Here is a 144179-nt window from a genome sequence, read left to right as displayed (position 1 = left end):
GTGGGAAATTCAAATGCGTGGAAAGCTACATTTAAATTTCCCCTAAGAATTACAAGCATTAGCAAAAATTCCAAAGTTCGAAGGACTTACAAGTAAATTATGAGTCTGGGCAGTGTGGAGAAAATATAAATTATTTATTGGCCTTTACTATTTATCAACTCCTTGAAGTTTTCTTTTTCATTTACGTGCTCTTTTCTTTTCCTCTATAGCAATTCTTCATTCTAATGTAATCTGCGTCACAGCATGAGGCTGTTCTCCCTCCCAGGCTGAATTCAAAGACCTTCTGGTAGACTTTCCCTTACGTGGTGCCCTTTTATCCTGGGGGACCATCTGCTTCCTCCCCTCAGGAAGATATTCATGCAGCAGGTGGCTAACAAAGTGCCCTCGCAAATTTTCATAATTAATAACCAATATGTTTCAAACACTAAGCTTCCTTCAGTGTACATTATGTATGCTGTAGTTAAATGAAATAATCTTGAAAAGGTTAGTTATAAAAGTTGGTGTTGCTAAAACAGCTTGACCAGAAAAATCCAAGTGACATAATTACGCTGATACAACAAAGTCTGCAGGATCAGTGCCGGGGCATTTAATTTTGCATGGGACACGTGGGTACAAGTGGCACTGTGGACACATCTTTTGCATAAGGTGTTCGATCTTGATATTTAATCAAAAGAAAATTTGATGCATTCTTCTGATGTCCTGCCCCAGAAACCTTCCCTGCTCGCTATCATTCTTCTGGACATCAGTATGCCTCATCTCACTCAACGCCTTGGCCTGCGGTACTATCCTGGTTTACGAATGAATCAAGTAAGTGAGAACCCTGGCCATTGGGAATCCCTGACCCCAATGGTATTGAGCCTTGTACTGGCTGGATGTAGATTCAGCCCCTTACAAGGTATATCAGAAACCCCCAGAAATGGTAAAGTCCCAGCACAACCAGGTACCTGCCATTAAACATATAGCTTAACTAGTTAAAACTAATTAATATAACTATAAATAATCATTGAATAAAGACTTTAACTAATTAAAATGATAAAATAAGGCTAAACTAAGATATGGCAGAGCAGGTTGTGTGCCTGGACTGCAGTATGTGGAAGTTTGTGGATAGCGAGACTGTCCCTGGAAAACATGTCTGCAGTAGTTGTCACTATCTCGAATCTCTCCATTGAGCTGGAGTGCGAATTGGAGACACTCCGACACATAGGGAAGGAGGAGGAATTCCTGGACAGTTTTATCCAAAATACAGTCACACCGCAGAGGAAAGCACAGGTTCAGGAAAGGGCGTGAGTGACGTTAGGGAGCTAGGTAGCGGGGATTTAGGGGAGGTTGGTCCTGTCCAACAGGTAGGATGTACTTGCTACCTGTGAGGACAAGGAGAAAGACTGCAGCGAGGACAGCCATAATGCAGCCAAGGCACCGAGGCTCAGAAGGCTGTCCAAGAGAGTGGGAAGCGCAGAATAGAAATGTGGTAGTAATAGGGGACTCTATAATTAGGGGGGAAGATAGCATCCTCTGCAGCCAAGAACGTGAATCCTGAAGTATGTGTTGCCTACCTGGTGCTAGGGATATCTCACAGCGGCTGGAGAGGAACTTGGAAAGGGAGGGGGTAAATCCAGTTGTTGTGGTCTATGTTGGAACAAACATAGGTAGGAACAAGGAGGAGGTCCTGTTGAAAGATTATCAGGAGTTAGGCTCTAAATTAAAAAGCAGAACCTTGAGGGTAATAATCTTTGGATTATTGCCCGAGCCATGTGCAAATTGGCAGAAAGGTTAACACATCAGGAGAATTAACAAGTGGCTAAAGGGCTGGCATGGGAAAGAGGGATTCAATTTCATGGGACACTGAGCACCATCTGAACCGGGATGGAATCCGTGTCCTAGCGGAAAGGGTAAATAGGGAGGTGGCAAAGGCTTTAAACTAGTAAGATGGGGGGATAGTTCTACAAGAAACGTAACCAGCCTAAATATCAAGAAAACAGGAAAAGAGAGCAAAAGAAAGATTAAAGTAAGGGAGGACATTGATGGCAAGGGAATAAATAGTTATAGAATAGGGGGTGGAAATTCGGACCAGCCCATTTTGAGGCGTTAATCCAAGTGGAGCGGAGCGCCTTGAAAAAGTTTACGCCTCCCACCGAAAAATTTATTTGAATCGGACCGAGAGCTGAAGGGGGCAGTAAGTCAGTCGTTACACATCTGACTGGGGAGTGGGGGGGGGTGGGGGGCACTAACGAAAATGCTGGCACAAAATTTTGCTGAACCAATGCGCATGCTCCCAACTCCGATTCAGATCCCGGGAAAAGCCAAGTTTTAAAGGCACGGCACATTAAGTATGCGCTGCACAGCTCTACCTGAGAGCAGGAAAATGGGGGAGCAGGGAGGAAGGCAGGGAGCACACCGCTTTCGGCCACGGCCCTTGAGGCCTTGCTGGAGGCTGTTGAGAGGTGCAACAATGCGCTACAGCCTGGAGGGGAACGAAGGCCATCGCCAAGGGTGTGGAGGGAGGTGGCCCAGCAATTCCCTGCCTGCCAGGACAGCGACTCAATGTCACAAAATATTCAACGACCTCACGAGGATCGTCAGGTTGCATACCCGTTACATTAACTTTCAATGCGTTCAAAAATGATAACGAGAGCTTATGAGAGTAAACTAACAATTAATATAAAAACTTCTACAGATTTATAAAAAGGAAGCAAGTAGCTAAAGTAAACTTTGGTCCCTTAGACAATGAGACTGGGGAATTAATCATAGGAAACGGAGAAATGACGGAGGCTCTGAACAAATATTTTGTATCAGTCTTAACTGTAGAAGATACTAAAAGCATCCCAATAATTGATAATCAAGGGACTATTGGGGTAGGGGAAATTAAAATAATCATTATCATTAGAGAAAAAGTACTAGGCCAACGAATGGGACTAAAGGTAGACAAGTCCCCTGGACCTGATGGCCTGCATCCTAGGGTCTTAAAAAAAGTGGCTACAGAGATAGTGGATGCATAGGTTGTAATCTACCAAAATTACTTGGATTCTGGAGAGGTCCCAGTGGATTGAAAAACCGCAAATGTAATGCCCCTATTTAAGAAATGAGGGAGACAGAAAGCTGGAAACTGGAATCATTGGGAAAATGCTGGAGTCCATCATTAAGGATGTAGTAGCAGGACATTTAGAACATCATAATGCAGTCAAGCAGAGTCAGCATGGTTTTATGAAAGTGAAATCATGTTTGACAAATTTGCTGGAGTTATTTGAAGATGTAATGAGCAGGGTGGATAAAGGGAACTGGTGGATTTCCAGAAGGTATTCAATAAGGTGCCATATAAAAGGTTACTGCACAAGATAAATGCTCACGGGGTTGGGGATAATATATTAACATGGATAGATGATTGGCTAACTACAGATTGCAGTGTGTCGGGACACTTGGGTCATTTTCAGCTTGGCAAACTGTAACTAGAGGATGCCACAGGGATCGGTGCTAGGGCCTCAACTATTTACAATTTATATTAATGTCTTGGATGAAGGGACCAAGTGTATTATAGTCAAATTTTCTGATGATACAAAGATAGGTGAGAAAGCAAGTTGTGAGGAGGATGCAAGGAATATACAAAGGGATATAGACAGGCTAAGTGAATGGGCAAAAATTTGGCAGATGGAGTATAATGTGGGAAAATGTGATGGTATTCACTTTTGTAGGAAAAATAAAAAAGCAAATTAATATTTAAATGGGGAGAGATTACAAAATGCGGAGGTACAGAGGGATCTGGGGGTCCTTGCACGTAAAACACAAAATGTTAGCATGCAGGTACAGCAAGTAATTAGGAAGGCAAATGGAATGTTGGCCTTTATTGCAAGGATGATGGAGTATAAAAGTAGGGAAGTCCTGCTACAACTGTACAGGGCGTTGCTAAGACCACATCTGGAGTACTATGTACAGTTTTGGTCTCTTTATTTAAGGAAGAATATGCTTGCACTGGAGGCAGTTCAGAGAAGGTTCACGAGGTTGATTCCTGAAATAGAGGGGGTGTCATATGAAGAAAGGTTGAGCAGGTTTGGCCTGCACTCATTGGAGTTTAGAAGAGTTAGTGATGACCTTATTGAAATGTATAGATTCTGACGGGGCTTGACAGGGTAGATGCAGGGAGGATGTTTCCCCTCGTGGGGAATCTAGAACTAGGGGGCATAGTTTCAGAATAAGGAGTCGCCCATTTAAAACAGAAATGAGGAGGAATTTCTTCTCTCAGAGGGTTGTGAACCTTTGGAATTCTCTACCTCAGAGAGCTGTGGAGGCTGGGCCATTGAATGTATTTAAGGTGGAGATAGACAGATTTTTTAAAGTTAAAGGAGTCAAGGGTTATGGGAGAAGACGGAACAGTGGAGTTGAGGCCAGGATCAGTTCAACCATGATCTTATTTAATGGCGGAGCAGGCTCGAAGGGCCAAATGGCCTACTCTTGCTCCTATTTCCTCTGTTATTATGTGAGCCTCACTGTCTTACACAATGTAAAGGCTTTGCACTGCCCACTCCTTCTCTATGTGTACCAGGCCATGGTCCACATTGCTGGAGACATCATAAAAGCTCTCGATCAACTCACCAGACATGCCCTGCCCATCCAAGCATCTCCCACCTTCTAGCTCCTGACTCAGCCTGAAGACACCCCCAAAACCTTTTAACTCTCCATATGCGGTCACAGGCTTTCAGCTTCATACTTACTCGTAGCTCTTTCTCCACAAATCTCAGCTTTGACACACCCACTGTGCGCTGCCTCGCAGACTTAGATGCAGAGATTCACACCTCGCGAAATTAGTACTGAGTCACTTATTGCAGACATATGTGGCATATGAGTAGCTACAGAGCCAGTGACAACTTCTTGTTTTGGTCACTGTAGGCCAAACTCGCCCAGAGCAGACAAGAGCAGGAGCGGACAGGAGGTGGGGAGCCTGACCTCCAAGACCTTATTGCCATCAAGGAGCGAGTGTCCGCGTTTCTAAATGAGATGTCCGTTTTCTGTGAGAGCCCTGACCTTTGACCTCACATGTCTTACAACATGTAGCTCCAAAATAACGATGCCCACTCCTTCTTGCCTTTTTGCACCCACCCCGCAAACCCCGCAACTGCTACCCACATTTGTGTTGCTTTATGCTTACAGATGATGAGCCAGATAAGCTGCAGTGTACCTGTCAGCTGCTGTCATCACATGAGGGGGAAGATGAGGAGGACGTGGAGACATGTGTGGCCACAGAGCACGACCTGTTCTCAGTGCCAGTGAGTGGGAAGACCAGCTCGGTGGAGGAGACCATGTTCCTCGGGTTTGTTGATCCTGACGCTCCTGGCCCCAGTGGCCTGCAGCAATGCGCAGTGCGAGGGAAAGCTTGGGGGCCAGCTCTCCGGAGGGTAATTTGGCCCAGGAGTCCTGCTCAGAGTCGGGTAGATGAGGATCTGGATTGGGAGACTATGTCCAGGGAGTCCATGCAGATGGACCGTGAGATTATGGGTGCATTGGGGATGGTGCCGCAGAGCGTGGATGCACTTGCTGTGAGTGTGGCGGAGGCCGCCTCCAGCATTGCCCATGCCTCTCAGCAGTCCACTGAGCCCATCCTTGCTCGTCTAAACCGGGTAGCAGCCTCAACGAGCAACAGTGGGGTCACAGAGGTGATAGCTCATGCCTTGGTTGACGTGGCAGCAGCCGTGACGTGACAGGACAGAACCACGCAAGATCTTCATGATGTCATGCAGACACTGGTTGTTGGCATGCACTTTCAGACATCAGCGTTTCAAGCGCAGGCTGCACTTATGCAGTCTCAGAGTGATGCCATGCAAGAAGTGTCTGCTGCCATCCTCTCTGTCATCCCCACAGTCCGATGGGGAATATAGAAATAGAGAAACATAGAAAATAGGTGCAGGAGTAGGCCATTCGGCCCGTCGAGCCTGCACCAACATTCAATAAGATCATGGCTGATCATTCACCTCAGTACTCCTTTCCTGCTTTCTCTCCATACCCCTTGATTCCTTTAGCCATAAGGATCATATCTAACTCTCTCTTGAATATATCCAATGAACTGCCATCAACAACTTTCTGCGGGAGGGAATTCCACAGGTTAACAACTCTCTAAGTGAAGACATTTCTCCTCATCTCAGTCCTAAATGGCTTACCCGTTATGCTTAGACTATGTCCCCTGTTCTGGGCTTCCCCAACATCGGAAACATTTTTCCCGCATCTAACCTGTCCAGTCCCGTCAGAATTTTATATGTTTCTATGAGATCCCCTCTCATCCTTCTAAACTCCAGTGAATAAAGGCCCAGTCAATCCAGTCTCTCCTCATATGTCAGTCCTGCCATCCCGGAAATCAATCTGGTGAAACTTTGCTGCACTCCCTCAATAGCAAGAATGTCCTTCCTCAGATTAGGAGACCAAAGCTGAACACAATATTCCAGGTGAGGCCTCACCAAGGCCCTGTACAACTGCAGTAAGACCTCCCTGCTCCTATAATCAAATCCCCTAGCTATGAAGGCCAACATACCATTTGCCTTCTTCACCGCCTGCTGTATCTGCATGCCAACTTTAAATGACTGATGTACCATGTCACACAAGTCTCGTTGCACCTCCCCTTTTTCTAATCTGCCGCCATTCAGATAATATTCTGCCTTTGTGTTTTTGCCACCAACGTGGATAACCTCACATTTATTCACATTATACTGTATCTGCCATTCATTTGCCCAATCACCTAACCTGTCCAAGTCACCCTGCAGCCTCTTAACGTCCTCCTCACAGCTCACACCGCCACCCAGCTTAGTGTCATCTGCAAACTTGGAGATATTACACTTAATTCCTTCATCTAAATCATTAATGTATATTGTAAATAGTTGGGGTCCCAGCACTGAGCCCTGTGACATCCCACTAGTCACTCCCTGCCATTCTGAAAAGGACCCATTTATCCTGACTCTCTGCTTCCTATCTGCCAACCAGTTCACTATCCACGTCAGTATATTACCCCCAATACCATGTGCTTTAATTTTGCCCACCAATCTCTTGTGTGGGACCTTATCAAAAGCCTTTTGAAAGTCCAAATACACCACTTACACTGGTTCTCCCTTGTCCACTCTACTAGTTACATCCTCAAAAAAGTCCAGAAGATTTGTCAAGCATGATTTCCCTTTCATAAATCCATGCTGACTTGGACCGATCCTGTCACTGCTTTCCAAATGCCCTGCTATTTCATCTTTAATAATTGATTCCAACATTTTCCCCACTACTGATGTCAGGCTAACCGGTCTATAATTACCTGTTTTCTCTCTCCCTCCTTTTTTAAAAAGTGGTGTTACATTAGCTACCCTCCAGTCTGTTGTGTATCTGTAAAGCATGCACTCCCATGTTCCGCCACCAGGGAGCGCATCTTCTGAAGTCCCAAGGGATCCCAGCATCCTTTGGGAGCACTGTATATAAGCTGGTACCTAAGGCCTGGAGTGTCTTAATGAAGACTGAGGTAACTGTTACATTAACCTCCCTGTGTGCTGTCTCATCTGTGTTCGGAACACAATAACTGGCGACGAGTGTACGGAACCAACACAAAGATGCAGCAAACTGTGGGCATCCTGGAGAAGTTCTCAGAGGGTGAGGACTGGGAAGCCTATGTCGAACGGCTAGACCAGTACTTTGTAGCCAACGAGCTGGACGGAGAAGGAAACGCTGCAGAGAGACAGACTATTATCTGAATGATGACAGATTAGGAAAAGGGGAGGTGCAACGAGACCTGGGTGTCATGGTACATCAGTCATTGAAGGTTGGCATGCAGGTACAGCAGGCAGTTAAGAAAGCAAATGGCATGTTGGCCTTCATAGCGAGGGGATTTGAGTACAGGGGCAGGGAGGTGTTACTACAGTTGTACGGGGCCTTGGTGAGGCCACACCTGGAGCATTGTGTACAGTTTTGATCTCCTAACTTGAGGAAGGACATTCTTGCTATTGAGGGAGTGCAGCGAAGGTTCACCAGACTGATTCCTAGGATGCCGGGACTGACATATCAAGAAAGACTGGATCAACTGGGCTTGTATTCACTGGAGTTCAGAAGAATGAAAGGGGATCTCATCGAAACATTTAAAATTCTGACGGGTTTAGACAGGTTAGATGCAGGAAGAATGTTCCCAATGTTGGGGAAGTCCAGAACCAGGGGTCACAGTCTAAGGATAAGGGGTAAGCCATTTAGGACCGAGATGAGGAGAAACTTCTTCACCCAGAGAGTGGTGAAACTGGAATTCTCTACCACAGAAAGTTGTTGAGGCCAATTCACTAAATATATTCAAAAAGGAGTTAGATGTAGTCCTTACTACTAGGGGGATCAAGGGGTATGGCGAAAAAGCAGGAATGGGGTACTTAAGTTGCATGTTCAGCCATGAACTCATTGAATGGCGGTACAGGCTCGATGGGCTGAATGGCCTACTCCTGCAACTATTTTCTATGTTTCTATGTTTCTAAAAAGGAGAGCGGTCCTCCTCACGGTCTGCGGGGCACTGACCTACAGCCTCATGAAGAATCTTCTGGCTCCAGTGAAACCTATAGATAAGTCGTATGAGGAGCTGTGTACACTGGTTCGGGAGCATCTTAACCCGAGGGAGAGCGTGCTGATGGCGAGGTAGCGATTCTACACGTGCCAGCGATCTGAAGGTCAGGAAGTGGCGAGCTACTTCGCCGAGCTAAAGCAACTAGCAGCACAATGTGAGTTTGATGGCTACCTGGAGCAGATGCTCAGAGACTTTTTTGTACTGGTCATTGGCCACGAGACCATCTTACGAAAACTTTTGAGTGTAGAGACACTGACCCTCAGTCAGGCCATTGCGATAGTACAGGTGTTTATATCCACCAGTGGTAACACCAAACAAATCTCTCAGCACACAAGTGCTAACAATGTTCATAAATTAACTGGAACTGTGTTTTCCAGCAGAAATGTACACGGCAGAACCCATGAGTCTGCAACTGCCAGCAGGCCTCAGGTGACCCAGGTAACTCAGAGTCCGCAACAAAGGATGAATGCAAGGCAATTCACACCTTGTTGGCATTGTGGAGGCTTCCATTCAGCCTATTCATGCCACTTCAAAGAGTATGTTTGCAAGAACTGTGGAACAATGGTGCACATCCAATGAGCTTGCAAATGAGCTGCAAGCTCAGCAAAACCTGTTAACCACCAATATGGCAGAGGAAGATCGGTCCATGGTGGATCAAAGCAATTTCGAGCCTCAGAGAGAGGAGGCAGATGCTGAAGTACACGGGATGCACACATTTTCGACGAAATGTCCACCTATAATGCTGAATGTAAAACTGAATGGCTTACCCGTAGCCATGGAACTGGACACTGGCGCTAGCCAATCCATCATGAGTATAAAGATGTTTGCGAGACTGTGGTGCAACAAGGCACTCAGACCAGCCCTGAGCCCCATCCACATGAAACTGAGAATGTACACCAAAGAGCTTATCACTGTCTTGGGCAGCGCCATGGTCAAGGTCACCTACGAGGGCACGGTGAATGAACTGCCACTCTGAATTGTCACGGGCGATGGCCCCACACTTCTTGGAAGGAACTGGCTGGGCAAAATCCGCTGGAACTGGAATGACATCCGAGCGCTATCACATGTCGATGAGGCCTCATATACCCAGGTTCTGAACAAATTTCCTTCCCTTTTTGAGCCAGGCATTGGAAACTTTTTCAGGGCGAAGGTGCGGATCCACTTGGTCCCAGAGGCACGACCCATTCACCACAAGACGCGAGCGGCACCTCATATGATGAGGGAGAGAGTGGAAATCGAGCTGGACAGGCTGCAACGCGAGGGCATCATCTCCCCAGTGGAATTCAGCGAGTGGGCCAGCCCGATTGTTCCAGTACTCAAATGAGATGGCACGGTCAGGATTTGCGGCGATTATAAAGTAACTATTAATCGTTTCTTGCTGCAAGACCAATATCCGCTACCTAAGGCAGACGACCTATTTGCGAAGGTTGGCAGGAGGCAAGACATTCACCAAGCTTGACCTGACTACGGCCTACATGACGCAGGAGCTGGAAGAGTCTTCGAAGCATCTCACCTGCATCAACACGCACAAGGGACTGTTCATCTGCAACAGATGCCTGTTTGGAATTAGGCCGGCTGCAGCGATCTTCCAGAGAAACATGGAGAGCCTACTCAAGTTGGTACCACACACGGTGGTTTTTCAGGACGATACATTGGTCACGGGTTGGGACACCGTCGAGCACCTGCAAAACCTGGAGGAGGTCCTCCAGTGACTGGATCGCGTAGGGCTGCGGCTGAAGAGATCGAAATGCGTCTTCATGGCAACAGAAGTGGAATTTTTGGGGAGAAAGATCGCGGCGGACAGCATTCGGCCCACAGACGCCAAGACAGAGGCTATCAGGAACGTGTCCAAGCCACAGAATGTCATGGAGCTGCAGTCGTTCCTGGGACTCCTCAACTATTTTGCTAACTTCCTACCGGGGTTAAGCACCCTCTTAGAGCCCCTACATGTGTTATTGCGTAAAGGTGAGAACTGGGTATGGGGAAAAAAACAAGTAATTTCTTTTGAGAAAGCCAGAAACATTTTATGCTCCAACAAGCTGCTTGCATTGTATAACCTGTGTAAAGGACTTGTGCTATATTGTGATGCATCGTCGTACGGTGCCAGGTGTGTATTACCACAAGCTAACGTTGCGGGGAAGTTGCAACCTGTCGCCTATGCCTCCAGGAGCTTGTCGAAGGCCGAGAAGGCTGACAGCATGATTGAGAAAGAGGCATTAGCGTGTGTGTTAGGGGTAAGGAAAATGCATCAGTACCTGTTTGGCCTCAAATTTGAGCTGGAAACCGATCACAAGCCCCTCACATCCCTGTTCGCTGAAAACAAGGGGATAAATACTAATGCCTCAGCCTGCACACAAAGGTGGGCACTCGCGGTATTGGCATATAACTATAGCATCGGCCACAGGCCAGGCACCGAGAACTGTGCGGATACTCTCAGTCGGCTACCATTGCCCACGACGGGGGTGGAAATGGCGCAGCCTGCAAACATGTTGATGTGGCGCAGCCCGCAGACTTGTTGATGGTCACGGAAGCGTTTGAAAATGATAAATCACCTGTCACGACCTGCCAGATTAGGACTTGGACCAGCCAAGATCCTCTGCTATCCCTAGTAAAAAACTGTGTACTGCATGGGAGCTGGGCCAGCATCCCCGTTGAAATGCAAGAGCTAATCAAGCCGTTCCAGCGGCAAAAGGACGAGCTGTCCATTCAGGCAGACTGCCTGTTGTGGGGTAACCGCCTTGTGCTACCCAAAAAGGGCAGGGAGATGTTCATCTCGGATCTCCACAGCACATACCCAGGTATAGTAATGATGAAAGCAATAGCCAGATCCCACGTGTGGTGGCCCGGTATCGACTCTGACTTAGAGTCCTGTGTACGGCAATGCAGCGTGTGTGCTCAGTTGAGCAACGCGCCCAGAGAGGCACCACTAAGTTTGTGATCCTGGCCCTCCAGACCATGGTCGAGGATCCATGTCGACTATGTGGGCCCGTTTCTCGGTAAAATGTTCCTGGTGGTGGTGGATGCTTTTTCAAAATGGATTGAATGTGAAATAATGTCGGGAAGTACCTCTACCGCCACCATTGAAAGCCTGAGGGCCATGTTTGCCACCCACGGCCTGCCTGACATACTGGTCAGTGACAACGGGCCATATTTCACCAGTGCCAAATTTAAAGAATTCATGACCCGCAATGGGATCAAACATGTCACCTCGGCCCCGTTTAAACCAGCCTCCAATGAGCAGGCAGAGCGGGCAGTACAAACCATCAAACAGAGCCTTAAACGAGTCACAGAAGGCTCACTCCAAACCCGCCTGTCCCGAGTACTGCTCAGCGACCACACGAGATCCCACTTGCTCAATAGGGCGCCTCCGGCTGAGCTACTCATGAAAAGGACATTTAAAACCAGACTCTCACTGGTTCACCCCAACCTGCATGATCAGGTAGAGAGCAGGCGGCAGAAACAAAATGTAAATGATGCTCGCGCCACTGTGTCACGGGAAATTGATCTGAATGACCCTGTGTATGTGCTAAACTATGGACATGGTCCCAAGTGAATTGCGGGCACAGTGATAGCTAAAGAAGCGAGTAGGGTGTTTGTAGTCAAACTAGACAATGGACAAATTTGCAGAAAGCACCTGGACCAAACAAGGCTGCGGTTCACAGACAGCCCTGAACAACCCACAGCAGACATCACCTTTTTTGAGCCCACAACACACACCCAAAGGATCAACGACACCACCCCGGACCAGGAAATTGAACCCATCACGCCCAACAGCCCAGCAAGGCCAGGCTCACCTAGCAGCCCTACAGGGCCAACAACACGCCAGCCCAGCGAGGGCACAGGCAACACACCAGAACAGACATTTGTACCAAGGCAGTCCACCAGGGAAAGAAAGGCTCCCGACCGCCTCACCTTGTAAATAGTTTTCACTTTGACTTTGGAGGGGCAGTGATGCTGTGCATCTGTGAAGCATGCACTCCCATGTTCCGCCACCAGGGAGCGCATCCCCTGAAGTCCCAAGGGATCCCAGCATCCTTGAGATCACTGCATATAAGCTGGCCACTAAGGCCTGTTCCTCACTCTGGAGTGTCTTAATAAAGACTGAGGTCACTATTACTTTAACCTCCCTGTGTGCAGTCTCATCTGTGTTAGGAGCACAATACAGTCCATTGGACCTAATCCAGAGTCGATAGACTTGTTGGAAAATGATCACCAATGCATCTACTATTTCTTGGGCCACTTCCTTAAGTACTCTAGGATGCAGACTATCAGGCCCCGGGGATTTATCGGCCTTCAATCCCATCAATTTCCCTAACACAGTTTCCTGCCTAATAAGGATTTCCTTCAGTTCCTCCTTCTCACTAGACTCTCAATCCCCTAGTATTTCTGGAAGGTTATTTGTGTCTTCCTTCGTGAAGACAGAAACAAAGTATTTGTTCAACTGGTCTGCCATTTCTTTGTTCTCCATTATAAATTCACCTGAAACTGACTGCAAGGGACCTACGTTTGTCTTCACTAATCTTTTTCTCTTCACATATCTATAGAAGCTTTCTATCTATAGGAACAGACAGTACTGCAGCAGGTCAGCGATCTATGGTAGCACAGATTGCTCCTGATGCTCTGGCATGGCCCCGGAGGAGTGGTAGTGTGCCGCTGGAAATGGAAGGTGCTGTCATTTCTCACGAAGACAATATTCCAGCTCCCGTCACTGCCAGTCTACCTCTGCACCCACCACGGTCTGCACTGCAGCGATCCCACACTGCTGCCACCCATCCTGAGGCGGTGCAGTCAGCATCCATGCCCACAGCTGGTCCAGGGCATCATCGTAGGCTGTCTGTCCTGACTGCATCACACACACAGCAGCCCTCAAGCGGCCTTGTTGCAGGCACTTAGGCCACATTCAGGAGGAGCCGTAGGCTTGGGAGAGGGGTGAGGCAGAGGAGTGGGAAATGCCAGCGCAAGACGCACTGAGGAAATATGTTCCCAAGGGACCTTTATGCATATGCTATGCAGTAAAATTATATTTTGTCTTCTTTGAAAGGGTGAGTGCTCTATTTTATTTTTTTTGAGGGTCTGGCACCTCTGTACATATGTTATGCAGTATCATCTTGTTCTTTGAAGGGGCTGGTGCTCCATTTTGTTTTATTTGCAGATATTTGGGGTTGTTTGAGGGACGTTTGAAAAATAAAATGTTAATTTGACCGTCTCCTTCAGCCTCTGGTGTATGACGGTGGACTTGTGATGGAGGTGTGGCACACTGCGTGGTCATTATGAGCTGCACCCCTCAGCTCCATTCATTTAAGCAAAATGATGCCTTGTGAGCTGCTGCAGAATAGCCCTGCCAACATTGGCACGCTGCCTCCTCCGTGGCTGCTGCTGGTCCTCGTCATCTTACTGTACATTCGGGGCACCACCAGGTTCCTCTTCCTCTTCCTCCCTCTCCTCCTCGTCCTCCTAAGGTGGACTTGCGATCCCCACTGGCAAAGTCTGGGCCCTCATGATGGCAAGTTGTGCAGCATGCAGCACATTATAATGAATAGTGAGACCTGTTGAGGGGAGTATTGAAGGCTGCCTCCAGAGCGGTCCAGGCATCAGAATTGCTGTTTCAGCAGCCCTATTGTTTGCTCTATGATGCTGCGGGTGGCAGTATGGCTCTCATTATAGCGTTCCTCTGGCTCTGTGGTGGGGTTGCAGAGGGGGTCATTAGCGAGGTGTCCAGGCCGTATCCCTTGTCCCCAAGCAGCCAGCCTCAGCCTTCCCATGGTGACTGAAACAGTTGAGATACAGTGCTCTCCCGGAGGATATACACATCATGTGCACTTCCAGGATAGCGAGCATTGACTGCGAGAATGCGCTGCATGTGGTCGCACACCAGCCGCACATTTAGGTGGCGGTATCCCTTTCTGTTTCTGAAAACCTCTGCATTCTGGAATGGTGCTCGCAAGACCATGTGCGCGTAGTCAATTGCTCCTTGCACCCTCAGGAAGCCCGCGACCTGCGAACCGATATGTGTGATCATGCTGTTTCTCCCTGCTCATCGGGAAGGTAATGAAGTCCATTCTGCATGTGTAGAGAGCCTGTGTGACGTGACAGATGCAGCGATGTGCTGTGAATTGTGAGATGCTGCATATGTCCCCTGAGCCGGAGGCATGGAAGGTGATCTCACCACAACCTTCAGTGCAACGGGCAACGCAATCCTGGTGCCAATGTGATGCTGCAGGTCTGCCTGCAGGAGATGGTATATTTCTGTAACTACTGCCTTTTGGAAGCGCAGCTTTCAGACACACTGCTCCTTGGACAGGTCCAGGTATGAGCGTTGCTGCTGGTAAAGCCATGGGGGTTAAGGCCTCCTGCCCCGACATCTAGGGGCTCTCCTCCTTCGGTAGCCAACATGGCTATCAGCCCTTCTCTCTTGACGCCGCCTTGTTAGAGCATGTAGAATGCGATGCTGGTGGCATAGTAATGTCCCCATTAAAATTCTCAAACTGATTTTTTCTCAAGCTGAAATATTATGTCCATCTGCCGCTGCTAACTCAGAGGCTCACGCACTTTGTTCTGTGTAAACTGTGACCTCCAAGGGAAGCGCTTCCTCATCCTTTTAAGTAGCCGCCAGTTAATGACTCTGGAAGGTTGCACCGACTGTTTTTTCAGATGTGATTAGTGGTAGTTGCTAAATGAGGTGGCTGCCTCCAAGCTATTTCCTGGACTTTGAAGTTTTTTTAGCATTGGACCAGAAGTCAGTCATAATGGGGGCGAAAGTGCGGCGGTAAGCCCTGCTGATGGGGCAGAAGTTGGGGCGGAATCAAGTCTCTGTCACTGTCATTCAGCGGCAGAGCGGTGGTGACATCACTGCGCGTGTGCATCACCACGTCTCTCCCCTCCATTAAAGGGGAGAGAATCGGAGATTTTTTTAGCTTTGGCCACTGGGCCACCAGGGAGGGTTTTGCCCGGGCCAGCAGCCTGGCACCCAAGGGGGGCTGCCAGGCTGCCTGTTGGCGGCCCAGCGGAACCTGGGGAAATAATAGGCTGGACGATTGGGAAGTCAGCCGGCAAAACTAAAAACATGACAGCCGTGGCAGTGCATCCTCCCCTTGAAGGGCCGCCACACTGCCGTGCCGCACACACACAGAATAAGATGCACCGACAGAAAAAGCACAGCAGAGCTACGATTTCTTGAGGTAAATTTGGGGCAGAGTGTGCTGGAGGTGTGGGAGATCGGCGGTGTGCGCTTCGATGACACGGGGCGGAAGTGGGGACAGGTCAAAAAACCTCCGAGCTGAATTTGGGTCGGGGCGGCCAATCGGCTGCAAAGTGACAGTCACTCAATTCCTCTGCATGGCCGCCGTAAAGTGACGATAACGGATCTTATTTAGACCCTGAATTTCGGTCCTGTAGTCTATAGACCACCTGATGGTGAAAAGGAGATGGAGGAAGAAATATGCAGACAAATTAGGGAAATGAGTAAAACCATAGAATAATAATCATGGGGGATTTCAATTACCTTGATATTAATTGGACAGAAGTGGTAGGTAAAGAGGATAAGGGAATGTGCACAGGACTCCTTTCTAAACCGAGATGTAAACATAGAAAATATAGAAACATAGAAAATAGGTGCAGGAGTAGGCCATTCGGCCCTTCTAGCCTGCACCACCATTCAATGAGTTCATGGCTGAACATTCAACTTCAGTACCCCATTCCTGCTTTCTCGCCATACCCCTTGATCCCCCTAGTAGTAAGGACCTCATCTAACTCCTTTTTGAATATATTTAGTGAATTGGCCTCAACAACTTTCTGTGGTAGAGAATTCCACAGGTTCACCACTCTCTGGGTGAAGAAGTTTCTCCGCATCTCGGTCCTAAATGGCTTACCCCTTATCCTTAGACTGTGACCTCTGGTTCTGGACTTCCCCAACATTGGGAACATTCTTCCTGCATCTAACCTGTCTAACCCCGTCAGAATTTTAAATGTTTCTATGAGGTCCCCTCTCATTCTTCTGAACTCCAGTGAATACAAGCCCAGTTGATCCAGAATTTCTTGATAGGTCAGTCCCGCCATCCCGGGAATCAGTCTGGTGAACCTTCGCTGCACTCCCTCAATAGCAAGAATGTCCTTCCTCAGGTTAGGAGACCAAAACTGTACACAATACTCCAGGTGTGGCCTCACCAATGCCCTGTACAACTGTAGCAACACCTCCCTGCCCCTGTACTCAAATCCCCTTGCTATGAAGGCCAACAAGCCCAACAAGGGAGGATTCGCTATCGGATTTAGTAACGGGGAATGAACCAGAGCAGGTAAGAGAAGTAAAAGTAGGGGAACATCTTGGCAATAGCGACCAAAATATAATATGATTTATGTTGCTAATTGAGAAGGACATAAGTATGACAAAACCAGGGCAATAGATTAGAGAAAAGCTGATTTTGAGCGGTTGATAATAGAACTTGGGAAAATAAAACGGGCAACAATATTGGCAAAAAACGATGTAGAACAGCAATGGGAAACATTTAAAACGGTGTTCAACAGAATGCAAGAACAATATATTCTGCTAAAAGGAAATAACAAACTAAACACTAATGAGACTCCATGGATGAATAAAGCCATAAAAGGACAATTGATGGTAAGGAAAGAGGCATACATTAAGTCCAGGGACAGCAGGGGAGTGCATGATAAGGGAAAATATGAAAAGATTAGGAGAAAAGTAAAATAAATTATAAGGAAGGCAAAGTGAAAGTATGAAATTAAATTATCAATGAACATAAAACAAAACAGTAAAATATTTTCACAGGCACATCAATAAAAAATAAAAGTTGCCATGCGAGTAGAGCCATTGTGGGATAGACAGGATAATACGATAGGTAACGATAGAGAGATGGCAGAAATATTAAATCATTATTTTGCTTCAGTATTTACCAGGGAGATAGAACAGGTGACATGACATTGGATGGTGAAATTAGTAATGAGATAAGCACATTTCAAATATAAAGAGGGCATATATTAAATAAACTAATCAAACTAAAAGAGGATAACCCTGGTCCAGATGTACTGCAATCACATATTTTAAAAGAATCTCGGGAAGAGATAGCAGAGGCATTACTACATATATTTAATAATTTGTTAAAAAAGGTGTAGTGCCAGAGGATGGCGGATAGCTAACGTAATACATATATTTAAGAAGGGGGATAGAACATGTCCAGGGAATTATAGACCAGTCAACTTAACATCGGTGGTAGGAAAAATAATGGAATCCCTACTAAAGGCGAGAAGAACATCTCGAAACCGAAAACATAATGGCCCTGAAATTCCGGTTGGCGGCTTCTTTTGGATGAACGCCTCTGACCAGAGAATTTTTACAAATTTACCTGGTGGTCCCAGAGGAGCGGGGATTCCATTGGGGAGGCCTTCTCTTCCCACGCTGCACAGCGTGCTCCCGCACTCCAGGTTCCCACGCAGAAGGTGCAGTCATGTGTGAGTGCGCAGCCAAACAGGTACAGTATTCCACAGCTTTCTCATTAATAGCAATAACTCCATATCTATGTTCTCATTGCTATTAATGAGAAAAAAAACAAGCACACTAAGCACCATAATAAAAAATAAAAAACACACCTCACATAATTAAACAATAACATTTTAACAATAAAATGTGTTTTTTAAATTTAATTTTATTACGTTTTTGTATGTTTTAAAACTCTTACACCTGTAAAAGTAGGCTTTGCATCTGCTTTTATCAAGCGCAAGAGTTTTCAGGGCATTTTCTGGACAAGATATCGGTGAATAACACAATCATGCCCTTGCAAATGTCCTCGCTCCCAAGATACGTGTGATCTGTAAGCTCCAGCTTGACAGATCGGAAAAGCCGCTTTTCAGCATATGTGCACTGTATGCTAAAAACCAGCTTTTGCAATGCTTTCCCGGGTCCGTACACACTACGCACAGACCCAGGGAGGCCGGGATTTCCAGGCCAATAATGAATAGTCAGCATGGATTTCAAAAGAAAAAATCTTGCTTGACCAACCTCATTGAATTTTTTGAAGTGTAGGAGTTCCAAGTAGAGCGCTTGCTTTGGGAGTCTTGTATCGGGCATGCAGAAAATGTGGCCCGCACAACGGAGCTGGTCGAGTGTGATCAGTGCTTCGATGTTGGGGATGTTGGCCTGATCGAGAACACCGAAGTTGGTGTGTCTATCCTCCCAGAATACCCAGTCTCTGACCTGCTATTGTGGCTGGTCCAATTAAGTTTCTGGTTAATCGTGACCTCCAGGCTGTTGATGGTGGTGATTCAGTGATGGTAAAACTGTTGAATGTCAAGGGGAGGTCATTAGACTCTCACAGGTTAGCGATGGTCATTGCCTGGCATTTGTGTGACGTGAATGTTACTTGCCACTTATCAGCCCAATCTGAATGTCGTCCAGGTCTTGCTGCATGTGGGAATGGACTTCTTCATTTTCTGAGGCGTTGCGAATGGAACGGAACACTGTGCAATCATCAGTGAACATCCCCACTTATGATGGAGTGAAGCAGCTGAAGATGGTTGGGCCAAGGACACTGGCCTGAAGAGCTCCTGCAATGATGTCCTGGGGCTGAGATTATCGACTTCCAACAACCACAACCATGTTCCTTTGTGCTAGGTATGACTCCAACCAGAGGAGAGCTTTCCACCTCTGTCGATTTTCAAAGTCCTTTGTAGGCAGAGGTGTGCCTGAAGTGACATTTGCACCCATCTGCCTATGGAAATTCTGAAGACTTCAGCTCTGGAAGGCTCTGTCAGGTGTGATCCCAGAATTGCATCCCACAGATTTCAGGGTACTTCTGTTGTTTGTTCATACTCCTTCATGAATCTATAAAGTATATCATGCGTTAGCATTTTTTTTTTACAAAATCAACCTTTTATGAATTCAACTCATTCCTGTAGCATTATTAAAATGTAATCCAAGCTGAATTTCCTTTTTGCAAAGATATTGATAGGCCTTTGTAAAAATTAAAATATTTCAGTTGATTGCATCCACCACTAAAAACTGGCATGACTAATATTTTTATTGTTGAAAAATAGTTATACCCATATTAGGACATGCATTTATACCAAGTCCATTGCTTTTTAGTGTAAGAATTACAGCCAGTACAAAAATCCCAACATCTGTTCTATCATGCACGATCTTTGAAATTGAATTTCTGTTCATTTCTGAGACTGAACATAACACAGGCCAGAATCAGGGGAATATTCAAAAGCAGAGATTGTTTTCGCATTGAAAAACACTCACTTAGAAAATACAGCGCACGCATACAAAATACATACATGCATAATAACAGATCACCTGATGTGTTGGTCACAGTGAGGCAGAAAATTGGCCGTTCTATAATAATAGAGTTGTATATGTCATATATGCGATAACATCAAGACCACTGATTTATGGCAACTTTGAATGAGACAAATTTCATTTCATTATACCAGTTTCTGGTATATTATTGATATTTGGGGATCAAATTTCATGACCCTTTCCATTATTTCGTGAAAATCGTGAATGAGTGTTTTTGTTTCATATATTTATGATATTTCATTTTACCAGCCATTTAATTTTTACTATTAATGGCTTTAAAGCACAGATTACATTTAGAACATTATAATGCAGTCAAACAGAGTCAGCATGGTTTTATGAAAGTGAAATCATGTTTGACAAATTTGCTGGAGTTATTTGAAGATGTAATGAGCAGGGTGGATAAAGGGGAACTGATGGATTTCCAGAAGGTATTCAATAAGTTGCCATATAAAAGGTTACTGCACAAGATAAATGCTCACGGGGTTGGGGATAATATATTCACATGGATAGATGATTGGCTAACTACAGATTGCAGTGTGTCGGGACACTTGGGTCATTTTCAGCTTGGCAAACTGTAACTAGAGGATGCCACAGGGATCGGTGCTAGGGCCTCAACTATTTACAATTTATATTAATGTCTTGGATGAAGGGACCAAGTGTATTATAGTCAAATTTTCTGATGATACAAAGATAGGTGAGAAAGCAAGTTGTGAGGAGGACGCAAAGAATATACAAAGGGATATAGACAGGCTAAGTGAATGGGCAAAAATTTGGCAGATGGAGTATAATGTGGGAAAATGTGGTGGTATTCACTTTTGTAGGAAAAATAAAAAAGCAAATTAATATATAAATGGGGAGAGATTACAAAATGCGGTGGTACAGAGGGATCTGGGGGTCTTTGTACGTAAAATACAAAAAGTTAGTATGCAGGTACAGCAAGTAATTAGGAAGGCAAATGGAATGTTGGCCTTTATTGCAAGGGTGATGGATTATAAAAGTAGGGAAGTCCTGCTACAACTGTACAGGGCGTTGCTAAGACCACATCTGGAGTACTACATACAGTTTTGGTCTCTTTATTTAAGGAAGAATATACTTGCACTAGAGGCAGTTCAGAGAAGGTTCACGAGGTTAATTCTTGAAATAGAGGGGATGTCATATGAAGAAAGGTTGAGCAGGTTTGACTGACATTCATTGGAGTTTAGAAGATTTAGAGATGACCTTATTGAAATGTATAGATTCTGACGGGGCTTGACGCAATGCAGGGAGGATGTTTCCCCTCGTGGGGCATCGAGAACTAGGGGGCATAGTTTCAGAATAAGAGATCGTTCATTTAAAACAGAAATGAGGAGGAATTTCTTCTCTCAGAGGGTTGTAAATCTTTGGAATTCTCTACCTCAGAGAGCTGTGGAGGCTGGGCCATTGAATGTATTTAAGGTGGAGATAGACAGATTTTTGAAAGTTAAAGGAGTCAAGGGTTATGGGAGAAGACGGAACAGTGGAGTTGAGGCCAGGATCAGTTCAACCATGATCTTATTTAATGGCGGAGCAGGCTCGAGGGGCCAAATGGCATACTCCTGCTCCTATTTCCTCTGTTTTTATGTGAGCCTCACTGTCTTACACAATGTAAAGGCTTCGCATTGCCCACCCCTTCTCTATGTGAACCAGGCCATGGTCCACATTGCTGGAGACATCATAAAAGCTCTCTATCACCTCACCAGACATGCCCTGCCCATCCAAGCATCTCCCACCTTCTAGCTCCTGACTCAGCCTGAAGACAACCCCAAAACCTTTTAACTCTCCATATGTGGTCACAGGCTTTGAGCTTCATACTTACTCGTAGCTCTTTCTCCCCAAATCCCAGCTTTGACACACCCACTGTGCGCTGCCTCGCAGACTGAGATGCAGAGATTCACACCTCGCGATATTAGTACCGAGTCACTTACTGCAGACATATGTGGCACATGAGTAGCTACACAGCCAGTGACAACTTCTTGTTTTGGTCATTGTAGGCCAAACTCGCCCAGAACAGACAAGAGCAGGAGCAGACAGGAGGTGGGGAGCCTGACCTCCAGGACCTTATTGCCATCAAGGAGCGAGTGTCCGCGTTTGTGAATGAGATGTCCGTTTTCTGTGAGAGCTCTGACCTTTGACACCACAAGCTTTACAACATGTAGTTCCAAAATAACAATGCCCACTCCTTCTTGCCTTTCTGCACCCCCACTCCATCCCCCACTACATGAGTTAGCTGACATGGCTAACAGCCCTTCTCTCTTGACGCCGCCTTGTTAGAGCATGTAGAATGCGATGCTGGTGGCATAGTAATGTCCCCATTAAAATTCTCAAACTGATTTTTTCTCAAGCTGAAATATTATGTCCATCTGCCGCTGCTAACTCAGAGGCTCACGCACTTTGTTCTGTGTAAACTGTGACCTCCAAGGGAAGCGCTTCCTCATCCTTTTAAGTAGCCGCCAGTTAATGACTCTGGAAGGTTGTACCGACTGTTTTTTCAGATGTGATTAGTGGTAGTTGCTAAATGAGGTGGCTGCCTCCAAGCTATTTTCTGGATTTTGAAGTTTTTTTAGCGTTGGACCAGAAGTCAGTCATAATGGGGGCAAAAGTGCGGCGGTAAGCCCTGCTGAGGGGCAGAAGTTGGGGCGGAATCAAGTCTCTGTCACTGTCATTCAGCGGCAGAGCGGTGGTGACATCACTGCGCGTGTGCATCACCACGTCTCTCCCCTCCATTAAAGGGGAGAGAATCGGAGATTTTTTTAGCTTCGGCCACTGGGCCACCAGGGAGGGTTTTGGCCGGGCCAGCAGCCTGGCACCCAAGGGGGGCTGCCAGGCTGCCTGTTGGCGGCCCAGCGGAACCTGGGGAAATAATAGGCTGGACGATTGGGAAGTCAGCCGGCAAAACTAAAAACATGACAGCCGTGGCAGTGCATCCTCCCCTTGAAGGGCCGCCACACTGCCGTGCCGCACACACACAGAATAAGATGTACCGACAGAAAAAGCACAGCAGAGCTACGATTTCTTGAGGTAAATTTGGGGCAGAGTGTGCTGGAGGTGTGGGAGATCGGCGGTGTGCGCTTCGATGACACGGGGCGGAAGTGGGGACAGGTCAAAAAACCTCCGAGCTGAATTTGGGTCGGGGCGGCCAATCGGCTGCAAAGTGACAGTCACTCGATTCCTCTGCATGGCCGCCGTAAAGCGACGGTAACGGATGTTATTCGGACCCTGAATTTCGGTCCCGTAGTCTATAGACCACCTGATGGTGAAAAGGAGGTGGAGGAAGAAATATGCAGACAAATTAGGGAAAGGAGTAAAACCATAGAATAATAATCATGGGGGATTTCAATTACCCTGATATTAATTGGACAGAAGAGGTAAGTAAAGGGGATAAGGGAATGTGTACAGGACTCCCTTCTAAACCAAGATGTAAAAAGCCCAACAAGGGAGGATTCGCTATCAGATTTAGTAACGGGGAATGAACCAGAGCAGGTAAGAGAAGTAAAAGTAGGGGAACATCTTGGCATTAGTGACCGGAATATGATCGGCTTTAAGATGATAATTGAGAAGGACAAAAGTATGACAAAACCAGGGCAATAGATTAGAGAAAAGCTGATTTTGAGCTGTTGATAATAGAACTTGGGAAAATAAAACGGGCAGCAATATTGGCAAAAAACGATGTAGAACAGCAATGGGAAACATTTAAAACGGTGTTCAACAGAATGCAAGAACAATATATTCTGCTAAAAGGAAATAACAAACTAAACACTAATGAGACTCCATGGATGAATAAAGGAAGAAAAGGACAATTGATGATAAGGAAAGAGGCATACATTAAGTCCATAGACAGCAGGGGAGTGCATGATAAGGGAGAATATGGAAAGATTAGGAGAGAAGTTAAATAAATTATAAGGAAGGCAAAGAGAAAGTATGAAGTTTTATTGTCAATGAACATAAAATAAAACAGTAAAACATTTTACAGGCACATCATTCAAAAAGAAAAGTTGGGATGGGAATGGGGCCATTATGGGATAGACAGGATAATACTATAGGTAACGATAGAGAGATGGCAGAAATTTTAAATCATTATTTTGCTTCAGTATTTACCAGGGAGATAGAACAGGTGACATGACATTGGATGGTGAAATTAGTAATGAGATAAGTACATTAAAAATAAAAAGAGGGCATATATTAAAGAAACTAATCAAACTAAAAGAGGATAAAACCCTTGGTCCAGATGTATTGCAATCACGTATTTTAAAAGAATCTAGGGAAGAGATAGCAGAGGCATTACCACACATATTTAATAATTTGTTAAAAAAATGTGTCGTGCCAGAGGATTGGCATATAGCTAACGTAAAACATATATTTAAGAAGGGGGATAGAACATGTCCAGGGAATTATAGACCAGTCAACTTAACATCGGTGGTAGGAAAAATAATGGAATCCCTATTAAAGGCGAGAAGAACATCTCGAAACCGAAAACATAATGGCCCTGAAATTCCGGTCGGCGTCATCTTTCGCCTCCGACCAGAGAATTTTTACAAGTTTACCTGGTGGTCCCGGAGGAGCGGGAATTCCATTGGGGCGGCCTTCTCTGCCTACGCTGCACAGCGCACTCACGTCCTCCATGTTCCCACGCAAACCGTGCAGTCATGTGTGAGTGCGCAGCCAATCAGGTACAGTATTCCACAGCTTTCTCATTAATAGCAATAACTCCATATCTATGTTCTCATTGCTATTAATGAGAACAAAAACACACACTAAACACTGTAATAAAAAATAAAAAACACACCTCACATAATTAAAATTAATTGAAAATAAAATGCCTTAGAAACATAGAAACATAGAAACATAGAAAATAGGTGCAGGAGTAGGCCATTCGGCCCTTCTAGCCTGCACCGCCATTCAATGAGTTCATGGCTGAACATGCAACTTCAGTACCCCATTCCTGCTTTTTCGCCATACCCCTTGATCACCCTAGTAGTAAGGACTACATCAAACTCCTTTTTGAATATATTTAGTGAATTGGCCTCAACAACTTTCTGTGGTAGAGAATTCCACAGGTTCACCACTCTCTGGGTGAAGAAGTTTCTCCTCATCTCGGTCCTAAATGGCTTACCCCTGATCCTTAGACTGTGACCCCTGGTTCTGGACTTCCCCAACATTGGGAATATTCTTCCTGCATCTAACCTGTTTAAACCCATCAGAATTTTAAACGTTTCTATGAGGTCCCCTCTTATTCTTCTGAACTCCAGTGAATACAAGCCCAGTTGATCCAGTCTTTCTTGATAGGTCAGTCCCGCCATCCCGGGAATCAGTCTGGTGAACCTTCGCTGCACTCCCTTAATAGCAAGAATGTCCTTCCTCAAGTTAGGAGACCAAAACTGTACACAATACTCCAGGTGTGGCCTCACCAAGGCCCTGCACAATTGTAGTAACACCTCCCTGCCCCATGTACTCAAATCCCCTCGCTATGAAGGCCAACATGCCATTTGCTTTCTTAACCGCCTGCTGTACCTGCATACCAACCTTCAATGACTGATGTACCATGACACCCAGGTCTCGTTGCACCTCCCCTTTTCCTAATCTGTCACCATTCAGATAATAGTCTGTCTCTCTGTTTTTACCACCAAAGTGAATAACCTCACATTTATCCACATTATACTTCATCTGCCATGCATTTGCCCACTCACCTAACCTATCCAAGTCACTCTGCAGCCTCATAGAATCCTCCTCACAGCTCACACTGCCACCCAACTTAGTGTCATCCGCAAATTTGGAGATACTACATTTAATCCCCTCGTCCAAATCATTAATGTACAATGTAAACAGCTGGGGCCCCAGCACAGAACCTTGCGGTACCCCACTAGTCACCGCCTGCCATTCTGAAAAGTACCCATTTACTCCTACTCTTTGCTTCCTGTCTGACAACCAGTTCTCAATCCATGTCAGCACACTACCCCCAATCCCATGTGCTTTAACTTTGCAGTCTAAGGATAAGGGGTAAGCCATTTAGGACCGAGATGAGGAGAAACTTCTTCACCCAGAGAGTGGTGAACTTGTGGAATTCTCTACCACAGAAAGTAGTTGAGGCCAATTCACTAAATATATTCAAAAGGGAGTTAGATGAAGTCCTTACTACTCGGGGGATCAAGGGGTATGGCGAGAAAGCAGGAAGGGGGTACTAAAGTTGCATGTTCAGCCATGAACTCATTGAATGGCAGTGCAGGCTAGAAGGGCTGAATGGCCTACTCCTGCACCTATTTTCTATGTTTCTATGTTTCTATTAATCTCTTGTGTGGGACCTTGTCGAAAGCCTTCTGAAAGTCCAAATATACCACATCAACTGGTTCTCCCTTGTCCACTCTACTGGAAACATCCTCAAAAAATTCCAGAAGATTTGTCAAGCATGATTTCCCTTTCACAAATCCATGCTGACTTGGACCTATCATGTCACCTCTTTCCAAATGCGCTGCTATGACATCCTTAATAATTGATTCCATCATTTTACCCACTACCGAGGTCAGGCTGACCGGTCTATAATTCCCTGTTTTCTCTCTCCCTCCTTTTTTAAAAAGTGGGGTTACATTGGCTACCCTCCATTCGATAGGAACTGATCCAGAGTCAATGGAATGTTGAAAAATGATTGTCAATGCATCCGCTATTTCCAAGGCCACCTCCTTAAGTACTCTGGGATGCAGTCCATCAAGCCCTGGGGATTTATCGGCCTTCAATCCCATCAATTTCCCCAACACAATTTCCCGACTAATAAGGATTTCCCTCAGTTCCTCCTCCTTACTAGACCCTCTGACCCCTTTTATATCCAGAAGGTTGTTAGTGTCCTCCTTAGTGAATACCGAACCAAAGTACTTGTTCAATTGGTCCGCCATTTCTTTGTTCCCCGTTATGACTTCCCCTGATTCTGACTGCAGTGGACCTACGTTTGTCTTTACTAACCTTTTTCTCTTTACATAGCTATAGAAACTTTTGCAATCCGTCTTAATGTTCCCTGCAAGCTTCTTCTCGTACTCCATTTTCCCTACCCTTATCAAACCCTTTGACCTCCTCTGCTGAGTTCTAAATTTCTCCCAGTCTCCAGGTTCGCTGCTATTTCTGGCCAATTTGTATGCCACTTCCTTGGCTTTAATACTATCCCTGATTTCCCTTGATAGCCACGGTTGAGCCACCTTCCCTTTTTTATTTTTACACCAGACAGGAATGTACAATTGTTGTAGTTCATCCATGCGGTCTCTAAATGTCTGCCATTGCCCATCCACAGTCAACCCACTAAGTATCATTCGCCAATCTACCCTAGCCAATTCATGCCTCATACCTTCAAAGTTACCCTTCTTTAAGTTCTGGACCATGGTCTCTGAATTAACTGTTTCATTCTCCATCCTAATGCAGAATTCCACCATATTATGGTCATTCTTCCCCAAGGGGCCTCGCACAACGAGATTGCTAATTAATCCTCTCTCATTACACAACACCCAGTCTAAGATGGCCTCCCCCCTAGTTGGTTCCTTGACATATTGGTCGAGAACACCATCCCTTATGCACTCCAGGAAATCCTCCTCCACCATATTGCTTCCAGTTTGGTTAGCCCAATCTATGTGCATATTAAAGTCACCCATTATAACTGCTGCACCCTTATTGCATGCACCCCTAATTTCCTGTTTGATGCCCTCCCCAACATCACTACTACTGTTTGGACGTCTGTGCACAACTCCCACTAACGTTTTTTGCCCTTTGGTGTTCTGCAGCTCTACCCATATAGATTCCACATCATCCAAGCTAATGTCCTTCCTAACTACTGCATTAATCTCCTCCTTAACCAGCAATGCTACCCCACCTCCTTTTCCTTTTGTTTTATCCTTCCTGAATGTTGAATACCCCTGGATGTTGAGTTCCCAGCCCTGATCATCCTGGAGCCACGTCTCTGTAATCCCAATCACATCATATTTGTTAACATCTATTTGCACAGTTAATTCATCCACCTTATTACGGATACTCCTTGCATTAAGACACAAAGCCTTCAGGCTTGTTTTTTTCACACCCTTTGTCCTTTTAGAATTTTGCTGTACAGTGGCCCTTTTTGTTCTTTGCCTTGGGTTTCTCTGCCCTCCACTTTTCCTCATCTCCTTTCTGTCTTTTGCTTTTGTCTCCTTTTTGTTTTCCTCTGTCTCCCTGCATTGGTTTCCATCCCCCTGCCATATTAGTTTAACTCCTCCCCAACAGCACTAGCAAACACTCCCCCTAGGACATTGGTTCTGGTCCTGCCCAGGTGCAGACCGTCCGTTTTGTACTGGTCCCACCTCCCCCAAAACCAGTTCCAATGTCCCAGGAATTTGAATCCCTCCCTGCTGCACCACTGTTCATCTGCGCTATCCTGCGATTCTTACTCTGACTAGCACGTGGCACTGGTAGCAATCCCGAGATTACTACTTTTGAGGTCCTACTTGTTAATTTAGCTCCTAGCTCCTTAAATTCGTTTCGCAGGACCTCATCTCTTTTTTTACCTATGTCGTTGGTACCAATGTGCACCACGACAACTGGCTGTTCTCCCTCCCTTTTTAGAATGTCCTGCACCCACTCCAAGACATCCTTGACCCTTGCACCAGGGAGGCAACATACCATCCTGGAGTCTCAGTTGCGGCCGCAGAAACGCCTATCTATTCCCCTAACAATTGAATCCCCTATCACTATCGCTCTCCCACTCTTTTTCCTGCCCTCCTGTGCAACAGAGCCAGCCATGGTGCCATGAAATTGGCTGCTGCTGCCCTCCCCTGATGAGTCATCCCCCTCAACAGTACTCAAAGCAGTGTATCTGTTTTGCAGGGGGATGACCACAGGGGACCCCTGCACTACCTTCCTTGCACTGCTCTTCCTGCTGGTCTTCCTTTCCCTATCTGGCTGTGGACCATTCACCTGCGATAAGACCAACTCGCTACATGTGCTACTCACGTCATTCTCAGCATCGTGGATGCTGCAGAGTGAATCCACCCTCAGCTCCAACTCCGCAACGCGGTCCGTCAGGAGCTGGAGGCGGATACACTTCCCGCACACGTAGTCGTCAGGGACACTGGAGTCATCCCTGAGTTCCCACATGGTACAGGAGGAGCATAACACGTGACCGAGCTGTCCTGCCATGACTTAACCCTTAGATAGGCAACAACAATGCTAATGTTTACTCACTGTTATAGAAGAGAAAAAAGAAAAGCTACTCACCAATCACCAGCCAATCACTTATCCACTTGGCTGTGACTTCACCTTTCTGTTTCTTTCTACTTCTTTTTTGCCTTCTCCCTGTAGCTGCACAAGTACACCTCACCAACAAACTCCCGACGCCTCTCCACGCACCTCTCGCCAACTCTGGGCCCCGGACTCCCTGCTGTGCCTTTTATAGGCCTCACCAACGGACTCCCGACGCCTCTCCACGCACCTCTCACCGACTCTGGGCCCCGGACTCCCTGCTGTGCCTTTTATAGGCCTCACCAACGAACTCCCGACGCCTCTCCACGCACCTCTCGCCAACTCTATATATTTTTCTGATTTTTTTTAACGTTTTGTAATTAGGGTTTAAAATAAACACCTTAGTGGGCAGGGTTTTTAACAATAAAATGTGTTTTTTAAATTTAATTTTATTGTATTTTTGTATGTTTTAAAACTCTTACACCTGTAAGAGTAGGCTATGCATCTGCTTTTATCAGGCACAAGAGTTTTCAGGACATTTGCTGGACATGATATCGCAATCTTGCCCTTGCAAACGTCCTTGCTCCCGAGATACGTGTGATCTGTAAGCTCCAGCTTGACAGATCGGAAAAGCCGGTTTTCAGTGCATGTGCACTGTACGCTGAAAACCGGCTTTTGCAATGCCTTCCCGGGTCCGTACACACTCCGCACGGACCCAGGGAGGCCGGGATTTCCAGGCCAATTATGAATAGTCAGCATAGATTTCAAAAGAAAAACTCTTGCTTGACCAACTTCATTGAATATTTTGAAGTGTTGGAGTTCTGAGTCGAGCACTTGCTTTGGGAGTCTTGTGTCTGGCATGCGGAATATGTGACCCGCCCCAAGGAGCTGGTCGAGTGTGATCAGTGCTTCGATGCTGGGGATGTTGGCCTGATCGAGAACACCGACGTTGGTGTGTCTCTCTTCCCAGAATACCCAGCCTCTGACCTGCTGTTGTGGCTGGTCCAGTTAAGTTTCTGGTCAATCGTGACCCCCAGGATGTTGATGGTAGCCGATTCAGTGATGGTAAAACTGTTGAATGTCAAGGGGAGGTCATTAGACTCTCACAAGTTCGAGATGGTCATTGCCTGGCATTTGTGTGACGTGAATGTTACTTGCCACTTATCAGCCCAATCTGAATGTCGTCCAGGTCTTGCTGCATGTGGGAATGGAGTTCTTCATTTTCTGAGGCGTTGCGAATGGAACGGAACACTGTGCAATCATCAGTGAACATCCCCACTTCTGATCTTATGATGGAGGGAAGGTCTTTGATGAAGCAGCTGAAGATGGTTGGGCCTAGGACACTGCCCTGAGGAGCTCCTGCAACGATGTCCTGGGGATGAGATGATTGACTTCCAACAACCACAACCATCTCCTTTTGTGCTTGGTATGACTCCAACCAGAGGAGAGCTTTCCACCTCTGTGGATTTTCAAAGTCCTTTGTAGCCATAGGGGTGCCTGAAGTGGCATTTGCACCCATCTGCCAATGGAAATTCTGAAGACGTTAGCTCTGGAAGGCTCTGTCAGGCATGATCCCAGAATTGCATCCCACAGATTTCAGAGTCCTTTTATTGTTTGTTCATACTCCTTAATGAATCTATAAAGTACATCATGTGTTGGCATTTTTTTTTCACAAAATCAACCTTTTATGAATTCAACTCATTCCTGTAGCATTATTAAAATGTAATCCAAGCTGAATTTCCTTTTTGCAAATATATTGTTAGGCATTTTTAACAAATGAAAATATTTCAGTTGATTGCATCCATCACTAAAAACTGGCATAACTAATATTTTTATTGTTGAAAAATAGTTATACCCATATTGGGACATGCATTTATACCAAGTTCATTGCTTTTTAGTAAGAATTACAGCCAGTACAAAAAATCCCAACATCTGTTCTATCATGCACAATCTTTAAAATTGAATTTCTGTTCGTTTCTGAGACTGAACGTAACACAGGCCAGAATCAGGGGAATATTCAAAAGCAGAGATTGTTTTTGCATTGAAAAACACTCACTTAGAAAATACAGCGCACACATACAAAATACATACATGCATAATAACAGATCATCTGATGTGTTGGTCACAGTGAGGCAGAAAATTGGCCGTTCTATAATAATAGAGTTGTATATGTCATATATGCGATAACATCAGGACCACTGATTTATGGCAACTTTGAATTAGATAAATTTCATTTTATTATTCCAGTTTCTGGTATATTATTGATATTTTGGGGATCAAATTTCATGACCCTTTCCATTATTTTGTGAAAATCGTGAATGAGTGTTTTTTGTTTTATATTTATGATATTTCATTTTACCTGTTATTTAATTTTTACTTTCACTGGCTTTAAAGCACAGAATACATCTGCAGGTGCTATGCAAATTGTCCCAGTTGGAGTTAACTATCTGAGGCACGAAACTGTGATTGAACTGCTGCACCAGCGGAGATGGGGCAGAGCAGACTCTACATACACCACAATCAGGACACTGAGACCTCACAATGCGGTGAAGGGTCACTCACCTGATCAGGTTGGGCAGCCTGTGTCTATAATTGGTACCTACCCTGATGAACAGTAACAACGTTGGAGCAGAATCTTGCTACTTCAAGGGTAGAAAGGAGGCCCAGGAAGGGCCCAACAAAGAGGTTGTTTTTTATCCTTTATTCCTAATGGAGGTATCGGGGCCTTTGGTCGACATAATGGCCCACATTTTCTTGCAACGGGCAGAAATGCAGCTTCTTGGGTCGCTGGCCTGTACGGAAACGACAGCAGGGAGGCTCGGTCGATTTCCGTAGGCAAGCCTCCTTACCATGCCATTTACTGGCTTCCCAACCAAAAGATGGCTGGAAGTGCCTGCCCAGCTGTTAAAATTGCACGGTTTTCTTTTTAACTTGTGCCAGGGCCCCATGGCAACAATCCGCGGCTCAAGGTATGTGTTTGCAAGGACTCAAGAAGAAGAACGATGGTTGGGGGAGGAGGTGAGGGAAGTCCGGGACAGACCAGGCCCTAGGTTTCTTGGTGTAGACCAAAGGAGCACTCCTGCTCCTCCTGGCTATCAATAAACCTTACAAGAATTAAGAAAACTTATCACCTGAGTATCCTCTGCACCTGGGTCCCAGCAAGTTTTGCCCAGCAAGGAAGTCACCACAACTCCCCACACTCGGGCCTAAGGTAGAAATAGCATTTGAGCCCATTAAATGTCATTGGGGGTCGGAGATGGGGTGGGAGGCGGGGGGGGGGGGGGGGGGGTGCGGTGGCGGGGGGAGCGGAGATGGGCAGCAGCCTTCATGGTTAGAATATGGTGCCAGGAAAAGCACTAATACTCCTGCAGACTCCAGATACAAGTAAGTATATTTTAAACATTTACTTTGTTGGTTGCGTGCCTGCAGAAATCCCTTTAAGGATCACCTGTTGGGCAGCATGTAGACCTGGTTTTTCTGAACACACCCGGCCCGATGCCAGCTGCATTCAGTACAACCCAATATTGCAGAACACAAGTGTTGGGCCCCTTATTTGAATATGCAAAAGGGTTAATGCCTGTTTCAGGCATGGGCCCTGGATGTCCATGTTTCTGCCTGTGGGCAGCACGCTTCTGGCTTGTAATGAGCGTATGCTTCCTGCCCTCCACATTGGAGGCTTAGAAGGACACTTAACATACAATAAATGAACATTATATGGGCGACTTCCAGGGCACTTTCTCCTTTGTGACCTAAGTTTTACACGAACGTTGAACATTGCTGCCAGCTATCATGGCAGGTATCGCAGGTAGATGTTGGCACTTTTTAAATAGGTTTTGTTGCAACCAGGGCCTGATATAGAAACATAGAAACATAGAAAATAGGTGCAGGAGTAGGCCATTCGGCCCTTCTAGCCTGCACCACCATTCAATGAGTTCATGGCTGAACATTCAACTTCAGTACCCCATTCCTGCTTTCTCGCCATACCCCTTGATCCCCCTAGTAGTAAGGACCTCATCTAACTCCTTTTTGAATATATTTAGTGAATTGGCCTCAACAACTTTCTGTGGTAGAGAATTCCACAGGTTCACCACTCTCTGGGTGAAGAAGTTCCTCCGCATCTCGGTCCTAAATGGCTTACCCCTTATCCTTAGACTGTGACCTCTGGTTCTGGACTTCCCCAACATTGGGAACATTCTTCCTGCATCTAACCTGTCTAACCCCGTCAGAATTTTATATGTTTCTATGAGGTCCCCTCTCATTCTTCTGAACTCCAGTGAATACAAGCCCAGTTGATCCAGTCTTTCTTGATAGGTCAGTCCTGCCATCCCGGGAATCAGTCTGGTGAACCTTCGCTGCACTCCCTCAATAGCAAGAATGTCCTTCCTCAGGTTAGGAGACCAAAACTGTACACAATACTCCAGGAGTTTTCAATACATTTTGATCTGGAAAATTGTACCAGCACTTACGGGGAGTACTAGTCAGGAAGTTACAGGCCCACAGTGCCTGATTTCCTGTCCATTCATTTAAATGGATGAAAGATCTGGCACTACAGATCCATAATTTCCCAGTCAGCTCTCCCTGAGAATACTGTTCTGTACCAGGAATGTCCAATGACATAATCAGCACTGTTGTGTTTTAATTCTCACCTTTCTCCTAAGTTAATAAAAAAACAGCTTCATTGTTTAATTTTAGAGTAGACTGATCATTTTGATGTGAAATGTACTCATGTCGTCTGATAGTGAGATTGTGACTGTCAAAGGTAGTTTAGTTCTATCACAATGACCCTGTCAAACTGCCCAAGAGACCAGAGTCATTGTATAAAATATGTACCTTGCCTTTCCATTTTCAATTGCAGAGTTACTTCGTCCAAATGAGCGAGGGATCAAAAATAAGTATAGCGAAGGGGAATAGCTGTCTAAAATCGTGGGCCCAGTGGTGGAGGGGTAGATTTGTCAGAAAGGAAAGAAGCTAAGAAGGGGATAATAAAGGAAAAGAAGAAGATAAAATAGAATGGAAAAGTGTACTGAAGAGTGTAAAGGAGTTAGGGTTACAATATTTATATGTGAATGCGCAAAGCATTCGAGGCACAATTTAGAATATGAATGGAGGAATAACAAAGCTGTAATGTATTTTCTTTGTGGATTCTTTGTTTAAGAATTCATAGCAACACATTGCTATTAAGAACTAGTTGGTTTGTTAGCAAAGGTTTAACAATTACACAACACATTTCCAGTTCATCCACCAGGCTCACAACCACCTGCCTCATCGTGGATCCCCTGAACCCAACTGGCTGGGGTTTTATTGAGTCTTGTGAACATCACGTGACTGGCTAAACCACTCACAACTCAACAGTTCTACAAACGGCATACATTACAAAAGCCTTCACGGAAACTTTGAGAGTGAATTTTCTCAGAACTGCTGCAACTTCGGTGGAAGTTCCGAAACAAGTTTTGGCAGCAGAGCAGGAGAAGGCCCGAGGAAATTCATTGAAATCTCCCCGAAACTCTTTGGTAGTTAAATTCCACACCTCCCCCCCGCCCGTCCACTTCCCCGCCCGCTCCCCATAACCTCTTATCCCTTATTAGTTAAGAAACTGTCGATTTCTGTCTTAAATTTATTCAATGTCCCAGCTTCCACAGCTCTCTGAGGCAGCGAATTCCACAGATTTACAACCCTCTGAGCAAAGAAATTCCTCCTCATCTTTGTTTTAAATGGGCGGCCCCTTATTCTAAGATCATGCTCTCTAGTTCTAGTCTCCCCCATCAGTGGAAACATTCTCTCTGCCTCCATCTTGTCAAGCCTCCTCATAATCTTATATGTTTCGATAATATCGTCTCTCATTCTTCTGAATTCCAATGAATAGAGGCCCAACCTATTCAACCTTTCCTCATAAGTCAACCGCCCCCATCCCCGGAATCAACCGAGTGAACCTTCTCTGAACTGCCTCCAAAGCAAGTATATCCTTTCATAAATATGGAAACCAAAACTGCATGCAGTATTCCAGGTGTGGCCTCACCAATACCTTATATAGCTGTAGCAAGACTTTCCTGCTTTTATACGCCATTCCCTTTGCAATAAAGGCCAAGATACCATTGCTGTACCTGCATACTATCCTTTTGTGTTTCATGCACAAATACCCCCAGGTCCCCCTGGACTGCGGCACTTTGCAATCTTTCTCCATTTAAATAATAATTTGCTCTTTTACTTTTTTCTGCCAAAGTGCATGATGTCACACTTTACAACATTATAATCCATCTGCCAAATTTTTGTCCACTCACTTAGCTTGTCTATGTCCTTTTGCAGATTTTTTGTGTCCTCCTCACTCATTGCTTTTCCTTCCATCTTTATATCATCAGCAAACTAGGCCACGTTACACTCAGTCCCTCCTTCCAAGTCATTAATATAGATTGTAAATAATTGGGGTCCCAGCCACTGATCTCTGCGGCACCCCACTAGTTACTGGTTGCCAACCAGAGAATGAGCCATTTATCCCGACTCTCTGTTCTCTGTTAGTTAGCCAATCCTCTATCTATGCTAATATATTACCCCCAACCCCGTGAACTTTTATCTTGTGCAGTAACCTTTTATGTGGCACCTTGTCAAATGCTTTCTGGAAGTCCAAATACACCACATCCACTGGTTCCCCTTTATCCACCCTGTTTGTTACATCCTCAAAGAACTCCAGCAAATTTGTCAAACATGACTTCCCCTTCATAAATCCATGCTGACTCTGCCTGACCAAATTTTGCTTTTCCAAATGTCCTGCTACTGCTTCTTTAATAATTTTTCTGTAAAAATGTAAGTCATGTATTAATTTAGCATCTATTTGGTTAAGAAACTGTAACCCATGTTTATAAGTTTTTTAATGAAAATATTAACACAGCTTCAATTATTCCAATGAGTTTGAAATACATTTCCCTTTTTTTCTCATAGGATTCGCTTTCTTGGCAATAATCTAACCCTGGCAAGAGTGGCCTAAAAAAAATGTAAGGGTGTTGCCCAATTTTATTTTTTTATTCTAAGAGAAAAGCAGCATAATAGTTCATATTAAGTTGTGAGGAGGACACAAAGAATCTAAAAAGGGATATCGATAGGCTAAGTGAGTGGGCAAACATTTGGCAGATGGAGCAAAATATGGGAAAATATCAGGTTATTCACTTTGGTAGGAAGAATAGAAAAGCAAATTATTATTTAAATGGGGAGAGAATACAAAATGCTGTGGTACAGAGGGATCTGGGGGTCCTTGTACATGAAACACAAAAAGTTAGCATGCAGGTACAGCAAGTAATTAGGAAGGCAAATGGAATATTGGCCTTTATTGCAAGAAGGATGGAGTATAAAAGTAGGGATGTCCTGATACAACTGTACAGGGTATTGATGAGATCACACCTGGAGTACTGCATACAGTTTTGGTCCCCTTATTTAAGGAAGGATATACTTGCATTGGAGGCAGCGCAGAGAAGGTTCACTCGGTTGATTCCTGAGATGAAAGGGTTGTCTTATGAAGAAAGGTTGAGCAGGTTGGGCCTATACTCATTGGAGTTCAGAAAAATGAGAGGTGATCTTATTGAAACGTATAAGATTCTGAGGGGGCTCGACAAGGTGGATGCAGAGAGGATGTTCCCCCTTGTGGGGGGATCTAGAACTAGCAGCATAGTTTCAGAATAATGGGTCGCCCATTTAAAACGGAGATGAGGAGGAATTTCTTCTCTCAGAGGGTCGTGAATCTTTGTCATTCTTTACTCCAGAGAGCTGTAGAGGCTGGGTCATTGAATATATTTAAGGTGGAGATAGTCAGATGTTTGAATGATAAGGGAGTCAAGGGTTATAGGGAGTGGACAGGGAAATGGAGTTGAGTCCATGATCAGATCAGCCATGCTCTTACTGAATGGAGGAACAGAATGGGGGCCAGATGGCCTACTCCTGCTCCTATTTCTTATGTTCTTATGTAAGTTCAAAACTGTGCAAAATAGTAACTAAAAATTCTCTTGACTAGCAAATTCAGAAGATGCTGTGCAAAATTCTCTAGAGAAGCATCTCCACACCACCAATTACTTTTGATGCAACTAAGAAGAAGAGCCTATTTAAAATCCTGGAGCAGTACCTGTGTTTTAGCAATTATGTATGGATCCAGGCAATCATACATTTGTAATTATTCACTTCACGCTTGACAAAATGATTCCTGTCCTGTGTTTGATGAATATTTATAAGCGAATGTTAAGCAGTGTACTTTCTCCCTTCAGGCAAGACCATTTGGAGTTCATCAATATGTATTACCAAGGACTTATGTAAAAGGGACATCAAAGGAAAGTCACCAGGTATTCTTTCAACTGTGCTCTGTGAGCCTGATACTTGCCTTTTTTGTGACAAGTCCCAATCAATTATGCGCTGATGACTGAAAAATTGCAGTCTTATTTCGAACATGTTTTACCTCTTGTATGCCACATCTGTGCCTTAGATTAGTCACAGATGTGTGTGTCTAAGTGATGGTTAAAAGTAGATAACCGAATGCAATATGAGAAGGTTAATATTTGTTTTTGTTTACCATACTAAATTTATGGATGACAACGCAAAAGAATAAATATCTCTTCCTGTTAACATTTATATTCTTATATTTGTTTTACTGCATTTTCTATTCCTATCACTACCCATCACAATGGTATGCTCAAAAATAGACTGTGAATACAATCCTTAGTCAATGTTACCCTGTCATCACATTGTTGCATGGCCCTATTAGCTTATTCCGGCATCTCTGCCCTCCCACTCACCCCTGAGTTAAGAGTATTTTGTAGCTGCACAATACTCTGCCTCATTTCCAGTCCAAAACTTAGCCAAACTTACCTATGGAGTGGAATCAAGTGGGAAAGACAGTCAAGAGTTGGTTTGAACTCTACCCTGGTGAATAAAAATGGGAATCCAGCATTCCACTGCTAACCCTCTCGGCTGGCCCAGAGAACATAGCAGAAGCTTTGTCTTATTTATGTACAGCAGCAGCACAAAGTAATCTCTTCTGGGGTCAGGAATGGTGAGTCGCAATGCTGTGAGACCTGTCAAATCTCACTGATTTGAAGTGACACTCACAATTTATTTTTTAATGTTCAGCATCTCACTGTCCAAAATATATGGTACTCAATATGTTTTAATGAGATTCCAATCTGTTCCACTCATTTCCTTATTAAATCTCATTCCTGTTATGAGTATGCCCTTGCAATCTTGGTGTTGGGTCCACTACTCAATGATCTCCATGAAAGGCAGCTTCAGTGTTGTGACATTTTCATTTTCTTCGCACGCTTGTCTGAGGTGCATTACAATGAAACTGCCAAACTATTGACAATCCATTCATGCCAAATTTAAGGCATATTGGTGTTATATTCTTTACCTACTGGGAACTGGGTAATTGTGGCCTTAAGCCATTTAATTTGGGAAATTGCTACACCCTCTGTCTGAGCTGAATCTAGACTTTAGTCCCAGAGATATCTGAACATGGCGTTCAAACAATGTAATGTTCCAATTGGTTTCAGCACAAGGTTCTTCAATTTTAAAAGTACATATATATAATTTCCTGTTTAAAGTTCAATATCAAGGGGATATTCAGTGCAATATAGATTAGTATAATTGAATTAATTTTTGCAAATAAACTGATACTGAGGCAACTTCAAAATTTCACACAAAGGGTCAATACTATGTATGATTGATAGGCAGGTTTAACGACTATCCCAGATGACTAAATTATACTTTGAAGAGGTTGTGTTTACGTACTTTTTGTCTTCCCTTCCCTCTGCACAGGTTTCTCAATCGCACACTGCTCCACACATCACACAGCACAGTATTCAAATCAAACTTCAAACATCAGGAAGAAATAATAACTGGGCTCTCTTTGTGATCTTGTCAACTTATCTCGCATCATACAAACACTTTCTCTGAAGTTTCAGATCTGCACAATATCAACTTTATCAAACACATACAATCAATTCTGTGGAAATAGACTACAGTGAGAAGCTGAGGCATACAGATAAGAAGGCTCTAGTTTCAATTCCCTGACTCTGCTCAGCTCATTTCAGGCAGGACAATAGTAACAATGCTAAACTTACTGCTTGTAAGCTCCACCTCTTCTGAACTCCTGAACACCAATGGAAAATTAATGAGGAGCAAGGAAAATAATCTCCATTTAAACCATTTTCCTAGCATTAAAAGTCACCAGAATTTGTTGATTTTATGTAAAACATTCAACCAAAATGAAGCATGAATTCCACAACATTTCCTGAGGCACTATTTCTGAAAAAAACAATGTACGTTATTCTGTTCAGAGTTGTTGATTTAATCAAGACAGCATGTTACAAGTGTGACAAGTTAAATTCGGGCACTCATTCCTCACGATTTGCCATCCAATTTGAATTTGCCATAAGAACATAAGAATTAGGAGCAGGGATAGGCCAAATAGCCAATCAATCCTGCTCCGCCATTTAATAAGATCATGGCTGATCTTCGACCTCAACTCTACTTTCCTGTCTGATCCCCATATCCCTTGATTCCCCAAGAGTCCAAAAATCTTTCTATTTCAGCCTTGAGTACACTCAATGACTCAGCAACCACAAACTTTTGGGGAGAGAATTCCAAAGATTCACAACCCTCTGAGTGAAGAAATTCCTCCTCATCTCAGTCTTAAGTGGCCAACCCCTTATCCTGAGACTATACCCCCTAGTTCTAGATGCTATAGCCAGGGGAAACAACCTCTCAGCATCCACCCTGTCAATCACGCTCAGAATCTTATATGTTTCAATGAGATCATTTCTCATTCTTATAAACGTAAGAGGGTATAAGCCCAATCTACTCAATTACTCCTCATAGGACAACTCTCTCATCCCAAGGAATTATAAGAATATAAGAAATAGGAACAGGAGTAGGCCATATGGCCCCTCGAGCCTGCTCCGCTATTCAATAAGATCATGGCTGATCTGATCTTGGCCTCAACTCCACTTTCCTGCCTGTTCCCCATCACCCTTGACTCCCCTATAATTCAAGAATCTGTCTATCTCAGCCTTGAATATATTTAATGACTCAGCTTCCACAGCTCTCTGGGGTAGAGAATTCCAAAGATTCATGACCCTCGGAGAGAAGAATTCCCTCCTCATCTCTGTCTTAAATGGGCGACCCTTTATTCTGAAGCTCTGCCCCCTAATTCTAGATTCCCCCATAAGGGGAAACATATTCTCAACATTTACCACGCCAAGCCCCCTCAGAATCTTACATGTTTCAATAAGATCAACTCTCATTCTTCTAAACTCCAATGAATATCGGCCTAACCTGCTCAACCTTTCCTCAAAAGACAACCTCTTCATCCCAGGAATCAACTGAGTGAACCTTCTCTGAACTTCATCCAATGCAAGTATATCCCTCCTTAAATAAGGAGACCAAAACTGTGCACAGTCATCATCATAGGCAGTCCCTCGAAATCGAGGAAGACTTGCTTCTACTCTAAAAGTGAGTTCTCAGGTGACTGTACAGTCCAATAAAGCTTGTTTGCCGTGCAAGAGTTCCGAGTAGAGCGCTTGCTTTGGGATTCTCGTGTCGGGCATGCGGATGACGTGCCGCGCCCTACGGAGCTGGTCGATTGTGGTCAGTGCTTCGATGCTGGAGCTGTATCCGCTGCCTCCGCAAGATCCTGCAAATCCCCTGGAAGGACAGACGCACCAACGTCAATGTTCTCGATCAGGCCAACATCCCTAGTATCGAAGCACTGTGCACAGTACTCTAAGGGCTAGAACCTCCACTTTTGTGCTTATCGCCCAAAAATGGGAGTTATTTCCGGCGTAGGCATTAAAAAAGGGTTTTCCGATCGTTGGCTTCTCGCTCATTCTCAAAACACCTACTTTCCATTTTTGGAAATTAGCGTTACCGCGAGTGATACCAAATGGGCAGCAGCGTTAAATTTTTTTCACCTTCTGCTGTAAAGTGTGGCCGTCCTTAGCAATGGCATGGCAACACTCGATTCCCACTATTCAGGAGTTCAAGGGTCATCATGACATGCGCAGAAGAGGAGATAGAGAGGGAGGGAGCTCAGAGCCACTGAACGCGTGTGTGGCTGTGGTGTGTGCTTGTCTGGTTTTTGTGGGAGGCACGAGGGAGATTCACCAGTAGCAAAAAGTCTACTAAGCACTAAGAACATAGTTGGCACCGAGTTTTTGTCCAACAAATAATATATAACACGGAAGGGATGGAGGAGGCCCTGGAGCTGGTAGCCAGGAACACTAGTGGCAGAGGGCTCCCAGTGGTCCCAGAGCGCCGCACTGTACCCCAAGGTGCTGCACCCCCATTGCCAAACACACATAAGAGCCAGCAGCAACATCTTTCTTCTGGTTTGGAGCACATTCCCACCTTGGGACCGTCTTCTCCCATATCAGTCCAAGCAGCACTTTGGCCAACAACCCCCATCCCCCCTTCACCTCCCCCACCCCAATGAAGCATCACCTGAGGACCTCCTCGGCCAGGCGGCTTGGAGTCAGGAGGGGAAGGGTAGAGGTGGGGAGGAGAAGCGGGGGGTAGCGGGGGGGGGGGGGGAGCGGGAGGGTTGGTTTGTACAGAAAAACTGATAATTTCAGACTAATGTTCGGTTTAAATGTTTTTTATTTAACAAAACCTCGTAGCACATTGGCTCAGTTGGCTGCACCATTTCACGCTGGTGATTCCTTAACTTCAAAGGGTATAATGACACTTAACTTCAATCAACTTAAACTTTAACTGTCACCAAGGAGATGCCCACCATTGATGTACGACCTGCACACCCAGCAGTGTGTGAGCCTTGTAAATAACACCAACGTTCTTTCAGGCAAAATGATCATTGATGAGCTCCTGACATAAGGCACTTGCAGCTATCATGCCACCATGGGCCCTTTCATGCGGTCTACAGGGTGGTGGGGGCATGGCTTCAGTGGCAGCCTGATTGTCTGGGCCGATGTCAGCATCCACCTCCTCATCCTCCTCTTCCTCTCTCTGGTGAGGTGGACTGTCAGACTCATCAGGCAATTCTAATCCCCTCCTGATAGCCAAGTTGTGTAGCATGGAGCACACCACCACGAATTGAGCTACCTGCTCAGGGTGGTATTGCATCCAGCATTGACCTAGTGGCTCATTGTTAAACAAGTCAGATACAGTGCTCTCACACAGGATGTGAGAATCATGGATGCTGCCTGGAAATTGAGCATTCACTGCCAGTATAATTTGCTGCTGGTCGACAACCAGTTGGACATTCAGGGAGTGGAATCCCTTGCAGTTTCTGAAAACCTCAGCATCCTTAAAAGGTGCCCGCATCGTGATGTGCGTACAGTCTATTGCTCCCTGCACCTTGGGAAAGTTTGCAATTCTGGCGAATCCTAGAGCCCTCTCACTTTGTGTCTCCCTGATCATAGGGAAGCTGATCAAGTCCCTCCTGCATGCGTACAGAGCTTCAGTGACCTGTCTAAAGCAGCAATGTGTGGCATGCTGAGAAAGTCCGCAAATGTCGCCAGCTGTGGCCTGAAAAGAACCCGAGGCATAGAACGACAGTGCCGCGGTGACTTTGACCTCGACAGACAGTGCAGTGCTGATGGTGCTGGCAGGTTGCAGATCTCCCCTTATCAGCTGGCATACCTCAGTGATAACCTCTTTGTGGAAGCGCAGTCTCACATAAGTCGAGGTAAGAATACTTCTTTTGTACTTGTGGGGTGTGTAACATCTGGCCCTCCTCATCTGTCCATCACTTCTTACATTGGCACATAATGCAGTGGAGCATTCCTTGGGCAATGTCGAGTCTGCTGCATGTATTTGGTCACCAAGAGAGGGTGGGAAAGGACAGGCCCCATTATAGTAGCCCTCTATTTTCCACCGATTGCTCACAAACAAGGAATGTCCTGAAGAAGACACCTCTTCAATTCCAATTGGGCAATAGTCTGGTCAAGATGTTTTTACAGATGTTAACATCAACTCGAACGACCTGCAGAGTACATCCAAACGCAGCCGAGGTTGAAGCACAGCAGCCTTTTAAAGGACACGACATGTGATCTGGAACATGGCGTCCATAACGCTGTGATTCGTTCTGGTTAGTTCCACTTTTTGTGGGCGGTTTTTGGGCGAGCAAAATTGAGGGCGATATGTGTGCGAGGTGGTGAAATTGACGATGGCCGCTAGTTTGGGTAAATATGCGCTTTATGACAAAAAACAGTGGGCAGGCGTTAATATTGAATCTCGGCGTTAATTCCGTGTGGAAAGTAACGCTGGGCAATATTATGGGCGTTGAATTCGCCCATACTGCTGATTCCGCCCTAAAAAAGTGGGCGGGCGCTAATATTTTTTCTCGCCGTTAAGCACATGGGGAAAGTAACGCTCGGCAATAAGTTTCTGAAAAATGCCTGCCAGTTTCCATTTTGTGCCAAAATGGGCGATATATGGGCGTTATATGTAATTTCAGTGGTAAAATGGGCATTAAGTGGGCATTAAGCATGCAAAAAAAGTGGAGGTTCTAGCCCTAGGTGTGGTATCACCAAAGCTCTGTACAATTGTAGCAAGACTTCCTTACTCTTGTACTCCAGCCCCCTTGCAATATAGGCCAACATGCCATTTGCCTTCTTAATTGCTTGCTGCGCCTGCATGCTAACTTTCTATGTTTCCTGTATGAGCACGAGAGGTGGGCACCGGAGGGACTGGAGTGCATCATCACGCCCGGCAACCAAATTTTAATTTGATTTTACGTTTTAAAGTTTAATTTGTTTTAATTGCCGGTGCTTTTAGTGTCCCCCTCCCCTTTTATAGGGGGCACTGGAAAAAATTTGATTTTAGCGCCCCAAAAAAAAACCAAAAAAAAAAGGAAAAAAAAAGGGGCCTTGAAAATGTCTGCTGTGTCACCCAGGCGGGTGGCACGGTTTAATGTTTATGGTTATTTTCAGGTAAACTCAAAAGAGTTTCCTGTATGAGCACGAGAGGTGGGCACCGGAGGGACTGGAGTGCATCATCACGCCCGGCAACCAAATTTTAATTTGATTTTACGTTTTAAAGTTTAATTTGTTTTAATTGCCGGTGCTTTTAGTGTCCCCCTCCCCTTTTATAGGGGGCACTGGAAAAAAAGTTGATTTTAGCGCCCCAAAAAAAACAAAAAAAAAGGAAAAAAAAAAGGGGCCTTGAAAATGTCTGCTGTGTCACCCAGGCAGGTGGCACGGTTTAATGTTTATGTTTATTTTCAGGTAAACTCAAAAGAGTTTCCTGTATGAGCACACCTAAATCTCTCTGTACACCAATATTTAATAGTTTCTCACCATTTAATAAGTATTCCGTTTTTCTATTCTTCCTACCAAATTGAATAACCTCACATTTCCCCACATTATACATTGACCAAATTATCACAAATAATTGCACACTTGCTAAATTTTTCAACAATTATGCCCATTGAGTCTCTTGTTTACTACTAGAGAATCGTTAAAATGTCATTATTACAGTTATATTGTGATTGGTTGTTACCTTTTCATTCCATCCAAACTATGCAATTCCATTAGCAGGTCATAAATTTAGATGAAAATCAGCTATTTCACCCACTTTTCTTAAACAGAGTGAAATAGGGTACTTTATGTGAACGTTTATATGTGAAATATATTTCTTTGTGGTCTCGAATCTACCAAAAGCGTGACCTTTAATAAGAGAAGTGCTAATTGTAGCTGCTCTCTGGTACCCTGGGTTAACAGTTTTAACTTCCCAACCATATGGTATTGACTTTGAGTCCCAGGGCTGCACAACACTCACACTAATCTGTTGTGGTTGTGATGAAGTTCAGCAGCTATCAGCCAAGCAAAGCGTAAAACATCTCACAGGAACAGAGCAAATACTAAAATGCCATCTCACCTGGCAAAAAATGCAGAAAAATTTCAATCAGGCCTAGTTTTACTTTGAAAGGACATCATTTAAAGGCTTATCTTTCAATCCGAAAATGACGGACCTGGTTAAAAAAGAATCTGCGGTAAATTTTTGCCTTTAGCACGTCCATCAGAGAGCTTTGTGTGCCAGGAATTCAAGAGCATGCTTCATTCCAAAAGATGTTGGCCTAGAATTTCCCTGAAATGAGTTACACCACTTTAAAAAATATACATCTTGCAGCAGGAATTACACACGGAGTTGTTGGGGCCGCCCACTTGCATTCCAACTCGCCCAGGCATTGATATAAAAATGGATGTGAGCAGCTGAACTTCCTGGATACTTCTGTGCAGCCTTCAAAAAAATCTACTGGGGGGACAAATAGGTAAGAGTACAATGCTTGGCTCTTAGAACATAAGAACATAAGAAATAGGAGCAGGAGCAGGAGGAAACAGACCGCTCGAATCTGCTCCGCCATTCAATAAGATCATGGCTGATCAGATCATGAACTCAGCTCCACCTCCCTGCCCGCTCCCCATAACCCTTTATTCCCTTATTGCTCAACAATCTGTCTATCTCCGCCTTAAATATATTCAATGATCCAGCCTTCGCAGCTCTCTACCCTCTCACAGCTCTTTACCCTCTAATAACTTCACTGCACATTTTAGTGATATTTTTATTACACTCGTGTAGAATGATAACTTCGCAGATATCATCTGGGCCCAGGGTCAGCAAGACACGGCACCAAGCCAGAGACGAAGCACAGCTCCGCTCATTCAGATCTCCAAACCCTACTCAAGGAGATTGGAGGCAGGAGGCACCAAGCCAATCAGAAATGTAACACGAGCTGCATGGAAGGAAATGGCATTGACACTGAATGCCAGCTTCCTCAGCCCCCAAGGAACGCTCCCTCCTTTTCTTCATTTCCCACCCTGGGCCCAGCACACTCATCAGCCTCTTAAAACAAGAACTAACCCTTCATAATGCACCCCAGTTAAGTGAAGCTCTGAATCTGTATCCTGCACTATGAATACACAGCTCCACAATGCCAATAATAGCAAGCACAACCTGAAAACACCTTTTTCCACAGCAAGAGCTTCATACCCCCACAAACTTAACTTCACCTCTGAGCTTGCTGATTGCCAAATTTAATAAAAATATAGGCATGTGTGAAGAGTGGTGGAATTTTAGAAGAAGGTGCCAACGGATTATTTGGTCTTGTTTAGTGTTGGTCTCAGCATTGTTACTTGGACCGCACGTTCCGCCTAGCCATTGGAAGCCGGCTTGAACGGTGCCGTCCAGACATGTTTGATGCCATTACCCGACATAAACTCCTGGAATTCATGGCTGGTGAAACACGGGCCATTGTCGCTAACCAGAATGTCCGGTAAGCTGTGGGTCGCGAAAACCGTGCGCAGGCTCGCCACGGTGATGGATGTTGTGCACGAGTTTAATATGATGCACTCGATCCATTTCGAGAATGCATCGACAATTATCAAGAACATTTTTCCCATGAACGGGCCCGCATAGTCCACGTGAATGCGTGACCAAGGCTTGGTGGGCCAGGGCCACAGGCTGAGTGGGGCCTCTCTGGGGGCGTTGCCTAGCTGGGCACACGTCGTGCACCTGCGAACCCAGTGTTCTAGGTCTAAGTCAATCCCCGGCCACCATCCATGTGACCGGGCAATGGCCTTCATTAACACGATGCCAGGGTGCTCGCTTTGGAGTTCCCTGATGAATGCTTCCCTCCCCTTCTGGGGCATGACCACTCGGCTGCCCCATAGCAGGCAGTCGGCTTGGATGGAGAGCTCATCCATCCATCTCTGAAACGGTCTGACCTCCTCGGGGCACGCCCCGTGCGTGGGCGTCCAATCCCCCGTCAGGACACATTTCTTTATCATGGATAGGAGGGGGTCCCTGTTGGTCCAGAGTTTGATCTGGCGGGCTGTGATGGGGGTGCCTGCGGTGCCAAAAGCCTCAACGGCCATCACCATCTCAGCGCTTTGCTCCGCCGCCCCCTCGGTGGTGGCCAGTGGAAGCCTGCTGAGCATGTCAGCGCAGTTTTCGGTGCCTGGCCGGTGCCGTATGGTGTAGTCATACGCAGCCAGCGTGAGAGCCCATCGCTGTATGCGAGCTGACGCATTTGCATTGACCGCCTTGCTGTTGGACAACAGAGAAGTTAACGGCTTGTGGTCCGTTTCTAACTCGAACGGTCTGTCGAAAAGGTATTGGTGCATTTTTTTCACACCATAAACGCAAGCAAGTGCTTCCTTTTCGACCATACGTACCCCCGCTCTGCCTGGGAGAGCGACCTGGAGGCATAAGCCACCGGTTGGAGTTGTCTGTCTCCATTACCCTGCTGCAACACACACCCAACCCGTATGATGATGCATCGCATGTTAAAACTAGTTTTTTACAGGAGTCGTACAATGCTAACAGTTTGTTGGAACAAAGCAGGTTCCGCGTTCTGTTGAAGGCCCGTTCTTGACAGTTCCCCCAAAACCATTCGCAACCCTTACGCAGGAGCACGTGTAACGGCTCCAACAATGTGCTTAAGTTCAGCAGGAAGTTCCCGAAATAGTTCAAAAGTCCCAGGAACGATCGCAACTCCGACGTGTTGCCAGGCCAGGACGCACAACGGATTGCCTCCGTTTTGGATTCGGTAGGCCGGATCCCGTCTGCGGCAACCCTCCTGCCCAAAAACTCGACCTCTGGGGCCAAAAACACACACTTGGCCTTCTTCAGCAGCAGGCCAACCTGGTCCAGTCAGCGTTGCACCTCCTCCAGGTTGTGGAGGTGTTCCTCGGTGCCTCAACCCATTATTAGGGTGTCATCCTGGAATACGATTGTGCCGGGAATGGATTTCAGCAAGCTTTCCATGTTTCTCTGAAAGATGGCGGCTGCCGAACGGATGCCAAAAGGACACCTGTTGTAGATGAATAGTCCCTTGTGCGTCGTGATGGTGGTCAGAAGCTTGGATTCTTCAGCCAGTTCCTGAGTCATGTAGGCCGAAGTGAGGTCCAACTTGGTGAACAGCTTGCCACCTGCCAACGTGGCAAAAAGGTCCTCCGCCCTCGGAAGTGGGTATTGGTCCTGCAGAGACACTCGGTTGATGGTGGCTTTGTAGTCACCGCAGATCCTAACCGAGCCGTCCGCTTTAAGGACAGGAACAATGGGACTTGCCCAGTCACTGAATTCAACGGGCGAAATTATGCCTCTTTGAGCAGCCTGTCCAATTCACTTTCAATTTTCTCACGCATCACATACGTCATCGCTCTGGCTTTGTGGTGCACTGATCTGGCGTCCGGAGTGATGCGTATCACTACTTTAGTGCCCTTGAATGTTTCGACACCGGTTGAAACAGTGACCCGAATTTTTGTAGTACCTGTGAGCATAAGCTTCACTCCACAAATGAAATGGCGTGCACATCCCCCCATTTCCAGTTCATCTCAGCTAGTCAGCTCCTTCCCAAAAGTGCGGGGTCATTTCCCGGAACAATCCAGAGTGGCAGCCGGTTCTGTGACCCATTGTGTGTTACCACCACGTTTGCACTGCCTAGCACTGGGTGTACGTCTGTAGCTGCGTATTAATTCATTCCAGTTTGGGCCTGCTAGCTCTGTGTGACCATAGTTTCTCAAATTATTGTGCACTCATGAGGGACTGGGTGAAGTGGTCATGTCAGTTATATTGTGGTGGAGGAGGAGGGGATTCAGAAATGTAGCTGGTATCTGTTGTGTCCTTAACTCTTAAACATAATCACACGAGGCACGTACTGCAGACACAGTCACTCTGTGACATTCACCTTTATTACCTGGACCAAGGAGTGCTGGCCCTGCAAGGGACCTCTCCTTATATACCTGAATCTTCAGGTAAGGAGTGTCTCCCACAAGTACACCCCCTGTGGTCAAGATGTGCATTTCTAGTAAGTATGTACAGTATATAGTGGTTATATGAGGGTTACAAATGTATAAGGGTTACAGTAATATGCTGGTTACATACATGACAGTATCAGAAGCTCAGGTACCGCTCTTGGCAGTGCAGATCTGTGTGTTAGACTCCTTGGGGCTGAAATTGTCCCTATCCTTAAGGCCGGTTACCACTGAAAACCGCCGGCCACGCTGCGGAGTGGAGTGGTCGCCGACTTTTCGTGGAATGACCGCTGATTGCCCAATTGCCTTCCTGAGGTAGCCCGGTGGTGCCACAATTCCCCCCCCGCACCGCTCCGCTGCTGCCGATCTGTCTTAAGTGCGTCATCACCATGTGCAATGCTAACCTAAACCCCCCCACCCCATGGCGACATTCCCCTCTGAAAATCTTCAACCTGCCCGGTGGTGCCAAAACCTGTTTTTTCCCAGTAGTCCAGTGAGGCTGTGACCGCTGGAGTGGAACTAAACTACAGAACCAGTGGGAACCTGTTCAACATTCATCGTCTCCACGCCAGGTCCAAGACCACCCCAACCTCTGTCATCGAGCTACAGTACGCGAACGATGCCTGCGTCTGCGCACATACAGAGGCTGCAATCCAAGTCATAGTCAACATATTTACTGAGGCGTATGAAAACATGGGCCTTACGCTAAACATCCATAAGACAAAGGTCCTCCACCAGCCTGTCCTCGCTGCACAGCAGTGCCCCCCCCCCCCGTGTCATCAAGATCCACGATGTGGCCCTGAACAACGTGGACCATTTCCCATGCCTCGGGAGCCTCTTATCAACAAGAGCAGACATTGACGACAAGATTCAACACTGCCTCCAGTGTGCCCGCAGCCTTTGACCGGCTGAGGAAAAAAGTGTTTGAAGACCAGGCCGTCAAATCCACCACCAAGCTCATGGTCTACAGGTACCTGTAATAATACCCGCCCTCCTGTATGGCTCAGAGACATGGACCATGTACAGTACACACCTCAAGTCACTGGAGAAATACCTCCAACGATGTCTCCGCAAGATCCTACAAATCCCCTGGGAGGACAGATAGAAACATAGAAACATAGAAAATAGGTGCAGGAGCAGGCCATTCAGCCCTTCTAGCCTGCACCGCCATTCAATGAGTTCATGGCTGAACATGAAACTTCAGTACCCCCTTCCTGCTTTCTCGCCATAACCCTTGATCCCCCGAGTAGTAAGGACTTCATCTAACTCCCTTTTGAATATATTTAGTGAATTGGCCTCAACTACTTTCTGTGGTAGAGAATTCCACAGGTTCACCACTCTCTGGGTGAAGAAGTTTCTCCTCATCTCGGTCCTAAATGGCTTACCCCTTATCCTCAGACTGTGACCCCTGGTTCTGGACTTCCCCAACATTGGGAACATTCTTTCTGCATCTAACCTGTCTAAACCCGTCAGAATTTTAAACGTTTCTATGAGGTCCCCTCTCATTCTTCTGAACTCCAGTGAATACAATCCCAATTGATCCAATCTTTCTTGATAGGTCAGTCCCGCCATCCCGGGAATCAGTCTGGTGAACCTTCGCTGCACTCCCTCAATAGCAAGAATGTCCTTCCTCAAGTTAGGAGACCAAAACTGTACACAATACTCCAGGTGTGGCCTCACCAAGGCCCTGTACAACTGTAGCAACACCTCCCTGCCCCTGTATTCAAATCCCCTCGCTATGAAGGCCAACATGCCATTTGCTTTCTTAACCGCCTGCTGTACCTGCATGCCAACCTTCAATGACTGATGTACCATGACACCCAGGTCTCGTTGCACCTTCCCTTTTCCTAATCTGTCACCATTCAGATAATAGTCTGTCTCTCTGTTTTTACCACCAAAGTGGATAACCTCACATTTATCCACATTATATTTCATCTGCCATGCATTTGCCCACTCACCTAACCTATCCAAGTCACTCTGCAGCCTAATAGCATCCTCCTCGCAGCTCACACTGCCACCCAACTTAGTATCATCCGCAAATTTGGAGATACTGCATTTAATCCCCTCGTCTAAATCATTAATGTACAATGTAAACAGCTGGGGCCCCAGCACAGAACCTTGCGGCACTCCACTAGTCACTTCCTGCCATTCTGAAAAGTACCCGTTTACTCCTACTCTTTGCTTCCTGTCTGACAACCAGTTCTCAATCCACGTCAGCACACTACCCCCAATCCCATGTGCTTTAACTTTGCACATTAATCTCTTGTGTGGGACCTTGTCGAAAGCCTTCTGAAAGTCCAAATATACCACATCAACTGGTTCTCCCTTGTCCACTTTACTGGAAACATCCTCAAAAAATTCCAGAAGATTTGTCAAGCATGATTTCCCTTTCACAAATCCATGCTGACTTGGACCTATCATGTCACCATTTTCCAGATGCACTGCTATGACATCCTTAATAATTGATTCCATCACTTGATGCACCAACATTAGCATCCTCAACCAGGCTAACATCCCCAGCATTGAAGCACTGACCACACTTGATCAGCTCCGCTGGGCAGGCCATATTGTTCGCATGACAGACACGAGATTCCCAAAGCAAGCGCTCTACTCAGAACTCCTTCATGACAAACGAGCCAAAGGTGGGCAGAGGAAATGTTACAAGACACACTGAAAGCCTCCCTGATGAAGTGCAACATCCCCACTGACACCTGGAAGTCCCTGGCCTAAGACCGCCCTAAGTGGAGAAAGTGCATCTGGGAGGGCACTGAGCACCTCGAGTCTCATCGCCGAGAGCATGCAGAAATCAAGTGCAGGCAGCGGAAAGAGCGTGCGGCAAACCTGTCCCACCCTCCCTTACCCTCAACGACTACCTGTCCCACCTGTGACAGGGACTGTGGCTCTCATATTGGACTGAGCCAGCTAAAGACTTATTTTTTAGAGTGGAACCAAGTCTTCCTGTCTGCCATGTCAGCCCAACAATTATGCTCCCTCGTTCGGCCGGGCCGCCAACAGGCAGCCTGGCCCCCCTCTTGGCCAAGACCCTCTCTGATGGTCCAGTGGGCCGAAGTTTTGAAATTGCGAAGGCTCTCCCTGTCATGTATTCAACTATCATTGTAACCCATGTATAAGCTGACCTAAGTTGTACACCTTGAGAACATTGACCACAAGGGGATGAACTAGTGGGAGACACTCCTAACCTGGACTTCCAGGTATAAAAGGGGATGCTCTACCCACCTTCATTACTTGAGGTCTTGGTAATAAAGGTAACTGGTCACAGAGTGACCTTCTCTCAAGCATGGGCCTTGTGTGCATTTATACTGTATAGTAAGGACATATCGTTGGCGACGAGAAACTGGGATTTAAACCACGCCAGCATGGCCACTAGCAGCACAGAAGAGAGATACTGTGTTGGTGATGATTGGGACGACTTTATTGAGAGACTACAGCAAAGTTTTGTCACTAAGGAATGGTTGGAACAGGATTCGGCCGACAAACGCAGGGCTTACCTCCTGACAGTTTGTGGATCCAGAATGTACTCCCTGATGAAGAACTTTCTAATGCCAGAGAAGTCGGCGGACAAGACGTTCGAAGAGCTCAGTAAGTTAATCGGGGAGCACCTTAAACTGGCGAGCAGCATGCACATGGCGAGACACCGGTTTTACACGCACCGGCGGCGAGAAGGGCAAAGCGTACCAGATTTTATGGCAGACCTCCGGCGACTGGCGAGCCTATGTAAGTTCCCAGATGCATGCAGAGCAGAGATGCTGCGAGACTTTTTTTATTGAGGGCATCGGGCACGCTGGGGTTTTCAGGAAACTGATTGAGACCAAAGGCTTGACCTTGGAAGCGGCGGCTCTGATAGCCCAGACATTTATCTCAGGGAAGGAAGAGACCAAAATGATGTATGACAAAAATCTTGGCTCAAATGCGGCAAACAACCAGAGAGTCAACATTGTTAACACGACACACAGTTCTCTCTGCAGACAAGAGCAATCGGACATGCCCCAACATGTAGTCGAACCCAAAAGGGGAATTCAACAGAGACAATGGTTAGCTGAACGGTGATTCATGTCATCGCAATGGACAATGCGGCCAGTAGTGGGGCTATCAACACCTATTCATGGTGCGCTTAAGGACAGTTAAAGAGACAGTCAGGACGATCGACTGGTAATGGACCTTTTGTTTCCAACAACGGGGCCTCCAGCTCATGCTGGAGGTGTAGAGGCAAACACCCAGCCAGAGCTTGCAGGTATCAGCAATATACCTGCAGAAACTGCAACGTCAGCAGTCACTTGGCACGTATGTGCAGGAAGCCTGCAGCTAGGATGATGTACGAGGAGGACGGGCCCGATGTAAACCCTACGAGGACAAATGAATACTGGGGGAAATCATTGGAAGCTGAAGTTCAGTGAGTTCATGTGAAGCACATATACAGTTCATATACCAGGATGCCACCGATATTGATGAAAGTGCTCCTCAATGGCATCCCAGTATTAATGGAGCTAGACACGGGGGCCAGCCAGTCCCTGATGAGCATCAAACAGTTCGAAAGGTTATGGGTGTCCAAGGCCAGGAGGCCAGAATTATTGCCGATTGACGCACAGCTACGGACATATACAAAGGAGATCATTCCGGTGCTAGGCACCACCACGGTAGTCGTGACCCACAAAGATTCGGAGAACAGGTTGCCACTCTGGATTGTCCCGGGGGACAGTCCCGCACTACTGGGGAGGAGTTGGCTTGCTGTCATGAACTGGAAATGGGGCGATGTCAATGCAATTTCTTCTGCGGAGCAAGTATCATGCTCACAGGTCCTGGACAAATTTGACTCATTACTTCAACCCTGCATCGGCACTTTCATGGGGGCCAAGGTAGTGATTCACATAAACCGGGACGCCAGGCCAGTACACCACAAGGCCAGAGCGGTGCCGTACGTGATGCGGGAAAAGATAGAATGCGAATTGGACCACCTGCTGAGGGAAGGCATCACCTCGCCAGTAAAATTCAGTAACTGGGTGAGCCCAATCATGCCGGTGCTCAAGGCGGATGGGCCGATCAGGATATATGGTGATTACAAGGCCACCATCAATTGGATGTCACTCCAAGACCAATACCCGCTACCGAGAGCGGAGGACCTCTTTGCGACGCTATCCGGTGGCAAACTTTTTTCAAAATTGGACCTGACCTCAGCTTACATGACCCAGGAGCTGGCGAGTGAGTCAAAGAAGCTGACCACCATCACGACACACAAGGGGTTGTTTGAGTATAACAGATGTCCGTTCGGGATTCGTTCGGTCGCCGCGATCTTTCAGCGAAATATGGAAAGCCTCCTCAAGTCGATTCCAAGGATGATGGTTTTTCAAGACGACATCCTCATCACGGGTTACGATATTGAAGAACACCTCCACAACCTGGAGGAGGTGCTACGCAGACTGGACCGGGTAGGGCTGCGACTGAAAAAGGCGAAGTGCATCTTCTTAGCTCCAGAGGTAGAATTCCTGGGGAGGAGGGTAGCAGCAGACGGGATCAGACCTACTGCGTCCAAAACGGAAGCGATCCAGAGAGCACCCAGATCCCATAACACAACGGGGCTGCGTTCGTTACTGGGGCTCCTGAACTATTTTGGTAACTTTCTTCCCAAATTGAGCACACTGCTAGAGCCGCTACACGTGCTCCTACGCAAAGGTCGCGATTGGGTCTGGGAGGACAGCCAGGAAATGGGCTTTTGATAGAGCACGCAATTTGTTATTCTCCAACAAACTGTTAACGTTATATGACCCGTGTAAGAAACTTGTTTTAACGTGCGATGCATCGTTCTATGGGGTCAGGTGTGTGTTGCAGCATGTGAATGCCAATGGTCAGTTACAGACGGTAGCTTATGTCTCCAGAAGTCTGTCCCAGGCAGAAAAATGCTACGGGATGGTAGAAAAGAAAGAGCTAGCATGTGTATATGCAGTAAAAAAAATGCACCAGTACCTGTTTGGCAGGAAATTTGAGCTGGAGACAGATCACAAACCCCTAACGTCCCTTTTGGCCAACAACAAGGCCATAAATGCAAATGCATCGGTCCACATACAGAGGTGGGCACTCACATTAGCCGCCTATGACTACACAATTGGGCACAGACCGGGCACTGAAAATTGCGCCGATGCAGTCAGCAGGCTCCCACTAGCCAGCACTGAGGGTGCAACTGAGCATGATGCTGAGATGGTCATGGCTGTTGAAGCTTTCGAAAGCGAAGGCTCACCTGTGACAGCCCATCAGATTAAAGTCTGGACAAATAGAGACCCGCTATTGTCTCTAGTCAAGAAATGTGTCTTGAATGGGAACTGGGCAGCCAAGTACGGGGCATGCCCTGAGGAATTTAAACCATTTCATAGGCGTAAGGATGAACTCTCGATTCAGGCCGATTGCCTACTGTGGGAAATCGAGTAGTCATGCCCCAGATGGGCAGAGAGGTGTTTATCAGAGAACTTCACAATGAGCACCCGAGCATTGTCATGATGAAAGCAATTGCCAGGTCACACGTTTGGTGGCCAGGGATAGATGCAGACCTGGAACTTTGTGTTCGCAGGTGCAACACGTGTGCTCAGCTGGGTAACGCACCCAGGGAAGCCCCCCTTAGCCCCTGGTCCTGGCCCGCCAAGCCATGGTCACGCATCCATGTGGACTACGCATGTCCTTTCATGGGAAAAATGTTTTTGGTTGTAGTAGATGCCTACTCCAAATGGATTGAGTGTGCCATTTAAAATTCAAGCACATCCTCTGCCACGGTAGAAAGTCTACTGGCAATGTTCGCCGCCCATGGTCTACCGAATGTCTTGGTCAGCGACAATGGCCCATGATTCACAAGCACTGAATTCCAGGACTTCATGGCAGGCAATGGAATCAACCATGTCAGAACGGCACCGTTCAAGCCAGCCTCAAACGGCCAGGCGGAACGTGCAGTGCAGATAATCAAACAGGGGATGCTCAGAATCCAAGGGGGTTCCCTACAAAGCCGCTTATCACGCCTCCTGTTGGCCAATAGATCCCGACCACACTCGCTCACAGTGGTTCCATCCGCAGAGCTACTAATGAAAAGGATGCTCAAAACCAGGTTATCCCTTCTACACCCTACTATGAAAGAAATTGTTGAGAGCAGGCATCAGTCACAATGTGACTACCATGACAGGAATGCGAGGGCGCGATGTATTGATGTCAATGACACTGTTTGTGTCCTTAATTACGCTGCAGGGCCCAAATGGCTTGCAGGCACTGTGATTGCCAAAGAGGGGAATAGGGTTTTGGTAGTTAAACTTGCCAATGGACAAATCTGCCGCAAACACGTGGATCAAACTAAAAGGAGGTTCAGCAACCCCATAGAAGAAGCAGAGGAAGAACACAACGTAGAGTTTACTCCACCACAGGTGACCGAACACCGGAACCAAGTGGAGGAGAGCCCAGTCACTGTGGGCAGTCCGGACAGGCCTGAGGCACCGCAAACAGCAGACACTCAGGCCAGCGCCCAACACCGGAGCCCCAACTCAGGCGCTCTACAAGGGAACATAAACCACCAGAGAGACTTAACCTGTGATCCCAATACAACTTTGGGGGGGAGGTGATGTCATGTATTCAACTATCATTGTAACCCATTTATAAGCTGACCTAAATTGTACACTGGAGAACATTGACCACAAGGGGGTGAACTTGTGGGAGACACTCCTAACCTGGACTTTCAGGTATAAAAGGGGAAGCTCCACCAACCTTTATCACTTGAGGTCTTGGTAATAAAGGTAACTGGTCACAGAGTGACCTTCTCTCATGTATGGGCCTCGTGTGTATTTATACTGGTATAGTAAGGACATATCACTCCCCTTTAAGTGAAGGGGACAGCCGTCGTGACGAGGCGCCGTGATCACTCCACACCACCCCCAACTTCCACCCCTCAGATGTTGTCACTGCCACGTATCCACCCCTCGAGTGTAATCACCACCCCTATTAAGAGCGACTTCTGGATCCGAATAAAAAAGAAACAACAAAGAGCGGAATTTCACTAAAGAGGCGACCTCAAACACAGCTGCGGTAAACGGAGTGAGTGCACCCCATTTCAGGCGAGGGCAATTTTGGCCCTCTTCATTCTACCCAAACCATCTTCCTTTATTATGTTTAGAGTGGCAAGGAATCTCTCCAAACAGTTAATACTCACGCATACCCTACTGCAGACACATGTGGCACACTAGCACCACATCATCATCATAGGCAGTCCCTCGGAATCGAAGAAGACTTGCTTCCACTCTTAACATGAGATCTTGGGTGGCTGTACAGTCTAATACGAGAACCACAGTCTCTGTCACAGGTGGAACAAATAGTCGTTGAGGGAAGGAGTGGGTGGGACTGGTTTGCCGCATGCTCTTTCCGCCGCCTGCGCTTGATTTCTGCATGCTCTCTGCGATGAGACTCGAGGTGCTCAGCACCCTCCCGGATGTGCTTCCTCCACTTAGGGCAGTCTTTGGCCAGGGTCTCCCAGGTGTCAGTAGGGCTGTTGCATTTTATCAGGATGAGATCCAACGCAGCCTCAAGTGCGCCAATGCAGCCTTCGACCGCCTGAGGAAAAGAGTGTTTGAAGACCAGGCCCTCAAAACTGCCACCAAGCTTATGGTCTACAGGGCTGTCATAATACCCGCCCTCCAGTATGGCTCAGAAACATGGACCATGTACAGTAGACACCTCAAGTCGCTGGAGAAATACCACCAACGATGTCTCCACAAGACCAGCACCTACTCAGCCACTAACAACTTTTTGCTTTTGTCATTGCAGGTTCAACTTGTGCACAATCTGCACGAGCTGCATCATCAGGGAGAAGGCCAACCCAACCCCCAGGATTGGACTGATGTGGAGGAGTGAGTGTCCGCCCTCATGGGTGCTGCAGTCGTGGTGGTGGAGGGCAGGGAGGCAGAGTCCCCGCTCGACAGTGACGGTATGCGAATGAGATGGTCGGTTTGTATGAGTCCCTTTAGCCTTGAGGCTACATTTCTTGCAAGATGTTGCAACCAAAATAACAATGCCCCCCTACTTCTTGCCTTCCTGCCTCCTCCCCAGCTGATAACCGCACTTCTGTTGCTTTATTCTTATAGATGATGAGCCAAAAGACCGGCAGACTGCCTGTCAGCCGATGTCTTCAGATGACGGGGAAGTTGAGGAAGAGGAGGTGGAGAGCAGTGTGCCGGGACCGGGCGAGACATCCACATTTGCACTAAGTGAGGAGAGCACCTTGGTGGAAGAGGCCATCTTCCTGGGGCTGGCTGAACCTGAGGCTCCTGACACCAGTGACCTGCAGCAATGCCCAGCATGAGGGGAAGCTCAGGGGCCAGCTCTCCGGATGGTAAGTTGGCCCAGAGTCTTGCTCACAGTCAGGCAGATGAGCACTTGGACTTGGAGGCTATGTCCAGGGAGTCACTGCAGATGCACCATAAACACATTGGGTGCATTGGCAAGGATCCCGCCGAGCGTGGATGTATTTGCGTTGAATGTGGCAGAGGCCGCCTCAATCTTGGCATTTGCATTTTGGGGGCCCATCGAGCTCATCCTTGGTCGACTACAACGGATGATGGAGGCCTCGAGTGAACATGGGGTCCCAGACATGATGGCGCAGGCCATGGCTGCCGTGGCGATAGCCATTGAGCGGCAGGCCGAGACCACGCAACACCTGCATTTTACCATGTAGTCAGTGTGTGCTGGCATCAATGCACTGTCTTGTTTAATGCAGGGTCACATTGATGCTACACAAGCACTGACTGCTGCTATCGTGTCTGGGGTCCCATCAGTCCAACGGGGAGCTAACGTTGCCAATTTAGATCAGCAATCTGCGTTCCACCTGATTGCTCCGGATGCCGAGGCTCTGCCCCGGGTGAGTGGCAGCATGTCGATCAATATGGAATGTGCTGTCCTCTCTCAGGAGGACATCATTCCGGCTCCCAGCACTGCCATTCCACCTTTGCACCTGACGTGGTCTACACCCCAGCCACCCGACACTCCTATGCTCACTCTCAGGAGGGGCTGTCAGCAGCCGGGCCTTCCATGCTCAGAGCTGGTCCAGAGTGTCGTGCTAGGCCTTCTGTGCTATCTTCCTCAGACACACAGCAGCCCTCAAGTGGCCTTTCAGCAGGCACTGAGGACCCAATGATGAGCAGTGGTAGGCGAGGGAGGGGGGTGATGCAGAGGGGTGGGAAATGCTTATGTAAGAGCCTCTGATGAAAGCTGTGCCCATGGGTCCTATGTAGAAAAGGTGTCAATGTTATTCAACTGTGGTATTACTTGAAGGGGCAGGTGCTCCATTTTGTATTATTTGAAAGGGTGAGTGTCCCATTGTGTTTTCTTTGAGGGAGTGAGGTTTTTGGGGTTGTTTGAGGCATGTGTTTCCAATAAAATGTAACATTGAATGTTTCCTTGAGCCTCTGGTGTGTGACTGTTGACTTGTAATGGAGATGTGGCATTATCGTATCACAGTATGCGCTCATTATTAGCTGCATCCCTCAGCTCCCTGCACTTAAGCAAACCGTTCTAGTACGAGCCATCGCCGAATAGTCCTGCCGCCACCAACATTGGCACCTCCTCCATGGATGCTGCTGATCCTCGGCGTGTTGCTGTTTATTCGGGGTGTCGGCAGGCTTCAGGTCCGTTTCCTCCTCCTCCCCCTCCTCCTCATTCTCCTGAAATGGTCCTGTGATCACCACTGGCATGGCCTGAGCCCTCATGATGGCCAAGTTGTGCAGCATCCAGCACACCACAATGAATAGTGAGACCTGTTGAGGGGAGTGTTGAAGGCTCCGCAAGATCCTGCAAATCCATTGGGAGGACAGGCACCCCAACATCTGTGCTCTCGATCAGGCCAGCATTCCCAGCATCGAAGCACTGACCAAACTCGACCAGCTTCGTTGGGTGGGCCACATCGTCCACATGCCCTACTCGAGGCTCCCTAAGCAAGCGTTCTACTCGGAATTCCTACACGGCAAGCGAGCCCCAGCTGAGCAGAGGAAACGTTTCAAGGACACCCAGAAAGCCTCTTTGATAAAGTGCAACATCTCCACCGGCACCTGGGAATTCCTGGCACAAGACGATCCAAAAATGGAGGAAGAGCATCCGGGAGGGTGTTGAGCAACTCGAGTCTCATCGCCGAGAGTATGCAGAAACCAAGCACAGACAACGGAAGGAGTATGCGGCAAACTAGGCTCGCCGCCCACCCTTTCCAACAACCACTGTCTGCCCCACGTGTGGCAGAGACTGTAATTCCTGCATTGGACTGTACAGTCACCTGAGAACTCACTTTTAGAATTAAAGCAAGTCTTCCTTGATTCTGAGGGACTGCCTATGATGATGATGATGAAGGCTGCCTCCAGAGCAATCCAGGCATCAGAAACGTTGTTTCAGCAGCCCTATTGTCTGCCCTATGATGCTGCAGGTGGCGGTATGGCTGTCATTGTAGCGTTCCTCTGGCTCTGTGGTGGGGTTGCAGTGGGGGGTCATTAGCTAGATGTTCAGGCCGTATCCCTTGTCCCCAAGCAGCCAGCCTCAGCCTTCCCATGGTGACTGAAACAGTCGTGGCACAGTGCTCTCCCGAAGGATATACACATCATGTGTGCTTCCAGGATAGCGAGCATTGACTGCGAGGATGTGCTGCGTGTGGTCGCACACCAGCGGCACATTTAGGGAGTGGTATCCCTTTCGGTTTCTGAAGACCTCTGCATTCTGGAATGATGCTCGCAAGGCTGTGTGCGTGTAGTCAATTGCTTCTTGCACCCTCGAGAAGCCCGCTACCCTGCAAACCCACATGCGCGCTCATGCTGTTTCTCCCTGCTCATCGGGAAGGTAATGAAGTCCATTCTGTATGTGCAGAGAGCCTGTGTGACATGACAGATGCAACGATGTGCTGTGAATTGTGAGACGCTGCATATGTCCCCTGTTGCAGCCTAGAAGGAACCGGTGGCATAGAAGTTTAGTGCCGCCGTGAACTTCACTGCGACGAGCAGCGCAGTCCTGGTGCCGATGTAAGGCTGCAGGTCTGCCTGCAGGACATGGCATATCTTTGTAATGACCCCCTTTGGAAGTGCAGCCTTCTGACACACTGCACGTTGGACAGGTCCAGGTATGAGCGTTGCCGGCAGTAAAATCATGGGGGGTAAGGCCTCCAGCCCTGACGTCTAGCGGCTGGTCACCTTCAGCCGCCGACATGGCCAACGGCCCTTCTCTCTTCACGACACCTTGTTAGAGCACGTAGAATGTGGCACTGGTGAACTAGTAATGCCCCCATCAAAGTTGTATAAATTACTTTCTCTCAATCTCAACTGCCATGTATTTCTGCAGTGGTAAACTCAGAGGCTTACGCACCATGCTCTGTGTAAATGTTGCACTGACTATGAGCTCCGAGGGAAGCACTTCCTCATCCCTTTAAGTAGCCACCAGTTAATAACTCTGCAAGCCTGAACCGTTTGTTTTTCCAGACATTGATCTTGGTGGTCACTAAATGAGGCGGATACAGCTAATTTACCGACTGATGCGCAAGCGTGGGCATTGCACCAGGACTGACGTCAGGATCGCACTGATCGTCAGCAGCCAACCGCTAATGGTTTGCGCCCCTGGTGAGCCTCTAAAGAATTTCCCGTCTGGGTGCTAAAAGCTGAGCTCCCGGTCGATAACCTCTTATGCTCCCATTAACGCCACTTCTGGCCGCTAACGGAGGCATTCGATAACCGAAAATCCAGCCCAGAAAGTTAACATACAGGGACAGCAAGCAATTAGGAAGGCAAATGGTATGTTGGCCTTTATTGCAAGGAGGGTTGGAGTATAAGTGTAAGGAAGTCTTGCTGCAAGTGTACAAGGCTTTGGTGCGGCCACACCTGCAGAACTGTGTGCAGTTTTGGTCTTCGTACCTAAGGAAGGAAAGACTTGCCTTAGATTGATTCCTGGGATGAGAGGGTTGTCCTATAAGGAGAAATGGAGTAGATTGGATCTATACTCTCTGGAGTTTAGAAGAATGAGAGATGATATTCTTAGTGTTACAAATAGTGGTAGAAAATGTTTTTTTTCCCAATCAGAGAAATGTCAAGCCCAATATTTTCTTGTTTATGTTATATGTAAAATAACTTAAAAACATAGAAATTCTGTAGCATCAAAAGTGTGAACTTAACTCTCTGAGTGGGGATGTTGTATGGAAAGTGGGCAATGAAGTCACATGAATGCTATTCCCAAAAGCAGTTGGAAACTTTGTGTACATTAAACAACTAACAGTATAGCGTGTCATGTATTATATACTGTAAAGTTCTCTGAAACCTTTTCCTTGGAGATACAGTAATGAGGGCATTTCAATGACATATGCAGCAGTTTATTCTCCCCTGTTGTTTATATTGTCTCTTTCAAAGTGCATTCTCTGCCAGTACAGTTTATCAGTGATTTCCATTCAACTCTTACTGGAATTTTTAATGTTACAATTGTTCAAAGTATTATATGGTTCATAGGAAATACATTACATTGCTTTTGTCGATTTTCCAAGTCTTTTGACCAAATGGATCATGAAGAAGCTGGATGTTATTGGAGTAAGTGACCAATTATTGGACTTGATATGGGATGTGCACTTCAGATCTGTGTAAGGCTCTGGACCCACTTTTTACAATAGAGGAATGAAGCAATATTATCTCGGGAGAAGGCCAGCATCGCGAGAGCGGAGCGGGCGCTGGACTACAAAGGGCGGTAGCAGCTTTGAACAGTGGAAGTTGGGAGAAGGTCAGCATCGCGATTGCGGCCGCAGAAACGCCTATCTATTCTCCTTACAATAGAATCCCCTACCACTAGAGCTCTCCCACTCTTTTTCTTGCCCTCCTGTGCAGCAGAGCCACCCATGGTGCCATGAACTTGGCAGCTGCTGCCTCCCCCTGATGAGCCATCTCCCCCATCAGTTGCCAAAGTGGTATATCTGTTTTGCAGGGAGATGATTGCAGGGGTCCCCTGCACTACCTTCCTACTCCTGCTCTGCCTGCTGGTCATCCATTCCCTATCTGCCTTTGTAACCTTTAACTGCAGTGTTACCAACTCACTAAACGTGCTATTCACGACATCCTCAGCATCGCGGATGCTCCAGAGTGAGTCCATGCGCAGCTCCAGTGCCGCAATGCAGTCTGACAGGAGCTGCAGCTGGACACACTTCCTGCACATGTAGTCGTCAGGGACACTGGAAGTGTCCCTGATTTCCCACATAGCACAGGAGGAGCATGACATGGGTCTGGGCTCTCCTGCCATGACTTAACCCTTAAATTAACTTAATTAGGCAACAATGCCAAAGGTTACCTACTGATAAGAAAAAAAGTAAAAGATAAAATACTCACCAATCCACCAGCCAATCACTTCCCCGCTTGGCTGTGATGTCACATTTCGATTTCTTTTTACTTCTTTCTTTACTTTCTGCCCCTGCTGTAGCTGCCCTCCCAAACTGCCACTGCTCGAAGCTGCTGCCGCCCTTTGTAGTCCCGGACCCACTCCGCTCTCGCGATGCTGGCCTTCTCCCAACTTCCACTGCTCCAAGCTGTCACCGCTCTTTGTAGTCCAGCGCCCGCTCCGCTCTCGCGATGCTGGCCTTCTCCCAACTTCCACTGCTCCAAGCTGTCACCGCTCTTTGTAGTCCCGGACCCACTCCGCTCTCGCGATGCTGGCCTTCTCCCAACTTCCACTGCTCCAAGCTGTCACTGCCCTTTGTAGTCCCGGACCCACTCCGCTCTCGCGATGCTGGCCTTCTCCCAACTTCCACTGCTCCAAGCTGTCACCGCTTTTTGTAGTCCAGCGCCTGCTCCGCTCTCGCGATGCTGGCCTCCTCCCGAGATAATATTGCCTCATTCCTCTATTGTAAAAAGTGGGTCCAGGGCCTTACACAGATCTGAAGTGCACATCCCATATCAAGTCCAATAATTGGTCACTTACTCCAATAACATCCAGCTTCTTCATGATCCATTTGGTCAAAAGACTTGGAAAATCGACAAAAGCAATGTAATGTATTTCCTATGAACCATATAATACTTTGAACAATTGTAACATTAAAAATTCCAGTAAGAGTTGAATGGAAATCACTGATAAACTGTACTGGCAGAGAATGCACTTTGAAAGAGACAATATAAACAACAGGGGAGAATAAACTGCTGCATATGTCATTGAAATGCCCTCATTACTGTATCTCCAAGGAAAAGGTTTCAGAGAACTTTACAGTATATAATACATGACACGCTGTACTGGTAGTTGTTTAATGTACACAAAGTTTCCAACTGCTTTTGGGAATAGCATTCATGCGACTTCATTGCCCACTTTCCATACAACATCCCCACTCAGAGAGTTAAGTTCACACTTTTGATGCTACAGAATTTCTACGTTTTTAAGTTATTTTACATATAACATAAACAAGAAAATATTGGGCTTGACATTTCTCTGATTGGGAAAAAAAACATTTTCTACCACTATTTGTAACACTAAGAATATCATAGGGATATGCAACATTTCGTAGTGCCAACTGTGAGAACTGTGATTTCATTAGGGGCAATAAAAGAATTGTAGTCAATCATGAGGCATCTGCAACAATGATCCTTTTATGCTTCTGAAGCAGCTAATGAGCCACTTGACTCACATAAATTGGAAAACGTCAGAGATTCCAGCTCTGGGATGTACAATTGCAGTCATAAATGGCTAAACAACAGCATCATAATGCCGTCTCATGGAGCAGGCTCCATGGGGTTCTAGTAAAGAGCATCACAGCAAAATATGAGCATATTTTTGGTGGGAAAGGTCGCTCCCATATATGTGAAGACTCAATATAGTGTCAATATGAGTAAGCACTGTCTCAGTGACTTAGAGCTGGCAGGATGTTCGGAAGATGAAACACTTTTAAAAAGGCACAAAGGTAATATGTTACTATAGAGCACAACACAGATATGCACAAGAGGGAAAGTTGTAAAGGTAAAATATATATGTAAAAAAATGATGTACTACACAGAGAAATAAGATAAGAAATAGGAGCAGCATTAGGCCATACGGCCCTTCGAGACTGTTCCACCATGCAATAACATCGTGGCTGATCTTTGACCTCAACTCCACTTTCCTGCCTGATCCCCATATCCTTTGATTCCCTTAGAGTCCAAAATCTATTGCTCTCAGTCTTGAATATACTCAATGACTGAGCATCCACAGCCTTCTGGGGTAGAGAATTCCAAAGATTCATAACCCTCTGAGTGAAGACAATTCTCCCCATCTCAGTCCTAAATGGCAAACTCCATTATCCTGAGACTATAGTTCTACACTCTCCAGCCAGGGGAAACATTCTCTCAGCTTCTACCCTGTCAAGCCCGCTCAGAATCTTATATGTTTCAATGAGATCATCTCTCATTCTTCTAAACTCCAGAGAGTATAGACCCAATCTACTCCATTTCTCCTCATAGGACAACCCTCTCATCCCAGGAATCAATCTAGTAAACCTTTGTTGCATCCCTCTAAGGCAAGTCTATCCTTCCTTAGGTACGGAGACCAAAACTGCACACAGTTCTGCAGGTGTGGCCGCACCAAAGCCTTGTACACTTGCAGCAAGACTTCCTTACACTTATACTCCAACCCTCCTTGCAATAAAGGCCAACATACCATTTGCCTTCCTAATTGCTTGCTGTCCCTGTATGTTAACTTTCTGGGCTGGATTTTCGGTTATCGAATGCCTCCGTTAGCGGCCAGAAGTGGCGTTAATGGGAGCATAAGAGGTTATCGACCGGGAGCTCAGCTTTTAGCACCCAGACGGGAAATTCATTAGAGGCTCACCAGGGGCGCAAACCATTAGCGGTTGGCTGCTGACGATCAGTGCGATCCTGACGTCAGTCCTGGTGCAATGCCCACGCTTGCGCATCAGTCGGTAAATTAGCTGTATCCGCCTCATTTAGTGACCGCCAAGATCAATGTCTGGAAAAACAAACGGTACAGGCTTGCAGAGTTATTAATTGGTGGCTACTTAAAGGGATGAGGAAGTGCTTCCATCGGCGCTCATAGTCAGTGCAACATTTACACAGAGCATGGTGCATAAGCCTCTGAGTTTACCACTGCAGAAATACATGGCAGTTGAGATTGAGAGAAAGTAATTTGTACAACTTTGATGGCGGTATTACTAGTTCACCAGTGCCACATTCTACGTGCTCTAACAAGTTGTCATGAAGAGAGAAGGGCCGTTGGCCATGTCGGCGGCTGAAGGTGACCAGCCCCTAGACGTCAGGGCTGGAGGCCTTATCCCCCATGACATTACTGCCGGCAACGCTCATACCTGGACCTGTCCAAGGTGCAGTGTGTCAGAAGGCTGCGCTTCCAAAAAGAGGTCATTACAGAGATATGCCATGTCCTGCAGGCAGACCTGCAGCCTTACATCGGCACCAGGACTGCGCTGCTCATCGCAGTGAAGTTCACGGTGGCACTAAACTTCTATGCCACCGGTTCCTTCCAGGCTGCATCAGGGGACATATGCAGCGTCTCACAATTCACAGCACATCGTTGCATCCGTCATGTTACACAGGCTCTCCACACATACAGAATGGACTTCATTACCTTCCCGATGAGCAGGGAGAAACAGCATGAGCTCGCATGTGGGTTTGCAGGGTAGCGGGCTTCTCGAGGGTGCAAGAAGCAATTAACTACACGCACACAGCCTTGCGAGCACCATTCCAGAACGCAGAGGTCTTCAGAAATAGAACGGGATACCACTCCTTAAATTTGCCGCTGGTGTGCGACCACACGCAGTGCATCTTCGCAGTCAATGCTCACTATCCTGGAAGCACACATGATGTGTATATCCTTCGGGAGAGCACTGTGCCACGACTGTTTCAGTCACAAAGGGAAGGCTGAGGCTGGCTGCTTGGGGACAAGGGATACGGCCTGAAAATCTTGCTAATGACCCCCCCTCTGCAACCTCACCACAGAGCCAGAGGAACGCTACAATGACAGCCATACCGCCGCCTGCAGCATCATAGGGCAGACAATAGAGCTGCTGAAACAGCGTTTCCGATGCTTGGACTGCTCTGGAGGCAGCCTTCATCATCATCATCATAGGCAGTCCCTCAGAATCAAGGAAGACTTGCTTTAACTCTAAAAGTGAGTTCTCAGGTGACTGTACAGTCCAATGCGGGAATTACAGTCTCTGCCACACGTGGGGCAGACAGTGGTTGTTGGAAAGGGTGGGCGGCAAGCCTAGTTTGCCGCATACCCCTTCCGCTGTCTGTGCTTGGTTTCTGCATACTCTCGGCAACGAGACTCAAGGTGCTCAGCACCCTCCCGGATGCTCTTCTTCCATTTTTGGATCGTCTTGTGCCAGGAATTCCCAGGTGCCGGTGGAGATGTTGCACTTTATCAAAGAGGCTTTCTGGGTGTCCTTGAAATGTTTCCTTTGCTCAGCTGGGGCTCGCTTGCCATGTAGGAGTTCCGAGTAAAGCGTATGCTTAGGGAACCTCGAGTAGGGCATGTGGACGATGTGGCCCACCCAATGGAGCCAGTCGAGTTTGGTCAGTGCTTCGATGCTGGGAATGCTGGCCTGATCGAGAGCACAGATGTTGGGGTGCCTGTCCTCCCAATGGATTTGCAGGATCTTGCGGAGCCTTCAACACTCCCCTCAACAGGTCTCACTATTCATTGTGGTGTGCTGGATGCTGCACAACTTGGCCATCATGAGGGCTCAGGCCATGCCAGTGGTGATCACAGGACCACTTCAGGAGAATGAGGAGGAGGGGGAGGAGGAGGAAATGGACCTGAAGCCTGCTGACACCCCGAATAAACAGCAACACGCCGAGGATCAGCAGCATCCATGGAGGAGGTGCCAATGTTGGTGGCGGCAGGACTATTCGGCGATGGCTCGTACTAGAACGGTTTGCTTAAGTGCAGGGAGCTGAGTGATGCAGCTAATAATGCGCGCATACTGTGATACGATAATGCCACATCTCCGTTACAAGTCAACAGTCATACACCAGTGGCTCAAGGAAACGTTCAATGTTACATTTTATTGGAAACACATGCATCAAACAACCCCAAAAACCTCACCCCCCCCCAAAGAAAACACAATGGGACACTCGCCCTTTCAAATAATACAACAGATGATTAACATTTACAACATATAGACACAGACCCCACCCCCTCAAAGAAAACAAAATGGAGCACCTGTGTTAGATCTCTTAATTTTCAACGAGATGCGAAATCCGGTTGTAGGTTTAAAGTAACTTTATTCCACCAGCCGCAACAAGCTTCTGGCTTTATGCCAGGTCTTTGTCCTTCTGAAATACATGGCAAAAAATGACTGTACTTATACCTGGATCAATTAACAATTGTGAGCTCGCCCCTTTTGACCTTATTGGCTCAACCGATTCAACAGTATGTGTTGTTAACCCATAATTGGCTCTCAGCCTAAAGTCCTGAAATGTCAAGTGTAAGTTATGGCTTAATGCATTATGCCACTTCACACGTAGGCACTCTGACTGGGTTCTGTGTTTTCTCACAGACCCTTGCCGCCTGCTTGAATTCTCTATCAATCCCCCCTTTGATTCGTTCACAAACTGAATCATAAAACATCAAGTATCACTGGTTAAACATTCTAGAAAATAATTTCCTACATGTTAATAGAGTTTCCTTCTAAAATTTGTTGATGTGTTTTGCCACATGTCCGGACTAGTAGCTTCCACACAAATTTACACCAACCCGAATTCCATCGTGGCCACAATGGAAGTCTGGTTTTAGTAGGTTAATTAACCTCATTTTAATTTAATCCAAATCAATATCTTAATTCAACCAGTAAACAACCTTCCCTTATACAAAACATACCCCTGTGCCACATACAGATGGTCTGCTGGGACCTGCAAGGCATCTCACCGGCGGGACAGCAGTTACAGTCGCCTGCTTGCAACAAAATTTAATCAACATAAACAAACAATATAAAAGTAAAATAATTACAACAAATAGAATTAAACCTTCCACTAATGAAATTCCTATTGAACCTAGCCATCCAGTGGCCCTGCTCCACAAAGTGAATGATGGGGATTGCTTAAGTTTTTCTACCTCCTTTTCTACCTCCGCTAAGTGGGTAATTTCTTCGGAGCTATCTGGGATAATTGTGCAACACTTAGTTCCGAGTAGGATGCAAGTACCTCCCTTTTCAGCCAGAATGCAATCAAGGGCCAGTCTATTCTGTAGGGCTACTGTGCGGATTGCTACCATTTCTGCATCGATTTTAACTAGGGCCTCTGAGGTATCATTGGCTACCCGTTCCACAACAGATGCCATGTTAATGGATTCCCTTGCCAGTTTGGTGGTCCCATATCCGGGGATCAGAATGGCAAAGAACCTCTCTGTTTCTGTGATAGCTCTCTTAGGATGGTGTAGATTTTCTGACAGGGACTTTATATGATACATATATGGCACAATATAGGCTAGGTAGCAGGATCCCTTTCAATTCTGGGGCAGCCAAGGGTAGACCTTGTGGCCACACACCCAATAGGTGCCATTATAGGCAATGAATGTTAGCTGTTTCTTTGTCAGCAACACTCCGGGGCCTGTCCAGGCTTTTCCATCTGTTTTATTCAGAATTCCCGTTACGTTAAGAACTCCCACATCAGCCCAGTTTGGACGGTTTCATGGCTTGATTACATTATAATTCTGGGAGCAGTTACTATACCCCATATTTTGGCCTCCCTTCATGTTTCTAATCAGACAGACCGATTCCCCCGGTCTTCCCACCCCCGTTGTATTAGTGATAACATAAAATGGGTGCCGTTTGGAATTATTGTCACGGTCATAGGTAGTCAGATTGTAACCAGCTGACTTCCATTTAGGTGCCCAGTCTTCCGTATCCTGAAAGGCATTGCCTGTTTTGTTTTGATTAATTATCCACTCAGCCATTTCCAAGATATTCAAGGGAATTGGCTTCAAGGGAATCCCTTCCTTTGAGTGAATAGGAATATGCGCACACACCCAACAACTGGAAGTGTTACCTTGTTTGGCATAAACGTATGACGTATGTAAAAAAAGTATTTACATGTAATTCCCTGGGTACTCTACTATTTCCCTTTGGTGTAGAGGGTCGGCTAGTAAGAAGTAGGCAAATGCCTAGAATACCTGCAGTCAGTAGTACAGTAAATTTATACATTTTGGCAAGAAGTAATTGTCCTTATCAGATTTCAGCTTCAGTTACGGGTGCTCGTTTAATGTGTGAGGTGTAGATCCAGGCTTTCTTTCCTTGAACTTTAACAGCTGCCTGCGTGGTGAATAACACTTGGTAAGGTCCCTCCCTCTTGGCACCCAAAGGTTCTTTATGCAACTTTTTCACATAAACCCAAACTCCCGGGATGATGTCGTGTCCTCCTTCAGGTGGATTACCCCAAGCTGCCGATACCTGTCGGGAAACAGAACTAATAGCATTGGTTAGGTTCTGACAGTATAACAGAGTGTCACTCATTAAGTGAACATCAGCTTTCCGTAAATCAATGGTTCCTGGCAGCGACATGGGTCTTCCTGTTATAATTTCAAACGGGCTTAGACCTGTAGTTCTGTTTGGGGTTGCCCTAATGCTACATAGCACTATTGGTAGTGCCTGGGGCCATGGTGTTCCTTTTGGTGATATTTGGTAAGCCGTTGTTTCCGAGTTCGATTCATTCGTTCTACTTGTCCTGATGATTCTGGGTGATAAGGACAGTGTAAATCCTACGTAATGTTCATTAACCTACAGACTTCTTGGCAGACAGCACCTGTGAAGTGGGTTCCCTGATCTGAGTCAATGCTTCTCGGGACTCCCCATCAGGGAATGTAATCCTTAAGCAAGACCTTTGCAGTATGATTGGCTGTGGCTCTTTTAGTTGGGACAGCTTCTACCCATCTAGAGAATCTGTCGACCATGACAAGAATGTTAGAATATCCTTGGCATGGAGGGAGAGATATATAATTGACCGACAGATGCTGGAATGGTCCGACAGGGGCAGGGAGCCTCAGTTGGGGCATTACCATGATGGGTCCAGAATTATTTTTCTGGCAGACCACACAACGGTCTGCTACCAGCTGGGCGTGTTTTTTAAATCCCCCACCCCACCAGCTTTTCTGGAACTGTGCCATCATCTGTTGTGAGGCCAAGTGTCCCCACGAGTGGATCTGTTGGGCTAAAAAAGACATAAGTGCTTGTGGCACGACTGGCTTGTCGGTAACTCTTTGTCTCCAGACACCATCTTCGCATAGCTTAATTCCTGCCTCAATCCATGTCCATTTTTCCTTTCGGGAGCTCTCGCCTTGCATTGTTTGAAGGTCTCGTATCAGAGTCCTGAGTGCTTTCAATCTTCACATCTGTGTTGGTTCTTCTGGGGGAGCGCCCTGTGAGGCGGCATCTTTAGCTGCCTGGTCGGCTAGGGCATTTCCCTGTGCTTCCGTGTATTTTCCTTGGTATGGGCCTTACACTTCAGGATGGACACTTCCTGAGGTAATTGTATGGCCTCTAGTAAGTCTGGGACTTCTTTTCCATTTCGGATAGGTGTACCAGCAACAAAGAGGAATCCTCTTTTCCGCCATAACAGACCAAAGTCGTGAGCGACTCCAAAAGCATAACGCGAATCTGTGTAGACATTAGCTGTCTGTCCTTCTGCTATTCGACATACTTCTGACAGGGCCTGTAACTCGGCCTGTTGTGCTGACGTTCCTGAGGGTAAACATCCTTTTGCCACTACCTCATATAAGGTTGTAACTGCCCATCCTGCTTTTCTGGTACCATTGTCAACAAAGGAGCAACCATCTGTAAACAGGATGAGGTCTGGGTTGTGCAGAGGCTCCTCTGCTGCTAAGGCTGCTTCTTCTTCTTTTAAAATCTCCAGCAGTCATGCTCTTCACATTCTCTCCCCTCTTGCTCCCTCGATTCTGACATCGGGAGCATAGTTGCAGGATTAACCGGGCTGGTCCGGACGATATGGAGATTAGGAGCTTCCAAAACTGCTGTCCAGCGGGTCCATCTAGCTGCCGTCACCTGAGACATTCTATTCATTGACAGGAAAGCGTGTACGGTGTGGGGACACTTGACAATCAGCTTTTGGTCGAGGACGAGACCCGCAGTGATCACTACCGCTCAACATGTAGCTTCCATGGCCCTTAGGCAACTTCCCCATCCGAGGGCTACCGCATCCAGTTTTGCCAAATAATAGCCAATAGGTCTTTGCCGATCCCCATGTTCTTGTGTCAGTACAGCTGTCATGTATCCTTCCTTCTCATGGACAAACAGGGTAAATGGCTTACCACTGTCGGGGATTCCCAGAGCCGGTGCTGAACAAACTCAACTTTTTCAAACTCAGGAAGGCCTCTTGCTGTTCTGCCGGTCCTCATACTCATCATCTATAAGAATAAAGCAACAGAAGTGCGGTTATCAGCTGGGGAGGGGTCAGGAAGGCAAGAGGTAGGGGGGGCATTGTTATTTTGGTTGCAACATCTTGCAAGAAATGTAGCCTCAAGGCTAAAGGGACTCATACAAACCGACCATCTCATTCGCATACCGTCACTGTCGAGCGGGGACTCTGCCTCCCTGCCCTCCACCACCACGACTGCAGCACCCATGAGGGCGGACACTCACTCCTCCACATCAGTTCAATCCTGGGGGTTGGGTTGGCCTTCTCCCTGATGATGCAGCTCGTGCATATTGTGCACAAGTTTGACCTGCAATGACAAAAGCAAAAAGTTGTTAGTGGCTGAGTAGGTGCTGGTCTTGTGGAGACATCGTTGGTGGTATTTCTCCAGCGACTTGAGGTGTCTACTGTACATGGTCCATGTTTCTGAGCCATACTGGAGGGCGGGTATTATGACAGCCCTGTAGACCATGAGCTTAGTGGCAGTTTTGAGGGCCTGGTCTTCAAACATTTTTTCCTCAGGCGGTCGAAGGCTGCATTGGCGCAATTGAGGCTGCGTTGGATCTCATCCTGATAAAATGCAACAGCCCCACTGACACCTGGGGGGCCCTGGCCAAAGACTGCTCTAAGTGGAGGAAGCACATCCGGGAGGGCGCTGAGCACCTCGAGTCTCATCGCAGAGAGCATGCAGAAATCAAGCGCAGGCGGCGGAAAGAGCATGCGGCAAACCAGTCCCACCCACTCCTTCCCTCAACGACTATTTGTCCCACCTGTGACAAAGACTGTGGTTCTCGTATTAGACTGTACAACCACCTAAGAACTCATGTTAAAAGTGGAAGCAAGTCTTCTTCGATTCCGAGGGATTGCCTATGATGATGATGATGATGTGGTGCTAGTGTGCCACATGTGTCTGCAGTAGGGTACGCGTGATTATTAACTGTTTGGAGAGATTCCTTGCCACCCTAAACATAACAAAGGAAGATGGTTTGGGTCGAATGAAGAGGGCCAAAATTGCCCCCACCTGAAACGGGGTGCACTCATTCCGTTTCAATGGTGTTTACCGCAGCTGTGTTTCAGGTCGCCTCTTGAGCGAAATTCCGCTCTTTGTTGTTTCTTTTTTATTCGGATCCAGAAGTCGCTCTTAATGGGGGCGGTGATTACACTCGAGGGGTGGATACGTGGCAGTGGCAACATCTGAGGGGCGGAGGTAGGGGGTGGTGCAGAGTGATCACGGCGCCTCGTCACGACAGCTCTCCCCTTCACTTAAAGGGGAAAGCCTTCGCAATTTCAAAACTTCGGCCCACTGGGCTACCAGAGAGGGTTTTGGCCGGGCCAGTAGCCTGGCACCCAAGAGGGGGGCCAGGCTGCCTGTTGGCGGCCCGGCCGAACGAGGGAGCATAATTGTTGGGCCAACATGGCAAACAGGAAGACTTGCTTCCACTCTAAAAAATGAGTCTTCAGGTGGCTGAACAGTCCAATACGAGAGCCACAGTCCCTGTCACAGGTGGGACAGATAGTCATTGAGGGTAAGGGAAGGTGGGATAGGTTTGCCGCACACTCTTTCCGCTACCTACTCTTGATTTCTGCATGCTCTCGGCGATGAGACTCGAGGTGCTCAGTGCCCTCCCGGATGCACTTTCTCCACTTAGGGTGGTCTTAGGCCAGGGACTTCCAGGTGTCAGTGGGGATGTTGCACTTCATGAGGGAGGCTTTCAGGGTGTCCTTGTAACGTTTTCTCTGCCCACCATTGGCTCATTTGCCATGAAGGAGTTCTGAGTAGAGCGCATGCTTTGGGAGTCTCGTGTCTGGCATGCAAACAATATGGCCTGCCCAACGGAACTGATCAAGTATGGTCAGTGCTTCAATGCTGGGGATGTTAGCCTGGTCGAGGATGCTAATGTTGGTGCGTCTGTCCCCCGAGGGGATTTGTAGGCTCTTGCGGAGACATCGTTGGTGGTATTTCTCCAGTGACTTGAGGTGTCTACTGTACATGGTCCATGTCTCTGAGCCATACAGGAGGGCGGGTATTACTACAGCCCTGCAGACCATGAGCTTGGTGGTGGATTTGAGGGCCTGGTCTTCAAACACTCTTTTCCTCAGCCGGCCGAAGGCTGCGGGCACACTGGAGGTGGTGTTGAATCTTGTCGTCAATGTCTGCTTTTGTTGATAAGAGGCTCCCGAGGCATGGGAAATGGTCCACGTTGTTCAGGGCCACATCGTGGATCTTGATGACTGGGGGGGCAGTGCTGCGCGGCAAGGACAGGCTGGTGGAGGACCTTTCTCTTACGGAGGTTTAGCGTAACGCCTCAGTAAATACATTGACTATGACTTGGATTGCAGCCTCTGTATGTGCGCAGATGCAGGCATCGTCCGCATACTGTAGCTTGACGACAGAGGTTGGGGTGGTCTTGGACCTGGCATGGAGATGACGAATGTTGAACAGGTTCCCACTGGTTCTGTAGTTTAGTTCCACTCCAGCGGTCACAGCCTCACTGGACTACCGGGAAAAAACAGGTTTTGGCACCACTGGGCAGGTTGAAGATTTTCAGAGGGGAATGTCGCCATTGGGGGGGGGGGGGGTTTAGATCAGCGTTGCACACGGTGATGACACACTTGAGACAGATCGGCAGCAGCGGAGCGGTGCGGGGGTGATCGGGGCACCACCGGGAAACCTCGGGAGGGCAATTGGGCAATCAGCGGTCATTCATAAGAACATAAGAACATAAGAATTAGGAACAGGAGTAGGCCATCTAGCCCCTCGAGCCTGCTCCGCCATTCAACAAGATCATGGCTAATCTGGCCCTGGACTCAGCTCCACTTACCCGCCCGCTCCCCGTAACCCTTAATTCCCTTATTGGTTAAAAATCTATCTACCTGTGATTTGAATACATTCAATGAGCTAGCCTCAACTGCTTCCTTGGGCAGAGAATTCCACAGATTCACAACCCTCTGGGAGAAGAAATTCCTTCTCAACTCGGTTTTAAATTGGTTTCCCCGTATTTTGAGGCTGTGCCCCCCAGTTCTAGTCTCCCCAACCAGTGGAAACAACCTCTCTGCCTCTATCGTGTCTATCCCTTTCATTATTTTAAATGTTTCTATTAAGATCACCCCTCATCCTTCTGAACTCCAACGAGTAAAGACCCAGTCTGCTCAATCTATCATCATAAGGTAACCCCCTCATCTCCGTAATCAGCCTAGTGAATCATCTCTGATCCCCCTCCAAAGCTAGTATATCCTTCCTTAAGTAAGGTGACCAAAACTGCATGCAGTACTCCAGGTGCGGCCTCACTAATACCCTATACAGTTGCAGCAGGACCTCCCTGCTTTTGTACTCCATCCCTTTCGCAATCAAGGCCAACATTTCATTCGCCTTCCTGATTACCTGCTGCACCTGCAAACTAACTTTTTGGGATTCATGCACAAGGACCCCCAGGTCCCTCTGCACCACAGCATGTTGTAATTCCTCCCCATTCAAATAATATTCCCTTTTACTGTTTTTTTTTCCAAGGTGGATGACCTCACATTTTCCGACATTGTATTCCATCTGCCAAACCTTAGCCCATTCGCTTAACCTATCCAAATTTCTTTGCAGCCTCTCTGTGTCCTCTACACAACCCGCTTTCCCACTAATCTTTGTGTCATCTGCAAACTTTGTTGCACTACACTCTGTCCCCTCTTCCAGGTCATCTATGTATATTGTAAACAATTGTGGTCCCAGCACTGATCCCTGTGGCACACCAATAACCACCGATTTCCAACCCGAAAAGGACCCATTTATCCCGACTCTCTACTTTCTGTTAGCCAGCCAATTTTCGATCCATGCTAATACATTTCCTCTGACTCCGCATACCTTTATCTTCTGCAGTAATCTTTTGTGTGGCACCTTCTCGAATGCCTTTTGGAAATCTAAATACACCACATCCATCGGTACATCTCTATCCACCATGCTCGTTATATCCTCAAAGAATTCCAGTAAATTAGTTAAACATGGTTTCCCCTTCATGAATCCATGCTGCGTCTGCTTGATTGCATTATTCCTATCTAGATGTCCCGCTATTTCTTCCTTAATGATAGTTTCAAGCATTTTCCCCACTACAGATGGTAAACTAACCGGCCTATAGTTACCTGCCTTTTGTCTGCCCCCTTTTTTAAACAGAGGCTTTACATTAGCTGCTTTCCAATCCGCTGGTACCTCCCCAGAGTCCAGAGAATTTTGGTAGATTATAACGAATGCATCTGCTATAACTTCCGCCATCTCTTTTAATACCCTGGGATGCATTTCATCCGGACCAGGAGACTTGTCTACCTTGAGTCCCATTAGCCTATCCAGCACTACCCCCCTAGTGATAGTGATTGTCTCAAGGTCCTCCCTTCCCACATTCCCGTGACCAGCAATTTTTGGCATAGTTTTTGAGTCTTCCACTGTGAAGACCGAAGCAAAATAATTGTTTAAGGTCTCAGCCATTTCCACATTTCCCATTATTAAATTCCCCTTCTCATCTTCTAAGGGACCAACATTTACTTCAGTCACTCTTTTCCATTTTATATATCGGTAAAAGCTTTTACTATCTGTTTTTATGTTTTGCGCAAGTTTACTTTCGTAATCTATTTTTCCTTTCTTTATTGCTTTCTTAGTCATTCTTTGCTGTCATTTAAAATTTTCCCAATCTTCTAGTTTCCCACTAACCTTGGCCACCTTATACACATTGGTCGGCGGCCACTCCACTCCGCAGCGTGGCCGCCGGTTTTCAGTGGTAACAGGCCTTATGGATAGGGGCAATTTCAGCCCCAAGGAGTCTAGCACACAGATCTGCACTGCCAAGAGCGGTACCTGAGCTTCTGATACCAGCTACATTTCAGAATCCCCTCCTCCTCCACCACAATATAAATGACATGACCACTTCACCCATGCTCTTGGGTCAGATAACTCCAAAAGCATTCACTACTCTTCTGCTGCTCAGAGCTTTTCATGTTCATTAAGCTCATTAATGCTAGGTCTGAACTGGAGTTAAAGATTTATTGCTCCCCTTCAGCTATGGAATGCTGCATGAGTTCCTGACGAATGATTTTAAAGAAGGTCTTAAAAGTTTATTTCAACTGTTTGTTGATTTTTTTTTAATACCTTTTTTGAAGAGTAACAATACTGAGACCAACACTAAACATGACCAAATAATCCGTTGGCACTTTCTTCTAAAATTCCACCACTCTTCACACATGCCTATATATTTATTAAATTTGGCAATCAGCAAGCTCAGAGGTGAAGTCAAGTTTGTGGGGGTATGAAGCTCTTGCTGTGGAGAAAGGTGTTTTCAGGTTGTGCTTGCTATTATTGACGTTGTGGAGCTGTGTATTCATAGTGCAGGATACAGATTCAGAGCCTCACTTAACTGGGGTGCATTATGAAGGGTTAGTTCTTGTTTTAAGAGGCTGATGAGTGTGCTGGGCCAAGGGTGGGCAACGAAGAAAAGGAGGGAGCGTTCCTTGGGGGCTGAGGAAGCTGGCATTCAGTGTCAATGCCATCTCCTTCCATGCAGCTCGTGTTACATTTCTGAGTGGCTTGGTGCCTCCTGCCTCCAATCTCCTTGAGTAGGGTTTGGAGATCTGAATGAGCGGAGCTGTGCTTCGTCTCTGGCTTGGTGCTTGTGATACATTCACAGAGCACAAGCAAACACAGTTTCCTACATGGCAGGCAGCTCTCTCGGAAGCCTCCGGAAATCTGCCTGGTTCTGTTTAATAATTAACTCTGCAATTGCAGTACACAATATGTCCACATCCACAGTGTGGAGCTACAACATTACAAGCTTACAGACATTACACTTCTCCCTCCTTAATGAATAAGTTATTATAACAAACATCATAAATCACTTTCATGTTTATACATAACACAGGATATAAACTTACTTTTTTCCATAATTACAAATTTAACTTCACCAATTGTTTTCTGTTTCGAAGAGGATACCTTCGCTCTCAAACAGAAACTTCCAAACATGGTGTCGAATCTAAACTAATTCGAGGCTCATCCTGAGGAACGTTTTCCTCCATGGAATTTTCTTGATTTTCATTTGAACTCACTCTAACTTCAGGCTCTTTGTTTTCCTGACTCAGACTCAGACTTTCATTCTGATTCTCTCCTGGATTTGTTTCCAGTACATTGGATTTAGGATTTGCTACTGGTGTATCAAAACTCTCTGATGAGTCAGAAATAATTGAATCATTCCCACCTTCAACCCCTTCCATGTCTAGGTAAAATATGATCAATATGAACAAACCTAACCTGTCAATTATCAAACATCTTTACCAAATATGTGCGAGGACCACATATCTTCACCACTCTTCCTGGTAACCACGTTAACCATTTATAGTGATGGTTCTTCACTCTCACCTTCTGGTTTAATTTCACACTTCTCTCTTTTACTCTACCTCTATCATGATTCTCTTTCTGTCTTAATTGTATCTCTTCTACAGACTGTGCCAAATTTGGTTTTAACAACAAGAATCTGGTTCGAGGCTGTCGTTTGAGAAACAACTCTGCTGGTGTTCTTCCAGTAGTTGTATGAGGAGTATTTCGAAATGTAATCAAAAAATTAGCCAATTTGTGATCCAATGACAACTGTCGTTTTCTTGAATTTGGATCTAACATTTGTTTTATGAGGGCACGTTTTACAATTTGTACAATGCGCTCTGCTGCACCATTTGAAGCAGGATGGTATGGTGGAACCTTGGTATGTTTCACACCATTTTTGCTCATGAATTGTGAAAATTCTTCTGAATGAAATTATGGTCCATTATCTGAAACAATCTCTTCAGGAAGGCCAAATGAAGAAAATAATTTTTACTTGTTATTATTTTCCAAATTGGAAACACCTCAACCCACTTCAAATGGCCATCAATCACAATGAACAATTGTTGTCCTTCTAACTCAGCAAAATCAATATGTAGTCTTTGCCATACCCTGGAAGGCCATTTCCATGGCTGTAATGGTACTGGTGGTGGTTGCTTGCTTACCGATTGACATGTCGTACACTGACTCACGATGTACTCTATATCTTTATTCAGATCTGGCCACTATAAATAAATGCGTGCAAAACTCTTGGTCAAGCAAATTCCCAGGTGCTGGTCATGGAGGTCTCCTAATAATTTGGACCTGAATTTATTTGGTACAACCACTCTTGCACCCCACATGATACAATCTTTATCGACTGATAATTCATTCCTACGGGTGAAGAATGGATGTGTATCTTTGTCTGTTACCTGGTTTGGCCATCCATTTGCATTATAATCATACACTTTTGACATCACTGGGTCACTTTTGGTTGCTCTACCAACCTCTTCAGCTGTGACTGGCAGTTCATCAATAAAAAATAAAACACTTCTTCCCTATCGGGTGTAACTTGTAATAGGGAAGGCAATCTAGACATTGCATCAGCATTACTATGATCAGCTGATCGTCTGTATTCAATATCACATGTATATGCTGACAAAATCAAAGCCCATCTCTGCATTCGGGCTGCAGCTAATGTTGGAACTGGGGACTTTGGATGGAGGATTGCTGTTAGGGGCTTATGGTCCGTAACGATGGTAAACTTACGACCATACAAGTATTTGTGAAACTTCTTGACCCCAAAAATTAATGCCAAAGCTTCCCTTTCAATTTGCGCATAATTACTCTCACTGGCACTGAGAGTTCGTGAAGCAAAAGCAATTGGTCTCTCCTCCCCACTACTTAATACATGAGAGATTACTGCCCCAACTCCATACGGTGAGGCATCACATACGAGCTTAATCTCCTTAGATATGTCATAGTGTACTAACATGGTGCTCTCTACCAATTTGCTTTTACACTCTTTGAATGCTGTATCGCATTCTTTTGACCACTTCCAATGGACCTGTTTTTTCAAAAGTTCATTCAGTGGATGTAATACTGTAGTTAATTTTGATAGGAACTTCCCATAATAGTTCAAAAGACCCAAGAATGAACAAAGTTCAGTGACATTCCTGGGAGTGGGTGCATTTCTAATTGCATCCAATTTTTCCATGGTTGGATGTAAACCATCTTTGTCCACTCTGTACCCTAAGTACTCCACTGAGTTTTTAAATAACTCACACTTACGAGCAGACACTCGTACTCTGTGCTTCTCTAGCCGTTTGAGGACTTCATTCAATATGTTATTATGAATTTGCCTATTTGGTGCTGAAAATAGTATGTCATCCAAATAGCACACTACAATACCTTGCAAAATCTGGTTCATCACCACTTGGAACAGGGCAGGGGCAGAAGACACTCCAAATGGTAGCCTATTAAACTGATATAGACCTAGATGAATATTTATAGTCAAACATGACTTGGACTCCTCATCTAGTTCAAAGCTGTAAGTAGGCATTCGTAAGATCCAGTTTTGAGAAGATCTGACCACCTGTCAGTGTTGTGAACAAATCTTCTATATTCGGCAATGTATTGGGGACATTACCCTCTAGAACCTGGTTTACGGTTACTTTATAATCACCACACAATCTTACCTTATCATTGGACTTAGGTACAACAACAATGGGTGTAGCCCAATTATATCGATCTATCTTACAAATAATGTTCTCAGTCTCTAGTCTTTTGAGTTCTTGCTCAACTTTCTCCTTGGGTGCATATAGTATGGAACGTGGCTTGTAGTAAACCGATCTAGTGTCCATCTGTACCCTGACACTCGCCTTGAAGCCTTGGATCGGACTGCCCGTTTCGCAGAACACCTTCGGATACTTATTGATAACCTCATCCGTTGATGAAAATCTCGCTTCCACACAGAAAATCTTACTCCAATCCAGCTTCAGTGAGCTCAACCAATTTCTTCCTAGTACGGCAGGTTTGTCTCCTTTCACTACTATTAGAGGCAAGTTCTGAAATTGATCTTTATATTTCACCAGTATGGTGATACGACCTACCACAGGAATTTTCTCTCCCGAGTAGCCTCACAGTTCTATCTTGGATTTCTCCAGTTGAAAATCACACAATTTGTCGCAATATAGTGACTCCGGTACTGCACTCACGGATGCACCCATGTCAATTTCCATTGGTATCTTGAATCCCGCAACATCTATGTGGATTTTGATGCTTTCCGAATCGCTGTCTGTTAACCTCGTGCTCCTGATGACGTGTAACTCTAACATCACCTCGTCCTGTGGTTGTTCTTCCATGCTATGTAGTCTCTTGAGATTTCTACTCATAGCTTTGAACGCTGGACTTATAGCTTTAAAAACTGGTTTACCCTTCAGTCAGCATGCCTTCGCAAGATGCGCAGTCTTTCTGCAGAAGAAACACTCTGCCTTCACGTATGGACAACTTTGAACAATGTGTTGTCCCAGGCACCTATAGCATGACTTTGACGCTCTGTTAGAATTTCCAGTTTCTGAGACTTTGGGCCCCCAGCATCTTTTACTTTGAACCTGCAGGTGATTTACCTCGGTTGACTGACGACCGTAATTTTTATTTAATTCTCGGGAATATTGTTCGGCTATGCCCATCGACCTCGCTGTCGGACAAGCAATCTAAAAAGTCAAGTCATCCGTCGTCAATAACTTCTCCTGATCGCATCATTTTTCACCCCACAAACAAAATGATCCCGTAATGCTCAGTTTTGAAAGTTCTAAAATTACAGTGCATTGATAGTTTTTTTAATGCTATGATGTAATCACTGATACATTAATCAGTCTTTTGATTCTGAATCCCAAAACGATAGCTTTCAGCAATTTGTAACGGTTTGGGGTTATAGTGCTGCTCCAGCTTCATTAAAATCTCTTTAAGCGTTGTGTCCTTTGGCTCGTCAGGCACAAGCAGATTTACAAGGGTTTCATACAATGTTGGACCTGCCTCTGATAAGAAGATCGCTTTCTTATGTTCCAACACAGCCTGGTTCTGGACTGCATTGTCTGGAACTTCGATTATGTTATTTGCAGTGAAATACATTTCTAGCCGATCCACATACGCATTAAAATGTTCCCAGTCATGTCTATATTCCCCCAAATGTCCGATTACATCTGCCATTTTAATCTCTAGCTGTTCACACCGTGTGCTGTATTTTACCTCGGATTTTTTAGCTTTTCCAAAGACAGAAACTTCCAAAGTCTCTCTGTCGGCTGGCTGAACCCTTCACCAACAAAATTTAAGCTTTAAATCATCTGAAAAATCCCATCTCGCTGCCAAATGTGATATATTCACAGAGCACAAGCACACACAGCTTCCTACATGGCAGGCAGCTCTCTCTCGGAAGCCTCCAGAAATCTGCCTAGTTCTGGTTAATGATTAACTCTGCAATTGCAGTACACAATACGTCCACATCCACAGTGTGAGCTACAAACATTACAAGCTTACAGACATTACAGTGCCGTGTCTTGCTGACCCTGGGCCCAGATGATATCTGCGAAGTTATCATTCTGCACGAGTGTAATAAAAATATCACTAAAATGTGCAGTGAAGTTATTAGAGGGTAAAGAGCTGTGAGAGGGTAGAGAGCTATGAAGGCTGGGTCATTGAATATATTTAAGGCGGGGATAGACAGATTGTTGAGCAATAAGGGAATTAAGGGTTATGGGGAGTGGGCAGAGAAGTGGAGCTGAGTCCATGATCAGATCAGCGATGATCTTATTGAATGGCGGAGCAGGCTCGAGTGGTCTGTTTCCTCCTGCCCCTGCTCCTATTTCTTATGTTCTTATGTTCTAAGAGCCAAGCATTGTTCTCTTACCTATTTGTCCCCCCAGTAGATTTTTTTGAAGGCTGCACAGAAGTATCCAGGAAGTTCAGCTGCTCACATCCATTTTTATATTAATGCCTGGGCGAGTTGGAATGCAAGTGGGCGGCCCCAACAACTCCGTGTGTAATTCCTGCTGCAAGATGTATATTTTTTAAAGTGGTGTAACTCATTTCAGGGAAATTCTAGGCCAAAATCTTTTGGAATGAAGCATGCTCTTGAATTCCTGGCACACAAAGTTCTCTGATGGACGTGCTAAAGACAAAAATTTACCGCAGATTCTTTTTTAACTAGGTCCGTCATTTTCGGATTGAAAGATAAGCCTTTAAATGATGTCCTTTCAAAGTAAAACTAGGCCTGATTGAAATTTTTCTGCATTTTTTGCCAGGTGAGATGGCATTTTAGTATTTGCTCTGTTCCTGTGAGATGTTTTACGCTTTGCTTGGCTGATAGCTGCTGAACTTCATCACAACCACAACAGATTAATGTGAGTGTTGTGCAGCCCTGGGACTCAAAGTCAATACCATATGGTTGGGAAGTTAAAACTGTTAACCCAGGGTACCAGAGAGCAGCTACAATTAGCACTTCTCTTATTAAAGGTCACGCTTTTGGTAGATTCGAGACCACAAAGAAATATATTTCACATATAAACCTTCACATAAAGTACCCTATTTCACTCTGTTTAAGAAAAGTGGGTGAAATAGCTGATTTTCATCTAAATTTATGACCTGCTAATGGAATTGCATAGTTTAGATGGAATAAAAAGGTAACAACCAAGGAAGTCTTGCTATAATTGTACAGATCTTTGGTGATACCATACCTAGGGCTAGAACCTCCACTTTTTTTCCTGCCTGATGCCCACTTAACGCCCATTTTACTGCTGAAATGATATATAACGCCCATATATCGCCCATTTTGGCACAAAATGGAAACTGGCAGGCATTTTTCTGAAACTTATTGCCGAGCATTACTTTCCCCATGTGCTTAACGCCGAGAAAAAATATTCACGCCCGTCCACTTTTTTATGGCGTAATCAGCAGAATGTGTGAATTCAACACCCATAATATTGCCCATTGTTACTTTCTGCACGGAATTAATGCCAAGATTCAATATTAACGCCTACCCACTGTTTTTTGTCACAAAGAGCATATTTACCCAAACTAGCGGCCATGGAGATCGCCATCGTCAATTTCACCACCTCGCACACATATCGCCCTCAATTTCGCTCGTCCAAGAAACAAAAGTGGAACTAACCGGAACGAGTCACAGCGTTATGGACGCCATGTTCCAGAACACATGTCACGTCCTTTAAAAGGCTGCTGTGCTTTAACCTCGGCAGAGTTTGGATGTACTCTGCAGGTCGCTGGAGTTGATGTTGACATCTGTAAAAACATCTTGACCAGACTATGACCAATTCGAATTGAAGAGGTGTCTTTGTCAGGACATTCCTTGTTTGTGAGCAATCGGTGGAAAATAGAGAGCTACTACAATGGGGCCTGTCCTTTCCCACCCTCTCTTGGTGACCAAATACATGCAGCAGACTTGACATCGCCAAAGGAATACTAGACTGCATTATGTGTCAATGTAAGAAGTGACAGACAGATGAGGAGGACCAGATGTTACACATCCCGCAAGTACAAAGAGAAGCATTCTTACCTTGACTTAGACGACACCACCTGCCTTCGGAGACTGCGCTTCCACAAAGAGGTTATCACTGAGGTATGCCAGCTGATAAGGAGAGATCTGCAGCCTGCCAGCACCATCAGCACTGCACTGTCTGTCCAGGTCAAAGTCACCGCGGCACTGTCGTTCTACGCCTTGGGTTCTTTTCAAGCCACAGCTGGTGACATTTGCAGACTTTCTCAGCATGCCACACATCGCTGCTTTAGACAGGTCACTGAAGCCCTGTATGCATGCAGGAGGGACTTGATCCGCTTCCCTATGATCAGGGAGACACAGAGTGAGAGGGCTCGAGGATTCTCCAGAATTGCAAACTTCCCCAAGGTGCAGGAAGCAATAGACTGTACGCACATCGCGATGCGGGCACCTTTTCAGGATGCAGAGGTTTTCAGGAACTGCAAGGGATTCCACTCCCTGAATGTCCAACTGGTTGTCGACCAGCAGCAAATTATACTGGCAGTGAATGCTCAATTTCCGGGCATCATCCATGATGCTCACATCCTATGTGAGAGCACTGTATCTGACTTGTTTAACAATGAGCCACAAGGTAAATGCTGGATGCAATAACACCCTGAGCAGGTAGCTCAATTCGTGGTGGTGTGCTCCATACTACACAACTTGGCTATCAGGAGGGGACAAGAATTGCCTGATGAGTCTGACAGTCCACCTCACGAGAGAGAGGAAGAGGAGGACAAGGAAGTGGACGCTGACATCGGCCCAGACAATCAGGCTGCCGCATTTGGAAAGCAGTGACAGGATCGTTCCAAGTCAGCATGGACTTATGAAAGGGAAATCATGCTTGACAAATCTTCTCGAATTATTTGAGGATGTAACAATAGAGTGGACAAGGGAGAATCAGTGGATGTGGCGTATTTGGACTTTCAAAAGGCTTTTGACAAGGTCCCACACAAGAGATTAGTGTGAAAAATTAAAGCACATGGTATTGGGGGTAATAAATTGACGTGGATAGAGAACTGCTTGGCAGACAGGAAGCAAAGAGTAGGAATAAACGGATCCTTTTCAGAATGGTAGGCAGTGACTAGTGGGGCACCGCAAGGTTCAGTGCTGGGACCCCAGCTATTTACCATATACATTAATGATTTGGACGAAGGAATTGAATGTAATATCTCCAAGTTTGCAGATGACACGAAGCTGGGTAGTGGTCTGAGCTGTGAGGAGGATGTTAGAGGCTGCAGGGTGACGTGGACAAGTTAGGTGAGTGGGCAAATGCATGGCAGATGCAGTATAATGTAGATAAATGTGAGGTTCTCCACTTTGCTGGCAAAAACACAAAGGCAGAATATTGTCTGAATGGTGACAGATTAGGAAAAGGGGAGTTGCAGCAAGGCCTGGGTGTCATGGTACATCAATCATTGAAAGTTGGCATACAGGTGCAGCAGGCGATGAAGAAGGCAAATGGCATGTTGGCCTTCATAGCGAGAGGATTTGAGTATCGGAGCAGGGAGGGCTTCCTGCAATTGTACAGGACCTTGGTGAGGCCACACCTTGAATATTGTGTACAATTTTAGTCTCCTAATCTAAGGAAGGACATTTTTGCTATTGAATTAGTGCAGCGAAGGTTCACCAGACTGATTCCCGGGATGGCAGGGCTGACATATGAAGAAAGACTGGATCGACTAGGCTTATATTCACTGGAATTTCGAAGAATGAGAGGGGATCTCATAGAAACAAATAAAATTCTGACAGGATTGGACAGGTTGGATGCAGGAAGAATGATCCTTATTTTGGGGAAGTCCAGAACCAGGGGTCACAGTCTAAGGATAAAGGGTAAGCCATTTAGGACCGAGATGAGGAGAAACTTCTTCACTCAGAGAATTGGGAATCTGTGGAATTCTCTACCACAGAAAATTGCTGAGGCCAGTTCGTTAGATGTATTCAAAAGGGTGTTAGATGTGGCCGTTACGGTTAAAGGGATCAAGGGGTATGGAGAGAAAGCAAGAATGGGGTACTGAAGTTGCATGATCAGCCATGATCTTATTGAATGGTGGTGCAGGCTCGAAGGGCCGAATGGCCTACTCCTGCATCTATTTTTTATGTTTCTATGTTTCTATCTCCTGCCACCCATCCTGCTGAAGGTCTTCATCAGTGATAAGTTGGATAGCATTGCAAGGAACAAATATAGTGTTGGTTTGAGTCATTTCTAAAGGTATTGTGATGCTCCTTTTCACAGTTGCAATTGTGTTATTGGTAGAGTTGCCTTGGGAGTTAGAGCACTCTTCCCATCATTTTGAACAGTAGGTTTACCAGTGAGATATGCTCGTGGGTGTCCTGAAGTGCAGCATTATCATTTTGGATGGCTCAAAGTATGGAACTCAAGGGATTGATTGAAGGATACAAAGGGAATCTGACTTAAAACTGTTGGTTTATGTTGGCACCTGGTGTCAACGTCAGCCTGGGCGCAGTCCTTTGAGACTACCCTGAGTAGAGGCAAAGAGCACTTTGTTCTTTCTACAATGATCACATAGAAACATAGAAACATAGAAAATAGGTACAGGAGCAGGTCATTCAGCCCTTCTAGCCTGCACTGCCATTCAATGAGTTCATGGCTGAACATGAAACTTCAGTACCCCCTTCCTGCTTTCTCGCCATACTCCTTGATCCCCCGAGTAGTAAGGACTTCATCTAACTCCCTTTTGAATATATTTAGTGAATTGGCCTCAACTACTTTCTGTGGTAGAGAATTCCACAGGTTCACCACTCTCTGGGTGAAGAAGTTTCTCCGCATCTCGGTCCTAAATGGCTTACCCCTTATCCTTAGACTGTGACCCCTGGTTCTGGAATTCCCCAACATTGAGAACATTCTTCCTGCATCTAACCTGTCTAAACCCGTCAGAATTTTAAACGTTTCTATGAGGTCCCCTCTCATTCTTCTGAACTCCAGTGAATACAAGCCCAGTTGATCCAGTCTTTCTTGATAGGTCAGTCCCACCATCCCGGGAATCAGTCTGGTGAATCTTCGCTGCACTCCCTCAATAGCAAGGATGTCCTTCCTCAAGTTATGAGACCAAAACTGTACACAATACTCCAGGTGTGGCCTCACCAAGGCCCTGTACAACTGTAGCAACACCTCCCTGCCCCTGTACTCAAATCCCCTAGCTATGAAGGCCAACATGCCATTTGCTTTCTTAACCGCCTGCTGTACCTGCATACCAACCTTCAATGACTGATGTACCATGACACCCAGGTCTCATTGCACCTCTCCTTTTCCTAATCTGTCACCATTCAGATAATATTCTGTCTCTCTGTTTTTGCCACCAAAGTGGATAACCTCACATTTATCCACATTATACTTCATCTGCCATTCATTTGCCCACTCACCTAACCTATCCAAGTCACTCTGCAGCCTCATAGCATCCTCCTCGCAGCTCACATTGCCACCCAACTTAGTGTCATCCGCAAATTTGGAGATACTACATTTAATCCCCTTGTCTAAATCATTAATGTACAATGTAAACAGCTGGGGCCCCAGCACAGAACCTTGCGGTACCCCACTAGTCACTGCCTGCCATTCTGAAAAGTACCCATTTACTCCTACTCTTTGCTTCCTGTCTGACAACCAGTTCTCAATCCACGTCAGCACACTACCCCCACATATATGTCCAATTCGTTCCACTTCATGGTTGAGTGCTCCTCGGCATTCAACAGAAGGACTTTCACTCGCTAATTTGTATTGTTAATTACATAGATTTTACAGCACAGAAGCAGGCCATTTGGCCCAACAGATCTAAGCTGGTGTTTATGCTCCACACAAGCCTCCTCCCACCTTACTTCATCTCACCCTATCAACATATCCTTCTATTCCTTGCTCCCTCATACACTTAGCTAGCTTCCTCTTAAACGCATCGATGCTATTCACCTCATCCACTCCATGTGATGGCATGTTCCACATTCACACTATTCTCAGAGTAAAGAAGTTTCTCCTGAATTCTTTATTGGATTTATTAGTGATTATTATATATGTGGCTCTTAGTTTTGGACTCCCTTACAAGTGGAAGCATCTTCTCTACATCTACTTTACTGAACCCCTTCATAATTTTAAAGACCTCTATCAGGTCACCTCTCAGTCTTCCCTGTTCGAGAGAAAAGAGCCTCAGCCAGTTCAGTCTTTCCTGATAGTTATACCCTCTCAGTTCTGATATCAAACTTGTAAATCTTTTTTGCACTTTCTCCAGTGCTTCTATATCCTTTCTGTAATATGGAGACCAGAACTGTGCACAGTACTCCAAGTGTGGATAATGATTGACCAGCCAACCAGGCTCACTACAGGAATTTGGAAAGATAGATCTGTTTATGGGGGCCGGGGTCTTTCCACTGAACTTCATATAGCCCAGTAAGTGAATAACTTAAATCGATATAAAAAGGAGCAATTGCAGTTAAAGTCATTCGGATACTCTGCACATACCTAGATTTAGCACAATATAGTCCACAGTAAAATACTAACATAATACACAATAAAATACTAACATAGCTCATAGTAAAATCCAAACATAGCTCATAGTAAAATACTAACCAAGTGAATGTGGATTTCCGAGCTGGACAAAAAGCAGCACTCTGTGTGGTTTTAGCTTGTTAAACTCCTGTTCACATATGGGCGTACATATGGGTTCACATAAGGGGTCAAGTCGAGAGGCCTATAAAGGCCCAGAGTCAGTGGAGTGTAAAGTCCTGTCCCCTCAGTACAGATTCACACGAGGCATGTAGTGAAGTCAAGGTCACTCTGGACCTGCACCTTTATTTCACAGCTCTGGAATGCTGCACTTGCCTGAGACCTGTCCTTATATACCTGTCTCTTGCAAGTGCACCCCTGGTGGTAAGGTATGCTGGTGGTTACAGGTCATATCTTATTACAGTCATGTATAGCATGTTAGGATACAGTTATATATAATAATGTAAGATACATGACATCACCCTCCCCCATGGTCTTATTGTCTTTATAGATTCAGTCTCTCAGGTGCTCTACGCTCTCACGTGGAGCATCTGAGTTGTGGTTCAGTTGTTTGCCTTGGTGTCTGTTTTTCTTTGGGTGTGGTTGCTGGTATCTCGCCTGGGCTGTCTGTTTCGATTGGTGTGATTGTTGTTGACTCGCCTGGGCTGTCTGTTGGGATTGCCCTTTCCTCAGGTTGTTCCCTCTGTCTGTCCACCAGGTGTGGTGCGAGTTCCATATTGTAGTCTGCCTCTGGTTCTGCAGTGTTGTTGGTAAATCTGCTTTTGACTTGGTCTACATGCCTCCGGCAGGTTTTGCCATTGTCCATTTGTACTACCAGTAGCCTGTTTCCTTCCTTGCCCGTTACTGTCCCTGCAAGCCATTTGGGACCCCTGCCATAGTTTAGTACAAACACTTTGTCCCCTATCTCATTCCATCTCCCCCTCGAATTTCTGTCATGGTACTCAGTCAGCTTACGATGCTTTGCCTCAACGATTTTGTGCATGTCTGGGAGGATTAATGAGAGCCTTGTTTTTAAAGTCCTTTTCATCAACAGTTGCGCGGGGGAATCCCAGTCAGTGAGTGCGGACGAGATCTGTATGCCAGCAGCAGTTGCGACAGGCGACCCTGCAGCGTGGGACCTTGGATTTTAAGCATGCCTTGTTTAATGATTTGCACTGCTCTCTCCGCCTGGCCGTTGGAGACCGGCTTGAACGGTGCCGTCTTGACGTGATTTATGCCGTGGTCAATTATAAAATCTTGGAATTCTGCGCTGGTGAAGCACGGACCATTGTCACTGACCAATATGTCAGGGATTCCCTATGTTGCAAACATGGTTGCGAGGCTCTCCACAGTGGTGGAGGTTGTGCTCGAGTTTAAAATGGTGCATTCGATCCACTTTGAAAATGCATCTACAACTACGAGGAACATTTTGCCCATGAATCGGCCCGCATAGTCTACGTGCACCCGCGACCACGGTTTGGTAGGCCAGGGCCAGGGGCTCAGTGGAGCCTCCCTGGGGGCATTGCTGAGTTGGGCACAAATGGTGCACCTTCGGACGCAGAGCTCCAAGTCCGCGTCAATACCAGGCCACCAGACGTGGGATCTGGCTATGGCCTTCATGAAAACGATCCCCGGGTGCTCGCGGTGAAGCTCCCGGACAAATGCCTCTCTGCCTCACAGAGGCATGACTACTCGGCTGCCCCACATCAGACAGTCTGCTTGTAGTGATAGCTCATGCATGCGCCTGTGAAAGGGTTTTAATTCCTCTGGGCAGGCATCGCGAGCCTCTGCCCAGTCACCGGTTAGGACACATCTTTTTACTAAGGATAACATGGGGTCGCTGGCCATCCAGGCTCTGATTTGGCGAGCCGTCATGGGTGAACCTGTGGACTCAAAGGCATTGATTGCCATGACTATCTCACAGTCCTGTTCGTCAGACCCTTCCGTGGTCGTCAGGGGTAGCCTGCTGAGCGCGTCGACACAGTTGTCTGTGCCTGGTCTGTGCCTTGTGGTATAGTCATAGGACACCAGCATGAGTGCCCACCGTTGAATTCACATCGAGGCATTGGCGTTTATTGCCTTGCTCTCGGATAGGAGGGACGTGAGGGGCTTGTGGTTGGTTTCTAACGTGAACTTGGCCCCGAAAATGTATTGGTGCATCTTTTTGACACCGTACACGCACGCGAGCGCCTCCTTCTCTACCATTCCGTACCCGCACTCCGCCCGCGAAAGTGACCTGGAGGCATAAGCTATGGGTTGTAATTTGCCCGCACTATTGACATGTTGCAAAACGCACCCGACCCCATACGCTGACGCATCGCATGTGAAAACTAGCTTTTTACCTGGGTCAAAGAAAGTCAAAACACTGTTGGAACACAGAAGGTTGCGTGCTTTATTGAAGGCGCGTTCCTGGGCGTCCCCCCAAAACCAATTGCACCCCTTCCTGAGTAGCATGTGGAGAGGCTCCAGCAGCGTGCTTAAGTTCTGCATAAAGTTCCCAAAGTAATTGAGTAGCCCGAGAAAGGCGCGCAGTTCTGAAACATTCCGGGGCTTGGGTGCCAGGCAAATTGCTTCTGTTTTGGACTCTGTTGGGCGGATTCCATCAGCGGCAATCCTTCTGCCCAAAAATTCAACCTCGGGTGCGACTCGTAGGCCTACCCGATCCAACCGCTTTAGTACTTCCTCCAAATTACGGAGATTGGAGTCGGTGTCACTGCCCGTGATAAGTATGTCGTCTTGAAATACAACCGTCCCCGGGATGGACTTGAGCAGACTCTCCATGTTGTGCTGGAATATGGCAGTTGCCGACCTGATGCCGAATGGGCATCGATTGTACATGAAAAGGCCTCGATGTGTGTTGATGGTGGTGAGTAGCTTGGATTCCTCGTTCAATTCTTGCATCATATACGCAGATGTGAGGTTTAATTTTGAGAAAAGTTTACCTCCAGCCAATGTGGCAAATAAGTCCTCCGCTCTGGGCAGCGGGTACTGGTCCTGTAGGGAGACTCTGTTTATGGTATATTTGTAGTCCCCACAGATTCGTACGGATCCATCAGGCTTCATGACTGGGACGATGGGACTTGCCCAGTCGCTAAATTCCACAGGTGATATAATGTCTTCCCGCAGAAGCCTGTCTAGTTCATGTTCAATCTTTTCCCTCATCACATAGGGTACAGCTCTGGCCTTGTGATGGACCAGTTTAGCATCCTGTGTGATGTAGATTTTGACTTTGGCCCCTTTGAAAGTGCCCACACCTGGCTGAAAGAGATGTTCAAATCGCTTTATAACTGTTGAGCAGGAGGTCCGTTCCTCTAATGACATGACATGGACATCATCCCATTTCCAGTTTAGTTTTGCCAGCCAGCTTCTCCCCAGCAGTGCTGGGGGGTCTCTGGGAACAATCCACAGGGGAAGTCGGTTCACTGTCCCTTTGTGTGTGACAGAGAGCATGGCGCTGCCGAGGATTGGTACGATTTCTTTGGTATAGGTCCTTAGTTTGGTGTCGACCCTTGTGAGTTTTGGTCTGTCTCTTTTATGCAGCCACAGTTGTTCAAGTTGTTGAGCCCCCATGAGAGATTGACTCGCTCCCGTATCCAGCTCCATGTTGACAGATATCCCGTTGAGTAGGAGCCTCATCATTATAGGAGGCATCCTGTTGTAGGAGCAGCGGCCATTGATCGTGTTGACCCGCTGTACACCGGTGTCCCGGGTACTGTCCCCACCATCTTCTGGTCCGCTTTCCGACCCATCCGATTCGTATACCAGCTGAGCTGCTGTTTTTTTGCACATGCGGGCCAAATGCCCTGTATATTCACAATTTCTGCAGCCTGCTGAAATTGACATCCCCTTGACGAGTGCCCACCCCTACACCTCCAGCACAGACCTATTCCATTGTTGAAAGAGTTCCCAAAGAATGAGCTGCGTCTGGCTGATCTCTCTTGAGCTTCTCTCAGTTTGTAGCTGATTGCTCGCATTGTGGGTTGATGAGGTGTGAACGGCCGTTCCTGTGGCCCTTGATGGCTTCTGCCTGCTGTCGAGAACCTGTTCTCCCGGTTTTGTCTGTGTGTGGGGGTAGCAGCTTGTTTAGTGCTGTGAACTTCTTGTTCCAATATTTCGTTAATTGTCGTACCTGCATTGTAAATTAACCTCGTTTCTTCTTCCCCTACCAAGAATGTCTGTGCAACCAGTGCTGCTGCCTCTAAGGTCAGGTTCTTGGTCTCTATGAGCTTTCGGAATATGCCTGTGTGGCCTATTCCTTCAATGAAAAAGTCTCTCAGCATTTCTCTCCTCAGTTCATCGGAGAACTCACATAAACTAGTCAACCTCCGAAGTTCCGCCACGAAGTCGGGTATGCTCTGGCCCACACAGCGTCTGTAGTTGTAGAACCTGTGTCTGGCCATGTGTAGGCTGCTCGCTGGCTTCAGGTGGTCTCTTACAAGTGTGCTCAATTCTTCAAACGACTTGCTTGCTGGTTTCTCGGGTGCCAACAGATCCTTCATTAAAGCATATGTTTTCGAGCCACAGCTGGTCAAGAGATGGGCTCTTCTCTTGTCTGCCTTATCGTTGCCTCACCAGTCTTTGGTTGCAAAGCTTTGCTGGAGCCTTTCTATAAAGTCTTCCCAATTGTCTCCCGCATTGTACTTTTCATCTGATCCATTGTTCGCCATTCTGTGGATTCTGTAATCCCGTAACCCGTCGCCACTGTAAAGTCCTGTCCCCTCAGTACAGATTCACACGAGGCATGTAGTGAAGTCAAGGTCACTCTGGACCTGCACCTTTATTTCACAGCTCTGGAATGCTGCACTTGCCTGAGACCTGTCCTTATATACCTGTCTCTTGCAAGTGCACACCTGGTGGTAAGGTATGCTGGTGGTTACAGGTCATATCTTATTACAGTCATGTATAGCATGTTAGGATACAGTTATATATAATAATGTAAGATACATGACATGGAGGAGCGGCGAGGAGAGGCGGGAGTTTCCGGGTCGAGTCGAGAGGCCTATAAAGACCCAGCTTGTGCAGCTGCAGCGGGGTGAGAAGGCAAAAAAGAAGTAGAAAGAAATTGAAAAGTGATGTCACAGCCAAGGGGATAAATGATTGGCTGGTGATTGGTAAGTAGCTTTTCTTTTCGTTTTCTTTATCAGTAAATAACCTTTAGCATTGTTGTTGCCAAATTAAGTTAATCTCGGGGTTAAGTCATGCCAGGAGAGCCCGGACTCATGTTATGCTCCTCCTGTACCATGTGGGAAATCAGGGATGCCTCCGGTGTCCCTGACGACTACGTGTGCGGGAAGTGTATCCACCTCCAGCTCCTAACAAACTGCGTTGCAGAACTGGAGCTGCGGGTGGATTCACTCTGGAGCATCCACGATGCTGAGAATGATGTGAATAGCACATTTAGTGAGTTGGTCTTACCGCAGGTTAAGGGTCCACAGCCAGATAGGGAATGGAAGACCAACAGGAAGAGCAGTGCAAGGAAGGTAGTGCAGGGGTCCTTTGTGGTCATCCCCCTGCAAAACAGATACACCGCTTTGAGTACTGTTCAGGGGGATGACTCATCAGGGGAGAGCAGCAGCAGCCAGGTACATGGCACCGTGGCTGGCTCTGCTGCACAGGAGGGCAGGAAAAAGAGTGGGAGAGCAATAGTGATAGGGGATTCGATTGTATCGGGAATAGATAGGCATTTCTGCGGCCGCAACCGAGACTCCAGGATGGTATGTTGCCTCCCTGGTGCAAGGGTCAAGGATGTCTCAGAGCGGGTGCAGGATATTCTGAAAAGGGAGGGTGAACATCCAGTTGTCGTGGTGCATATAGGTACCAACGATATAGGTAAAAAATGGGATGAGGTCCTACGAGCTGAATTTAGGGAGCGAGGAGCTAAATTAAAAAGTAGGACCTCAAAAGTAGTAATCTCAGGATTGCTACCAGTGCCACGTGCTAGTCAGAGTAGGAATCGCAGGATAGCTCAGACGAATACGTGGCTTGAGCAATGGTGCAGAAGGGAGGGATTCAAATTCCTGGGACATTGGAACCGGTTCTGGGGGAGGTGTGACCAGTACAAACCGGACGGCCTGCACCTGGCAGGAGCAGAACCAATGTCCTCGGGGGAGTGTTTGCTCGTGCTGTTTGGGAGGAGTTAAACTAATATGGCAAGGGGATGGGAACCTATGCAGGGAGACAGAGGGGAATAAAATGGAGACAGAAGCAAAAGATAGAAAGGAGAAGAGTAAAAGTGGAGGGCAGAGAAACCCAAGGCAAAGAACAAAAAGGGCCACTTTACAGCAGAATTCTAAAGCGTCAAAGTGTGTTAAAAAGACAAGCCTGAAGGCTCTGTGCCTCAATGCGAGGAGTATTCGAAATAAAGTGGATGAATTAACTGCGCAGATAGCAGTTAATGGGTATGATGTGATTGGCATCACGGAGACATGGCTCCAGGGTGACCAAGGCTGGGAACTCAACATCCAGGGGTATTCAACATTTAGGAAGGATAGACAGAAAGGAAAAGGAGGCGGGGTGGCGTTGTTGGTTAATTAATTCAATAGTAAGGAGGGACATTAGCTTGGATGATGTGGAATCGATATGGGTGGAGCTACGGAATACCAAAGGGCAGAAAACGCTAGTGGGAATTGTGTACAGATCACCAAATAGTAGAAGTGAGGTTGGGGACAGCATAAAACAAGAAATAAGTGATGTGTGCAATAAAGGTACAGCAGTAATCATGGGCGACTTTAATCTACATATTGATTGGGTGAACCTAACTGGTAGCAATGCGGTGGAGGAGGATTTCCTGGAGTGTATTAGGAGTGGTTTTCTCGACCAATATGTCGAGGAACCAACCAGAGAGCTGACCATCCTAGACTGGATGATGTGTAATGAGAAGCGACTAATGAGCAATCTTGTTGTGCGAGGCCCCTTGGGGAAGAGTGACCATAATATGGTAGAATTCTTTATTAAGATGGAGAGTGACAAAGTTCTTTCAGAAACTAGGGTCCTGAACTTAAGGAAAGGTAACTTTGGTGGTATGAGGCGCGAATTGGCTAGATTAGACTGGTAAATGATGCTTAAAGGGTTGACGGTGGATAGGCAATGGCAAACCTTTACAAATCACATGGATGAACTTCAACATTTGTACATTCCTGTCTGGAGTAAAAATAAAATGGGGAAGGTAGCTCAACCGTGGCTAACAAGGGAAATTAAGGATCGTGTTAAATCTAAGGAAGAGGCATACAAATTCGTCAGAAAAAGTAGCAAGCCGGAGGACTGGGAGAAATTTAGAATTCAGCAGAGGAGGACTAAGGGTTTAATTAGGAGGGGGGAAATAGAGTATGAGAGGAAGCTTGCTGGGAGCATAAAAACTGACTGCAAAAGCTTCTACAGATATGTGAAGAAAAAAAGATTAGTGAAGATAAACGTTGGTCCCTTGCAGTTGGATTCGGGTGAATTTATAATGGGGAACAAAAAAATGGCAGACCAATTGGACATATACTTTGGTTCTGTCTTCACAAAGGAAGACACAAATAATCTTCCCGATGTACTAAGGGTCCGAAGGTCTAGTGAGAAGGAGGAACTGAAGGATATCCTTATTCAGCGGGAAATTGTGTTCGGGAAATTGACGGGATTGAACGCCGATAAATCCCCAGGGCCTGATAGTCTACATCCCAGAGTACTTAAGGAAGTGGCCCGAGAAATAGTGGATGCATTGGTGATCATTTTCCAACAGTCTATCGACTCTGGATCAGTTCCGATGGACTGGAGAGTAGCTAATGTAACACTACTTTTTAAAAAAGGACCGAGAGAGTAAATGGGTAATTATAGACCAGTTAGCCTGACATCAGTAGTGGGGAAAATATTGGAATCAATCATTAAGGATGAAATAGCAGCATATTTGGAAAGCAGTGATAGGATTGGTCCAAGTCAGCATGGATTTATGAAGGAGAAATCATGCTTGACAAATCTTCTGGAATTTTTTGAGGATGTAACTTGTAGAGTGGACAGGGGAGAACCAGTGGATGTGATGTATTTGGACTTTCAAAAGGCTTTTGACAAGATCCCACACAAGAGATTGGCGTGCAAAATTAAAGCACATGGAATTGGGGGTAATATACTGACGTGGATAGAGAACTGGTTGGCAGACAGGAAGCAGAGAGTCGGGATAAACGGGTCCTTTTCAGAATGGCAGGCAGTGACTAGTGGAGTGCCGCAGGGCTCAGTGCTGGGACCCCAGCTCTTTACAATATATATTAATGATTTGGATGATGGAATTGAGTGTAATATCTCCAAGTTTGCAGATGACACTAAACTGGGTGGCAGTGTGAACTGTGAGGAGGACGCTAAGAGGCTGCAGGGTGATTTGGACAGGTTAGGCGAGTGGGCAAATACATGGCAGATGCAGTATAATGTGGATAAATGTGACGTTATCCACTTTGGGGGCAGAAACACGAAGGCAGAATATTATCTGAATGGTGGCAGATTCATAAAAGGGGGGGTGCAGCGAGACCTGGGTGTCATGATTCATCAGTCATTGAAGGTTGGCATGCAGGTACAGCAGGCGGTGAAGAAGGCAAATGGTATGTTGGCCTTCATAGCAAGGGGATTTGAATATAAGAGCAGGGAAGTGTTACTGCAGTTGTACAGGGCCTTGGTGAGGCCCCACCTGGAATATTGTGTTCAGTTTTGGTCTCCAAATCTGAGCAAGGACGTTCTTGCTATTGAGGGAGTGCAGCGGAGGTTCACCAGGTTGATTCCTGGGATGGCGGGACTGTCATATGAGGAGAGACTAGATCGACTGGGCCTGTATTCTCTGGAGTTTAGAAGGATGAGAGGGGATCTCATAGAAACATATAAAATTCTGATGGTACTGGACAGGTTCAATGCAGGAAGAATGTTCCCGATGTTGGGAAGTCCAGAACCAGGGGACCTAGTCTTAGGATAAGTGGTAAGCCATTTAGGACTGAGATAAGGAGGAACTTCTTCACTCAGCGAGTTGTTAACCTATGGAATTCCCTACCACAGAGAGTTGTTGATGCCAGTTCGTTAGATATATTCAAGAGGGAGTTAGATATGGCCCTTGCGGCTAAAGGGATCAAGGGGTATGGAGAGAAAGCAGGAACGGGGTACTGAAGGAATGATCAGCCATGATCTTATTGAATGGTGGTCAGGCTCGAAGGGCCGGATGACCTGCTCCTGCACCTATTATCAATGTTTCTATGTTTCCATGTTTCTAAGCCTGGACTTAGGTAAGTGGGGAGAGGGTGTGTACTTCATATTGGGGAAATCGATATGCTACATACGTATGAAAACAGGTGATAGTGAGTCGGCAGCACGATGTATATCTTCCAGTGAAGTCAATGAAAATAAAATGGGGGCAGATGTAAAACGGGCTGGCGACTCGCTATTTTACACAAAGTCAAAATTACCCTAACCAAAAAATGGATTTTTACGTGGGGAGAGGGAAGAAATTAAAAGTAAAAATGAATGTTCTTACTTATGGTTCATTTAAAGTCTGTATCAGCATCAAAAATTGTAGTCCAGGCAGATGCTACACTGACCTTCTTTGACCTTACAAAGGCCTTTGACACTGTCAACTGCGAGGGTCTATGGAGCGTCCTCCTCCATTTCTGATGCCCCCAAAAGTTTGTCAACATCCTTCGCCTGCTCCCCGATGACATGCAGGCCGTGATCCTTACCAACGGATCCATTACAGACCCAATCCACGTCCGGACCGGGTCAAACAGCACTGTGTCATCAACCCTCTTCTCAATCTTCCTCGCTGTCATGCTTCACCTCACAGTCAACAAGCTCCCCGCTGGAGTGGAACTAAACTACAGAACCAGTGGGAAGCTGTTTAACCTACGCCGCCTCCAGGCCAGATCCAAGATCACCCCAAGCTCTGTCGTTGAGCTACAGTATGCGGACGACGCCTGCGTCTGTGCACATTCTGAGGCTGAACTCCAGGATATAGTCGATGTATTTACTGAGGCATATGAAAGCATGGGCCTTATGCTAAACATCGGTAAGACAAAGGTCCTCTAAGCAGCCTGTCCTCGCCGCACAGCTCTGCCTCCCCAGTCATCAAGATCCACGGCGTGGCCCTCGACAACGTGGACCATTTCCCATATCTCGGGAGCCTCTTGTCAACAAAGGCAGACATTGATGCGGAGATTCAACACCGTCTCCAGTGCGCCAGTGCAGCCTTTGGCCACCTGAGGAAAAGAGTGTTTGAAGCCCAGGCCCTCAAATCTACCACCAAGCTCATGGTCTACAGGGCTGCAGTAATACCCGCTCTCCTGGATGGCTCAGAGGCATGGACGATGTACAGAAGACACCTCAAGTTGGTGGAGATATATCACCAACGATGTATCCGCAAGATCCTGCAAATCCCCTGGGAGGACAGGCACACCAACATCAGTGTCCTCGCCAGGCTAACATCCTCAGAATTGAAGTGCTGACCACACTCGATCAGCTTCGCTGGGCAGGCCACATAGTTCGCATGGCAGACACAAGACTCCTAAAGCAAGTGCTCTGTGCGGAGCTCCTTCATGGCAAACGAGTCAAAAGTGGGCAGCGGAAACATTACAAGGACACCCTCAAAGCCTCCCTGATAAAGTGCAACATCACCACTGACACCTGGGAGTCCAAAGACCGCCCTAAGTGGAGGAAGTGCATCCGGGTGGGCGTTGAGCACTTCGAGTCTCAACGCCGAGAGCGTGTCGAGGTCAAGCGCAGGCAGCAGAAGGAGCGTGCGGCAAACCAGTCCCACCCACACCTTCCCTCAACGACTGTCTGTCCCACCTGTGACAGAGTCTGTGGCTCTCGTATTGGACTGTTCAGCCACCAAAGAACTCACTTCAGGAGTGGAAGCAAGTCTTCCTCGATTCCGAGGGACTGCCTATAATGATGATGATGATGACACTGACTAAGCTATAAGAATAACATACTCTTTGCTATAGTAACAATTACACAGACAGAGCCCTAACAGTGCAATATTGTACAAAACTATATTGTGGGATATTGTTTACTATTTTAATTGGGAATAGTGAAAGTCATTTTTGGAAAAATTGATCAGTTAATTAACTCACTCGTTAATGGATTTGGGACAAATGATTGAGGCAAGGCAGAGCAAGCAGCAGCTCCCTGCTGTGGATGTAATGTATACATAGTGTAACTCCCAAGGTCACTTTAAGCAACTAAACAGATATTAAACTTGCGGGTAAACTTTGCAGACCACTTAGCATAGGCAGTGAGTACAGATAAGGATATTTTTAATGTTAGTCTCAAATGCTCCCCTGAGGCAGCTGAAGCATTCTAGGCCAAGAATCACTGGTTATAGCGCTCCAAACCTTTATCTGTCAGATGAGATATTAAAAGCAAGGGTCCCATCTTGGAGAAACATTCATTAATCAGTCAGATTGAACACCTTTAGAGAATTATTTGAAAAAACAACAGCGAGAATAGATAAAGAATGAACTTGCATTTATGTAACGTCTTTCATGTCCTCAGAACATCCCAAGCTAATAAAGTACATTTTTGAAGTGTAATCTCTGTTGCAATGTGGGGAAACATGGCTGCCAATTTGCACGCAGCAATATCACACAAAGCAATATGACCAGATAATTTTCGGGGAGAAATTCGGGAGCGTCCCATTTGGGGCGCTAACATTTGAAATTTGAGAACATTAGCGCCAAACGCTAATGATTTTCAGCTTTAAAAAAAATTCAGTGGTTGCGCTCCAGGAGGGAAATGCAGCATTAAATCAAGCATTCCACTTCCTTCCTGGAGCAGTAAGGGACACGGGGGCACGGTAGTGGTGCAGCACTGTCGCGATCCGAGGCTCCTTCCCTCCCTTAAAGAGAAGGGCCATTGCTGCAGGCTCAGCAGCTGGTCCCCGATGGCAGCCGCAATCCAGCCCAATCAACCCCAGATATTCTAGCAGAGTGTCGGGCTGATCGATAGTGGCTCAGGAGAATTAAAACAAATTGAAAAAATACAATTCAGATATTTTGCAACTTACCTCAGCAACCTCCCCTTTAACTTTTGCCCCCAAACAGCCCGGCCTCCTGATCAACGCCTCCTGCAGCTGCCAGTGTTTTCGCTCAGCGATGCTGCAGGGGGTGGAAATGAAGTTCGGGTCCGGGGTGCTACCGGGGCGATGCGCATGGCAATGACGTCACGATCAAAAACAGGAAGGCAGATTATTATCTGAATGGCGGCAGATTAGGAAAAGGGAAGGTGCAACGAGACCTGGGTATGTAGGTATGCAGGTACAGCAGGCGGTTAAGAAGGCAACTGGCATGTTGGCCTTCATAGCTAGGGGATTTGAGTATAGGAGCAGGGAGGTCTTACTGCAGTTGTATAGGGCCTTGGTGAGGCCACACCTTGAGTATTAGGTGCAGTTTTGGTCTCCTAATCTGAGGAAGGACATGCTTGCTATTGAGGGAGTGCAGCGAAGGTTCACCAGATTGATTCCCGGGATGGCAGGACTGACATTTGAGGAAAGATTGGATCGGCTAGGCTTAAACTCACTGGAATTTAGAAAAATGAGAGGGGATCTCATAGAAACGTATAACATTCTGACGGGACTGACAGGTTGGATGCAGGAAGAATGTTCCCGATGTTGGGGAAGTCCAAAAACCAGGGGACACAGTCTAAGCATAAGGGGTAAGCCATATAGGACCGAGATAAGGAGAAACTTTTTCACCCAGAGAATTGTGAACCTGTGGAATTCTCTGCCACAGAAAGTTGTTGAGTTCAGTTCATTGGACATATTCAAAAGGGAGTTAGATGTGGCCCTTACGGCTGAAGGGATCAGCGGGTATGTAGAGAAGGCTGGGGTGGGGTACTGAGGTTGCATGTTCAGCCATGATCATATTGAATGGCGGTGCAGGCTCGAAGGGCCGAATGGCCTGCTCCTGCAACGATTTTCTGTGGTTCTATGTTTCTATGGGATGCAACATCTTACCATTGCGCAAATTTCTCACCGAAGTTAGCAGGAGTCGCTCATCTCGCCGCGTCTAGTCGGTAAGTCATTCGTGCCCTGTTATCGCCCCCAGGAGGCCAATTTCTAGGGCTAAGTTTGAGGCCAGAAAAACTATTCTGCTCTTATTCAAATATCGCCATGGCATCATAGAATCATAGAATAGTATAGCACAGAAGGAGGCCATTTGGCCCATCGGCTCTGTGCCAACTCTTTCAATTAGCAATACTCATTAATGGGTTTGGAATCATTTTGATCCACTTGAAAGGGCAGACGGGGGCTCAGTTTAATGTCCTATCCAAAAGCCAGAACCTCCAACACTACAGGGCTCTCTCGGTACTTAAGTAACAACTAGATTGTCTGCTCAAGTCTCTGGAGTGGGGTTGGAATCCATGACCTTTTGACTTCGAGGCATGAGTGCTACCACTGAGCTACAGCTGACAAAGAAAATGCTCTAGATATGGTGGAAGTGGATTTTCAGAAAACAGTTTCATAGAAATACATGAAATTTACAGCACAGAAACAGTCCATTCAGCCCACCTGGTCCATGCCGGTATTTATGCTCCACACACATCTCCTCCCACCCTACTTCATCTAACCCAGTCAGCATAATATTCTATTCCTTTCTCCCTCATGTGCTTATCCAGCTTCCCTTTAAATGCATGTATGCTATTCACCTCAACTCCTCCTTGTGGTAGTGCGTTCCACATTCTAACCATCCTCTGGGTACAGAAGTTTCTCCTGAATTCCTTATTGGATTCATAGGTGACCATTATTATATTATGGCCCCATTTGATGAGGTACAATAGAGAGATAGTGTAGCAAAGGTAATGGGGCACATGGAATTAAGGAGAATGTGGCCACCTAGATAAGTAGATGGCTGGAGGGTAAAAACCATAGGTATAAGAAAAAGGAAGTTTTTGAGGCTAGAAGGATGTGGTGTCTATATAGCACAGTATAGTATTAGTATTAGGCAGTCCCTCGTATCCAGGATGACCCGCTTCCACACCAAAAAGTGATGAGTTCACAGAAGTTTCAATGAGGGTCCTGATATTCCAGGTCCCAAACTACATATTGAAGGGTGGAAGATGCCTGTGCATGGATTCTTTTAACATAGGGTGGCCGTTGCACACCAGCCACCACTTGGGCTTGACAGAGCTAGGTCTTGGTCCAGTGGCAAGGGTTAACCAAGACGACTGGAGACCAAGCTCTGCTGCACGGACCTGGCATGCACACATCCTCCTACTGTCCATAGATCACAGTGGGGGCTGTCCCGTGCTGCCGCTGGGCCCTCGCCTCTTCCGGGCCCCGAACTAGTGCCTCTCCTGGGCCTCGGTCACATCGCTTCTGGCCTCCGATCTCTCCGCCACAATCTCTCGCCGCTCCTCCGTCCCGACCTCGCCACTCCTCTGCTGCTTGCTGCCTCTCCTGCTGTACCTGGGCCGTTCTGATGTTCCTGCCCACGCTCCAATCGCCACAGGTCGAGCTATAAGGAGGAACTGGAGTGGAGCAAGGAGACAGCGAGGCCCCCGACCTGCGAGGGTGTCTATATATATTCTCGCACATCACCACAATACTTTCTCTAACTATGTAAGCACAGTTTCAAACAATGTCTTTAGGACATTCTAGTAGTTTCATGGTCACCATTACTGATACTAGCTTTTTATTCCAGACTTATTTACTTAAACTGAATTTAAATTTTCCAGCTGCTATGGTGAGATTTGAATTCATGTCTCCAGAGTATTCGTCCAGGCCTCTGGATTTCCAGTCCAGTAACATAACCACCATGAGATAAAGGCTAACATTTCATCAGCCTTTTTGATTATTTTTTTGTACATGTGCACGAGCTTTTGGTGATTTTTGTACATGGATAGACAATCCCTTTGTTCCAGCACATTTCCTCATCTCTCACCGTTAAGAACATATTTTGATTTCTCTTTCTCAGATCCAAAGTGGATGACCTCACACTCCCCCACATTGAACTCCAACTGCCACAGTTTTGCCCACTTACTTAATCTGTCTATGTCCCTTTGTTATTTCCTATTCCAATCCAGAGAATGTATTGTGCCTCCTAACTTAGTGTAATCTTCAAATTTGCATATGCAACTCTCAATTCCTTCATCCAAAACATTACCTCCAATTCCATGCACTTTAAATTTTGCTAATAATCTCGTGCGGAACCTTATCAAATACCTTCTTGAAGTCTATAAAGATAGCATCCGTAGACACTCCCCTACCCACCATGCTAGTGACCTCCTCAAGAAATTCAACTCGATTAATCAGACATGCCCTACCCTTCTCAAGTTCATGCTGACTCACTTTGATCAGCTCAATACTTTTCCAATTGTTAGTCACTCTGGCCCATACTCTGAGGAGTTGAAGGATCATTTTGCTCCACTTGGCAATAATTTCTGAATTTTTAAACAAAAAAATAAACTTATCTTTTGTTCTGGTTGCAGGGGCCACTGAAGAATTCTGAGTGCAACAGACTCGGCTGCTGATCCACTCATCGCCAACCAATTTTGGTAAGAGGACGTAAAGTAGTCATTAGGCTGCTCATTAACATATGTAAGGGGCCTAATGCCTTTTTAGGAAAATTATCCCGACGAATTTAGCAATGGCCTGAACGCACGTACCTAAAGTGTGATGTCCAGAATTGAACACAATACTTTGCTGAGGCCTAACCTGTATATTTTATAAAGGTTTACCATAAATTCCTTGCTTTTGTACAATATTCCTCTGCTAATAAAGCCAAGGATCGCACATGCTTTTTTAACAGCCTTCTCAATTTGTTCTGCCACCTTCAAAGCTTTATGTGCATACATCCTGGGTCTCTCTGTTCCTGCACCCCATTTAGTTCATATTGCCTCTTCTCATTCTTCCTAGTGAAATGTGTCAGTTCACATTTCTCTGCATTAAACTTCACATGCCTTATCTGCCCATTTGACTAATCTGTTCTCCAGAACTCTGTTACTATTCTCCTCATTGTTTATTACATTTTCGAGTTTTGTCCCATCTGCAAACTTTCAAATTATGCCCTGTATACCCAAGTCCAGGTCATTAACATATATATATATTAAACTCTATTGGCTTTGATGATTTCATTAATCAATGTTTAACTGACGGGATTCACGTTACTTGGTTTCTCTCTCCCTCCCTTCTTAAATAATCTTACAATATTCCAATTCAAAGGCATAATTCCTGAATCTGGAGAGCTTTGGAAAATTATGACTAACACATCTGCAATTTTGTACCTATTTATTTTAATAACTGGGGTGGAAACTATAAGGTACTAGAGATTGGTCTATCTTAAGACCCATTAATTTCTCCATTACCATTTTTTTTAAACGTGTATTAAATCCACTATGTTCCTCCACTTGACTTATTTTTAGGTTTGCTTGTACTGCTGGTATTTTGCCCTCTTTCTCCACTGTGAAAATGGATACAAAGTACTCATTAATCTGCCATGTCCTTAATGTTCATTGCAGTCTCATCTGTATTGCCTTTAATGGACTCACATTCCCCATTACCAATCTCTTTTTATTAATATATTTCTAAAAGCTTTTGCTGTTAGCTTTGCAAGTTTCGCTTTCATATTCTCTTTTTGCAGCTCTTATTACTTTCTTTGTATCCCTTTGTTGCATTTTATACCTCTGCCAGTCCCCTCGATTTCCACTTTTCTTTGCATTTGTGTAAGCGTTTTCCTTCAGCTTGATACTGTCACTTACCCTCATTTGTTGACCAAGGTTGCTTCACTGCACAAATGCAGCCTTTACCTTTTAGGGGGATGTACTGGTTTTTGTGAAGTATCAAATACTTTTTTGAGTACTTCCCACCGTTTATAGATTTACCCATTAACAGTTCACACTCTACCACTAACCCACCAATGGGGAAAGAATTCAGCCTGAGAACGCAAGGAGATGGGGAAATAAAATAAATGAACAGTTATTGAGGTACGATACAATGCTTGTTTTAATGACATAAAAGAACTACGTTAACTGAGAGAGATTATTCAAAGCCTTTACAAACTGTAATAGTCTCTGCAGCAGTTGCTATGGTTTAATGTTATTTTCCAGTTGTTGCAGATTTTGTGTCAATTTCAATTTATAAAACCCCAAGTGAACTGACTAATGGCCTTTTAATGGATCACAAGACGCACAGGCAGTCATGCCCATTTGTTATTGCCTGAATGATAAGGTTTTTTAAAACAGCTTTGGAGTTATACACTTCATCACCAAAGAAACATGAGCCACCACTGCTGAGAGCCATTCAGAAGATCATATTCAATAGGAAATTAACTTGTAAAGTGGGAATGCTTAATGACACAGGACACAAAAACACGATAAAGTCTTCATGTATGAGTGTCAATGCCAAGTGCAATTAGATGCAGTAATCATCTTTCATTGCAAAATGGGATTATGTACTATGGGGAGAAAGGAAGAGAAATTCTGCAGCCACCAGTTAGAATATGCAATATTTATTTATCCCCAAAAAATCACCTCAAGCAGTGTTGTCCGACAGAAATTATTGACTTGACTCAGGTGTGGCTACAGCGACACTCTTTTAACCACATGCACTATTTTTAGTAGAAAATGCCTTACACACACTCACATAATACAGGTGTATGTTTACTTAACAAACATCTGCCACCGTTCAGTAACCAAGGAAGTGAAGTATTCACAACGATCAAAATAGACGTGCACACTCTGCTTTTCATCTTACCATTTTACCAACTGCGCAAAAAAAGGTTAAAGTACACATGCATATGGCGTGTGAATATGAGTATTGAGATCATAAGCCCAACGATGGTGTCCATTACTCATTTTTTATTTACTAAACAGAAATTTAAGTAGCCACATCTAGATTCCCAATTAGCCACATGGTTATTGAACACTGGCCTAAGGCATAATTTAATACCATATCTTGACTACAGTGTGGTTGCATGGAGCCATAGGTTGTAGTCAAAATAGAGCCAGTGTTTATGAAGACTGCTGAATTGAATTAAATGTAAATAATGTTTGTTTATCAAATATCTCTGGGAGAAAGGGAAACAACATGGTGGTGTGACAGGTTTGTATAGTTCCTCTATTACACCCAGGCAACAGTTTGGCTCATTCGCAATACTTTCATCTCTGAATCAGAACACTGAAGGTTCAAGTTGCACTCCAGAACTTAAGCATACGATCTAGGCTGATTTTTCAGTGCAATGCTGAAGAATTGCTGGATTAATATAAGTGTTGACTTTCAGATGAGATGTTAAAGATGTTAAACTGAGACCATATCAATCTGTACAGGTGGGTGTAAAAGATCCTATGGTTTATTTGAAGATAAGTAGGGATTTCTCCTGGTGTCCTGGCTGACATTTCCTCATCAATCAAACGAATTGGTCATTCATCCCACATGTTTTCATGGGCACTTGCTATGTGCAAATTGGCTATTGTGTTTGCTTTTATGATAATTACATTTGTAAACTGCCTTGGAATGTTCTGAGACGCTAATAAGGTTTTATTAATTCAAGTTTTTCCTCTTTTTTACCCAGTAAGTTTATGAATTTCACCAGCCTGTCAGAGTGAAACATGGACACGAGTTTCAGAACTTTCCCCATGGTGAGAGAAGGAACATGAGAGGGTGAGGCACCCTACTCACTCCTGTGTAGCTCGTTGCAGGCAGTGACAAAGTAGCACTGTCATTAGTATTGTTGCAGGTTGCCTGCCAGCCCATTAGTTGGGGAATGGGACCAAAAGTGAAGACAAATGCAAAGTGCTACACCAAATTGCTACTATCATTAATATCTAATATCTCTGGCACTATCCCAAGTCTATCGTATCTCCTTCATATGTCTTTTCCACTAGCTGGTGAGGAAGGGAAGGCAATACATTCCAAACCTGTAACATTTCATGAGACAACTGACAATAGCAATTTATGATGGAGCAAAGTTCAAGGGCTAGACTTTCCCGAAAGCCCCTCACTGCCCGATTGCTGCCCAGAAACACCACTAATGTTCTGCAACTAACGCTGGCGAAAATTTTCATAATAAAGGTAAAAAATATCGCCCGGCAAGAAAAGGGATCTTGCACCAAGATTCTCGGTGGTTTCTCAGCAGTTAAAGGCAAAACTAGGTGAAACGGGCGGTTCTTACCGGAATGGACGGTAAGTATTTAACATTTAGTCTGAGCCTGCAGTTGGGCCTAGGGAGGGGGGAAATCAAAAAATATTTTTCCACTTAAACAAAAAATAAAAAGTTATTAAACATTCTCAAGACACTTTTTAACGTAATCGTCATTTTAGAATTTTAAAATAATTTTAATAAACCTTTAACTTACCTTTCTCTGCAGGGTACTCACCTACCGCCCTGTTTCAGGCAGCTTTTCGTGGGCGGTTTCCTCAGCGGTGTGTATGGGTCCTCCGCTGAAGCAAAACTTCGATCCTGGCGGTTTTCTCGGTGGTGCACGCAGATGCACGTGGGCGGTTTGCTACCTGGCGGTCTTTTCAAAATGTGGGCGGAACTCTTTAAAAAATAAAGAGGAATCTTTCGCCAGGCGGTTTTTCATCAAACAACAGCTGTACTGCTGAGAAAACTGTCGAAAACGAAGGGGAAAATCTAACCCCAAGTGTGTCAATAGCTCACTTCTGGGGATTGTTCATGCATCAGGACATAGATGCCAGATTTTTTTTTTATCTCTCTTATTGACGGTAATGTTCTGTAGTATAAGCTAGATAATTTTACTAAATTCAGGGAGAATCTCCAAACCTTCTGAGAAAAACAAGATACAAAGCTTTTTATTCAGCTGTTCCTTCATTTTGTTTTTTCCATTTTAGCTTTCCCCTTAGATTTCTTCATGCCTCTTTTCCACCAACTGTAGGGAAAGGATTGGGGGTAGGTTCTAAGTCTCTGGCTTTTGATGAAATGGCTTACAAGACACTGTGTGATGGAGTAAGATGGTGGAAGTGTCAGCATCTTTTCCAAGTTTGTTTTTGGCCTCAGCATTAACTACTTAACAAAGATTTGAAATTATACTCATAATTACAACAAACATCTTACATTTACACAGGTGAATGCCTCAAAGTACTTGGGAGAAGTGGGCACCAAGCAGGAATTTGGAGAGGAGAGAGGGGCACGGCCAAAAGCATGGTCAAACAGATAGGAACCAAGGGAATTATGATATGTCAGGTTTATCCAGGTCTCCACCCCTTTTATTTGCTGGGATATTCCAATAGGAGGAGGATAGGTGCTTTTTGTACCTGCTCTCTTCCATCCTAATATCGCTCAAGGAGGCCAGACTGAAGGAATGGCATCCCCCACCAGAAATCCCGCCAGTTCCACTTTTCCTGTGGCCAGGAGAAAGCACATCTGCCTGGTGCAGGTGTATATTTACTGTACCAAGACAGAAGTGGAGTCTAATGCCAATTTTCTAACATTAAACATTAGGAAAACAGCAGCCAGAAAAATTGTAGAAACTATTTTTTTAAATCCACTCCAGTCTCAATGGCTTGCCCTCTCCCCTGACGAATGAAGAGGCAAGGTGTTGCTCCAGTGTTCCTAGTGGTGTGTACTAAATGGCGTGGTTGCCTGCCTCCTTCATGTTAATGACCCTGTCCTCAGTATTTGTAATGCGGTCAACACCAGGGAAAGTGGCAGCTGGAAGTTCTGCACCACAGCACTTCGGGTGGTGAAGTGGGGTTTGAGGAATTTAAACCTCATAGTTTTCAGAGAATGTTGAAGGCAGTGAGAGATGCAGGAAGATAAAACAGTTATGTGAAATTATAGCCTTTTAAAAAAAATTCCATGTTAGATCCTTATTGATTTCACTTACCACTGTACTTCCTCTTTTAGTGATGAGAGATGGATGGCTTGATTTATAAATTTCTTTGCCATTATTATTTATTACCATGACGTGGACAGTTGAATCCAGGATTACAGTCTGTAAAGTCATGAATGATATGGAGAATTAAAGAAGCATCTGCTACCCACTCCGTACACCAGCGAATTGGTAAGGAAAAGGAATTAGGAAAGGTTGATCATATTGAATATCTCGATAAAAGTCACGCTGTTGGTGGATAGAACAAATCAGAATGAATTGGCAACATGACTTTGTCACAAAGTCGATTCAGTAATTTTGTTACTGTATCTGAACAACAAAAATGTGGAGGAGCTATGGTACAGCTGACTAGTAACCGTGGGAGGGGAGTAGGGTGCAATGTGCCTGACACAAGAAGCATGGTAGCATGCAGTTAAATATCGACGAGCTTTGTGCAAGTGCATCTTCGACAACATTCTTCCATGTACCCCACGACCTCTTCTGCCTAGAAGGACAAGGTAGCAGGGGCATGGGATCACCATCACCTCCAAGTGCGGTAAGTGTGTCAAAATGGGAGTGCAATATTCCACAACAAAATAGCAAAGTGCGAGAGCAGATCAGCGTGAAGTGGAGGTGTTTTTCTCCCAGGCAGAGCCAGCAAGTTTGGCGATTAGGTTATTTCAGGTTTTCACTTTCACAGCAGATTACAGTAGATGGATTTTTTATGTAGTCACCGGTCATGGGTGAAGCCCAAACAAACAGGATGAGCATCATGTCTGAGAAATTGACCATTTAAGATGATGGTGCATTCACGAGAGGCACAATAATTGTGCAAGTGTATCTTCGACAACATCCTCCCAAACCTATGACCTCTATTACCTAGAAGTACATGGGCGCATGGGAAAACCACCACCTCCAACTCACACACCATCCTGACTTGGAAATATATCCTCATTCCTTAATCGTCGCTGAGTCAAAATCCTGGAACTCCCGACCTAATAGTACCTTCACTACACAGACTGCAGCGCTTCAAGCAGGTGGCTCATCATCACCTTCTCAAGTGCAATTATAAACGGGTAGTAAGAGAAGGGGTGGGGCCGATTAGGGACTAAAAAGGAGACGTACACATGGAGGCAGAGGGCATAGCTGAGGTACTAAATGAGTAATTTGCATCTGTTTATCTACCAAGGAAGAAGATGCTGCCAAAATCATAGTAAAAGAGGAGGTAGTGGAGATACTGGATGAGATAAAATTTGATAAAGAGGATATACTAGAAAGGCAGTGTGCTTAATGTAGATGTCACCAGGACCGAATGGGATGCATCCTAGGATGCTGAGGGAGATTATGGAGGAAACCGCAGAGGTACTGGCCATAATCTTCCAATCGTCCTGAGAAATGGAGTTGGTGCCAGAGGACTGGAGAATTGTAAATGTTACACCCTTGTACCTGGGGGTCCTTGTGCATGAAACACAAAAGGTTAGTATGCAGGTACAGCAAGTAATCAGGAAGGCAAATGGAATGTTGGCCTTTATTGCAAGGGGGATAGAGTATAAAAGCAGAAAAGTCCTGCTACAACTGTACAGGGTATTGGTGAGGTTACACAAAGAGTACTGCATACAGTTTTCATCGCCGTATTTAAGGAAGGATATACTTGCATTGGAGGCTGTTCAGAGAAGGTTCACAAGGTTGATTCCAGAGATGAGGGGGTTGACTTATGAAGATAGGTTGAGTAGGTTGGAGGTCAGAAGAATGAGAAGTGATCTTATCGAAACATATAAGATAATCAGGAGGTTCAACAAGGTGGATGCAGAAAGGATATTTTCACTCATAGGGGAAACTAAAACTAGGGGCCGCCCATTTAAAATGAGATGAGGAGGAATTTCTTCTCTCAGAGAGTTGTAAATCTATGGAATTCTCTGCCCAAAAGAGCTATGGAGACTGGGTCTTTGAATATAGTTAAGGCGGAGATAGACAGATTTTTGAGCGATAAGGGAATAAAGGGCTATGGGGAACGGGCAGGGAAGTGGAGCTGAGTCTATGATCAGATCTTATTGATAAGATCTATGATCTTATTGAATGGCAGAGCAGACTCAATGGGCTGAATGGCCTACTCCTGCTCCTATTTCTTATGTTCTTATGTACAAATAAACCCAGCAACTACAGGCCCGACAGTTTAACCTCAGTGGTGGGGGAGCTTTTGTAAATGATAATCAGGGACAAAGTTAACAGTCACTTGGGCAAGTGTGGAATAATTAAGGAAAGCTAGCATGGATTTGTTAAAGGTAAATCGTGTTTAACTAACTTGATCAAGTTTTTTGATGAAGTAGCAGAGAGGGTTGATGAGGGCAATGCAGTTGATGTGATGTACCTGGACTTCCAAAAGGCGTTTGATAAAGTGCCACATAATAGCCTTACCAGCAAGGTTGAAGCCCATGGAATAAAAGGGACAGTGGCAGCATGGATACAGAATTGGCTAAGTGACAGGAAACAGAGAATAGTGGTAAACGGTTGTTTTTCAGACTGGAGGAAGGTCTATAATGGTGTTCCCCAGGGGTCAGTACTAGGACCACTGCTTTTCTGGATATATATTAACGACTTGGACTTGGAAATACAGGGCACAATTTCAATTTCTGCAGATGACACAAAACTTGGAAGTATAGTGAACAGTGAAGAAGATAGTGATAGACATCAAGAAGACATAAATAGGCTGGTGAAATGGGTGGACATATGACAGATGAAATTTAATACAGAAAAGTGCAAAGTGATACATTTTAGTAGGAAGAACGAGGAGTGGCAATATAAACTAAAGGGGATGATCCTTAGAACAGAGAAGGTTGAGAGGAGATTTGATAGAATTGTTCAAAATCATGAGGGATCTAATCAGAGTAAGAGAGAAACTGTTCCTATTGGAGGAATGGTTTAGAACCAGAGGACACAGATTCAAGGTGATTGGCAAAAGAACCAAAGGTGACTGTAATCTACCAACATTCCTGGAGTCTGGAGAGGTCCCAGCAGATTGGAAAACCACAAGTATAATACCCCTATTTAAAAAAGGCGGGAGATAGAAAGCTGGAAACTATAGACCTGTTAGCCTAATATCTGTCGTTGGGAAAATGCTGGAGTCCATTATTAAGGAAGCAGTAGCAGGACATTTATAAAATCATAATGCAGTCAAGCAGACTCATCATGGTTTTATGAAAGGGGAATCATGTTTAACAAATTTGCTGGAGTTCTTTGAGGATGTAACGAGAAGGGTGGATAAGGGGGAACCAGTGGATGTGGTGTATTTGGATTTCCAGAAGGCATTCGATAAGGTGCCACATAAAAGATTACTGCACAAGATAAGAGCTCACAGGGTTGGGGGTCATATATAATAGCATGGATAGAGGATTGGCTAACGAACAGAAAATGGAGAGTCGGGATAAAAGGGTAATTTTCCGGTTGGCCCATCAGTAACTAGTGGAGTACCACAGGGATCATTGCTGGGGCCTCAACTATTTACAATCTATATTAATGATCTGGATGAAGCGACTGAGTGTACTGGAGCCAAATTTTCTGATGATACAAAGAGAGATGGGAAAGCAAATTGTGAGGAGGATGCAAAGAATCTGCAAAAGAATATAGACAGGCTAAGTGAATGGCAAACATTTAGCAGATGGAATATAATGTGGGAAAGTGTGAGGTTATCCACTTTGGCAGGAAAATTAAAAAAGCAAATTATTATTTAAATGGAGAGAGATTACAAAATGCTGCAGTAGAGAGGGATCTGGGGGTCCTTGTGCATGAAACACAAAAAGTTAGCATGCAAGTAGAGCAAGTAATCAGGAAGGCAAATGGCATTTTGGTCTTTATTGCAAGGGGGATAGAATATAAAAGCAGAGAAGTCCTACTACAACTGTACAGGGTATTGGTGAGACCACACTTAGAGTTTTGTGTATAGTTTTGATCTCCTTATTTAAAGAGAGATTTACTTGCATTGGAGACTGTTCAGAGAAGGTTCACTAGGTTGATTCCTGAGATGAAGGGGTTGACTTATGAAGAATTGTTGAGCAGGTTGGGCCTATACTCATTGGAGTTCAGAAGAATGAGAGGTGGTCTTATTGAAACATATAAGATACTGAGGGGGCTCGACAAGGTAGATGCAGAGAGGATGTTTCCACTCGTGGGGAAATCTAGAACTAGGGGACATATTTTAAGAATAAGGGGTTGCCCATTTAGAACTGAGATGAGGAGTAATTTCTTCTCTCAGAGGGTCGTAAGTCTGTGGAATTCTCTGCCCCAGGGAGCTGTGGAGGCTGGGTCACTGAATATATTTAAGGTGGAGATAGACAGATTTTTGAACGATAAGGGAGTGAAGGGTTATGAGGAGTGGGTAGGGAAGTGGAGCTGAGCCCAAGATCAGATCAGCCATGATCTTATTGAATGGCGGAGCAGGCTCAAGGAGCCAAATGGCTTACTCCTGCTCCTATTTCTTATATTCTTATGTTTTTATGCATGAGGAAAATCTTTTATATGCAGTGAGTGGTTAGGATCTGGAGTGCACTGCCTGAAAGGTTGGAGAGGGAGACTCAATCATGGCTTTCAAAAGGGAATTGGATAAGAACCTGAAGGAAAAAAAAATTGTAGAGCTCTGGGGAAAGAACAAAAGAACATTAGGAACTGGAGCCTGCTCCATCATTCAACAAGATCATGGCTGATCTTCTTCCAACTGCCAGGTTGGCCCAACAATTATGCCCCCAGGTTCAGCAAGGCCACCAACAGGCAGCCTGGCACCCCCTTTTGGGTGCCAGGCTGCTGGCCCAACCAAAACCCTCCCTGGTGGCCCAATGGACCTAACTAAAATGAATGCAGAGTTTGTAGCGGCTCTCCCCTTTAACTGAGGGGAGAAATGTGATGAGCCAGCACGGTAATGTCACCAACCCGGCGCTGATGATTGACAGCTGTGGTCACTCCGTTCCGCCCCGATAGTGATGGCTACTTCGCTCCGCTCCCAGTTCCACCCCCATGATAGAAACATAGAAACATAGAAAATAGATGCAGGAGTAGGCCGTTTGGCCCTTCGAGCCTGCACCACCATTCAGTAAGATGATGATCCACTTCCGCCCTGTTGGAAAAAAAACCCCGAGGAGCTGAATTTCACCGATTAGCTGCTACATCCATGCGACGGCCAGAACACTTCAAAAAGGGTAGGTGTGGCCCGTTTCCAACGGACAGCAATTTCTTCTCCCTTTACTCTTCTACTCTAATCCCTTTGTAACAAAAGGGTAGGGGAGTGGGACTAGCTGAAGTACTCTTGCAGAGAGCCGACACGGGCTCAATGTGCCGAATGTCCTCCTTCTGTGCTGTAACCATTCTATGATTCTATTAGGGATGGGCAATGAACAGTAACACTCACAATCGGTGAATTAATACATTTTTTAAAAAATTTAAACGGTGGAGGACACTTGATTGAAGATGCCATTTCAGGCAGTACTCCATCGTAAGTTTCATATTAGTGAGTGTGGTTTCCAGGGTGGAAAAGTTATTAGCTTAAGTAACAAAGACATTGTCATTAGCATAGATGAATATTCTGCAAACTAGTCATAGACGATTTTTAATCTTACTCTTTGATTGACCAACACTTCTATAAGGAGCGACTGGTCCAGTGTTTCTTGCCCAATGTGCTGAAATGCTCAGTTATACAAAATTGCCCCTCGAGCAGACACTTTATTACCCTATTGCTATAGCTTGAGCCTTTCTGTTGTAGGACTGTCTCAACAATACAATACCATGCCTTTATCACTCTTTTTCATAAATTGGACTAAAGTGTACATGTTTCTGACACAAAAGTATCTTAATGTTGAGTTTGAGGGTGGTGAAAAAAAGACTTTGCTCACTAATGGCACTGTTGAGAGTTTGCATGACACTGTTTAAACCAACTGTCATAGATGATACAAACAATAGAGATAAGCTTTTAACTGTAAAATACATATAAATTAAGTTGTTATCTGAGAAAGGAGTCTCTGTTGTTTCTGCTTTTCAAAACATTTTGTAATACATGATATTAATAAACTGTCAAGATAGTATAAATTCTTAAGAACACAGTCTAAATATTTTAGTCAAGCTGCGGGGGTATAAAAGCTTTTGAAATATTTCTCTGATCTGTCATGCAGTTACAATAGCTGTTTCAGCTAATAAAGAAGAAATGATTTAGTGAAAGTTAAAGCTTTGTAGTCTTGCTTTTTATATTGTCCAGTTCTTTATCATCCATCATCTGACTGTGAACCAGGGCTGGAAGTCATGCTTCAAAAGCATCTGGAGACAGCAGAAGCATCTGAAGGATAACGAAGAACCCAATGTGAGTTCAGCAGCCTCCCCCGATCAGAGATAGGTAATCAAACATTGTGCGACAAATACATCATATCAATGGATTAGGCGCTGTCACAATATTTTAAATAGGATGCCCCCTCAGGAATTTAATATGCAAGATTATAATTAATTATGTGTCTGCAATTCATTCTGCTTGAAATAGAAAGGAAATGTATTCTGAAAAGTTTTGTTTTAGGTAATGAAAGTAATTTTATGGTAGCTATGCAGTGGATTTTCTATAAACATAAACAGCATTTTTAGGCATAATGGGGATAAATTTGGCTTTAGGCGATATGGTAAAATGGGCATGATCGGATCAGCCCTCTCTCCTGACTTCCATTTTCATTAACTTCAAAATGTTCAAAATCCAATGGCACTATTTGAAGAAGAGCAGAAATGCTTTTTTCAACCAACACCAAAATATCATTAGTTTTGTGTGACCTACTATGTGGAACATAACTGCCAGAGTTATCTCCAGAACATTAGTTTGTGCATTCCAAAAAGTAATTCATTATGTATGAAGTGCATTGAGAGGTTTCTCTGAAGCATGATAAGGGGGTATGTAAGTGCAAGTCTTTATTTAATACTTTGATTGTGTTATTTTAACCTTGTAAACTAAATTCTATATTTAAACTTAGTGTAGCCAATTGTGTAAAGTAAGGAAGTGTTTTAGAGCATGAAACCACTTTTCCTTGCACTCCATGAAACCATTTTGCCTTGCACTCCATGAAACCACTTTTCCTTGCATTCCAGGACTGTACCCAGGGAAGATAATAATGTCTTTGTATTTACTTGGAGAATTAGCCAAAAAATTAGCCGGAAAGGATACAAAAGGAACTTTCTGTGCCTGACATTTCCGATGAAAAGAGGGAAAATGGCTTTCCCTGATGACCAAAACTTTCAAGTTCTGCTGCCAGTTTATGAAATAGCCAAAAGCCATGATGAATAACAATGTTGATGAACCTTCACCTTGCTGTACTGATAAGGTGACAAAGTTCTCCTTTGAAAAATTAGCTTGTGACAGGACAACTGCACAAAGGGTCAAATTAGTTTTACCAAAACTATAATTTTAGAAATGAACACAAACCTATGGTGGTATCTGCACAGATGTGATGATTGCAATTAGCATGCTGGGAAATGTGACACTAATTCTTGAACATGCACTCTGCATTTCCCAATGTTGTGGAAGTCCAATGGCAGAACATCATGTAGCCCATGTTTTATGTTTATATAAATCACCTCTGTGTTCTTGTTGGTTTCATCAATAATTAAATTAATTTGAGTCTTTACACACAGGACAACATTTCCCAAGGCCTTGCAGCAGCCTGCAATTCGCCCTCCATTTGAACAGGGCCGGCCACCGGCACAAGGTCTTGGAAAATTTCACCACTGAGTAAACACCCCTGACACTCAACCTCATCCAAATGCAATCATAGCAAGTAACATCACAGAAGGAGGCCATTTGGCAATGTCATGCCACTCCTTCTTGGTTACCCTCTACAAATGTAGCCCATCTATTCCTTACACTTATTTCATCACTCTCACTCAAAGTTCTCTTATTTTCCTCCTTGCTGGAGAAGAGAATGTAGAACAACAGGGAGAGAACCGGAGGTGGCCCTCCAATTTACACCAATTTGACTCCTGCAGAGCAGGAGGTCCTGGAGATCTCAGGAGTTGCAGAGCTGCTGGCAGTGGGAGATGGAGAGAGGGGGACATCCCAGCGACCTGGTGACAGAATTAAATCTCATACAGCCACAGGGCAGATAACAGTCACTCATATGGTGACTTAATGTCAGTAGCCAGTGAAATGTCATCATTTGCATAATAGTGATGTTACACATTCTTATCATAAGACTTCTAATTCATTTCTTTACTCTCCCACAGGTCCATCAAGTTCCCTCCCCTCCCCCACTATCCAGCCAGAGGAGGAAGAGTACTCACCAGAGGAAGCTCCAGCCTCTGAGGGTGCACTGTCGCCAGACCCACTCACACCCAACACAAGTGCAGATGCGCACCCCTCTGTGGGTCCTGTGAGAGATAGTTTAGAGTAGTGTAGTCATTTGGTGTCTCACAGATCACAAGTGAGAAAGAGCATATAGTGGAGACAGGGACAGCAGTGGAGACTCCTCGCCAGAGGGTGCAGGACGCTCTCAGCTCTGCTCAGCCACATGCAGATGCTGAACCTCAGGGGCCGTCGACAAAGAGGGTGATCTTGGAGGAACAACAATTCCGTGAAGCTCTGGCAGCTTTTGCAGCTGCGATGTCTGCAAATGTGCAGAGAATGTAGGCGTCCATCTCCAAAATGAGCCCCACCATGTCGGAGGCGATGGCAACAATGTTCTTTTCCATGGAAAGGATGGCCACTTGCACGGAGCAGCTAATGTGCCAGTCCAACGAGAACATGCTTGCTGTGAACAACAGATTGAAGAGGCTCAGAGACCTCATTTCGAGGAGAGAAACTAATGTAAACTTGGGAATTCATCGCCCCACTGATGTGCAGCAGGGTGCTCTCCAGCTCCTTGCTAGCAGGGAAGTACGGTGGCCCATGAGAGGGATGATGGTGACAGGGACATGGAAGTGGGGGCCCTTCTCAAAGCACTCCCACTTCTTCCCCTCAGTCAGAGTCCCACATGCTGTCTCTGATCCCACTGGCCGACTTTGCTCCTGCACTGTCGCAGGAGGATCAGATTTTGGCGGGACAATCACAGGCCCCAAAACCCAGAGGACTTCTGCCAAAAGTGTCAAAACAGTTGCAGCAGGTAAGTGAGCAGGCTGCCTCTACCTCTACTGAAGCTACAGGGGTTGCATCTCGTAGAAGCACGCGGAAACAAAAAAAAAACACAATCCAAGATGCACCAAGTTATGCATATGGATGTTTGACAAAATGTTGGTGTTAAGTTTCAGTTATATTTATGACGCACAAAATGTATTTCTTTGTACAACTTTCCCATGTTGTGCATTTTTGCCTGCTACATGGGACGTGGCTTTGTCACTTGCAGTGCTTGGTGAGACATCACTTAACCTCAAATATTGGGGGTTTGGATGAAAGAAGTGGCTTGTTCATTGTTGGGACTGCTTTGTGATGTTGTTGTGGGGGGGTGGGGGTGGTGGTGAGTTGGTACAGCATCTGGCAGCCATATGGGTGCACTGATGCAGTTAAGAAAATCGGACCATTATGAATCCATCCCAGGCCTCACGGGGCAGCAATGTGCCTAGCTGTTGGTGCTATCTCTGTGGTGTCCCTGCACCTTGCTACTGAATCACACGAGGCATGTACTTCAGACACGGTCACTGTGTGACCTTTCTTTATTCCGAAGACCAAGAAGTGATGACCCTGCGTGGGACCTCCCTTTAAATACCTGAGTGCCCAGGTGAGGAGTGTCTCCCACAAGTTCACCCCCTGTGGTCAAGGTGTGCATTTCCAGGACATATATACAGTGTACAGTGTGGTTGTTTGAAGGTTACAGTTGTATGAAGGTTGCATACATGACAATCCCCACCTCAGGTTCCTCATCTCGAGGAGAGAAACATCGTCCACCTGTCCCTCCTCCTCCTCCTCCTTCAAAGAGGCTGCACCTTGTTCCTCCTGCAGCTCCAATCCTTGTTGCTGCACTACGTAGCGCAGCGCGCAGCATACGACAATGATTTTGGAGACCCTGGCTGGTGCGTACTGAAGGGCTCCTCCGGATCTGTCAAACCATCTGAAGTGTTTCTTCATCATGCCTATTACTTGCTCTATGACACATCTGGTGGACATGTGGCTGTCTTTATAGCATTCCTCTGCCTCATTGCTTGACCTTCTCAAGGTTGTCATCAGCCACATCTTCAGTGAATAGCCCTTGTCTCCAAGTAGCCAGCCAGAAAGTCTGTTTGGGGGTGCGAAGAGCTGACGGAGGGTGAACTGGTGCAGCATGAAAAAGTTATGACAGCTGTCAGGGAATCTGGCACACACATGCATGATGATGTTTTTATGGTTGTAGACAAGCTGCACATTGAGGGAATGGAAGCCCTTGCCCAGTCAATGATGCCCTGTACCTGTGAGAAGCCAGCCAGCATCTGTTCAGTAACACTGGCCTGATCAGTGGCAAAGTTTACATAATTGGCTGACTTCTGGAGCATGACATCGGTCACCTGGGTGATGCATCTGTGGGTGGTCGACTGCAAAATCCTGCAAATATCTGCCGCAGTTCCCTGGAAGGAGCCTGAGGCGCAGAGGTTGAGGGCAGTGATGACTTTGACAGCCATTGGTAAGACATGTTCACCAGGTCTTTCTGGGCAGCAGGTTTTGTTCTAGCAAGCTACAAATGTCTGTGACGCGATAGCCTGAGCCTCCTGAAGCACTGCTGTTCAGTCATGTCCAGGAAACTGATCCTGTCTGTACACCCTGTGTTGGGGATATTGCCTCTGGCGTGGTGCAGCCCTGTCCTGATCCCCTGTTTCCTGTGAGGCATCAGGTCGTTGAGGAGAAGGCTGCTGTTGCGGTTGCTGCTGCTGCTGGTGTGGCTGGTGGTGGTGTTGGTGGTGTTGAGGCTCATCTTGGTCTGAATCTGAGGACCAAGGTGAGACAGCAGAAGCAGCACCCATGCTGATCTAATAGATGGCAGGTAAAGTGGAGACCAGAGACCCAATCCCTGAATGTTGTGATAGTGACTAGCAATGTGGTGAGAGTGGCTTCCAAGATTGCACAAATCACCTGCACACTCCTGACAACTAAATCTCTGCACAAAATGGTGTCAGCAAGAGCCTTTCCATTAGGCAAGCAAGCAAATGTAAGGTGAGAGTATTTATGTGCTTTTGCCAGCTGTTATTTAATGAACTCACACAATGGCCATTGAGCTTCTGTCTCCCCTTCACAGGCGGGGTTCCCGAGGTGAGTGAATCATCAAGCAACAAGTTAAAGCCAAAAACTGAGGGTAAAAAGGCAGTTAAGCGACTGGCAACGAGAGGTTAATTACCTCAATGAGGTCGCCCGCCTCTCCTGAGTGGGTCCATGGCATGCCTCGAAATGCGCCCCAGTAAAATGCGGAAGTCGGAGGGATGACAGTGGGTTCCCGATGCGTTGTCAATTTCCGCGCTTTTAACCGCTGACCCGGTTCCCAAACCCACATGCTCTTCAATGGGAAAATTTCGCCCCATTTTCTATTTCAGCATTCCAGGAAATTTTGATCCAAGATTAATCACATTATAGGTTGATGTTGACAGACTATGTCTAAGTTATTTTAAATGATAATTTTGTCTTTCGTTTCTTAGACCAGGTACTGTTTGTTCCTTGTGTTCCTATAATATTAACACTGAATTCTAGCATCTGTGAATTAATTTGGCCTCATTGTAAACTGAGATTCAATGTAAAATATGGTTTTGATTCACATCATTGTCACAGGGTAACAAACCATTGTTGTTTTGCAGCCTAATGTAATCAAGCTGATGGGGATACCATCTTCAAAAATGTAATTGAACTTCAAAAGAAGTCATCTTTATGGCCTCAGGACTTCCTTGTGATCTTCAATTTTCTATTCATCATACTCTGTTACAATTCAAGTTGGCTCCCAGCACTATTATCCTTATAGCAAACAGTAGTTCCCATAGATAAACCCTTTTCCCCTATCATCTGAAACTTGTAACCACAGCATGGAGTAAATGAGTTAACATGCCACAGCTTTATCATGTGCTCCTCTATCAAATCACATGGATTGCCTAACTTATGCACCTGTTCTCTTAGATAGGTGGAAAATACTCGGACCATATGGTTCAGACTCACTTGCCAATCAAATTTATTATAAAAAAAATCACACAGCAAAACTAAATGCAACAGAAAAATATTAAACTTTCAAACAACTTGTTTAATCAGCTGAAAATAACAAAGCTCTTTAGAATCTCAAAGACTCTTTTTGTAATCATTAAAGTAAGTCCTTTGAGGTAGGTGCATACATCTGATTCCTCGCTGTGAGGTAGAAATGGAATTGAACTGAATAAGCTAAAGATAAGCACCTATTGCAAGGTCTTTTTACCAAAGAAAGATTTCATGTTACAGGTGTCAATGTTGAGAAAACAACTCCCCTTGTTTTTAGAGTTCTCCTCATGGATTACCCATTATACATAGAAATTGGTTTAAGCCTATTTTCATGCACAGATTGGGCGCCAAGCTTAGAATGCATCTTCAATAACATGACCGTTACTTAGGCCCTAAGTTGGTCCCCCTGACTAATTTAACTAAAGTAGATGAACTGCCAGTGCTACTCACACAGTTCATTGGTAGCTCGCCTAATGGAGGCATCAATATCACGCACTGATGACTCCATTTAAAGGTAGCATGCACCTCTTAAAGGTATGGCACACGATGGCTATGGGCAACACTTACTGAAGTTTGCTGAAAATGGCTTGCTGAAGAGAAGATGCAAGGACACTTGGTTTTTTGACGCTGCATTGGAGATTTTGGTGGAAGAGGTCGGCAGGACGAAGGACATCTTCTTCCCACCAGGCAGAAGGAAGATATCAAGGCAAGGCAACGAGTGAACACCAGTAGCATTCCACTCCCCCCCCCCGTCCCCACTCCCCTCCCCTCCCCCCCGCAGGACCTGGCTATAATGTCAAGAAAAGTTCAATTCGCTCACACAGGTAGCTACGGTAAGCCTCCTAACTCATATCTCTCATTGCTCTCTACTTTGCCCTGCACATGCTGTAGACCCAGCACTCACAATCCTTCCCTCCCTCAATTTCCATTACTCACCTCCAAATCACTGCAGCATATATCACTCTAGCTCCTTCTGCTCGGAGTGTAATACTGACACTCTTCCTTATTTCTTGCAGAATAAGCTTTCATGCAATGGAGGAGATAGTGGTCGTCGTGGGCAGGGAACATTCGAGGAGTGTGCTATTTAGTGATGCTGGAGGACAAGTCCCATAGGGTTTCCTACCATCTTTTCCTCATTCCCTTCTCACTTAAATCTCAGCCTCAAACACGATGCATGACAATGTGCCGCTGCTTTCAGAAGCCACTTATCTGTCCCATAAGAACATAAGAACAGAAGAAATAGGAGCAGAAGTCGGCCATCTGGCCCCTCATGCCTGCTCCACCATTCAATAAGATCATAGCTGATCGGATCTTGGCTTCAACTCCACTTCTCTGCCCTCTCCCCTTATCTTTCATAAATCTGTCTATCTCCATCTTAAATATATTCAATGACCCAGCCTCCACAGCTCTCTGGGGTAGAGCACTCCAAAGATTCATGACTCTCTGAGAAAGAAATTCCTCCTCATTTCCGTTTTAAATGGGTGACCCCTTATTCTCTACTTATCTATACCACTAAATGATAAATCCTTGTCCCTTGTTTTCATTTAAGCTCCAGAAGCTCCACAATGACCTGAGGGATCAGATGAAACAGAGGGTAGCAATGCAGAAGAGTAAGCTGACACTTGCAATCACCATCTCAGAGATTTCCACCCTGCGTACTTCAGAGAGTAGGCTAGAGGAGTCTATGTATGGAGCTGTACCGAGCACTAGTGTGCAGGAGCAAGGGCAGGAGGATTGGACAGACCAGGAAGCAGCTCACCAGAGGGAGAGCCCACATCTAACCCCTGCTGCAGAGGGTACAGACGAAGGCATTGAAACTCCACCATACATAAGAAGATTGATGGCAATCCACAATAAACCTTCAAAATGTATTGGTCTGCCTGCCAGCAATGTCAGAGAACAAGGAGGAGTTCAGCACCAACTTGTGCACTATCTATGTGCCTGCCATTGAGACCATGTAGTCATCATGAAGCGAGTGGTCAGTTTTCTGAGCACTGCAGGGGGACCCCTCAGCAATGGAACCACTGGGAATAGCTCTGACAGTTTTGATAGAAGTTCAGACTGCTGGCATATTGGCTCTGGGATCAGGGATCTGGTGATCACTTTAACAGTGATTGACTGCTTGCAGTTTCTGCAGGCTGCAGAGAATACACATATGGTTCATTATGCCATACACCATATCAGGCGCTGCTATAGGGATGTTTACCTACTTTCTGTGTCCATTATGTTCAAAGCACTTTACTAATATGTGTTTGTAGGTTGCTCCCATTGAACAATATGAGGTCCAATGTGCTCATGTCTGGATAATTGAATTCCTACAATTACAGTCTTGAACTTCAAAGTGTTGCTTGAAATTACCCAGCCAATATCTTTTGTATTTGATATCCTGTAGGTCCGTTTAAAATGTAAGCATGTTTGATTTACAGCTCTCTGTGAGTTTAAAAAATATGTTTTAATTATTTTTGTTCAGAGATATCTTCAAAGGAATTTGGAACTGGATCTTGAGCTATTTTGCACCGGCAGCAGTCATTGTGAAGCTGGCAGCAACAGCGTAGGCTAAAGACTCTGTGGTCACATGTGGCACAGGGTGAGTGCCCATCAAAGTCACATCGCTATGTGCTGAACTCATCGGCAGCACCCTACAAATCTCAAAGTATGTAACATCACTATAATCCAAAGGTCAAATCATTCATTTATTGTCTTCACCAAGAGTGCGCCCTCAACCAGCACAACACAGAGAAATCATCAATAATTCATTAGCAATGAACCAACACTCCTGGAAACATAATAACCTACAAGCAAGTGCAACAATACGTATACAAACAACCCTCCTGTCTTAAATAAAAACCGCAACGGCCATGAACAATATTTCTCCAGACAACTTTCCACACATAATAATCATGAAACACCAACAACTATATATGTACAGTAATATTCAAAAAAGATGTGGTGATGTGGCCATGTTGCGAGAAATCCTTATTTGGACTTACTCCCATATTTCCCACCCCTTCCCTTTTCCCCCCTCCTACGTGTACCACTCCTCCTTAATGTGGCCACAGTGCCTGCAGCAAGGCTGCTTGAAGGCTGCTTCGTCTATGGTGCAGAACCTTCAGATGGCCTAGCAGAATTCTCCCGACCAGTTCTGGGCCTGAAAGGCCCGGCTGCCGACTGCTGTACCTCTGCATGGGCGGCAGCAGCCTCGGATTGATGGGGTTCAAATAGCGGCAGGTGCAAAGGTGAAGTGGCAGTGATGAGATCTGGAATGCTGTCATCCTGAGAGGGGACAGTACCTTCTATTTCTTCCGACACGCTGCCACTCCCCTGGGGCAGAGCCTCAGCGTCCGAGGCAATCTGCTGGAGCTCAGATTGCTGGCTTGCTTCAGCACCATGATGATCCCATTGGATTGCTGGGGACCCAGAGACGATGGCACCAGTCATAGAAACATAGAAACATAGAAAAATAGAAACATAGAAAATAGATGCAGAAGTAGGCCATTCAGTCTGTCGAGCCTGCACCACCATTCAATAAGATCATGGCTGATCATTCACCTCAGTACCCCTTTCCTGCTTTCTCTCCATACCCCTTGATCCCTTTAGCCATAAGGGCCACATCTAACTCCCTCTTGAATATATCCAACAAACTGGCATCAACAACTCTCTGTGGTAGAGAATTCCACAGGTTAACAACTCTCTGAGTGAAGAATTTTCTCCTCATCTCAGTCCAAAATGACTTATACCTTATCCTTAGACTGTGTCCCCTGGTTCTGGACTTCCCCAACATCTGGAACATTCTTCCTGCATCTAACCTGTCCAGTCCCGTCAGAATGTTATATGTTTCTATGAGATCCCCTCTCATCCTTCTAAACTCCAGTGAATAAAGGCCCAGTCGATCCAGTCTCTCCTCATATGTCAGTCCAGCCATCCCAGGAGTCAGTCTGGTGAACCTTCGCTGCACTCCCTCAATAGCAAGAACATCCTTCCTCAGATTAGGAGACCAAAACTGAATACAATATTCCAGGTGAGGCCTCACCAAGGTCCTGTACAACTGCAGTAAGACCTCTTTGCTCCTATATTCAAAACCCCTAGCTATGAAGGCCAACATACCATTTTCCTTCTTCACCACCTGCTGTACCTGCATGTCAACTTTCAATGACTGATGAACCATGACACCCAGGTCTCGTTGCACCTCCCCTTTTCCTAATCTGCCACCATTCAGATAATATTCTGCCTTTGTGTATTTGCCACCAAATGGTTAACCTCACATTTATCCACATTATACTGCATCTGCCATGCATTTGCCCACTCACCTAACCTGTCCAATTCACCTGCAGCCTCTTAGCGTCCTCCTCACAGCTCATACCGCCACCCAATTTAGTGTTATTCGCAAACTTGGAGATATTACACTCAATTCCTTCATCTAAATCCTTAATGTATATTGTAAATAGCTGGGGTCCCAGCACTGAGCCCTGCGGCACCCCACTAGCCTGCCATTTTGAAAAGGACCCATTTATCCCGACTCTCTGCTTCCTGTCTGCCAACATGTTCTCTATCCATGTCAGTACATTGCCCCCAATATCATGTGCTTTAATTTTGCACACCAATCTCTTGTGAGGGACCTTGTCAAAAGCCTTTTGAAAATCCAAATACACCACATCCACTGGTTCTCCCTTGTCCACTCTGCTAGTTATATCCTCAAAAAATTCCAGAAGATTTCTAAAGCATGATTTCCCTTTCATAAATCCATGTTGACTTGGACCGATCCTGTCACTGCTTTCCAAATGTGCAGTTATTTCATCTTTAATAATTGATTCCAATATTTTCCCCATACTGATGTCAGGCTAATCAGTCTATAATTACCCGTTTTCTCTCTCCCTCCTTTTTAAAAAGTGGTGTTACATTAGCTACCCTCCAGTCCATAGAAACTGATCCAGAGTCGATAGACTGTTGGAAAATGATCACTAATGCATGCCACTTCCTTAAGTAGTCTGGGATGCAGACGATCAGGCCCTGGGGACTAATCGGCCTTCAATCCTATCAATTTCCTTAACACAATTTTCCGCCAAATAAGGATATCCTTCAGTTCCTCCTTCTCACTAGACCTTCGAACCCTTAGTACATCGGGAAGGTTATTTGTGTCTTCCTTTGTGAAGACAGAACCAAAGTATTTGTTCAACTAGTCTGCCTTTTCTTTGTTCCCCATTATAAATTCACCTGAATCTGACTGCAAGGGACCTATGTTTGTCTTCACTAATTTTTTTCTCTTCATATATCTATAGAATCTTTTGCAGTCAGTTTTTATGTTCCCGGCAAGCTTCCTCTCATACTCTATTTCCCCCTCCTAATTAAACCCTTTGTCCTCCTCTGCTGAATTCTAAATTTCTCGTAGTCCTCAGGTTTGCTGCTTTTTCTGGCCAAGTTATGTGCCTCTTCCTTGGATTTAACACTATCCTTAATTTCCCTTGTTAGCCACCTTCCCCATTTTATTTATACTCCAGACAGGGATGTACAATTGTTAAAGTTCATCCGTGTAATCTTTAAATGTCTGCCATTGCCTATCCGCCGTCACCCCTCTAAGTATCAATTGCCAGTCTATTCTTGCCAATTCATGTCTCATACCATCGAAGTTACCTTTCCTTAAGTTCAGGATCCTAGTCTCTGAATTAACTGTGGCACGCTCCATCTTAATAAAGAATTCTACCATATTATGGTCACTCTTCCCCAAGGGGCCTCGCACAACAAGATTGCTAATTAGTCCTTTCTCATTACACATCACCCAGTCTAGGATGACAGCCCTCTAGTTGGTTCCTCGACATATTGGTCCAGAAAACCATCCCTAATACACTCCAGGAAATCCTCCTCCATCGTGTTGATTAGCCCAATCTATATGTAGATTAAAGTCGGCCATGATAACTGCTGTACCTTTATTTCATGCATCCCTAATTTCTTGTTTGATGTCATCCCCAACCTCACTACTACTGTTTGATGGTCTGTACACAACTCCCACTAGCATTTTCTGCCCTTTGGTATTCCGCAGCTCCAGCCATACATACTCCACATCATCCAAGCTAATGTCCTTCCTTACTATTGCATTAATTTCCTCTTTAACCAGCAACACTACCCCACCTCCTTTTCCTTTCTGTCTATCCTTCCTGAATGTTGAATACCCGTGCATGTTGAGTTCCCAGCCTTGCTCACCCCGGAGCCATGTTTCCATGATGCCAATTATATCATATTCATTAATTGCTGCCTGTGTAGTTAATTCGTCCACCTTATTAAAACTACTCCTTGCATTGAGGCACAGTGCCTTCAGGCTTGTCTTTTTAACACACTTTGCTCTTTTAGAATTTTGCTGTAATGTGGCCCTTTTTGATTTTTGCCTTGGGTTTCTCTGCCCTCCACTTTTACTTTTCTTCTTTCTATCTTTTGCTTCTGCCCCTATTTTACTTCCCTCTGTCTCCCTGCATAGGTTCCCAACCCCCTTCCATATTAGTTTAACCCCTCCCCAACAGCACTAGCAAACACTTCCGCTCAGACATTGGTTCTGGTCCTGCCCAGGTGTAGACCTTCCGGTTTGTACTGGTCCCACCTCCCCCAGAACCGGTTTCAATGTCCCAGGAATTTGAATCCCTCCCTTCTGCACCACTCCTCAAGCCATGTATTCATCTGAGCTATCCTGCGATTCCTACTCTGACTAGCACGTGGCACTGGTAGCAATCCTGAGATTACTACCTTTTAATTTAACTCCTAGCTCCCTAAATTTAGCTTGTAGGACCTCATCCCATTTTTTACTTATATTGTTGGTACCTATATGCACCACGACAACTGGCTGTTCACCCTCCCTTTTCAGAATGTCCTGACCCGCTCTGAGACATGGAAGCAACATACCATTCTGGAGTCTCGATTGTGGCCGCAGAAACGTCTATCTATTCCCCTTACAATAGAATCCCCTACCACTATAACTCTCCCAGTCTTTTTCCTCCCCTCCTGTACAGCAGAGCCAGCTATGGTGCCATGAACTTGGCTGCTACTGCTCTCCCCTGATGAGTCATCCCCATCAACAGTACCCAAAATGGTGTATCTGTTTTGCAGGGGGATGGCTGCAGGGGACCCCTGCACTACCTTCCTTCTACTGCTCTTCCTGTTGGTCACCCATCCCCTATCTGGCTGTGTACCCTTTACCTGCGGTGTGGCCAACTCACTAAACGTGCTATTCACGACATCCTCAGCATCGCGAATGCTCCAGAGTAAATCCACCCGCAGCTCCAGTGCCGCAATGCGGTCTGTCAGGTGCTGCAGGCGGATACACTTCCTGCACATGTAGTCGTCAGGGAGACTGGAAGCGTCCCTGAGTTCCCACATAGCACAGGAGGAGCATAACACGTGATTGAGCTCTTCTGCCATGACTTAACCCCTAGATTAACTTAATTTGGCAACAATAATGCTAAAGGTTACCTACTGATAGGGAAAAGAAAAAGAAAAACTACTCACCAATCACCAGACAATCACTTACCCCCTTGGCTGTGACGTCACCTTTCGATTTCTTTCTACTTCTTTGTTTACCTTCTGCCCCTGCACCAGCTGGTCTTTATAGGCCTCATGAACTCCCGCTCCACCTCCTCAATGCTGCCCCCGATTCCCGGACACCTGCTGGGCCTTTATAGGCTTCACGAACTTCCGCTCTGCCTCTTCGACGCTGCCGCTGATCCCCGGACTCCCGCTGGGCCTTTATAGGCCTCACGAACTCCCGCTCTGCCTCCTTGACACTGCCGCCAATCCCCGGACTCCTGCTGGGCCTTTATAGGCCTCACGAGCACCCGCTCTGCCTCCTCAACGCTGGAGGGATGGGGTAGGGCGGAATAGGGAACAATAAGGAGACATGCGCATGGAGCCCAGGGTATGGCTGCAGAATTAAAGCCTAACTTTGCATCTGTCTTCATCAAGGAACAGCATAATGTCCTAGACATACTGAATGAGGAGATATTGCAGACGCTATATATTGTGTGAGAAAATGAGGTTCTGATGCTGGCATGGTAAGGTATATGGAAAAGGTACTCACCCTGACGACCCGAGTGAAGCCGTTGAACCTTTTGCAACATTGCGTCGCGGTTCTGGGCACCATGCTCCTGTCTGACACGTGCTGTGCCACTTCCCTCCATAGATGCCTAAAGGTATTTAGCTGTGGCCTCCTGCCAGTGTCTGGGTGCAAGACATCCCTTAGCCTCTCCACTGCGCCGAGCAGAGCATCCAAGGTGGTGTCTGAGCAGCGGTAGGCACGCTGGCGACTTCTCACGTCTGCCATCTTCTCCCTCTCAATAACCGTTCAGCAGCATCATATTACCTCCCCATTAACAACCGGATGGCGCCAGTATGTCTGATGCGCAACTCCTGATCCTGAATAGCTCTGTAACCTTAGCGCTCTGCTTGCCGACTTTAGCTCCTTCAGAGTAGTGTGTAACGCTTGATTTACCACTCCATTTCCCTCGATGAAACTGGATTTTGCGTTAGACAGGTGGTAATTATCACCAGGCGCTAAACTTACCGACCAGGCGGATTTACCGCCTCAAAATAGGTGATACTGAATTTCTCCCCACTGTATTTAATGGATCAATGGTATGTTGCGTGTTATCTCCAGGGCAGTCCCTTTGTTATTTTCAATATTCCAAGGAGAATAATAAAGACTGCAATTACTGTAAATCTACTGTTTCCATTTAATACTGCTCAATTATCTGCTCAATAAATTCGTCTAACAGCTTTTAGGTTAAGCCACTATCTGATAGAATACATTTTCTTCCGTATTTCTGAAGTTGTGGGAGCCACGCAATGACGTAATATATTCAGTGACAAGGCTTCTCTATTCAAACCTTGACTCACTACATTTATCTAAATATTGCACACTGTCTGCCCACAGGCTCACTTAAAGGAGTGTTCGACAAATCTGAACCCGAGAAAGATGTCCAGTGTAAAACCCCCAAAGCGTAACATTGGGGCTATAATTGCGGTCGGAGGCTTCCTTCCTATGAACGCCTCCAACCCGAAAAAAAATCTACACAACTACCTGTTGGACCCGGAGAAACGTAGGATCCCGATCGGAGCCCTAGATTCGCTGTGCAGCACATGGGGACCTGTCTTCAAGGTACGTAAGTCCAAGCTGGAGTCACGTGGGCCTGGACAACCAATCACGATGCAGTATTCTCATTGCTAATAATGGGAACTCCGTTTGTGCGAGTTACTATCAATGAGAAAACTCCCTAAAACACCCAAACACAGCATAATAAATAAACAAAACACCTCACATATTTAAAATTAATTGAAATTAAAGTTAATTAAATGTTTTAGAGAAAATAATATATATTTTTATTTTTTTTTATTTGTTTTAATATGGTGTAAAATAAACTTACCTTAATGGACAGGATTTTTAACATAAAAATTTGTTTTTAAATTTAATTTTTATATGTTTTAAAACTCTTACGTTGGTAAAAGTAGGCTATGTACCTGCTTTCACCAGGCGTAAGTGTTTGAAGGACATTCGTTGGGCATGAGTTGGGCAAATAGCCCAATCTCTCTCGCGCGAATGTCCTTCCTGCGGGGATGCGGAGGATCTGCCTTGACAGATCGGAAAAGCCATTTTTCGGCGCTTGTGCATCGCGCCCCGAAAATCAGCTTTTGCAGGGCCTTGCCGGGTCCGTCTGCACTTCATACCGGGTGAGGTCGAAATTTCAGCCCCAATATCTCAATAATGAAATAATTCATTTCAAGCCTTTAAAAACAAATTTGCCTTAAGAAGTAAAAATAAATATTTTCAGAAAAATAAATATTATTGAGTGCCAGCCTGGCCTCTGAATCGTATGGTTGTAGATTCAAGCCCCGCTCCAGATACTTGAGCACATAATTTAGGCTGATGTTTCAGTGCCCTACTGAGAGAGTGTTGAACAGTCGGAGGAACCATCTTTCAGATGAGATGCTAAACCAAAGCCCCATCTTCCCTCTCAGGTGGATGTAAAATATTCTAGGGTAAAATTCATTCCTCAATCAATATGATTAAAAATCAGATTATCTGGTTATTTATTTCATTGCAGTTTGTGGGACTTTGCTGTGCACAAATTGGTTGACACAGTTTGTCAAATTATTACAATGACTATACTTCAAAAATAGTTAATTGGCTGTGAAGTGCTTTGAAATATCCTGAGCTCATAAAGGGTGTTAAATAAATGCAAATATTTTCTTTAATAACAATGTCACAAATATGGAAAAATTGTCTAAAAACACACTGTACTAATAAAGTGCTGGAAACAAAAACAAAATATAAAAGCATTTTAAAAGCTTCCTCGCCCATGGAGTGTCTCATATCTCAAATATATGCACAAATAGGAAAAGAGCAAACCTGACACAGATACGATTAAATTGTGCTAGGTGTTCATTTAAATATGTTTCCATTACATCTGGGGCCTTAATGAAGCATATAAAATGGCCACAAACAATTCAGCTCACTCAAAACAGAAGAGCACTGATTGCGGACCTAAAAGAAATCAGCTCAGGATATGTCCTCCCAGCTCAGTGCTCCTTCTGTGCCAGTTTTGCACTTGCTCTCCTGATGCACAGGTTCAATAACATGTAATAAAAACAGAAAATGCTGGAAATACTCAGCTTCTGTGGAGAGAGAAACAGAGTTAGCATTTCAAGTTGATGATAGCCTTCCTTTCACCAATGAAAACAAGTTTAATTAATTCATCTGACCCTCAATGCAATGTTTTGAGTTTTGGAATCATTGTTGTTTTTCTCTGAAATCTTTCTTAAGCACTGCTGCCCTTTTGAAGGTAAATCTCTTTTTTCTAGTTCTCTCAGTTCCTCCCTGCATTTCTCTCTTTCATTTGTAATTTTCTATATTGTGTTTTTGCCCTCTGTGTTCCACTTTTTTTTTGTTTCCCTGTCCCATTGTCTAACTGTTACATTCTCTGTCTGTCTTGCTCCTCTTTCTGTTATTTCTTTCTTGATTGCTCCTTCCCACCTTGCTGGCTGGCCAGCTCATCCATTCTGGAACTATACCATTCCAATTTTAAAATCATTAGAATACTCTGAGCTAATGCTGTTGTGCAAAACCAGATGGATTATTGGGACTTTTATTTTCCATTCTGTATTTTTTTCCAGGGCTCAAACTAAGATTTGGAATTCCTCACAGAATACTGTAGCAGAAATGTAATTTGTCAGCTGGAACAAACCTCAAGGAAATCGTTCAAGAGTCAGCTGGCTATATACAGTAAAATCTCCCGACAACCTTACTTTTTTTGGAAGCCATATAAAAACCATAGTCTAACAAGAGGCGAGCTTTGGAACAGATTTTTTAAATAATCACCAAGTCATGAATTATGAGCACAGTATATTACATAGCAATGTGCTACTCTGTTTAACACTAACCCAAGGATTACTCAAAGCAGCTGCGGTATGTCAAAGCACAAATCAGTCCTCTGGCCTTATGGAAAGTTGGAAGCAATACTTCTGTCCCTGAGGACTTAGAAATAACAGTCTTGGGACTACTTCATGATTCAACTAGATCTGCTGATTGTTCTCAAACAGAAGCAAGGGCAGCAATGAAGAGTAGATGGGATTTTCCCTTCAGAAATGCTGGAAAACAGAAACAAGGTGCAGGTAATAGGAATAGAGAAATGGAAAGAGGAAGGTCTTCATAGAATCATAGAAACATAGACAATAGGTGCAGGAGTAGACCATTCGGCCCTTCGAGCCTGCACCACCATTCAATATGATCATGGTTGAACATGCAACTTCAGTACCCCATTCCTGCTTTCTCTCCATACCCCTTGATCCCTTCAGCCGTAAGGGCCACATCTAACTCACTTTTGAATAAGTCTAACGAACTGGCCTCAACAACTTTCTGTGGTAGAGAATTCCACAAGTTCACAATTCTCTGAGTGAAGAAGTTTCTCCTCATCTCGGTCCTAAATGGCTTACCCCTTATCCTTAGACTGTGATCCCTGGTTCTGGACTTCCCCAACATCAGCAACATTCTTCCTGCATCTAACCTGTCCAATCCACTCAAAATGTTATATGTTTCTATGAGATCCCCTCTCATTTTTCTAAATTCCAGTGAATATACGCCCAGTCGATACAAACTTTCTTCATATGTCAGTCCTGCCATCCCGGTATTCAGTCTGGTGAACCTTCGCTGCACTCCCTCAATAGCAAGAATGTCCTTCCTCAGATTAGGAGACCAAAACTGTACACAATACTCAAGGTGTGGCCTCACCAAGGCCCTGTACAACTGCAGGAAGACCTCCCTGCTCCTATAGTCAAATCATCTCGCTACGAAGGCCAACATGCCATTTTGCCTTCTTCACCGCCTGCTGTACCTGCATGCCAACTTTCAATGACTGATGTACCATGACATCCAGGTCTCGTTGCACCTCCCCTTTTCCTAATCTGTCACCATTCAGATAATATTCTGCCTTCCTACTTTTGCCACCAAGGTGGATAACCTCACATTTATCCACATTATACTGCATCTGCCATGCATTTGCCCACTCACCTAACTAGTCCAAGACACCCTGCAACCTCTTAGCATCCTCCTCACAGTGCACACTGCCACCCAGCTTAGTGTCATCTGCAAACTTGGAGATATTACATTCAATTCCTTCATCCAAATCATTAATATATATGTTGTAAATAGCTGGGATCCCAGCACTGAACCTTGCGGTACCCCACGAGTCACTGCCTGTCATTTATTCCTACTCTGCTTCCTGTCTGGCAACCAGTTCTCTATCCACATCAATACATTACCCCCAATACCATGTGCTTTAATTTTGCACACAAATCTCTTGTGTGGGACCTTGTCAAAAGCCTTTTGAATGTCCAAATACACCACATCCACTGGTTCTCCCTTGTCCACTCTACTAGCTACATCCTCAAAAAATTCCAGAAGATTTGTCAAGCATGATTTCCCTTTCATAAATCCATGCTGACTTGGACTGATCCTGTCACTGCTTTCCAAATGTGCTGCTATTACATCTTTAATAATTGATTCCAACATTTCCCCACTACCGATGTCAGGCTAACCGGTCTGTAATTCCCTGTTTTCTCTCTCACTCCTTTTTTAAAAAGTGGGGTTACATTAGCTACCCTCCAATCTATAGAAACTGATCCAGAGTCGATAGAATGTTGGAAAATGACCAGCAATGCATCCACTATTTCTCGGGCCACTTCCTTAAGTACTCTGGGATGCAGACTATCAGGCCCCGGGGATTTATCGGCTTTCAATCCCATCAATTTCCCTAACACAATTTCCTGACTAATAAGGATTTCCTTCAGTTCCTCCTTCTCGTTAGAACCTCGGTCCCCTAGTATTTCCAGAAGGTTATTTGTGTCTTCCTTAGTGAAGACAGAACCAAAGTATTTGTTCTATTGGTCTGCCATTTCTTTGTTCCCCATTATAAATTCTGCTGATTCTGACTGCAACGGACCTATGTTTGTCTTCATTAATCTTTTTCTCTTCACATATCTGTAGAAGCTTTTGCAGTCATTTTTATGTTCCCTGCAAGCTTACTCTTATACTCTATGTTCCCACTCCTAATTAAACCCTTTGTCCTCCTCTGCTGAATTCTAACTTTCTCCCAGTCCTCAGGTTTGCTGCTTTTTCTGGACAATTTATATGCCTCTTCCTTGGTTTTAACACTATCCCTAATTTTCCTTGTTAGTCACGGATCAGCCACCTTCCTCATTTTATTTTTATGTCAGACAGGGATGTACAATTGTTGAAGTTCATCCATGTGATCTTTAAATGTTGCCATTGCCTATCAACCATCAACCCTTTAAGTATCATTCGCCAGTCTATCCCAGCCAATTTACATCTCATACCATCGAAGTTACCTTTCTTTAAGTTCAGGATCCGAGTCTCTGAGTTAACTGTGTCACTCTCCATCTTAATGAAGAACTCTACCATATTATGTTACTCTTCCCCAAGGGGCCTCGCACAACAAGATTGAGATTAATCCTCTCTCATTACACAACACCCAGTCTTGGATGGCCAGCTTTCTAGTTGGTTCCTCGACGTATTGGTCTAGAAAACCATCACTTATACACTCCAGGAAATCCTCCTCCACTGTATTGCTACCAGTTTGGTAGATTAAAGTCACCCATGATAACTGCTTATTGCATGTGTCTCTAATTTCTTGTTTGATGTCATTCCCAACCTCACTACTACTGTTTGGTGGTCTGTACACAGCTTCCACTAGCATTTTCTGCCCTTTGGTGTTCCGCAGCGCTACCCATTCAGATTCCACATCATCCAAGCTAATGTCCTTCCTTACTATTGCGATAATCTCCTCTTTAACCAACAATGTTACCCCACCTCCTTTTCCTTTCTGTCTATCCTTCCTGAATATTGAATACCCCTGGATGTTGAGTTCCCAGCCTTGATCACCCTGGAGCCATGTCTCCGTAATCCCAATTACATCATATCCATTAACAGCTATCTGTGCAGTTAATTCATCCACCTTATTACGAATGCTCCTTGCATTGAGACACAGAGCCTTCAGGCTTATTTTTTTTAACAATCTTTGTCCTTTTAGAATTATGTTGTACTGTGGCCCTTTTTGATATTTGCCTTTGATTTCTCTGCCCTCCACTTTTCCTTATCTCCTTTCTACCTTTTGCTTCTGCCGCCATTTTACTTCCCTCTGTCTCCCTGCATAGATTCCCATCCCCCTGCCATATTGGTTTAAACCCTCCCCAACAGCACTCGCAAACACTCTCCCTAGGACATTGGTTCCGGTCCTGCCCAGTCATTTTTTTTGCTCCTGTGAAATGACACTTTTTATCTTGATCGAGGACTGTAGAGATGGAAATACAAAGATAATGGAGCAGCTACTACTGCACTACCTTATTGTACAAGCACAGAAGCCCAGTTGGAGGTTTTCTCTCTCTTCTCATTGTCCTCATTTTCAACATTATCATATTCTATTTTGGAAGACACTTATTTCATGAAAAATTGGGCCTATGGTGAAATTGCCGTGTCTTTTGATATTTGAAGTCAATATTGATTCAGGTCACCTCACTTTTATACTGTTGTGCTCTTGGCAGCAATTGTTTTCAAAGAAATTGTATGGAAGTGAAGATGGAATACCTCTATTCATATTAACAGTTTGTGTAGCCCTGAGTTGATGACAGCAATTCTTCACATTGCTACAGTGGTAACAAATAACATTCTCCATTACTATCTTTACCTGTTTGTCTGGAAAATGCTATGTCACATTTAACATTTTTAAATAAACAAATAACAAGAAATAATATTGAAGAGTTTTAAATTTCATAGCTTATTTTACAGTTTGTATGGAAGACTGTCAAATTGTAAAGGAGTATTTTAAGACAGCCGGTAAGGAAAGCTAGTTTAATACTTAGCATTATTACAAGCACTGGGTAGCACAGTGAGTCAGAACACAATTCTTTTTACTTCTGGATTATGGTTTCAAGTGCAGTTGAGCCCAATGAGATAAAAGGCTCCTCTCTCCAGTTGCTATATTGTTCCTACGTGGATTGAATTTAGTGAGCCTTAACTCGGTGGGTTTGGGGCAACAGGCTTAAACTGCCCACAAATTGGGGTACCTCAGAAGCCCTGACTCAGAAACATCAGAAGGATTGGCGGTATGTGGAATAGAAGGCTTCATAGTAGCTGTTCATCTGAGTTTGAGGTTGAGATCCATCAGAGGGATTTTTACATTTGATCATGCCACATATAATCTGGGAGTGCTCCATGCTGCCAATGTAGGTCACAATGTACTTGTTCTGTTCCACATTATTAGTATTTCTCACTTTTGTAAGTCCAGAAAGAACAAGATCAAAAAGCAAAATAAGTACAATTGTAATTATTCTTGACAGTTGTGAAAATCTGTCTTAGTGTTTTTTGTTGTTATTGCGCCTGTTAAAATTGTTTTTTTATTGAATAGATAGGTAGAAACAGATGGTTCAAAATTGGAATCTCACTCATCTCGAGCATAATTCCCAGCTTTGGGAATTCAGAAACATAATAGGAATTTTATGCACTGGCTGACTCTCTACTGTTATCTACATTTTAATCAATACGTTTGCCGTGTTCACTGAAAGTAAACATCGGTCCTCAAAGGACTTCTCAAGTGCTCGATAGCAGATTGATGAAATAGTCACTTTGCCAAATCACATAAAGTCATCAGATTTTGGTAACTTAGCATTCATTTCCAACTAGCATTTTCTTTACTCTTATTTAGCATCATGTACTCTCATTTACACAAATGTATGGCAGACAAGAATTATTTACCGTGAGTGAATATGTATTTTATCTTTTTTATATTAATCTCAAGCACTATAATCAGTGAAACATTAATTTTTTGCAGCTCAAATCTTTTCTTGCAGTCGTTGTTAATGGAGTGATTCGCATCAGTAGTAACTTGAGTCCTGGTTTTATTTTGTTTTACATCAAGGTCAGATTGACATACAAAAGAAACACATGCACACACTATGCAGAATAAATCCCTGAAACAGATAGCAGCTGCTAAACAACTGGAAGAGTAATGGCTGCATCTTCAGATAGCAACCTTTATGTGTACCAAAAACATAAGTTGCTATCTTGAGCAGCCTCTGTAATTTTCAGTTACTAGATGACATGAACAGGTGTTAACAACAAGACACATCCAGAAAAGTGAAGACACTAATAGATCATGTCTATACTTATTCGAAAGGTCAAGTAACAAGGGTTTCTGCTTTCTTGCTGATTGCTTTTTACCTATTTTATCAGTTTCATTATTGCATTAATATTTATTTATATATTTGAAAAAATAATATGGTTCCTCCATTTTATTACCTGAGATGATGGCCTCATTATCTATGTCTGCAATGATTAATAAACTATTAAACCCTGTTACCATGCATTTAAAATAAGTATTAGGAAAGAGTTACAAGAGTAAAACAAGGGGTTCAATTTTCCCCAATGATTGACTCAATTTTTTTGGCGCGTGACGCTTTTTTTGGTCTAAATTTAAAAATCCAAGTTTCCAAAAGATTGTGCGCCAGCATAATTCAGCTAGTTACGATTTTTTTAGGTTAGTTCTTTTTTGCGTCATAGTGGGTGTAATCTGATGTCCACATCAGTTTTACACAATTATGCAAGTTTGGCCAAATTATATTTCTCCTCGGACGGCATATGTGACTACTCCCAAAAAACCTTCTGGGCACTTAAAAAAAAACAGCGCACATCAAAAAACCAATGCAGAAAGACGCCATTGTTTTTATGCGAAGTTTTGGGGGGAGTCAAGAACACATTAAATATGCATCATCAAGCTTAATTTTTTTCCAACCGAAAACACAGAAAATGGAAGTTTCATGCAATTCTTTAATTTTTGATTTTTTTACAAAGTGACTCACCACCACCGAAAGTTTCCTAACCGGGCTTGAGGGTTGGAGTGTCGGCCGGCAGAATTGGTCCCTCGCCCGGACACAGGGGCTCGGGACTCAGCTTCAAAAGAAGCCCGGGGGATGGGGGAGGTGTAGTAGCCGAACTTAAGGGATGAGAGCCCTTACACTGTGCAGCAAGCAGCATCAAATGAAGCCTGGGGGGGTGGGCGGGGTGGGGTGGGGGGGTGGTTGGGGGCGGGGTAGGACGGATGGTGGAAGTCGAACTGAAGTGATGAGAATCCTTACACTATAACAACATAAGAACATAAGAACATAAGAAATAGGAAAAGGAGTAGTCCATTTGGCCCCTTGAGCCTGCTCTGCCATTCAATAAGATCATGGCTGATCTGATCGTGGACTCAACTCCATTTCCCTGCCCGCTCCCCATAACCCCTTGTCCCCTTATCGTTTAAGAAACTGTCTATTTCTATCTTAAAAATATTCAATGACCCAGCCTCCACAACTCTCTGGGGCAGAAAATTCCATAGATTTACAACCCTCTGAGAGAAGAAATGTCTCCTCATCTCAGTTTTAAATGGGCGGCCCCTTATTCTGAGACTATGTCCCCTAGTTTAAGTTCCTCTATAAGTGGAAATATCCTCTCTGCATCCACCTTATCGAGCCCCCTCATTATTTTATAAGTTTCAATAAGATCACCTCTCATTCTTCTGAACTCCAATGTGTATAGGCCCAACCTACTCAACCTATCCGCATAAGGCAACCCTTCATCTCCGGAATCAACCTAGTGAACCTTTTTTGAACAGCCTCCAATGCAAGTATATCCTCCCTTAAATACGGAGACCAAAAAAGTACGCAATACTCCAGGTCTGGCCTCACCAACACCCTGTACAGTTGTAGCAGGACTTCTCTGTTTTTATACTCTATCCTCTTTGCAATAAAGGCCAACATTTAATTTGCCTTCCTGATTACTTGCTGTACCTGCATACTAACTTTTTGTGTTTCATGCTCAAGAACCGCCAGGTTTCTCATTACTGCAGCACTGTGCAATTTTTATGCACTTAAATTATAATTTGCTTTTCTATTATTTCTGCCAAAGTGGATAACCTTACAGTTTCTCACATTATACTCCATCTGCCAAATTCGTGTCCACTCACTTAGCCTGTCTATATACCTTTGCAGGTTTTTTGTATCCTCCTCACAATTTGCTTTCCCGCCCATCTTGGTATCATGAGAAAACTTGGCTACATTACACTCGGTCCCTTCATAGAAACATAAAAACATACAAACATAGAAAATAGCTGCAGGAATAGGCCATTCGGCCCTTCGAGTCTGCACCACCATTCAATATGATCATGGCTGATCATGCAAATTCAGTACCCCATTCCTGCTTTCTCTCCATACCCCTTGATCCCTTTAGCCGTAAGGGCCACATCTAACTCCTTTTTGAATATATCGAACGAACTGGCCTCAACAACTTTCTGTGGTAGAGAATTCCACCGGTTTACAATTCTCTGAGTGAAGAGGTTTCTCCTTATCTCGGTTTTAAATGGCTTACCCCTTAAAATGATGGAATCAATTATTAAGGATGTCATAGCAACGCATTTGGAAAGAGGTGACATGATAGGTTCAAGTCAGCATGGATTTGTGAAAGGGAAATCATGCTTGACAAATCTTCTGGAATTTTTTGAGGATGTTTCCAGTAGAGTGGACAAGAGAGAACCAGTTGATGTGGTGTATTTGGACTTTCAGAAGGCTTTCGACAAGGTCCCACACAAAAGATTAGTGTGCAAAGTTAAAGCACATGGGATTGGGGGTAGTGTGCTGACGTGGATTGAGAACTGGTTGGCAGACAGGAAGCAAAGAGTAGGAGTAAATGGGTACTTTTCAGAATGGCAGGCAGTGACTAGTGGGGTACTGCAAGGTTCTGTGCTGGGGCCCCAGCTGTTTACATTGTACATTAATGATTTAGACGAGGGGATTAAATGTAGTATCTCCAAATTTGTGGATGACACTAAGTTGGGTGGCAGTGTGAGCTGCGAGGAGGATGCTATGAGGCTGCAGAGTGACTTGGATAGGTTAGGTGAGTGGGCAAATGAATGGCAGATGAAGTATAATGTGGATAAATGTGAGGTTATCCACTTTGGTGGCAAAAACAGAGAGACAGACTATTATCTGAATGGTGTCAGATTAGGAAAAGGGGAGGTGCAATGAGACCTGGGTGTCATGGTACATCAGTCATAGAAGGTTGGCATGCAGGTATAGCAGGCAGTTAAGAAAGCAAATGGCATGTTGGCCTTCATAGTGAGAGGATTTGAGTACAGGGGCAGGGAGGTGTTACTACAGTTGCACACGGCCTTGATGAGGCCACACCTGGAGTATTGTGTACAGTTTTGGTCTCCTAACTTGAGGAAGCACGTTCTTGCTATTGAGGGAGTGCAGCGAAGGTTCACCAGACTGATTCCTGGGATGGCGGGACTGACATCAAGAAAGATGGATCAACTGGGCTTGTATTCACTGGAGTTCAGAAGAATGAGAGGGGATCTCATAGAAACGTTTAAAATTCTGACGGGTTTAGACAGGTTAGATGCAGGAAGAATGTTCGCAATATTGGGTAAGTCCAGAACCAGGGGTCACAGTCTAAGGATAAGGGGTAAGCCATTTAGGACCGAGATGAGGAGAAACTTCTTCACCCAGAGAGTGGTGAACCTGTGGAATTCTCTACCACAGAAAGTTGTTGAGGCCAATTCACTAAATATATTCAAAAAGGAGCTAGATGTAGTCCTTACTACTAGGGGGATCAAGGGGTATGGCGAGAAAGCAGGAATGGGGTACTGAAGTTGCATGTTCAGCTATGAACCCATTGAATGGTGGTGCAGGCTCGAGGGGCCGAATGGCCTACTCCTGCACTTATTTTCTCTGTTTCTATGTTTCTATGTTTCTACTCTGACTAGCACGTGGCACTGGCAGCAATCCTGAGATTACTACCTTTGAGATCCTACTTTTGAATTTATCTCCTAGCTCCCTAAATTCAGCTTGTAGGGCCTCATCCCATTTTTTTACCTATATCATTGGTACCTATATGCACCATGACAACTGGCTGTTCACCCTCCCTTTCCAGAATGCCCTGCAGCCATTCTGAGACATCCTTGACCCTTGCACCAGAGAGGCAACATACCATCCTGGAGTCTCGATTGCGGCCGCAGGAACGCCTATCTATTCCCCTGACAATAGAATCCCCCACCATATAGCTCTCCCACTCTTTTTCCTGCCCTCCTGTGCAGCAGAGCTATCCATGAACTTGGCTGCTGCTGCCTTTCCCTGATGAGCCATCTGCTCCATCAGTATCCAAAGTGGTATATCTGTTTTGCAGGGAGGTGACTGCAGGGGAGCCCTGCACTATCTTCCTACAAGAAAAAGAGTGGGAGAGCGATAGTGATAGGGGATTCAATTGTGAGGGGAATAGATAGGCGTTTCTGCGGCCGCAACCGAGACTCCAGGATGGTATGTTGCCTCCCTGGTGCAAGGGTCAAGGATGTCTCGGAGCGGGTGCAGGACATTCTGAAATGGGAGGGAGAACAGCCAGTTGTCGTGGTGCACATTGGTACCAACGACATAGGCAAAAAAAGGGATGAGGTCCTACGAAACGAATTTAAGGAGCTAGGAGCTAAATTAAAAAGTAGGACCTCAAAAGTAGTAATCTCGGGATTGCTACCAGTGCCACGTGATAGTCAGAGTAGGAATCGCAGAATAGCGCAGATGAATACGTGGCTTGAGCAGTGGTGCAGCAGGGAGGGATTCAAATTCCTGGGGCATTGGGACCGGTTCTGGGGGAGGTGGGACCAGTACAAACCGGACGGTCTGCACCTGGGCAGGACTGGAACCAATGTCCTAGGGGGAGTTTTTGCTAGTGCTGTTGGGGAGGATTTAAACTAATATGGCAGGGGGATGGGAACCAATGCAGGGAGACAGAGGGAAACAAAAAGGAGCCAAAAGCAAAAGACAGAAAGGAGATGAGGAAAAGTGGAGGGCAGAGAAACCCAAGGCAAAGAACAAAAAGGGCCACTGTACAGCAAAATTCTAAAAGGACAAAGGGTGTTAATAAAACAAGCCTGAAGGCTTTGTGTCTTAATGCAAGGAGTATCCGCAATAAGGTGGATGAATTAATTGTGCAAATAGATGTTAACAAATATGATGTGATTGGGATTACGGAGACGTGGCTCCAGGATGATCAGGGCTGGGAACTCAACATTCAGGGGTATTCAACATTCAGGAAGGATAGAATAAAAGGAAAAGGAGGTGGGGTAGCATTGCTGGTTAAAGAGGAGATTAATGCAATAGTTAGGAAAGACATTAGCTTGGATGATGTGGAATCTATATGGGTAGAGCTGCAGAACACCAAAGGGCAAAAAACGTTAGTAGGAGTTGTGTACAGACCTCCAAACAGTAATAGGGATGTTGGGGAGGGCATCAAACAGGAAATTAGGGGTGCATGCAATAAAGGTGCAGCAGTTATAATGGGTGACTTTAATATGCACATAGATTGGGCTAGCCAAACTGGAAGCAATACGGTGGAGGAGGATTTCCTGGAGTGCATAAGGGATGGTTTTCTAGACCAATATGTTGAGGAACCAACTAGGGGGGAGGCCATCTTAGACTGGGTGTTGTGTAATGAGAGAGGATTAATTAGCAATCTCATTGTGCGAGGCCCCTTGGGGAAGAGTGACCATAATATGGTGGAATTCTGCATTAGGATGGAGAATGAAACAGTAATTTCAGAGACCATGGTCCAGAACTTAAAGAAGGGTAACTTTGAAGGTATGAGGCGTGA

The sequence above is a fragment of the Pristiophorus japonicus genome, chromosome 7, assembly GCF_044704955.1.
Source record: "Pristiophorus japonicus isolate sPriJap1 chromosome 7, sPriJap1.hap1, whole genome shotgun sequence".
NCBI classification, from domain to species: Eukaryota; Metazoa; Chordata; class Chondrichthyes; family Pristiophoridae; genus Pristiophorus; species Pristiophorus japonicus.
Note: the sequence above shows the minus strand (reverse complement) of the source record.